Source organism: Eretmochelys imbricata, chromosome 13 (assembly GCF_965152235.1).
Source record: "Eretmochelys imbricata isolate rEreImb1 chromosome 13, rEreImb1.hap1, whole genome shotgun sequence".
In the NCBI taxonomy this organism is placed as follows: Eukaryota; Metazoa; Chordata; order Testudines; family Cheloniidae; genus Eretmochelys; species Eretmochelys imbricata.
The window spans coordinates 15,462,889-15,607,067 of NC_135584.1; the positions used below are offsets into that span (position 1 = coordinate 15,462,889).

Consider the following 144,179-nt stretch of genomic DNA (forward strand, 5'->3'; position numbering starts at 1 on the left):
ACTAGACTATGATTCTTCTCTGTCTGTTTAAATTGTATCTTGCAGTGTGTACTCGTGGAGAAAATACCACTAGACTTCATGGCATTCCTAACCATCTGCTTTTGGAAATATCAGAGTTGCGTGTGCAACTACAGTAACAGCACAGGCAAACTAGGTACACAATAGCACCTGCCTTTTTGAAAATCTAGCTTTAAATATTTCATGACACTTTCTGTGATAGTGGGAGTGTTAGCATGTTATTCAGGTCATATTCCAGTCAGGGTAATTCTCTTTGCCTACCTGAGACTACAAGAGGAATAACAAATTTATTTGAGCATAAACTTTCGTGAGTTACAGCTCAATTCAGTGGATCCACTGAATGCATCCGATGAAGTGAGCTGTAGCTCACGAAAGCTCATGCTCAAATAAATTGGTTAGTCTCTAAGGTGCCACAAGTCCTCTTTTTCTTTTTGCGAATACAGACTAACATGGCTGCTACTCTGAAACCTACAAGAGGAATGTTATTGCATTTATTATCTTCTTCATTTCATGTCAGGAAGTATCGACCGATATACCCCTCCAGTGTTCCATCCCATTAGTAGCTTCACTTCAATAGTGGATGAAGACACTATATAAATGTAATATATTCAATATCAGCTTTTAAACGGTTATTATTTGTACTTGGTGGAAGTCGCAATGTGTGAAATGCTTTCCAAATAAAGACAAAGGCACATTATCTGCCCCAAAGAGCTTACATTCTTAAAATTGACAAAACAAAGAGAAGTTGGCCCAAAGATATTATGTCACCCATCTTGTCTTTCAAAACTAAGAGACATGAAATGTAGAGGAAGGGGGACCAAAAGTGCCAGCAAGTGTTGGCTACATTATGATAATAGTGAGCAGAAGGATAGTCCAGTGGTTAAGGCACTAACCTAGGACTTGGGAAACGGATTCACCACTGATTTCTTGTGTAACCTTCTATAAATCACTTAGACCCAGATCTTTACAGATAGTGGGATGTAGGCTCCCAAGTGCCTAAATCCCTTTTGAAAAATGAGGGTTAGGTGCCTAAATCAGTGAGACATTGCAACTCTGAGCGCAGCAACACCTACATATCTTTAAAAACCTGCGCCTAAGTGAAATGCTGAAGGGTAAAAAGGCCTCTTTGTGCCTCCTTCCTCATCTGTACAGTGGGAATAATAGCACTTTTCCCTACCTCACTGGACAAATTAAAGGACTGAGAGCTCCTCAGATGCTATAGTAATGAGAGTCCTGTAGATACCTAGATAATACAACACATGCTTAAGAAATAAAACATATAGTACCAGTATACTGAACCCCACATGGCAGCCATGTCCCAGGCCTCACAGCAGAGGTGAGTTTCTAGGAGAGATTTGAGGCAGGAGGGGGTAGCAGCTTTGTGGACTAGCTCAGGAAGGATGTCCTGTGAATTGAGGCAAATCTGGAGCTGGTTGGTGGAGAAGCTGATTAAGGGGGTCTGGAGGCTGGTTGCATTGGTAGTGTGGTCAGTGGGAAGTGCATAAAGGGACTTGGATGGATGGCTTTGTAAGATTATTTTTCCCCATGAGCAAGATTGAGCAGAATAGAGGCCTCTGAAGATGGACACAAAATTTCTCTTTCCTAAAGGTACCCTAGTCCAGAGAGGCCAGTCCTTGTTTGCTGGATAGGTCCAATCCAAAACCTGCATACTGTCCTACACCGGACTTAGTGAAAATCCACAGATGATTGAAATTGAAGGAGTGAGAACCGTATGAAGCAGTGGCTGGGGGCAGAGCAGGGGCTGGCTGGGATGCAACAGACCCTCCAGAGCACATAAAACAAGTGCAACAACCTGAACAATCCCAGGAGTGGGGAGGGAGGATCCAGGAGGAAGAATTTTATTCAGCATAGAAAAAAATGATAGCCTGGGGAAGGAAGCTGGCTGAACAAGGCTGCCCTAGGCAGTTTGCTGCTTTCAGCAAATTTCTGGCCATACCTCTATGGTCCATACTATCCACCCCTTTAAAAACAACAGCCTCCTGTTTGCCATTTAAGCTCTCTATTAAATTAAGGCCCTTTTGTATCCTATGTGTTTGTTCTTTTCACTTTCACTTTTCATTTCCTCCTCTCTATTTTCCCCCTTCTACTACATCTCTCCTTATCTCTTCCACCAGATTTGTAAAGTCTAGTTTGCTGTATTGTGAAAATACTCGGTCCCTTTCCTTCCTTCTCTTCTTTTCCGGTGTGTCCCCCCCCCCGCCTTCTCCCTTCCCCTCCTCTGTTCCTCCTTTCTTCGCTCTGTGGATTCCCCCTCCCCAGTCTCTCTGAATGGATTTATCTCCTTCCAGCCTCTCTCACATACTCTCCTACTGCCCTTCCCCAAACCACTTTTGCCCCTGCACACGCCCGCTTGCTTCACCCCCCTCCACGCCCCAAATCATCTCTCCCTCCTACACGCTCCCCACCCAGGCACATGCAGAATTCCTTATCAAAGGCTCCCACTCTGAACTAAAAACCCACCAACGCAGCTAAAGGCTCTCCCCACAACACATGCACCCTCCCTTGCATGCACATACGTGTAGGCTCCTCTCTGCACTCCCCAAAATATGTAGCCCCCACCCCGCTTTCAGATGCGGCCTCCCCTCTCTCCAGCTCCCCAGTGCCCAGGGTTCTCTCATCTCTTGCTCCTGACCGAGCTCCCTCTCTGACCCCCCTCATCCTGCTTGCATTACAGGAGCCCTTCCCTGCTGCAAACTCCCCGCGTTCCCCGGGTTGATAGTGCTGCCAATTACAGGGCAGTGTCCCCCCCCGTCCCACACCCACCCACCCTTTTGCTGGTTGCAGGAGGGGGCTCCTCCTCCCTCAGGCAGGACCCGCCTCCAAGCAGCAGGTGGTTGCTGAGAACAGGAAGTTGACATTGTTCATCTAGTTAATTTCACACTCTTGTCACTGAGCTGCTGTGTGACAGGGGGTAGGAGCGGGGGATCACTCACCCATCACACAGACAGCCGGGGACTCCTCACCTCACCGTCCCATTCCGGATTATTTAGACAGACCAGAGTGGACCTTGCTTGAAAAGTGCCGCTGACTGAGCTGAGAGGTGATAACAGGAGCTCGGGAGATTTTTTTTTTCTTTTTTTTTTCTTTTTCAACTCCCGTTTCCCCTCATACTTGGAAGGATCTTGGGTTTTGGTGGGCGTGAAATTTACAGCTTTTCAGCCAGGGAGGTGAACTTTTTTGCCCCCATCTCCTCTCTCTGTTAATAAAGCAGGACTTGGCCAGGCGACACAGATGAGTTCCACCCATAAGGATCCGGAGTTTGACTCACAGCAGGGGGACCATGACCCAAATCAAAATGTCAGCCCTCAAGAGGAATTCGACTTCTCGATATTATTCGATTATGATTACTTGAAGTGTATAGAAGGTTTGTGGCGACTACGCATTAAAAAAAAAAAAACAGCTTAAAACCCCGTGCCCCTGGATATGTGAAATAATGGCTTCAAAGTACGGAGAGTGTATGTACTATGTAGGGCTTTGTGCCCGGGATGAGCCTGGTCCTTCTAGAACTTGGGCAGAAGTAACTGTATTTCAGGGGAGGGCTTGATTGCGCTCTCGGGAGAGATCAAGTTGTTTTCTCCAGTTAACCCTAAGGGGGCGGTAGGGAAATAATACAGTCTCTGGTGAGGTTACAATATCCGTTGTGGACCGTTCTTTGAGCTGCTTTGTATTAGCAAAAGGAAAGGAAGATAAAGAAAACTTCACATGCTACTCATCGTGCAGTAGCAACAGTGTATCCGTTAGACTATTTGCTTTGGTTGTAATGGGATGAATGACTAGAGAGCTGGCAGATGAATTTAATCACAATGGCAAAACACAGCCAGTGAACCCATGTAATATATACTGCCTTGTGTTTTTAAAAAATTGGGTAATGCAGAAGAGAGCGAAACATGATTTAAACTGTGTCAGATCATTTCAATTTGTTGTTTTTAAACACTTCCTTACTGTGGCTCCCATCCTGCAAAGACTTACCCACCTGCTGAATTTTACTTGTATGAGTTGTTCACCATTGTAACGTTACATGTGCATAAATCTTTGCAGGAGTGAGGCCTAAATTATACTTTACTGGAGTGACTAATAGTGAGGGAAATGATTATTTTACAAGTTAGTTTTAGGTGAAGTGTGTGGTTGCTTTAAAATTATTCTAGTGTTCAGATCCTTTATCAGACGATAGCAACCAATCGCTAAGGCAAGGTAGATTGGCTACATCTAGTGACTTGAATGACTGGAGGCACTCTCCTGCCCTTTCTAAAATACTTTGCACATCAGTGTCAATCATGCACATTTATGCAATGGAATTGACTATAGCTGAGGATGCCATACTGTACTCCCTATGACTAGCATCATCTTGAAGAGGGTATCTTGAAAGTTGAATTTAAAACCGGAGTCCTGTGTGCTACCTGACATCATAAATGACTGGGTTAAAGGACTAGATGGATTTAAAATTTTGAGGAGAAAAAAACTGGATGGGCCTGAACCAAAACCCAAAATCATTCCTGAATTTTGAGGAATTTTCTAGTTCCAAACTACAATTTGAGTCCATCCAGAAAAAAAGGGGGTGGGTGGGCATTTTTTATCCTGCTAAGCCCACATAAGCCTGAGTTACTGTGAAGGTTGATATGTGAATATATGCCTCCCCACTCCCCACCCCCAAAGTTACATGTTAAGGCGCTGGTTCTCAACCAGGGGTACACATACCCTGGGGGTACACAGAGGTCTTCCAGGGAGTTTCATCAATTCATCTAGATATTTGCCTAGTTTTACAACAGGCTACATAAAAAGCACTAGCAAAGTCTGTGCAAACTAAAATTTCATACAGACAATGACTTGTTTATACTGCTCTATGTACTTACATTTCAGCGTATACTATAATATTTATATTCCCATTGATTTATTTTATAATGATATGGTAGCAATGAGAAAGTAAGCAAATTTTTAGTAATAGTGTGCTGTGACACTTTTGTATTTTTATGTCTGATTTTGTAAGCAAGTAGTTTTTAAGTGAGGTGAAACTTGGAGGTGCGCAGGACAAATCAGACTCCTGAAAGGGGTACAGTAGTTTGGAAAGGTTGAGAGCCACTGTGTTGAGCTTTCCAGGCCTAATGAAACTAAGCATGCTTGATTTCTTACTATTTGTTAGCTAAGTGAGCTGTAGCTCACGAAAGCTTATGCTCAAATAAATTGGTTAGTCTCTAAGGTGCCACAAGTACTCCTTTTCTTTTTGCGAATACAGACTAACACGGCTGTTACTCTGAAACCTAAAATACACAGCGTTCCTGTCCCCTAAAATTTCCAGTCTAAACTATATAGCAACAATTTACAGGACACAGAGAAGGGAATAACTAGGATTTAGTTTTTGAGATGGAATCATTTTTTGTGGGCACTGCAAAAGAAGTTAATTTTCTAGGAAGGATTTGAATGAAGAGAATGTAATGGCTTGCCACATTGGAATTAGAAGAGTGTTTAGTGCATAGGCGGCTGTGTGGCAGAAGGAGATAAATTATGGCACGATTAGCACATAGATTCTTTTTATTGCTGCATTCCTAGGCACAAGCAATGTAATAGAAGCAGGATGGTTAAGATAATCTAAAGTTTATTATCTGTTAGGTTTAATACAATTTCAAAGTTGCTAAAGTAAACCAGTGACTGTTAATGGCAATTATTTTAACGAAAAACATATTTCAGTGAAGTCTTCAGATTCTATTTTCATTCATCTCTTAAGTGTAGAGGCTAGTGCTGAGTAGTCTTTAGTGGGAAACTCCACAGGATATCGTAGTACGTAGGAGGGTGCAGAAAGCTTCAGCTTTTCAACCACACTAATGGTGAGCAGTGTACACTTGTAGAGAGATGTAACTTCCTTCTAGAGCCTGCTTTCCCTGTATTTGAATGGCTAGAAACCATAATTACTATTAATTTTGTTTGTTCCCAAGATGGAAATAATTAGCATAAGAAATAGCACAACAAAATACTAGCATTGTAATCTGGACAACATTCCCTGTCTTTGAAAAGACACCATTCAGAATCTGTAAGCAATTCGTGGACATCAGTGACCTTCAATGTACTAATGTTTACAATGGAACAGAAAATTTAAAATATAAAGAAAAAGCTTTCATCCATGTCAAGCTAGTTGTAGTTGAAGGTGATTGGTTTTGGGAGATTTTGGCCACATCTCAGCAGGAACAAGGTAAACAGGTCCTTTTCAGTTTTAGATTCAAAACACAGCCAAAGCCATAGGAGTGTCTTTGGATCCTAGGTTTTGAATCCAGTTCATACATTCAGAGACATTGAGACTCTGGTTTTGCCTTATGGACTAGGATGCTCAGCCCACCTCTCCTGGCCAACCCTATAATAGCAAGTCACTGTAAACATGGCAAAGAGGATCCATTTTTTTGGCAAGGAAACAAATGTCAATTTCAGGCTTCAGGATTGGAGCCCTGGGGGAAATTTGTTTTAGACAAATGAAAAAAAAATACTGTAACTTGACAGTGTCCTTTTAAGCTTGTGTCTTAAAACTAGTATCTATACTACAATCTGTTGCCATGGAAAAGACAGCAATATCCTTACTGAAAGCAGTTGGCCGTCTCCAGTGCTTATATGTGCCTGAGACAACAGGAACATGGGCTGCTATAAAAACAACAGAGAGAAAAAAAAGGGTAAATAAAAATCCAACCGTCAATATTATTAATATTGGATTTTCATCTCTAAGCCAAGCATTTACATAGGCAGGAGTGTAGCAAAAAGGTGCCACTTTCCACTTTGCCTTTCTTTTTTAACTTTGATCTTAAGGTTTTCATTAGCTATCTTCTTCTGATGGTAGTAAAACTAGAAATGCCAACTAGTAACAGGCTGAACTGAGAGGTTTGTTTAGATAAACAGACTTCTGGAATTCTGAAAAGAGGGTGTGTTGTACTGTAGGGATGAGCGGTACGTTTTCCCATGGTAACCGAAGGTGTGTGTAATATTTTTTTATTCCCTTGAAGATGCACCTGACCAGTGCTTTGAGGACTTCTTAGTGCTGCTCTCTTGATTTTATCTAATTTTAAAACCTGACCTTGAGACACATCTTTTTCTGTTGCTCAGAGACAATGTCTTCTTGAAAACCCATCTGCTGAATTTCTTCCAGTCGAAGATCACCATTCTCCATTTTTGGCTGAGAGGCTACAAATTCTCATAAGCCTCTGATGGTTGGGAGTCAGAAAGGAACTTTGTGTACGAGCAGGTTACACCAACCATTCTGTACGGTTTTGTACATCTTAATAGATGTTTCAGAGTACTGGCTACCGTGGGATATAAAATGCTGGGCTAGATAGATCTGATCCACTGATCTGATCCAGGAAGGCAATTCCTATGTTCTGGAATGAGATGTGTTCTCTGATTGCTATCAGACAATCTATTGGTGACTAGTTATGTTCCATTAATACTGAGGATTCAGAATGGGACACCATTTTTTGTAGAGACATTTGAGACCCATAAAAATGTCTCTGTGAAATGATTGAGGACAAATTTTGCCCTAAGATACAAGCAAGTGCCACTAACAACAATGAAAGTTGGTGTGCATATCTTGAAGGCAGCAGTTGTCTCTGGGCACAACCTTTTGCTAACATCTTCAACCCAATGTAGTTATAATCTTTTACACAGATTTAAAGGGACACTGCCAAAGTTGATAAGTCAAATTTGGGACCTGGCTTCTTTTGTTTTCAATCTCAATGTAATTTCCTCATTCCCTCCTCCCTCCCCCCGGCCTTCCCCCTGCCACAAAATAAAGTCTTTTTTACTGCTTTTATTAAAAGAAAAAATATCAGCATTCCAGTCCTGGTAAATAGCTGTACAATAAACAAACCAATATGCACAGCCCAGAGTTCATGAGCAGCCCTGCAATAAAGAATCCAACATGCACATTAGAGAGAATTACTCTCACTTATGAAACCAACTTTCACTCTACACTTCCAAGTAGTTAGTGTAAATAACAGAAGAAAGGGCTTTTTCAAATATATGAAAAATATCTTTACTGTGTCATTTCAATTACGTAGTTTATGTAATTTAACATTCTATGGGCTGGATTCTCCTTTCACCCTGGTGCAAATAAGAAATAAATCCATTAAAATCAAGGGAGTTGCACTGTTGCAAAACTGGTATGAGATCCAAATCAGCCCATTACTTTGAATTCTCTTGATTCCTGCATCCTGGATGGTGCTATCTTTAGCTTTTCTGAGATGATTTTTCACAAATCCATCATGGTTGTGCTCTGTCTCTAAATTCATGCTAATTGGCCAGATCACATTTGGCAATCTAAGCAGCTTTGAAGTTGCAAGTAATACAAAATACGAGAAACTTTCATGCTGTGGAAATCTTGAATATACAGGAGCCTGAGGCAGCTTTCCTTCCTTATGCACTTTAACTGCCCATCAAAGTCAGGAGAGTTTTGGAATACAGAGTTTTTGACCCTTAAACCCACTTATTTTTCTTCTGTGTGGCTTAATTTTATGTGTTCTTAAAAATAAACTCGAGTGACAATTCTTCTTCATGTAAGCTAGGGTGTGTGTGTGTAGGGGGCGAGGAGTCTCCAATCACCAGGTGGTTGTATGAGCTTTCTCATGCATTTGGACATAAGTTTAATATATCTATATCTTATTATTTATATTATGGTAGCACCTAGGAACCACAATTGTGACAGGCACTGTAGAGCCAAGCACCAGAGAAGACAGCCCTTACAACAGAGAGCTTGCAGTCGAGGTTTTAGGATGCCATAGATGGGTGAAACAGACATAGCCTTAAAGCTGTGGGGTTTGGTTAGACAGACGGAAGTGTGGATGCCTGTCTGAACCTAGGGAGGGCCTCACAAGAAGACTCAAAATCCCACCGCCCAAAAAATTCCCCCAAACCTTTCTCAACAGGCTCATTGTACCTGTCATTATCTGCTTGCAAGGGAGGAGACTCTGACCCCCTTTGCTGCTTTCAGGGGAAGAGCACTAGGGCCATTCCCCCTAACATCTTCCATGGGGGAGCAGTAGTATGCGGCTTCTCCCTGCCTCTTTCTCTCACCCCAAGGTGCTCCTGTTTCTCTCCGACCTGAGGTCCTGCCATTTGTCCCCCCTGCTCCATTTCAGTTTATTTTTCGTGTTCACCCAACACCACTGATGCATCTTTGTCCCCACAGCACAACTAATTACCCCCCTCGCTCCACTGCACAAGCCCCTACAGTGAAGCTGTAAAAAAGTGGATGGTCAGCCCCAGGGAGAATTTCTGCCCTCCGCCCCCTAGACTTGCTGGCCAAGCTATGCATTTGCTATGGTTCTATCATCACCTGGAAGGGAGGGGGCCAGGGTAGTGCAGCCAGTCTTTGGGGCCATCTGGCTGAATCCTCCCCCAGGCACTCCCAGTGTTTGGGCTGCTCTGCACTTTTGCTGGTGCCTGTGAATGCAGACGGAAAGCAGCCGGGCAGAGCCCTCAATTGGCTTGCCCCGCATGAGGAGAAACCACCTTACTTCCCCTCTCAAAGGCAGGAGACTGGTATTGTTTACAAAAACAAACTCCTGTGGTGCTCAAGCGGGGGAGCTGGGATGTTGGCTGAGCTTATTCCTTCCTGGAACAGAGTCCAAAACCCAGCAACTGCGCTAGCCAGACAGGGACTATTGAGAACTATGTGTCTGCTAATTAGGGGCCCTATCCTGCTTCCACTGAAGTTAAAAGGCAAAACTCCCCGATTTCAGTGGGAACCAAATTGGGCCCTAAATGAAAGAGTGGAATTGCTGCTTCGCACCAACCTTCTCTTCTTTCTTTCTGCAGCAAAGTCACAATGCTCTATTTGTAACATCACAATCATTTCTATGGCGACAGACTGTGATGTCACAAACACATGGGTTATAGCCATACCACTTCAGACAGTGATTTCATTGCATCTCCTAAGCTCAGCAGAGTTGGGATTTGGATGGGAGAACTCCAAGAAAAACCTAGGTACTGCAGGAAGTTATGTTGATTCAGTGTGTGGCAGCCTTCCCTCTGAAGCAGACCTGAGCCAATATACCCGAGTGGTTCTAGGGAATTCACTGGTTGCTGGAGGTGCTCTCTTTTGCATGAGAAGTAATACTGAGGCCTTGGCCATTTTTTTTGGTCAGTGAAGATCCTCAGGCATGTTTTTTTCAAGGCGATGTTCAGAGATGTTCTGCTTAGTGCCTTGATCAGATTCCAGTGATGCTGCCTGCTCTATTGATAACTTATGCAGATGGTTTTAATTTTCACTGTGTGTAGTGTTGCTGGCATGTTATCATGGTGGGTGAGCGATCTCGGATGATATAGTCTGTAAAGGTCTTTGGAATGTCTGAGGATGAAAAGTGCTATATGAATCTAGGTTCATGTTGTTGCTTGTTGCTGTGAATCATAGCAGGAATGCGAATTCCCCTGCTTGACCCTGGAGTGAAAGTGACTGTTGAAGTATTTTGTTATGTTAATAATAAGCAAAGTGATCTTAGAATGATGCTCATCACAATAATTTTATTGTATTAATAGTTCTTCAACATTTATTCTTGTGTGAATTAAAATTGTCTTTATTAGATCTCTGCAGCTCATTTTAAAAACATGTGAAGGAGTGAGGTCTGTTAGCAGCAGCATCTTTGAAAATTCCATATACAGGACAATTTCTTTTCTTTCCTCTTGCCCTCCATGCACACACACACACACACACTCCTGAAAAACTGCACCACTTAACAAATGTAGCTAAGGATCTGGAGCCAGGAATTGTAATGCTTCCACATTGTGCTATCTCATCATCTGTCTGTCTATGTGCCCATATCACATTGCTATGTATGGTAGGGACCATAGTTGATCTGGGAACTGAAACATGCAATCATTTTACTGTTCCTTGGTGTGAAATTGATCAGCCTAGAGAACCGTCCCATGATTACTGAGACAATGTAGAAGTTTAAGTTCCTATAGTGTTGCTGCTCTAGTTGGGGGGCTGATTTTGCTCTCACTTACACCAATGTAAATCAGGAGCAATTCCACTGAAATCAAAGGAAGGGACAGTTTGCATGAATGAGAAGGGGCATGTTGCCTTGTACAGTAGTGGTGTGGGATGAGTTCCTCTTGTATGAAATGATGTGTAGGATCAGCCTCTGGGGTTAGGTGCCACAGAACTTGGGTGATCTGGATGACAGTCAGTTTCCATGGATACCAAGATTTGATAATTGAGATCAACAATGCCAAAATGTATCTGGCTCAAGATTTAGTTACTTCTAATTTGTTATCCTTATAAGCAGTCTTTTACTGTGATGAAATAAGGCAACTGCTAACAGGAGCCTGAAGAAATCTACAAGTGGGACTCTGAGAGCCTTCTGTGGCTCTGTCAAATAAACATTTGGGAGGCATTTTTGAGGCATAAAAAATAAGGGGGAAAAAAACCACACAGAATTTCTGTTTAAATGCAGCATCCCAGAGGCTGTGCAAAATGTGCAGAACAAAAAAACAGAACTAGTCAACATTAGTGGGTTTTGGTATTTTGGGTTTTTTGTGAGTGGGGGTCATGTTTTGTAGCAAATTAGAAAGAGTCATTTTACCAGGAACTCAGAGCATTTTATAATTTTTTTTCACTTGGAAAGTGATCTGGGAAAGTGGGGGAATAATGAGTTTACATTTATAAATAAAGATGGATTTGAAACAGGGAAGCCAACTTTTGAATTCCTGCATGCTTTCAATGCAAAACTGCCATTGTATCAGGAAAAAAGAAATACTAAAGGATGTGAAAAGTCCCCTGAAATAAAATGTAATTGTGTATGTGAGAGCGTGAGCAAACATTTCATGGAAAAACATACAGTGCACAATTGGCACCTCCCGCGTTACACATGTAATACTGGTCTCTTGCATGGAGTGCTGTTTGGGAATGACTAGGCGAATAAGGTGGAACAGTTATTTAGATATTTTAATGATGGGCTGTTCGTCTGCAATAGGTACAGCTGGCCCCAGGGTGAATTCATTATTATATTGTCTATAATTTTATTCAGTAAAAAATATCTGTCAGTTGTCATTTTGGTGAAACTGTATCAGCAGTGCAGCTAACATATGTGTGTTCATTAAGTCTGGGGGTCGAGTGCTGCTCTCACTGGGCATGATTCTGCTCTCACTGACAGATGCTATTCAGGAGTAATTCCACTGAAGCTGATAGCAGTGGACTGGTGAACCCCTGTGTGAAATCAGAATCAGGCCCATTGACATCAGTGGGAGTTTTTCTATTGACTTCCAAGGCAGTTGAGCGGGGACTGTGCTTGCAGTTGCAGCCCTTGGGCATCCCACTCTATTTGAAAAAAATCTAGATTCTTAGATAATTATAGGCTTTGGCCTGCAACCCTACTTGCATAAGCAGAGATTCTAGGATTGAGCCTTGACGTCTTCTGCCGAACCATGTACTCCTTATTCAGACAAAATGCTCTTTGACTTGAAATCAAGAAATAATTTGCCTGAATAAGAAATAGGTTGGCTTCCTTGTACATATTTAATTTGTAAATACTAACTGTACAGTAAGTTTTCTGATTACTCGTGCTCACTTGTTTGGGACTTATTGCATGCTTTGTTGAGGAAATATGAAGCCAAATAAGCTGTCACACAGAATTATTGGGCGACACAAGCTATGTGAGACAATATCTTTTATTGGACCTTCTGCTGGTAGAAGGGACAAGCTTTTGAGCTCCACAGAGTTCTTCTGGCCTGGAAAAGGTAACCAGAGATAAAAACAAGGTGGGCCAGATTGTTAAGCATATGGTTGCAATAAACCACTGAAAATGAAGTGGGCAATTAATGCTTCTGCAGTCAAGGACAAAAGAGGCTTAGTAGGTTACAAATTGTTGTAATGAGCCATAAAGCCAATGTCTCTGCTGAGACCATGATTTTTAGTGTCAGGTTAGATGTGGACTGATAGATCAGTCCTTGTTCTCAAAGGTACAGGTGTTGACACTGTGACACTCTGGTTACATTTTCCATGCCTGAAGAAGAGCTCTGTGAAGCTCAAAAACTTGTCTCTTCCATAAAATAAGATATTAGCTCACCCACCTTATCTCTCTCATGTCCTGGGACCAACAAGGCTACAACCACATTGCAAACACAGAATTAATTGGTAATTTATATATTTATATTGAACTTTGTTTTCATGAAGCATATTTGACCTAGACTTTGCCATATTAGAAAATAGAAAAACACTTTTTTGTCTTTTAGTTTTATTCAGCCCCTTTGGGATCTGGTTTTGTGACATGTTAGGTCTCAGTCCTGCTCCTGGCAGATAAAAATATACAAAAATCACATCACCACAATTGGCAGTAATTTGTACCCTGTTGGCAGTGTCAGCAGAGAGGCCAAAGATTAAAGAGGCATGGAAACTGACCTACCGTCTCACCCCCACAGGTGACCCCATGTCAGGGTTCAGGTAGCAGTAGATTGGCAGGACAGTGTGGAGAAGTTTGCAGTGTCACTGTCCATCCTGTGCCTGTTCTGAGGATTTAAGCTTCCCGAGCTTAGCAAAAAACCAACAACCTACTATTCACCTAATACCAGATCACATCCATTTTATCAATATGCATTTTTTAATCCATGATTGCTCAGCTTCTGTAGTAATATCTATAGTCTTAAAGAGACCCTTCTTTTTCCAGAAGAATCGACTCCTTCACATAAAACCAACAGCCCACCCACTGGAGTTACATACCCTCATGATGATGTCTTGGACTATGGCCTCAAGCCATACAGCCCCCTGGCTTTTCCTAGTCTTTCTGCAGATCACATGGGCAGATATGGACAGCCAGATAGCATAGGGTCAAAATGCAACTTGGACCCTGTAAAGTCTGGGGCCTCTGCTTTGAGCCCTAGGATTGAGATCACTCCATCCCATGAACTGATTCATTCAGGGGTTCCCTTCCGCAGCAGAGACACAGATCTTTTGGTAGAACATCAGTCCAACTCAGCCACCGCTAGCCCAAGGTTTACACTGCCTGTCCCTGGCTTTGAGGGCTACAGAGAACCGCTGTGTTTGAGCCCAGCTAGCAGCGGCTCATCTGCAAGTTTCATTTCAGAGACAAATTTCTCTCCTTACACATCACCATGTGTTTCACCAAATAATGGTCCTAGTGATGACCTTTGTCCACAGTTTCAAAACATCCATACTCATTATTCCCCTAGAACCTCGCCAATAATGTCACCACGAACAAGCATCACGGAGGATACCTGCTTGGGACCACATTCACCATCACCCCGTCCCAACTCAAGGTCTTCATCGCCAGGTGCAAAACGGAGGTACTCTTGCACTGAGCTCTGCAACTCTCAGCCGCCTTCCACTTCTCCACGACAGTCAAGAACCCCTTCTCCACAAGCCTCTCCTCACATCCCTTTGAGAGAAGACAGCACTTTGCTCACTTACACCCAGTTGCCCAGCTCTTCTAGTCTCATGGATGCTATGAACAACCTTAGCACGGATCCTCCCTGTGGTGTTCCTATGAAAATTTGGAAAACCAGCCCTGATCCCCCATCAGTGCCATCACACAAAAACAGCATTCCATGTCACGTCTTTCAGACGGTTGATTACCTTGGGCCTTGTGATCAGGAAGACAGGAGAAACTCAGCACCTGAATCCATTTTGTTAGTACCTCCATCTTGGCCAAAGCAGCTGGTGCCTGCAATACCCATCTGCAGGTATGTTGAACTTTTCACATTCTTGTATTTTTCACTTGCTAGGTTTATTCCTTGACTTTCATCAAATTCTTCACAGCTATGCTGCATTACTGTAAAGAGTCGTATAAACAGATCGACTTTACCAGTGGAGGCACTGTATGTAATTTATTCAGCGCCACTGGCATGCTTCAAAGACGAATACTGTTTCCCTCCCAAGACGCTTACAGTATAAGGCCCCCAGTCCTGCAGTATGATTCACCAGTGTTGGTCCTTGTGTGAGGTTCCTTTGCCTCAGATCATGCTGTAGGACTGGTGTCTCAGTATGCGGCGATGTATTTGGAAATTATGGATTCAATCCTTTGTGGTATCGAATGCTCTCAAGTCTCACTGATGTGATTCCAGTGGGAACTGAAGCTACTCAGCATCCCACAGATTTGGACCCTGTGTGATTTAACACATTATCCTCTAGTAACCACCAGTCTACTGCGAAAATATAGAGGACATTAAATTCTATGGGTTGCCTGATCAGAGGAGTCTTTGCTGAAGTTTATCTCAATGAGGTAATCGTTGGTTAAGATCCATTGCCAGCACTGAACATATTTTCTCTTACCGTAATTTTATAATATTAGATTCTCCTGTACTTTAATAACCGGGAAATGCAGTATCTGGTAAGAAATGTTAGCATTTTATTGATGTTTTTTGTGCATTATTATCCTTGTTTTCATGTGTATTATACATCACTTTTTATATAAACAAAAACAAAAAAAACCACAGTTTACACAACTGTTAAGTAAGTGAAGATTTATTATTTCACAAAAAGAACAGGAGAACTTGTGGCACCTTAGAGACTAACAAATTTATTTGAGCATAAGCTTTCGTGGGCTACAGCCCACTTCACCGGATGCATAGAATGGAATATATAGTAAGAATATATATATATATATATATATATATACAGGTTTCAGAGTAACAGCCGTGTTAGTCTGTATTCGCAAAAAGAAAAGGGGTACTTATGGCACCTTAGAGACTAACCAATTTATTTGAGCATGAGCTTTCGTGAGCTACAGCTCACTTCTTCGGATGCATATTGTGGAAACTGCAGAAGACATTGTATATACACAGAGACCATGAAACAATACCTCCTCCCACCCCACTCTGCTATTACCAGCAGGAGAGTGGGGTGGGAGGAGGTATTGTTTCATGGTCTCTGTGTATATACAATGTCTTCTGCAGTTTCCACAGTATGCATCTGAAGAAGTGAGCTGTAGCTCACGAAAGCTCATGCTCAAATAAATTGGTTAGTCTCTAAGGTGCCACAAGTACTCCTTTTCTTTTTGCATATATATATACATGCAGCAAAGGTGGAAGTTGCCATACAAACTGTGAGAGGCTAATTAGTTAAGATGAGCTATTATCAGCAGGAGAAAAAAAACTTTTGTAGTGATAATCAAGATGGCCCATTTAGACAGTTGACAAGAGGTGTGAGGATACTTAACTTAGGGAAATAGATTCAATATGTGTAATGACCCAGCCACTCCCAGTCTCTATTCAAACCCAAGTTAATGGTATCTAGTTTGCATATTAATTCAAGCTCAGCAGTTTCTCGTTGGAGTCTGTTTTTGAAGCTTTTCTGTTGCAAAATTTGCCACCTTTAAATCTTTTACTGAGTGGCCAGAGAGGTTGAAGTGTTCTCCTACTGAAGCTTATGCTCTGATAAATTTGTTAGTCTCTAAGGTGCCACAAGTACTCTTGTTCTTTTTGTGGATACAGACTAACACGGCTGCTATTCTGAAACCTGTCATTATTTCACAGTGAATGAGCAAAATCTAAGGTGCATGGCAAAGATCAGATATAAGTGCACACTTGCCATTAAACTATTTTATTAGTAAGCTACCGTGTCTCTGCTTAGAGTGTGATTTACAGAAAGATTTGCTAATCCTGGATTTTGGTGGCATTTATAATTAAGAATACAAGGTAAAGTCCTGACCCCATTGAAGTTAATGGAAAAATTCCCAATGACTTCAGTGGGGCCAGGAGTTCACCCACAGCACCTTAGCCCTAGGGAGGGGAAGTGTTTACAAGTATTTTTATGAGTGCCTACTGTGACCGGTGCCTAAAATGGATCACAACTGAAAGGGCCACACTCAGGGCAGACGGCAAGAAACAGGGGAGACACCCCCCCAAAACTGGTGGTTTATTCTATGATTAGATTTACCAAACCAGTAACAAAATGAGCTTCCGTAGTATCACCCTGGGTAACAAGAAGCCAAAACATAGTCCCCATTAGGCATTCGAGCCCCCAGTTCACCATCCAGACAACTGCCTTTATGATGAGAGGTTACTGAAAATCCAATTCACCATACATGAGGTTCTACCATTCCCAAAGGGTCAGACACTTACCCCCAGGTCAGTAGATATTTTAGATCTAACCCAAATATCATGTTGTCAGCCAATCCTCAGTAAACTAAAGATTTATTAATAATAAAAAAGAAAAGAAGAGCGTTATTAAATGGTGAAAAGGATCATATACATTACAAATGATTGCACAGTCCTTAGATCAGAGTTGTAGCCATGATGGTGAATCTGCTGGCATGTACACAAGTCTCTCAGGAATCATCCCAAAAGGTTAGATCCCAAAAGGCAGCTTAGATGTAGAGTCTGTGAGAGCCTTTCCATGCATTTTCTAGGGTATTCCAAGTAACAACTTGGAGATCTCAGTCCCCCGGCTTAAACTTTCCCTGTTAAAAGTTCAGCAGACTAGATATGGCAGGATCAGGCCTGAGCTTTCTCTTTTATAACTGAAACAGGCTGTCAAGTGTGATGAGTGCAGCATGTGACTGCGGATTCTTCTTTGTTGAGTACACACTGACCCATCACTTGGAAATTAACATTCTATTTCTTAAGCATACACAGGTAACCCAGTTACACTGATTTACATAAGGCAACTGCCTGTCATTCATTATTACAGGGGTAGATAAGATGAAGACAGTACATGTAATATTATTAGTTTTATGCAAAAAGAAAAGGAGTACTTGTGGCACCTTAGAGACTAACCAATTTATTTGAGCATGAGCTTTCGTGAGCTATAGCTCACTTCATCGGATGCATACCGTGGAAACTGCAGCAGACTTTATATATACACAGAGAATATGAAACAATACCTCCTCCCACCCCACTGTCCTGCTGGTAATAGCTTATCTAAAGTGATCATCAGGTTAGGCCATTTCCAGCACAAATCCAGGTTTTCTCACCCTCCACCCCCCCACACAAATTCACTCTCCTGCTGGTGATAGCCCATCCAAAGTGACAACTCTTTCTCAAATAAATTGGTTAGTCTCTAAGGTGCCACAAGTACTCCTTTTCTTTTTGTGAATACAGACTAACACGGCTGTTACTCTGAAACCTAGTTTTATGCAGTGTCTCACATCTTTGATCTTAATGTTGACTGAACACATTTGCATACACAGTGTAAAGGCAATTAAGACATGAAAGGGACTTAGCATCTACAAGCTGATTTGGTTACATTGGAAACTTCTACAGGATGTAGGTATACAGTCAAATACATTTAAGTATCTCCCTTGATTCCTTTTACTAAAGATGAATGGGTTAGTGATTGCTGATCTACTTACCTCTCTTTGATATTCACACACAAGTGAATTGTCCTGATTGCAACTGCAATGCCTCTTGTTAAGTTTCAGAGTTAAGATGTTATGGGTTAGTTGATTAAGTTGCCAGCATCACACCTACATCTCATAGAGTTTTTCAAACTGCCTGATCTTTTCCTGTCCAGCGTACCTGTTGCATCCCTCCCACCTCTTGAGTGGCCACTCTCCAATCAGTCTGGCTCTTATGAATTGCGCATTGAAGTGCAGCCAAAACCTCACCATCGGGCACACTATGAGACAGAGGGGAGTCGAGGGGCAGTCAAAGCACCAACGGGGGGCCATCCTGTGGTCCAGGTAAGAGATTTTAGAATTAATGAAATGTGCAGATGGTTGGGGAGTGGGAAGTAGGGAAGCATGTCAATTCATTTTTTATGGAGATAGCCCTATGGGGGGACAGTTGCAAACATAAATGCAAAGCAGCAACATGTTTGCACTCACCACCATGTGTGAAGTCTCTGAAGTTGAGCAATGGTGAACTTCAAAAAGTTTGGAGATTTGTTTGTGAAAACCTCATAGGCCAAAAAGAAAAGGAGTACTTGTGGCACCTTAGAGACTAACCAGTTTATCTGAGCATAAGCTTTCGTGAGCTACAGCTCACTTCATCGGATGCATACTGTGGAAAATACATCCGATGAAGTGAGCTGTAGCTCATGAAAGCTTATGCTCAAATAAATTGGTTAGTCTCTAAGGTGCCACAAGTACTCCTTTTCTTTTTGTGAATACAGACTAACACAGCTGTTACTCTGAAACCTGTCAGAGGCCAAAGTTTATGCCAACTTTTCTGGATTAGAAATCACATTAGAACTCTCCTCTCTCTCTGTCATGAGATGTCCAACAATTCCTACTTCCAACTAAGCCAGTTTAACTCTCAAAACAGGCTCTTTTTGTTTCATCTCAGGCCTTTTGTGATAGTTATTATTTTGTGAAATAAATACCGACCCCATTTTTCAATCTCAAAAATCAGTTCAAGGTTGGGTTCACGCTGGGGTTTCCAGTGAATGTTCACAGCAGATCTCAATGTCTCTGAGCCACTTTGCCTTTCTCTCTCACTGGATTACATGGGCTATGCAGATTACATTCCTGCCAACTAGAGGGTGCCAAGCATACTTCTGAATGCATCTAACCCAGAGAGTCTTTTTATGCCAGATAATAAATGCTAAGGGCTCATCCAGCTTCCAGTACAGTGAAAGAACAGACAGCAACCACTCCCTATCACTTTAATGAGAGTTGGATTGGGGCAGTGTGTACATTCAGCTACAGTTTCCAAAGAGTTAATAATACACTCCCCGTAACTCATGTGAGTTAATTTAAGACAGAACTGGATGATCCTCTGGGGGTGAGGGTTGAGGTTTTGCAAACCACTTAAAACTATTTTTTTAAATTAATTTTCCAAACTAGTTTGAGTTCCCAAATCTTTTTTGCCCTGTAATGTAAACTCTTCCCTGCCCTGATCTGTGATTAAAAGACTTTTAAAACCTCTTGCTTACATCATTATAACTCCTTGGGTCTCATCCATGCAAAGGAGAGGAGAAGCTGGCCTCATGTTTTTCTACCTAAAGAGAAGCCTGTGCTATATAGAGGGGTTGCAAGACCCCCCACCCTCCCAAAAAAGCTTGACTAACACAGGCTGGTGTCTTGTATACGGCACTATAAACACTAGGCTTCCTTTTTCTGTTACTTTTTAGAATTTCTCTCTTGCTTGTTCATTTTTTTCATAATCTCTCTGTTTGCTTTTCCCTTTGCTCCTCTCTTTTTTCAACTATTTCACCCTATTTTCTTCTATTTAATTTTCTTCTGTCTCTGCCTTCCTTTTACAAAGTCTCTCCTAGGTGGATAGCAAACCCTACTATCAGTTGAGCAGTGGGTTTGAAATTAGCTGGGACAAATTAATTTCTCCCTAGTTTAATCCCTCAGCATATGCATTTTAATGTTTTGCCTGGGATATATTTAATTCACTGAGCAGATGCTGAATCATGTCTTTATTTAATACTTTGCAAGCAGCTCCAGTTGTCATCTGTTGTAACAATTCCTTTTTTCCTTTTCCTGGATTATATGACCCCAATAGGAAATACATACACCAGCAACAGTTGGGGTGTGATACAGGGACAGGGGGACAATTTAAGTACACAGTCCTGGGACTGGTTTCAAGGAGAAGTTTGATCGCCTGCTATAAAGTTATAAATAGAGAGAAGACATGTTTATTGGGTGCATTAGTCTGTAGAGAAAGGGTAAGTGAGTTTAGGGCAGGACCTCACGTGTGAATTGGGATGGTGTAATCACAGAAACAGTGGGATTTTTTTATACAATTTATGGTTCATGTGCATTGGAGTCTGACCCAAACATCAATGATCAGACACAAATTCTGCTCTGAGTTACACTGGTGTAAATGCACTGAAATCAATGGAAGAACTTCACATTTATACTGGTCTAAATGAGGACTTAGCATCTACAAGCTAATTTGGCTCTATGATATATGACCAGTCAGCACTTACTCATTCCTTATGTTGCTTACAGGTTGGTATCATTTACCTTCCCAAGATAATGCCCACCAGTAAGATGTTTATCACAGTGAAGGAGATTCTTATGACATGAAGGGATAGAGGTGGGGGAAAATAACAGTGCTTCACTTCTTTCCTCTAATCGATAGCAGTCAAGGAGGGATTTACATTTCCTGGTGGAGACAGGAACAGATATTCCTAGTTTTATCATAATTTTACAGTCAGACTTAAGGTTACTGAACTGTAAATTCAAAAAATGAATGTTATACTCTCCTAAACAGATGTGCTTCTGAACAGATGTGCATGTATATGGAGAAAATATGGTCAGTTTCTTTATGAGGATTTATTATAAACTTGGAAATATTCACTGGATTTCAGTTCAGTCTAACATAATAAGGTTCATATGGGTACAGAGCAATATGACAGAATTACACCTGTATGGTTTATGACATCTGAAACCAGAGCAGGCTAGTAAAATCCAAAGCTTTTAGGTAATAAAATTTGCTTGGTGCTGATTTTTATTTCTATCCCTCAGTACCTTTCAACTTTTGTATTCACTCCTTTTTAGTTTAAATTGTACAGAAGTGAAAGAAATAAAGCAGGCGAGTGGTGGTGGTGGTTGTTATGATTATAAGCAGTAAAGACTGTATTGCTGAAAATATACAGGAGCCTTTTAGCAAGTGGCTGGGAATGGTCTATTAACTAATGAAAATTAATGTTCAGCAAGTTCTTTTCCTTTTAAGACTCAAAATAGGAAGCTGATGCTGCCTGCACAGTGTTGATGGGGCTGCAGTTGTCCAGCAGTCAGATAACTTGAAACTACAGACTCACAACCACCTATGTTTGTCAGATCATAAAGCATGTCGTTGGGTTTCCTTGGAAGGTTTTCGCTAGCACCTCCCTGTACTAGCTTTTCTAAGTCTGATTCTGTATAGTTCTCGTTATTGCTGTCCAAATGGTGTTTATCTACAATGTGCCAAACTCACCCCTCCTGTAGGAACTCCATTGTTTTCAGCAGAGTTACATGAGGGATGAATTTGTCCCATTCATCCTATTTGATTCCACCGTTAATGTCTATGGAAGCTGATTCCACCATTTCAACTACCCCCTCTCTGAAATAATCCCTCTTTTAAAAATCCTTCTGACATAGGTTAAGAGAGATCATGTGTGTGCCTGCATTATCCCACAAATTCTTTGTAAGGAGAAAAATTTCCCTCTATTATATTGATTAATTTTTATGGCATGGTGTTGGCCTACATTTTTTTCCCCTTAAATCTGTGTTTTGCATGCAAGCTGCTGTTTTTGGGGTTTTTTTATGAGCCGGCAGATCTCATATCCTTTCAGCTTTATCTTGCGGTTGATCATTCTGAGGCTGCTTCCTCTTCTTCATGTGTTCAGTGCGGAACGTTTGGAGTGCTGCACCGGGGAGCCTGCACCGCGGCCGTGCTCCCAAGAGTGGCAGAACAATGAACCGCTTGTTAAGGCTAGAGCCACTGACAGGACAAGCCATATTGAACTAGGGCAGTGGTTTTCAACCTTTTTTCATTTGCAGACCCCTACAAAATTTCAAAAGGAGGTGCGGACTCCTTTGGAAATCTTAGACATAGACTGCAGACCCCCAGGGGTCTGCGGACCACAGGTTGAAAACCACTGATCTGGGACATTTGCTTTTGTGTTTTACATTGCGTTAGATCTCTGACAACAGCAACAGGAGCCTGTGTGTCAGGAAAAAACAAATGGTGCTAACATGACGCTATATTCTTATTGGTTTGGCATGGTCACTGATTATGCAAAGAGGAAGTTGCAGACACCTTCAGTTTCCTCCTTGCAAGCTCCCATCAGGCTTACTGGCATTGGAAGGCCAAGAAATGGGGTGGGGGAGGATAATATTTTACATTACATAGCCCCAGTCTAGAGACCCCACCCAAGATCAGGCCTCTGGTTATGCTAGATGCCGTCCAGACACAAAGTAAGAGATAGTCCCTGCCATGAAGAGCTTACAGTATAAATAGACAAGACAGAGAAAAGGTGGCAGAGAGTGGAAATATTATTACCCCCATTTTACAGATTGGGAAATGAGGTTAAAACAGATATAAATGACTTGCCCAAGCATGACACAGGGATCAAGACCTGAACCTTGATCTGCTCAAGCTCCTCTGAAAACTCCCACCCCAACCTGAGTGGCTAACAATGCTGAAGTACTGACATTGCTTAATTCAGAGTTGCCTGAGGGAACTGGGTGTGCAGTAGGATTGGAGTGTGAGTACTGCTAGCTGGGCCTCTCTTTTTTTCCTAGCGCCCACAGGAAACTGTTGAAATCCTATATTTGTATGTGTGAAATCTGAGTCAGGAAAAAAAAGGGAGGTGAACCCAGGCAAAGAGATTTTCTTTGTATTCAGTAAAGAGGTTGTATCTGTTTGATTAAGAATGTTTTGCGCAGGAAATACCTCTTCAGTTCAAAAATTAGAAGCTAAATGAAGGTGAAATTCACCTTGGACCAGCCCAAGAGCCTATGGACAACCTCAGTCCCATTAAGTCCTAATTTGAGGACCTAGATAGAGTTTGAGCAGCCCCTTGGCTTTGTGCCAAATTGTCTTTGCAGAAGGCTGAATTTATTTGAAAAGTTAAAACAGTTTTACTTTTTGACTCAATATGATATCCTAAACAGTTGTGTAATGTTTCTGTGAGCGGTTAAACAGGCACCCTGCTCTTCCCCAGAGGTGACTGCCTTTTAGTAATGGGCAAAAGGACAGATTTTTAACCAAGTTAGGCATGTTATGTTGCAGTTAATTTCTGCAAAGATTGCACATATAATTTGGATAATTGTGCTTGCATGTGGTTAATTAGTGAGGCACAGTTACTCTGTTTACATGTGTGTAAATTAGACAAGCAAATTTTGCATCTGACTTATATGACATTCTGGCCCACGCTCTAAAGCATGCTGGAAATAATAGCTTTGAAGAGTGGGGAGTAATACATAAACCATAACTCTTTCATTGGGGATTATGCATGTGAATAGCACAGCAGGAACAGTACAAGGCATGTACAATTTAAGCTCAAACTTGGGGAAATTTTTAAAGAAAAGTAATAGTAAGGAATCTATATTTGGTTTTTAACACAAAAACTTGAGTTACTTTTCAGAATTGTATTTTTACCAAAATAATGTTCCTCACCCATTGGCATTATTTCCTTGCAGAAGAACTGTAAGCTGAATTCATGCGATTAGCTATTGTTATTACCTAGATATGGTGGATTCCAGGTGTAAATCTCACATTTATATAGAGCCTCTCAACTCAAAGGATTTGTAAGCAATAACTATTTAAAAGGAACTTTCACAACCCTGGCATCTTGTAGCTCTTTGGTCCTATTTCAACACACTCCTCCTCCAACCTGTTGCTTACGTACCTTTGCAAAGGATTGGGATGTTTTTGGATGAAAAGCGCTGTGTTATTTTGCATCTCTCTCTCACTGTTAAAGAGAAAGTGATTATTCTCTGTTATTCTGTCATGACTTTTCATCAAAGACTAGTTTTGCGCCCCCCCTCCCCCCCCAGTCTAAGTTGATCTGGTCAACTGAGTGTGGTCTTAGAGTGGGATTTTCAAAAGCACCTAAGTGATTTAAGAGCACTAGTAATTTAGGGACCTTTGAAAATGCCAGGGCTTACAGCAAATTACTGGGAGATAGGCAGGAGGCCTGTGTTCTCTTCCTGGATCTGCCACGGACTCACTGTGGCCATGTCTACACTACCTGCCAGATCGGCGGATAGTGATCGATCTATCGGGGATCGATTTATCGTGCCTAGTGTAGACGCAATAAATTGATCCCCGATCGTTCTGCCGTCGACTCCGGAACTCCACCACGGCGAGAGGCGGAAGCGGAGTCGATGGGGGAGCGGCGGCCGTTGATCCTGTGCCGCGAAGACGTGAAGTAAGTGATTCTAAGTCAATCTCAGATACGTCGACTTCAGCTACGCTATTCTCGTAGCTGAAGTTGCGTATCTTAGATCGATTCCCCCCGCAGTGTAGACCAGGCCTGTGTGTCCTCAGGCAAATGACTTCACCACTCTGGGCCTCAGTTTACACCCATCCATACAATGACTATAATAATACGACCTACTTTGCTTGAATGCCATGAGGATGAGGCCTTTTCGGTCGTAAAAATTTGTACTAGTGTATCTAAAACAGTAGCCCACCCCCACCCACCCCAGTACGGATGCAGTTATATCATAAAGGTGCTTCTTTAAGGTGTAACTATTGCCATACAGGAAAGGTATAAGCTATAAGGCACCTTTATACTAGTATAACTGCTTCCACACTAGGCTTGTACCGGTATAGTGATAGTGGTAAAAAATCACACCCCTAACCAACATACTGGTACAACTTTCAAGTGTAGACCAGGCCTTAATGTCTGCAAAGTATCAGATCCTGAGATGAACGGCATGAGAGACATGCAATATTTGACATTACCTCGGCTAGTCTGTAGTGTGCTGCATGCTGATGTGGAGATCTTCTCCTGTATTCAAAGAGAGAGAAGTGACGTTTAAAAGGGACTCATTCAATCAACCAAGCTCACCAAATTTTCTTCTCTCCTATCCCCTGTTCTTAACTCTTTAGTGATCATTGTGACTCTTGCTTTTTTAATTAAGTCAAAGAAGCTACAACTTTCCAGCTATTAATGAAACACAGAGGAGTTTGTTTTATAATAACAGACTTACTTTTTGCTTTCCTCTTTGAATCAAGCATTCTTCTGTGGGTGTTCTCTTGTGGTTTCAAGTCAAAGGGGACATTGTTTTCTAGCTCAGACTTCCCTGTAGGGCTCTGACTTTTACATATATGTAACGTTTAATGTTCAGCTAGTACTTTTAGGGTTATTAGTAAAACCAGACCATCAAATGCAAACGTAACACGAGATTATGGGCTTGATACTGCAACCCAAACACACACTGAGTGGGACTAAGGCTATGTCTACACTGCATTTTCGTGGTTAAAATTTTTGCTGCTCGGGGTGTGAAAAAACGACAAAAGTTTTAACGACAAAAAGCTTTTTTGTTTTAATGACAGCGTTTTGTCGGTGGGAGATGCTCTCCTGGTGACGAAACTACCGCCCCTCATTAGGGGTGGTTTTATTTTGTTGTCAGGAGAGCTCTCTTACTTCTTTTATATTGATTTAAATGAGACTAGTTGGCTAAGTACCACTAAGGCCTCATCTACACTAAGAACTTTCATCAGGATGGTTACATTTCTCAGGGGTGTGAAAAACCCACATTCCTGAGCAATGCGGTTATATCAACCTTAACCCCCAGTATAGACAGTGCTAGGTCAGCGGAAGAATTCTTCCATTGACCTACCTACTGCCTCTTCTTGGGAGAAGCCCTCCTCTCAGCATAGGTGGTGTCTACACTGAAGCATTCCAACAGCGAAGCTGCAGTGCTGTAGCTCCAGCGTGGTACTGGTTGAAATGTCGCACGGGTTCCAGAATCAAGTTTTGTGTGTTTGCTCCTTGCTTAGCATTTTGTCTGTACAGACTGTGCTGAACTCAGTGAAGCAGACTCCTGCTGTGTCCAACCCACCTACTTCCCCTTCCTAGCAAGCAATAACCTTGTTCACACTCCGATCCTCTTCTCAGACTTTCTTGTAAAGATTATGACCCAGATATTCAGAACAGCACATGTCAAACTGAACATACATTTCATGCCTAATCTAAGTGCAAAATTACTAGGGTAGTTTGTGCAACTGTGATAATTGTGCATGTAAATGACCAAGTAGACACTAAACGGACAGTTTTGTGGGTAGGTCTACCTCAATTATGTGTGCAAATTGCAGTGATAGCTATGCAGTTCTGAAAACAGGGGCCTATATTTTTGGCTAATTTGAAAAATTCTCTTTAAAAGAACCTTGCCAAATATTAGGGCAGATCAGTCAATTGTCCTTACAGTTACACAGTGCTGTATCATTAGAAGTTTGCCAAACACTTAACATTTCCCTACTTTGAGGAAGTAACAGACTAAAGGTTCACTGGAGCTAAAGAGAAAATGAAATTACTAGATAAATGAAATGTAGTTCCTGTAAACCTAGAGGAACCTGCAGCTGGTTTATATGGACATCTGAAACCAGACTGGTTAATAGGGAATGTCAGGTATAACCCCTGATAATAAGGCAAAATTGAAGGAAGAGGAGACGTGCAGGCTTATCCAGCAATCTGTGCTTCTTTTAATAACTGTGAGGGTAATTAACCACTGGAACAATTCCCCTAGAGACATGGATGCTCCATCACTTGAAGGCTTTACATTGAGACTGGATAACATTTTAATTGATAAGCTTTAGCTCAAACAAAAATGATGGTTTTGAATAGAAATGACTGAATTAGGTTCTTTGCTCCAGTTTATGCAGAAGGTCAAGCCAGATGATCATAGTGGTCCCTTCTAGTTTTAAAACCCATCTGTGTTGGGTAATTATGTGTATTTATTAATGTAGTATCTGGGCACCTCACTTCATTGGGAAATACTATTATTCCATTTAACAGATGGGAAACAGACAGATTAAGTGTCTTTGGTGCCTAAATCTTATTGAAATGAATAGGCACTAGGTGTCTGGGCCCTTTTGAAAGTCAGACAGTGCTCACCCAAACGACTATGGAATAGATGGCTTGAGGGCTCAGCAATGCTACTGTGTTTTGCTAGCAGGTACTGTGTGAAACCACAGGGAGGTAGGGAATGGAGGGCTGCACAGTGGAGTTTTTGCTGAGTTTCTCGCGTTATTAGTCAACTTAGCGGCATAAGCGTTTCATCACACTTTTCCAAGAAATCTCGGTCCCCATTTCATGAAGCCCCCTGCTGCTTCTGTCACCTGCAATGCATGTGTTAATTTTTTTTTTTGGGGGGGGTGGGGGATCAAATGTAACTGAATTACTGTGATGTGCATGTAGCAAAGCTGAGTAACTCTGAGATTTTATCACTGCAACTTACATCCTTCCTCACCCCATTTCCACTCTGTTTGTTACTCTCGCTCACTGTGCTATGTCTAAATTACACAGCAGAGTCTCTGGGGGCTGTATAAACGGTTATAAACGAAGTAACTATTTTGGAGAATGTATATTGGATTTGGAATCTGAAGCATCATTAAAAACAACGAGGAATCCTTGTGGCACTTTAGAGACTAACAAATTTATCTGGGCATAAGCTTTCGTGGGCTATAACCCACTTCGTCAGATGCATGGAGTGAAAAACACAGTAAGCAGGTATAAATATACAGCACATGAAAAGATGGGAGTTGCCGTACCAAGTGGGGGGGTCAGTGCTAACGAGGCCAATTCAGTTAAGGTGGATGTGGCCCATTCCCAACAGTAGACAAGAAGGGGTGAATACCAACAGATATTCTGTTGGGAGTGGGCCACATCCACACTAATTGAATTGGCCTCATTAGCACTGACCCCCCACTTGGTAAGGCAACTCCCATCTTTTCATGTGCTGTATATTTATACCTGCTTACTGTGTTTTTCTCTCCAGTGGTGAATTAGACCCTTTGTGTTTTACTTGAGACATAGAGGATGCGTATGTTGTTGTTTAAACTTTTTATTTTTGTCATTAACATACATGAACAGAAAATAGAATCCCGTAAATCAGTGGTTCCCAAACTTGTTCCGCTGCTTGTTCAGGGAAAGCCCCTGGCGGGCCGGGCCGGTTTGTTTATCTGCCGCGTCCATAGGTTCGGCCGATCGCGGCTCCCAGTGGCCACAGTTCTCTGCTCCAGGCCAATGGGGAGCTGCTGGAAGCGGCACGGGCCAAAGGATGTACTGGCTGCTGCTTCCAGCAGCCCCCCTTGGCCTGAAGCAGCGAACCGTGGCCACTGAGAGCCGCTATTGGCCGAACCTACAGACGCAGCAGGTAAACAAACCAGCCTGGCCCACCAGGGGCTTTACCTGCACAAGCAGCGGAACAAGTTTGGGAACCACTGCCTTAAACTATTCAGTTTATCCTTCTTAACATTAAGTAAATTCACATTTCCACACAAGTATAATAAATCTTATCCATCACTGTAAAACAATACCCATATATATCACCTATTAATACACCTGCAAACCCATAACCAGCTGCTACACATGGCTCTTTATATAGGAATCATCTACCCTGTTCCATTTTAGTCTGTTCCTCAGTAACTTTCCCTTTAAAAAGTCCATTTGTGTTGATCAACTCCTACAGTTATCTGTCTTGTTTGTTTTGTTCAATGGTAACCAAACACTATATGATCTGCTTGAGAAGATTATGTTTTAACTTAACCAGTGCTTGGAAAAGGAGAGAATCACATGCTAGCAACAGCAAAAAGCATTTTTTCCCTCTGAAACAGTACCAATGGCCCCATGTAGGTGTGAAATATAACTACACAGAAGTGCATTGGTGCCACATTTCAGTATGTAGTTAATAATAATGTACACTGTGCTTCTATAGCACCATTCTTTAGAGGTGTTCAACATACCTTGAAACCACTGTCTCAAGATAGTTTATGTACACAATGGAGAGGAAATGGAGGCACAGAAAGACATAGGGCCTTGCCCAAGGTCTCAGAGTAAGTCAGCACCAAAAGAGTCAAGACGAGAACCTATGGGTCTCATGCTCTATCACTTGCTCTAACCGCGACTCGCTCTTGCCTCCCCTTCTAAAAGCTCTCACCTAACCCAGTTCTGTCTCTTTAGGGAACAGAAATCCCAAACACTTGGGGCCTGAATCTCATTAGGGGGACATTAGAGTAAATGAGATTCAGGTCCCTGGAATGTTAATAAAATATCATCAAAATAAAAAACATAAAATACGAGCATAATAAAAATTCACCATTTAGCAGAATCAGATGTTCAAATGATAATTGTCTGAGGCCTTTTTAGGCTGCTTCTGTAAGTAGCAAAAAGAACTAGGGAAGAGAGTTCCTCTGGCTCGTGTTCTCTTGGAACGTCCTGACTACATTACATTGAACGAAAACATGTGACAAGTTTCCCCTTTATTGCTTTAACTAAAACAAGCATGCCGACTGTTATATGGTACAGTGGCTGGCTGAGGCCTTTGTGCTTAGTGACAGCTACTGATACCCTGGTCTCCATGGGACAAGAAAATGAGGCTTTCAGTTCAGGTTGGAACATTTGTGAATAAAGGTCTCCAGGCATCCTTGGAAACACTGCAGTCTAAGAGAATTAATGATTAGTAGGTGATTAGACACCAAATGTAAAATTCTTCCTCACAGGAGATGAATTCAACAGCCAAGATGGAAAATGTGAAGCAAGCAGGAGGTAGCTAAACAAGTATATCTTCACCCTGTCTCCTCAGTAGTGTCCTAATGTTACTTTTCATGTAGCTGAGTATTTTAATAGACACAGGGAAGATGAAGAATTTTGGATTGGGAAATAGTTCATAATGTTAAAAACGTTGAGAGCCATTAGTTTCATGTGGAAACCCCTCTCCATGTCTAAAGGGGAGCAGGGAATTTAGCAGGCATGCAGCTCCAATTTGAGCTAGAGGGAGCTGGAAGCTGAAATCCTATGCCACTCCTTGTAAACTTAGGAGAAAGCTTCTAAGTGTTTTCTTATCTTTTCGTGTACAGCAGGAAAAGGGAAGCAGTAGGCGGAAGCGATTTCTCACGCTGCTTTGTATTTACTTCTAATTGAATGTAACCAGCACAGGTCTGTTTTCTCATTTTTTACCAGAGGCTGATGAACGTCTCTCTGAATCACCAGTGCTTTATTTCAAAAGTTGACTGCACACACACGCACACATCTCATTCAGAGGGAAGCTGAAATGACTTCCACAGGGAGATGGCAAGTAATATGCAACAATTAACAGACCAGCCCTCAGGTTGTGGTGAACTGAAATAAGCAAGAGTGCTGATTCGTTTCAAGCAAACAAAATGAGTAGGGCCTGTGAATTCATTTGCTTATTTTATACTTTCTTTCTGGCAGTTGCTTGCATTGTCTAGGCAGGAAGATGTATGTAATCAACTTTAAAGATGCAGCTTTATCCCCCCAGAGGGGAGAAAGACCTGCAAATCCAGACTAGGAGAAGCTCTGCTGGGATGAAGGGGAAACAAAAATTGCCCATGACATTCACTGTATCATGCAACTTGCACTTCTACTACACAGGGCCAGATTTTCTGTGGGCCTCCCAAAAGGTGCCTACAAGATTTGCAGGTGTCTCCATTTTTCTTAGTGCAAAACTCATCACAATTTGCCTTCACTCAATAGGCAGCCAGGTGTGTAATTTTCTAATGTGCAGGTGCCCAAAACAGAAGCCCACGACAAATTTGGCCCTAAAAGTCTACAAATTAAAAAAGACAAAAACATCAACAAATACTGCATATAAATAGTGCAAGCCAAGGAGAGTGGAATGGTGTCAGAAATTGTTACAACTTCATTCTTGGAATACCAGATTCGTTTCGAATTCTTTTAGTGTGATCTACTGCACTGTGCATAGCCATGGGAGCTAGGAGCTCTTGATATTCTTACCCCACCTCCGTTACTAATTCACTGTGTGACTGTAAGCAAATCACTTAAATCATCAGGTTTCCCATTTGTACAAAGGGGCTACAATTCACATCTCACAACAAATATAATATGAGTGGTGTCTTTGAAGGGGTAAATCTCTGCTGTTTATAAGCTGTATGGTGGTCAATATAAACTTAAGTCAGTAAATATATTTTAAAGAGGGTCCAACTAAATTCCCTGTAGACAGAAATACATGTGTGTGTAATATGGATATGTGAGCACACTTGGAAGACTCTGGGGAATTTACACCTCTATCACTGATGTACACGATAAGTTTATTTTGCAGTTTTCAGTTGCAGTAACTGAGCAATGTTAAAGGATTCACCCCTTCAGTCTCGAGTGATGGGCTTTATTCTGAGTGCACTGTATAACACTTTAGAGATGAGTTTGGATTTTCAAAACCTCCAAAGTTGAAGGGTATTCAGACTGGGATTTTGGTTCAGCCAAATACTGGGACAAGGGCCAATGCAGATCTGGGTCTAGATTTGAATTTCAAATTCCCTTTGAAAGGTCTGAAGACTTTTGGATCTGTGTTTACATCCATTTGTAGGATGTACTGGCCCATTTGTTTAGAGCTGCACAAGTAAAATTTCATGTTCATTTGCTTGCCTAATTTGTGGTCACAGTTACTGCAATTTTGTGTGGTAATTGTGTTGCCAAATGGCTCATTGGACTTCTACTACACATACATACAACAGTGGTAATGTACGTGCAAATGCATAGAGAGTTTTTGCATTTAAAATGATAGGTGTGCATTTCTAAAAATCATAATGCACTCAAACTTAGACATCATTTTTAACTGATATTGATACAGAAATGCAATGTAGAATACATGAATGAACCTTGTTTAGGAAGCGGTGAGTCAAATCATGCCACACATTTCCATTTTGTTTATAAAGCCCAATTGCTGTAGCAAACCAAACAAGAAAAGTCTCCTTATTTTCTGAATGATGTTATTTGTTTATCTGCCAAAGTGCCTTGCATTTCCTCAGGTCACAGACCAGCCCATGTCTGACTATGTTAATATTATAAGAGTTATGCAACAGCAAAGTTGTTTTTATTTAAAAAAAAAACTTTTAAACTAAAAGAAATAGGATCTTAAAATCCCAAAATAGCGTATGGAAAGGTACACATAATGTCTGGCTTCTCTTTTCCCTTGTGGCAAATGTGACTCAAAGGAGTTGGTTTTTCTCCAGCCCAATCTGTATATAGTTTGGGGAGTTTTACTGTGAATAGCTCACCTTATAATACCCCCAAAATATCCCCTGTCAGGGTTTTCTAGTCATAAATCATTCTCAGCTTTCAGTCTCTATCCTGAAATCCAGATTTGTATTTTCTGCTTTGTTGAAAGAATAGTAAAAATGAAGCTGGGGTAAGGCCTTGGCCTTGGGAGATGATCCTATATTCGTTACTCAAACGAAACTCCCCTTTCACCTGAGTAGAATGCAGCACCATGCCCTCCTCTGAGACTGTGGCAGCGTAGCATGTAGTTAATCATAATGAAAACTCTGATGTCTTCCTGAGTTAGATAAGAGCTGGTTTTGAAGGGCTGAAAAAATGTCATGATTCTCCCAATGATCCCCTCCTGTTTACTGTATCTATATAGTATAGGGGTTAGTACTATCCTGGAAGAAAACCAGACTCTTGTTCCTTAATTGTATTGAAGTACCTAGTAGCTGGCTGGGTTGGGTAGCTTAGGTGAATACTGATTAAGACTAAAATTTCCTTATAGTTCAATCTTTGAGGAAAGATACCTTTAAAATAAATCCTCAATTTACTGGTTTATTCTTGTTCACTAGTTTCTCTCTAAAAGTGCTGCACAGAGTGCTAATTTGTTAATCCTCAAAAAACCAAAGTGGTAGGTTTAGTATTATTTTGCCCATTTTACAGAAGAGAAAATGAAGCACAGAGAGGTTATGTGATATACCCAGGGCCAGGCAGCAAGTCAGTGGCAGAGTTGAAATTAGATCTCTGGACTTCATGACTCCCATCCTATGCTGAGAGTACTTAAAAAGTAATCTCCACTTCCCCATCTTTGCATGCGTATAACCCCTCAGTGGAATACAATCAGGACCATCGTTCGAAGAAGAATCTCCCCTTCCTCATATCCTCCTCCCTTTACTGTATGGTTCTTTGGCCAAGAAGTCTCAGGCTAGAGCTACACTACCGAACTTACAGTTGTGCTGCTGTAGCCTAGCTAGTGCAGATGCTCTAAGTCGACAGGAGAGAGCTCTCCTGTCTCCTTACTTGCTCCAGCCCCACGAGCGGCAGGAGCTATGTCGGTGGGAGAAGTTCTCTCACCAACATAGCACTGCCCACAGTGGTCCTTAAGTCAGTGTAATTTACGTCATTCAGGGGGTGGCTTATTCACCCTCTTCAGTGACACAACTTATACCAGCGTAAGATGTAGTGTGTACATAGCCTAAGAAACCTTGGGTTTTGAATTCAGTACATTTAAGTGCAATTCCAGTACAACCCTAAACCTCCTTGCTCAGATAGCTGGGGAGTGATCCATAAATGCAAGTCTGGTCCAGGTTGCGCTATGGAATTGCCAATTCCATCTGTGTCCTCATTTAATCTTCATACCCCTTTTCTGTCCATACATTGCTAAATCTCCTAATTGCAGCCTTCATCTTTCGCACATTCTTGATGAGGCACAATCCTTCATTCCACCCCCAAGCTTGGAATATTATCTCTCTGCTCCTTCACATCACTCCTACAAATCCACCTCTTCCACAAACCACCCTAGGCTGATCTCTCCATTAGCAGTGTCACCAGGCCTTCTTACATCTGAACTGTTGTCAGTGTATTGCATCAAACTGTGTCTGGGCCTGATCCAGTAACTCTTTTACTCACACAAGTGATCCTTACTATCTGAGACTTAAGTTTCATTGACTTCAGTGGGACCATTCGTGTGAGTAAAGGTTGCAAGATTGGGACCTTAGGTTGTAAGATCTCTGGGATAAGGATCCTGTCTTCATGTGGATGGCAAATATGTGCTATGTGAATCATAATGTAGCAGAGGACTGTGAGTGTTACTTTACATTTACCATACCAGGGGAAGGTTGCCAGCAATGCATTGATGCCGCATGTGGTCTCTTTCCAGGGGGGTGAATTAATCACTCTATGCAAAGATACCTCCTGCTGCCTGGTGAAAAGAAGAAAAAAGATTTTGGCCATGAATGCTATTAGCTTAATGGTTTTGTTCTCTGATCTTCCAGTGCTGTTTGCTTTGTATGGCTTCATCAAGGTTTTGTATGCGGACAGAGTAATTGAAAACAAATCTAGCATGCCTCAGGCCATAAAGTTCCCTTTCAGCTAGATCCCTGGCTATGTGGTAGATATGTCTGTTTTTAATTTTCAGTGATGTGAGAAATTTCAAATGGTTTGATTAATAATTTTTAAAGTTAATAAACAAAGATATATATTCCCTGGTCTCTGGCCTAGAGAGAAATTCTAGCCCTGTTTTGCTCATCTCTTAGCAAATGTACTTCAAAAACCTGTGTTCATTTATTATTGTTGTTATTATTTCATTATCTGTCTGGATGTAGCACCTAGGAGCCCAAGTCATGGCCCAGGATCCCATTGTGCTAGTGCTGTACAAACACAGAACAAAAAGATGGTCTTTGCTCCAAAACCCAGTCTGAGCAAAATAGCAGCACCCCTCCTCCTGTCTGTCTGCTTCAAAAATGGCTGATTGAGTCAAGCAGCCAAGAGCTTCCGCTGTTACTTCCCAGATTTTTTTAAAGACTGCAATCAAAAACAACATTGAGGCAATATGGTTTCTAATCTCCACTGAACATCAAAGTATAATTAATCATTCATCTTTTCTTAGATGTATTCCATGTATACCAAGGTCTCCAGAAGGTACTGCTGTGGGAAAAGAATCCCATTTACATGAGTTGAGATGAACTGGTTTTAGTGTTGTGCATATGTCTCAATTTCTACATGATTGAGGGCACTGGGAGTACAATATGTGCTAATACATTTGATTTCTTGACAGCTTCATGGTTACATGGAGAACAAACCTCTGGGTCTTCAGATCTTCATTGGGACAGCAGATGAACGGATACTTAAACCTCATGCTTTCTATCAAGTCCATCGCATTACGGGCAAAACTGTTACCACCACCAGCTATGAGAAAATCATAGGCAACACCAAAGTTCTAGAGATCCCCCTCGAGCCCAAAAACAACATGAGAGCAACGTAAGGATGCTATTGCAGCAAATCTCTTATTACTATGTGAGATAAGGCAGAATTAATTTGCATATGTTGTTTAGAGAGGAATCACTTAAATAAATCAACTTCCTGTGTTGGAGATAGATTCTAGATTTTTAGGTGTGAATATAATTTATACAACCTAAGGCCCCTTTTACGATGCCAGAGTGGTACAAATGTTCTTAGTGTGAATGACTTGGGCTTGGAGAATTTGTGATGGTGTTTCAGGGATGGAAGAAACCCTGCAGCAACTAATAGTGTATGAACTGGAGGAAATATGTAAATATTGTACTGCGTGGTGAGTGACATATGATATGTGGGGTAGATTAGGGGTCACAGGGTCAGCTGTACATCATCTGGTGAGAACCATGTTAATCCCATCATGCACTGATACCATGTTAATCACTTACTGCACAGTTTAGATGTGTAACTAGCTATATGCACACACGTAGCAGTCACAAATTAGATGCACAACTGCCTAGTCATGTTGCTGAAAACCCTTGGACATTTTAACTGTAATACCTAAATTAAAAATGGAAAGAGAATTCAGGGCTTCTCTTATCTTTGCTTCTTCAAAATCACTGAGGCAAAATGGTTTAGCCCTCTTTTGTCTTTCAGATGTCTTTGAAATGTTTGAGAGCAGAAACACTGACATACGCATACACAACATGTCTTCTGTTTGTTTGTCAGCATTGACTGTGCAGGGATTTTGAAGCTGAGGAACGCGGACATCGAACTGCGGAAGGGGGAGACGGACATTGGTAGGAAGAACACCAGGGTGCGGCTTGTCTTCCGTGTGCACATCCCTGAATCCAGTGGCAGAATAGTCTCTTTGCAAGCGGCATCTAATCCCATCGAATGCTGTAAGTTGCCCACTACCCATTACATTTGTCAATTTACATCATTGTCCTTATACGCCAGAATGCAGTAAAGGGAAATTAGCACATCCCATGTACTGTGCACATCGTTTGGCGAAGTGCAGATGCTCTGCCTTTCTCACTGATTGACTCCTGGTCTCGCAGCTCTCATTCATGCAAGCTATCCTTACCAATATATGTAGTTCCATTGAAATTCGAGGATTTCTCAGTGAGCAAGGATTGTCCAGGCATGCAGAGTTGCAGGTTCAGGAGCTAGAGATGTACACAGGCTCCAAATGTCAGCATATGGCAGAATTTGGTTATAGGGTTTGTGTCCCTGGCAGAAGCATTTAACTTTGGGAGTAGAAAAGGCTTTATAGTAGGATTTTCAAAAGTGCTTTGGTGCCTAATTCCCATCAGGCATTTTTGAAAATCCAACCTAACGTTAGCTCCTTGTTTCTGGATCCTTCTGACTGATAGGTCATCCTCTTTTCTGCATCTGTGCTCATATGGAGGCTGTATGTATGTGTGTGTGTTTAACATACCTACCTAATCTACCCCAGAGACATTTTTTGTATTTAGTAGAAAGATGCCGGAAGGAAAACTCTGGATCCAAATGTTCACAGACATTGGGATGTTTGGAATCAGAATCTAGATCAGATCCCAACTTTGTGGTTAATCTCTATTTCTGTTATGGATTAACCCCAATCTGCAGAACTGAAAATCCCTGAACAGTTGTTTTATTTTTTTTGGGGGGGGGAGGGAGCTTTGAAGGGGAGGATGTGCAATGGCAATTTGGATTTTGAAGCTTGGGTTCATCTTTGATAGCTATTTAATTTATCTAAAAGCTTGGGGGCATAGCAGAAGCGCACTAGAACAAACCATGAAAAGCCCCTGGTTTTCTGGTATTCCTGTGATGGGGAACATAATAGAGATAGAGGAAAGAGTGTGAGTTTGATTCTTTAAGGACCAGATCCTATAAGATGCTGAAAAGCCCACATCTCCCACTAGTTTTAATGGGAGTTGAGGACACTCAGCACCTGACAGGCTTGGACTTTAAGAAACCATAGGCCATGAAAAGGTCTCTAATAAAGTGCACCTAATCATGAGAGTCATTTCTGGAAGGTCTCCACCTACTTATCTGGCCTGTGTGCATCCTGTGATACTTTTTGTTGGTAATGGGAGCTTTCTGGATTGTTTGGGGATTTCACAAATACATCATGAACAGTTTTCACTCCTTGCACTGCATGACTCATGTCCATGAACAAAGAGTGTTTTGTAGTAAGCCATGTGAAGGAGGTTACTGAAGAGGCCACCATGTGTTTTATAGTTCAGAGGCAGGCTCTGTTTAGAGCAATTAGTGTAAGTGTTGTGTGGGAGGAGAAGCAGTTTTGTGATAAGAAATCAAGTGTTACAAATATAAATTTACTCGTGGTGTTAGCTTGTTTGGAGAAGAGCAGCAAAAGTGACTAGAGTGGGCTAGAGGAAGGAAGATTGGTTTATGAGGGAAGGTTAGTGGAACTTTACATCTCCCTAGTTACTTTCATCTGAAGAGATCAGATATCAATGTAATCGATGGTATCAAAGGTTTCAGAGTAGCAGCCATGTTAGTCTGTATTCGCAAAAAGAACAGGAGGACTTGTGGCACCTTAGAGACTAACAGATTTATTTGAGCATGAGCTTTCGTGAGCTACAGCTCACTTCAAATGCATCCGATGAAGTGAGCTGTAGCTCACGAAAGCTTATGCTCAAATAAATTTGTTAGTCTCCATGGTGCCACAAGTCCTCCTTTTCTTGATGGTATCAAAGCAGTTTTCAGAATTATTTAAGCTTCAATGGACCATTGTGAGCTAGGTAGGGTAAGTCTTATATTCACTTTACTGAGAGGTAAAATGAGCACAGAGTGGTTAAGTGACTTGCCCCAAGGTCACACAGTGAGTCAGTGTCTAAGCATAGAAGAGAACTCAGGCTCCTGGGCTCCCACCCAAAGAACAATGCTTTCTTTTGAAAAGAGTGCAGCCTGAAGTTTTTTAAAACCATCTGCAATTGTGCATTGACTTTGTGCACACAGTCAACAGAACTGTAGGAGTCAATCAGGTAGCTGGTTATTTGCATACGCCATTTTGCACATGCATGTTTAATTTGCCTGGGGAATTGCTGCAATAGCACCTGTGCTATTTTGAAAATGTTGGCCTGCTCAACGTGGCTACACATTTACTCCGGTGGCATGATAACTTTTTACAAATATTTGAAGGATGTAAACTCCAAGAAGATAGAGATTGGCCCAGGTGGTTTATTGCTAGGATTACTGGAATTAAATTGAGTCAATTAAAATTTAGGTTCCTATTATAAGTAACTAAAGTTCCCGTTGGAAAAAAGTGGATTTGTTTCCCCAAGGAAAAAAGAGAAAGCCCCATCACTTGGGAAACATAACCCTGGCTGGGACAAAGCACTGTAATGTATTTTAGGGAGCCATCTTGGTTGGCCTGATGGGATGGACTAGATAATTAGGAGTAATAAGTCTTTTCCATTTCTAATGTCTGGTATTTAATTATCAGTGTTTACAAATGGCAGACCAGTTACTAACCTCAGCCTAGTTCACACAATAAAGGAGAAAGCTGTGTTCAGACAGGCTAGTTCAGGGGCAGGCAAACTTTTTTGGCCTGAGGGCCGCATCGGGTTTCTGAAATTGTATGGAGGGCCAGTTAGGGGAGGCTGTGCCTCCCCAAACAGCCAGGCATGGCCCGGCTCCCGCCCCCTATCCGATCCCACCGCTTCTCACCCTCTGACAGCCCCCCAGGCCTCCTGCCCTATCCACCCTGCCATCCCCCCGCTCTCGGTCCCCTGACCGCCACCGGACCCTCCCCCCCAACTGCCCCCCGTGACCCCATCCAACCCCCCTCCTTCCTGACTGCCCCCCGGGACCCCTGTCCCATCCAACCACCCCTTCTCCCTGACCACCCCTGGACACCTTGCCCCTAACTGCCCCCTGCCCCCAACAGTCCCCCACCATCCCATTCAACCCCCCTCTCCTTCCTGACTGCTCCCCCACCCCGGGACCCCTGCCCCATCCACCTCCCCTGCTTCCTGACCGACCCCGGCCGCCCCATTCAACCCCTCCTCTCCTTCCTGACTGCTGCCCTGGGACCCCTGCCTCCATTCAACCCCCATTCCCCACCCTCTGACTGCCCCGCCCCCTATCCACGCCCCTGACCACCCCCCAAACTCCCCTGCCCTCTATCCCAACCCCCTCTTGCTCCCTGCCCCCTTACCATGTTGCCTGGAGCACCAGTGGCTGGCAGCGTGGCTGCACCAGGACAGGCAGCCACGCCGCACCACGCAGCACAGAGCACCGGGTCAGGCTGGGCTCTGCAGCCCCGCTGCCCAGAGCATTGTGCCACATGGTGGCATGGTTGCAGAGGAGGGGGGGCAGCCTCCTGGGCCAGGAGCTCAGGGGCTGGGCAGGATGGTCCCGTGGGCTGGATGTGGCCTGCGGGCCATAGTTTGCCCACCTCTGGACTAGTTTATAGAAACATAACGCCTTCTAGCCTTGACTCAGATTAGTTCAAATCACATGGTTAGCATCACAAAGTGTAGAGTCACCATGGATGCCACAATCCAGGATACTTACTGGGTCGGATCCTCATTCCTCCCCCACCCCCCTCACCCCCCTCTAGTATTAATGTGGTTTCACTATTCTGCTATTTTTTCCCTTTTGTCACTTGGGAGTCCTGGTCCACGATAAACCCTCCCGTAAGACCCACCGTATCCAGCAGCGGTTTAAAATGTCCCCAAGGGGAACATCATTACGTAGCAGCTTCAAGTGAACTGGTCATTAGCTCTGCCGGTTGTGGCTCCCCAGAGATTACTGTTGCTTCCAACAGAATGCTGGACTGTCCACCTCAACAGAGGCTGAGCTTGCTTAAGAACTCCCTTTGGTGTCAGCAGAACAGTTCCTGCAACGAAGCAGAAATTGTGAATCACAGAATTGTAGAAGTATCTTCCTTTCATGGGGAGGTCTTATTCCACCTCACTCATGTCAGATTCAGCCTCAGATTCAGGAGTGATTTTAAAAATATCATTAAGAGTAAATTGTAACTAGACATCTAGATTATTCAGCAGCTAGTGACTTTTGTGGCTGTGGCTTTTACTCTGAAGCAATCGATGAGGCAAAGGAATTTTAAACTGCACTGTTAATTGTAGCAACCGTTAACATTTGATTGTGGATGAATCCACTCCCTCCTGGGCTTGGCACTGGTGGGGGTTCTACATGGGCTGGTAGGAATCCTCCCCTCCAGGCTGTGGAGCCCTGATGCTGTACTAGCCTCCACAATTGTACCAGATGTCTGCAGAGATCTATAGCCAGTGGATCCAAATAGCAGTGTGTTCACCTGGCCTGTTCCCCCAGCCCCCAAACTGCTCTGCACATGAGCGCATTTGCACAGGCGATATGCCTGTGCAGTTACTGTGATTGTGTGTGCACAATCCCAGTGCCTGCACACACTGGTCAGTCACCTGTGCATTGCGTAGGTACTTGTGGTAATGCACAAATTAGGGCCATTATTTAACAAGTTACTTAAGCACATAAATCAATGTCCTTAAAGTTAGGCACATGCTTAAGTACCTTGCTGAGTTAGGGCCTAGGTGAGCAATACATGCGGTGCAGAGCCAACAAACCCAGTGGGCTGTAGGACACACAGTGGGAGTGTGTCACCTACCACAACATTTCAGGAGGTGCAGCATATTCTGCCTGGTGCACAGGGGTGTCTTGTACCCCAGGTAGGGTTCCCAACTTTGTAACCGCACAAAACCGAATGCCCCTTTCCCACCCCTACCCTGCCCCTTCTCCAAGGCCCCTCCCCCCACTTGCTCCATCCCCCCTCCCTCCATCGTTCGCTCTTCCCCACCCTCATTCATTGTCACCGGGCTGGGGCAGGGGTTTGGCTGTGTGTGGTAGGGGGTCGAGGGTGAAAGCTCTGGCTCGGGGTGTGGGCTCTGGGATGGGTCCAGGGATGAGGAGTCTGGGGTGCAGGAAGGGATTCAAGGCTGGGGCAGGGGGTTGGGGTGTGGGGGTGCGGTAGGAAGGTTCTGGGAGGGAGTTTGGATGCGGGAGGGGACTCCGTACGGGGGCAGGGGGTTGGGGTGCAGGCAGTGGTGCGGGGTCCTGGCGGCGCTTACCACGGCTCCCAGGAAGCAGCAGCCAGGTCCCTGCGGCCCCTAGTCACATGGGTGGCTAGGGAAGCTCCGTGCGCTGCCCTCATGCCCACAGGCACCATTCCTGCAGCTCCCATTGGTCACGGTTCCTGGCCAACAGGAGCTGCAGAGCCGGCACTCAGGTGGAGGCAGCGCACGGAGCCTCCCTGGCCACCCATGCACCTAGGGGCCACAGGGACCTGGTGACAGCTTCCAGGAGCTGCGCGGAGCTGAGCCTGCCTTAGGCCCAGGGCCCCGCTGCGCTGCTGACCAGACTTTTAACAGCCTGGTTGGCGGTGCCGACTGGAGCCACCAGGGTCCCTTTTCGACCCAGTGTTCCGGTCAAAAACTGGACGCCTGGCAACCCTAACCCCAGGGGCTCTCAGAAAAAGCAGTCCTTGCGTTGCCCTGGATGTGACTGTCCCGTTGCTGTGCAGGGGTACAAAGGTGGAAGACTGCTCGCCCGTAAGAAACAATCTGGTCTTTGGTTCTGAAAATCTGAGCCCTAATTTCTTTAGTGCCAAAATATGAGTCTATGTTAGGTTCAGCATGACATTTCTGGATACATAGCTGCTATTATAGCCTGGCAAACTCTCCATCATGAATAGCTTATTCAGCGAATATATCTATCCTCCCTCCTTTTTTCCTCCTTGTGACTCATCCGTGAACAGTTTTGAATCTTTAGAAGCTTGTCCAATATTACAGAATTATTCAAACCCTTTCTGTGAAATTACTTCAGCTTGTTTGCTTGCACTGCATCTTTTACTATCGGCTGAGGTTTACTCTTGGTATGTGATTGGCTACCTGAGTCAGATGGTTTTGTTTCTGCTCCTTGACTCAAACTTCTATAAAGAGAAGGAGGGATTTCCAGGTAGCCCCATGAGCACTTCTGGCATTGAGACACATTGGCATTTTGCTTTCTCAAAGGTTCTTTCAAACAAAAAAAATCCCTCATGGGAAATGAATGCAAGAATCATGAATACCATTCAAGCTGTGTCACAGCTTCTGGTCTAGTAGATGCTTGTTAGTCTCTTTTGAAGTATCTTGCAGCCCTTTTATTATGCAGTCTATAGAAAGAAAAGGAGTACTTGTGGCACCTTAGAGACTAACCAATTTATTTGAGCATAAGCTTTCGTGAGCTACAGCTCACTTATGCTCAAATAAATTGGTTAGTCTATAAGGTGCCACAAGTACTCCTTTTCTTTTTGCGAATACAGACTAACACGGCTGTTACTCTGAAACCTATGCAGTCTATGTTAGCTGATGTTATGCCGGCCTCATAAATTCTTTACAATGGTTGCAGTTGACATAACAGAGAGTTCTGAAAACCTATTCTTATATTATAAGGTGGTTGGTTGATTGCTTTGTTTTAAAAAAACCTCTTCCTTTAATACAGTGTCCATCTGAGAAATTTAGATGGTTCCGATTTTCTAATTTTGTTCCACTAAATTGGATCAAAGATTTTGTTTACTTTTAATCAATTTCCCTGCAAGTTTCCTTTATTTTTCTTTTCTTCTAGTAGATTTTCCCATAATTTAGATGTTCTCAGTTTATAACATATGGCACACTAATAACTATGATGGAAAGAGCTAGTCATTTTAAAGAATGTTGTCATCTTCTTGTCAAATCATTTATTGCTTTTCCTCAGCTGTGAATCCCAGCTGATCAGACTACAGTGACAGGCTAGAGGGGCTTTAGTTTATAGCGATTAAAAGCAGTAATAAATGATCTAGTGGCAATTGGTAGATTGTTTAATTTGCTCCTTTAATAGAGCATGAGTGCTAAGATGATTGCAAATTTTCTCAATTAAATTTGAAAAACTTAACTTTTTTTTATTTCATGAAAATTATCCAATTTAGCATCAGAAAAACATACCTTGAAATTTTGTGGGTTTAAAAAAAAAATTTGTTTAAAAAAGATTCCCTTTTCATAGAATCATAGAATATCAGGGTTGGAAGGGACCTCAGGAGGTCATCTAGTCCAACCCCCTGCTCAAAGCAGGACCAATCCCCAACTAAATCGTCCCAGCCAGGGCTTTGTCAAGCCTGACCTTAAAAACTTCTAAGGAAGGAGATTCCACCACCTCCCTAGGTAAATTTCAAAATTTAGAATTGGAAATTTCATTGCAACAGAGATAATGTTTGCCTCTTTCAACATCATTTTGTGTAAATCTAGGCAATAGCAATTTCATATTCACTCCAGTGCCTGCTGGCAGAATTCGGCCCGGTAGCTGTGAGCTGCAGACAGTGGGACAATGCATACCCGCAGTTTCAGGCTGAAAGTCCTGGTGTGAGAGTAAACTCCTGTTTACTGCCTGCCATCAGGGTGCTGCTGCAAGTGTAAGCAAACAACCCAATGCATTATGCAGACCATAAACTTTTGAGCAAAGGTTAATCTCGGTAGATCTCCTCCATGAGGGATTAAAAGGAAATGCTGTGCATACCCAGAGAGTTGCTTTGCAGTGAAGTGAAGCAAGGCCATGGTTTTCCTGTCATTAATCACGTGCTCGGTTGATGAGCTGGTTGCAGTATAGAAAGTACCATTCTTAACGCACTTTGTTACCATCCATGCTGTTTACTCCTTCTCCCCAAGGGTTTCGTTTAAACAGTAATGTGCAAGGGGAGGGCATGAACAAGCCCTCTATTTATTGTGCATTGTTTCTGTTTGAAAGGCCTTGTGCAAACTGCTGCTTCAATTGTGCTGGCAACAAATGCTTTCTAAACTGTTCTCATCCCATATTGCTCTCCCAGAACTGCATTTCCCTACCATTTTCCAAGATAGTTCTAGCATGGGACCGTTTAGCCTTGTGCAGGCTAATAGTGTGGGACACAGGGTAGTATTGACAACCCCAAGCACTGAGCACAGCCAGGTCCCAAAGTTTGATTTGTTTTTAAACCAATGTTAGGTTCTCTTTCTTTGACTTCTTTTTAGCCTTTTTGGTGTACTTAGGTCATATTTTCAAGTTTTTCTCTGCAATCCTGAGGTCCAGAAACATAGCTATTTTATTGATTGATTGATTTGATTTAATGAAAGATGCAATTTTCACATAGGCCATTCACCATCCTTCACTCCTATCTGGAAACAGAATATCCCACCCTTTCTATTGAAACTACCTCCCATCCCTGGTCTCCTTGTGGAAATCCCAGAATCCAGATCTCCCTCCAGCCAGGGCTTAATTTGTAATGAAAGAGGTTCCGGGGCTCAAGCAATTAGTTTACTTTCAGAACTGACATGGCACAGGTGCTGGGGCTAGAGGTGCCAGGGCTGAGCCCTGGCAAGCCCTGGCACAAATTAAGCACGGCCTCCAGCCTTTGTCTCCTTTCTCCTGCAGCTTTCCCATGCATGTATCCCAGAAGACTTGGAGTGCTTCTGTGACTGTGATTGTTGGATTGAAGTCTCCTCTGGAACATTTGTGCTTCGATTAGGCATGGGGCTCAGGAGCTCTGTTAACGTCTACCCTGCCTCAGGCGAGCAGCTTGTGGTTAATAAACACAGTCTGACAGGAGGAAAGAGATATTTACTTTGGCTCATTAAGTTTCACTCTAAAAAGAAGAGAAGGAAGAATTGTTCCTATTGCTCTCAGGTTTTAGTTTGAATTTTATAGGATCAGATATTTTTAGCACCAGAAAGCATCCCCTCAGTCATCTATTCCTGTGTTCCTCTTCCCCCATATGGCATTGAACTGAGTCAAGAGCCTTGGGAATCAGGGGACTCTGTTTGGATCAGTGAATTGAAAGCCTGCCTGCGAAGGTGATCTCAGGCTGGCTGAGGCGAACTCTGGCTGGCTGAGACACCGGGTGGGAAGGCGGGGGTGGGGGAGGGGGAGATGTCCAGGGGATGCCTGAAGTTTGCACGGGGGGACAATTGCAATGTGAATCCAGGCTGTAATTCCTCAAGCGTCCATTTTTTCTTGTGAGCTCTACTTGTGATGGTGCTTTGGTGGAGCTCCTTCAAGATCCAGCGCCAGCCCTTGACTGAAGCTGTGGTAGCAATGTTTCCCCGTAACCATCTCGCTTTCAGTTTTCAGTGTCTTCGTTACTTCCATTCATCGCTGCCTCCTTGTCCCTTTTGACCAATCCAAATAATCTCTCTTCTTACTTTTGGTTCCCTGCAAAGCCCTACGGATTGGGCAAACCAGGTCAGGTAAAATAAGAGTGAACATCTGAACCTTCATCCAAAACTCAGCCAAACTTCTTTTGAGCTTCTGAACTGTTTATCTAAAGCTTTTGCACTTTTAGCTTCCAGGTGCTTTTGGATGCTTTTACATACTAAGCCTCTATTCTAAATCCTGTAAGGTTCAGCCATTCCTTTCCAGTACTATCCTACTGGCTTTGATTTGAGCCATGCATAGATCATCATTTCAGACTTTCCTCATTAGACATCCTGCCTCTGATCTTTTCAACTTTCAGGTAGGGATGACCACAAGCTAACAACCTTGATTTGAAAAACCGTTAACCTTTGAGTTGGAGAGGGATCAAAATGCAAACCAAGCACCAGATCAGAATTTTGCAGCTGACCTTATGATAATAGGTCAAACCAAAACTCTGGGACCAAACAACCTGAACTTTGCAGGAGTTTGAAATTTGGGTACATAACTGAGTCCATCCCTGTTTTTTGGACTCTCTCTTCATAAGTGTTCTTGGAGGTCAGGGTAAAGCTCTTAGAGGAATTATTGCAACTAGACTGGAACAGGCCCCAGAGATTAAGATGCCGAGATAACACAGTGATGAGGGCAACATAAGAGTCAATATAGAATAGAAGTAAGCCACTGATCCAGAGCCAAACAAAGTCAATGGGAGCCCTTTCTTGATTTCAATAGACTTAGGATCAAATCCTACCTTTTAACATTCCTATCAATGTGAGTAATTCCTGATGATGTAAAAGCATCATAGTGAAGGTAGCATATATATATGTTAATCCTGGTTATTTAGTTTTTGAAAATGCTCTCGTCCCCTGAGAAAAGGGGACAGGATCCAGCCATGTCTGTGTACATAGCAGAGCATCTGTTCATAATGTGGTGGCTGGATTGGTGCTCCCCACGGTGAGCCCACGAGTCTACTTCTCCCAAGAGGCAGATCAATTTAGTGGTTTTCTTCACATCTCCCATTCCACCCCACTGCTCCTTTCACACGCACCATGCACACGCAGAAACACACAAAGAATGCCTAAGAAGTTCCTCTCTGGGGACTCAGGCAAGCATTGGACTCAATGAAGTTTAGTCATAGAATGAGTCAGTACGAGAGCTGGTCAGAAGATCTTTGGCTAAATGAAATTTCAACTAAATATGTTGTTTCACCAAAGTGGAAATGTCTCCCTGAGACGTATTGGTTTCAATGAAGTTTTCCTTGGGAAAGTTAGAGAGAAAGAGAGAGATTCTCACACTCTCTGGGTCTCCCATATCCCAGGCCAGGGCCCTAGCTCCCAAACCACCCTCCCCCACACACCTGGCTTTCCCCAAATCAAAAACATCTGAGTGTTTCTGTTGTGCATTGGACTAAAACAAACTTTGGAACCTCAAAAATCGCTGTGTCATTGTCATCCCCCTGTCGGCATGAGGGGAAAACAGAGCAATGCTTGGCAGCCCTCCCAGCCAATGGAAGGAAGCATGACCCCAAAGTAGGACTAGATCTGCTTATCCAAAGTGACGCATTGCAGGGTGAAAGTGGAAGAGAAGAGTGGCACCTCTTGGGGTGATGGGCGAGGCGGGTCTCAGGTGAAGCTGGAAGGGTCAGTGATTTTTTAAAATAATGCTTGTAAGGCCGTTACTAGAGTTTGTCACTTGGATCCCACCGCTGCCTGCTACACAGCCATTAACAACACTCCCTTTGGGCAGGATTGGGCCAACAGTGGTGCTTATCTCAAGGGCTGATTGTCTCCAATCAGGTCTCTGAGCCACCTGCTGTCTTCCAACTTCTTCATACAAGGAACCATCAGCTCTTCTGCAGGGAACTTGTGAGGAGCAGATGGTAGCTGGCTCTGTGCAGCTGGACAGAGGAGGAAGGGAAAAGCGAACAGGTGCTAGGAGCTTCCCCGAACCCATGCACACCTGCACAGGGATCAGACACAATCCCAATCCTCAAGCACCCTAAGTCCAGCATAAATCCTTCTGGCATTGCTAGCCACCCCAAAGTGCTAAGGGAGGCATGGACTCACCCTCTTCCTCATTATCTGGCATCAAGGTTGGATGCTTTTTAAAAAGATCTGCTCTAGCAATTGTTTGGGGGCAGTTCTCTGGCCTGTGTTATGTAGGAGGTCAGACTAGATGATCCCAATGGCCCCTTCTGGCCTTGGATCTATGAATGTGAATGAGGAAAGCATGCTGCACTACCAGAAAGATGTAGGAGCTACCTCCCTTCCTGCCAGAACACATTCTGCCTGTCGTGTGCTCTGCACGTCTGAAGCGTGGCATGTGGAGCGATTTGCTTCCCCCTTTCCCTCCCTCCTCCCCTTTTGTGAGGCTGGGGCCTGCAGAGGCACACCACAGCCCCCCCAGACAGCAGTTCCCTTTTTCTCTCATGTCGCTGGGCGTATTGTATTTCTTGGCATTGAGGATCCATGACATCTTGATTTGCAGACAGTCAAATAAAATAGAAAAATAGTGCAGACTTTAATAGGTTGACATGCTGCTTTAGGCCAAGTGCGAGTATTTCTTTAACATTTGCTTTGCTGCCTTATGTCAGTAACAGTTGCTATTGAAAGTAAACACCCCAACTGGCTAAATCAACAGTGTTTTATTTATTCAAGCTCATAAAATACAGTAGCTGGAGGTCACTTTATGAAGTGCCGACCCCTGGGGGAGAAGAAGAAATAATGTGAAATTATTGCATACAGGCCATCCCTCCTGAGCTTTAGAGGAAGAGGATTTACTGGTGATTAATATTCCTTGCAAAGGAAAACAAAATAATCCTGCGGAAGCAACACACCAGTGAATCTTCTGTCCTCTTACAAGTGAAAACATGGCATATGTTAAGATCCTAATTTCTTTGTCAGTTCTGTTACAATTGTGGCTCAGGGAGAAAATAATACATTAAAAATAATAGTAAATAATAATAATTAATAATAGAATATTGAATTTGCAAACAACTTAAAGGCAGCTGGATGCATATAGGTAAATGTCATCTGAATAAACCATGTTATGCACCATGACCTCACCTCTTCCCCATGTGCTTCCATTAACCTTATGCCAGCCTCAAGGAGAAAAACCAAACCCTGTGATTGAAATTCTTAGGACTGATATTTTTAATCCTCCGATCCTGACATATTAATTAGATATGGAATGTTTCACTGTCCTAAAGTGTCATCTAGTATTTCAGGGGGAGGGAGGGGAGTTGTCACCATTCTTACCCCCAGAAATGGCTGCCTTTCAATGATGGGCAAAATGATCCCAATATACAAGCACAATTTTCAGGGGAACAAAAGGTGCAGTTGCATGCGCAAAATTCACTTGCAACCGTGGGCCTAATTTATACATGTAGTTATGATCGCTGCATGCTCACATTGGTAATTATGCAGGCAAATGACTGTAATTGCCGATATGTGTATGCAGTTGCAAGATTTTGGCCACACGGTTGCTGAACCTACAGGGGCAAATCAAGTGTGGATTTTGAATACATCGTCGCATTGGCCAGTGTGAAAAGTACTTTTAGAATTAAAGGTGCCCATAAAGGAACACTAGGGCTTGGAATGCATGCACACCTCCCAGTGCATCTGTTCCCCTCTGTGGGCCCCTTTAAAAGGAAAAGCAGGGTCCAGAAGCAGGAGGAAGCATGTGCCCTTAAGGAAACTGGATTTAAGGCTTCCTGCCTCACTCACTGAAATCAATGGACGCTGCGGTGCGTGCTGTGCTCCATTGAAAATTAGGCCCATAGTGACCCTATAAAGAAACATCACACCTTCATTCTGACATGACACTGGATTGAATGAGAGGACATTCAAACCCAGGTGAAGTTTAAGTGTGTCCTCCTTAAAATGCAGTAGATGGGTTTTTGATGAATATTATTTACTCGTAAGCTTTCAGGGCTATAAATCTGTCTTTGTGATAAATCCAATTATGAACTCATCAAAACTTGAGTATTTAAAAAGAGGGATTAATCATACAGTCATGTGGAAGAAATTAACAGCTTCTGTGAAAGTTATCTGCAAAGATACTCTTAACTGGCATCTTCTTAGTCCAGCTGTCATAATACATTTGATGGGCACAATAAGGCAAACGATTGTCCTAAATTCAAAGCAAAACAAAACAAAAAAATCTACAATGACACAGTTACAGTGATAAATACCAGACTAAATTTTTAAAATAAGCATAAAGTGTATTCTGGGATTGGAGGTGGAGTTTGTCAGCTGAGCCTGTACCCAGCCTCCATAGCATCAATTGCAATATTGCGCACAGAAATACATTTGGGCTAAACACCGGGCCTGGTCCCAGGATGGTGTTTGATCCTTTCCAGATGTCTATTCTGGGGAAGGACTCCTGGATCATGGCTTTTTTTTCAGATCCTGCTGCTTGTGAACAAGCAGGCTTGCTTGAGGAAACAGGTTAATGTGGATGGAGATGTGATTCCTAGAAGCTTTTTTCCTGCCCGTATGAATTGTTCTAACTCATGTTAATCAGTGATTATGATCTGGAAGATGCTATATTACATTTCTGTAGAAGAGCCTCATGTGCTTCATAACTCTCTCTCAGGGCTTTGTGTACACAGCAGTTGTGCATTTTTGAACGGATTGTTCTGAAGCCTTTTCATGTTGTCTGTCCTGCTGGACAGGCGTGGAGTTTTGCATTGGTTCTCTTAAAAAGGAATTCAGTGTTGTTCAGTGGAATCCTTCTTGCAGGTGGAATGTTAAGGCTCCAGGATTGTAGTGTGTGAGCATTTAAAATTTGGCCATTTATTTGGAAACAGACATGGGCACGCTCCAGCTCATTCATCCAAGTTGTCCTTTGTCAAGGACAAGGAGTAAGGCCAGCACAGCTACAGCTTTGGAGCCAGCTCCTGAATGATTCCAAATAAAAGGTCTTGAGTAAGCTTATTTTTCCTTTTTAACCTAAATTTAGCATCTTAGAGAAGCTCCTTTGGCAGCAAGAGGATGGTAACGATGACAAGATCAATCCGTGGATAGTTCTGTGAAGATCTGGAAAGTCCTGGTAAACCATATTTGATTTCATTCATGTCTGCATTTTGTCCACAGCCCAAAGATCTGCTCATGAGCTTCCAATGGTTGAAAGACAAGATATTGAGAGCTGCCTAGTTTACGGCGGACAGCAGATGATCCTGTCTGGTCAGAATTTCACAGCAGAGTCTAAAGTTGTATTCACTGAGAAGACGTCAGGTAAGGCAGATTTTGCAGTGTTTCCCTGATGAAATGTATAGTCTTAGTCTTAAAAATATGTCACACATTATGAGTATCTGTACTCATATGAGTAATCCCACTAAAGTTCACATGAGTAAAGCCATTCCATGGAGCTAATCATATAAAGTAAAGTTACTTGTAGGTGTAAATATCTGCGATAGGCCCTTAATTTTCAGGCTCCAATAAATAAATGGTAAATCAAGGCCCCCTTGTTATGCAGGGCCCAGAGGAGTACAAAGATGATATTTAGGTATATTGTTGCAATTTTCTAATGCTAATTGTATTTCATTTTTTAAAAGCTAAATACTATCATAGATATATTTGAAACTGAATTTTTTCTATTGCAAATCTAGTACAAAATGAGTCCATCTTCCTTGAAAAAAACATGAATCGTGTATTTTTTTGTAAAAATAGGATGATTTTTGTATTCATATTGAAATGCAAAAGAAAGTTACTTTTAATCTCCTATATTGTTGCATATATATTGCATACCTATAATTTCAACCTTTTCCTTAGAGAGAACAATTTTAAGTGCAAAACAACAACAAAATCATAATTTTCCACATTTTCAATGTGAAAATAGCTCCTCCATAGAAAAGTGAAATTTCAGGCATGTGAAAAGTCCTGAAATGAATTGGAAAATAGTTTCATGAGAAATTTCACAAAAAATTATTTCCACTTTTGCACAATGATTTTTATAATCCAACTAACTTGATATTGTTCTTGATCCAAAACTTGTATCATATTGATATACATTTTCTTGACTAAGAGACTGATTCTGTAAGGCACTGAGGGTATGTCTGTATAGATAAAAGACCCCCGGCATGGCTGCAGCTGGCCTGAGTCAGCTGACTCGAGCTTGCAAGGTTCATGCTGAGTTGCTATAAAATTGCAATGTAGATGTTTGGGCTCAGATTGGAGCCCAGGCTCTGAGACCCCGCAAAGATGGAGGGTCTCTGAGCCTGTGCTCCGGCCCCAGCCTGAATGTCTGTACTGCAATTGTTAGCCCCACAGCCTGAGCCCTGTGAGCCCAAGTCAGCTGAATTGCACATTGATTGGTCCGTATAGACCCCGCTGGAGTGCACTAGAGGTTCCCTAGTGCACTTTAACGTAGTACTGTTTGAAACTGTTTAGTGTGCTCCAGCGGGGTCTACATGGACCAATTAATGTGCTGCACATTAGTGCGCTTTAGGAATCACACCCCTGTAATGTGCATTACCCCACTGCATAGACAAGCCCTTAGGGAGTCCCTGCCTCTACAAGCATACAGCCTGTTATACGTTTTTACAGTGCCTACCACCGAAACCTCGCAGTGTTGCTAGAATGAAAATAATGATAGTTGCGCAGGGATTTTTAGTTTTCCTCAAGTCAACTTTACCATCTTTGCTGACCTCTCCTGACTGTGTGTTCATAATGGCATGTCAAAATCAGAATCAGCAAGCCTTTGGTTTCTGAGTCAAAGTATACCTGACCTCAGAAAATATGTTCAGCATGGTCTAATGCAGCGGTTCTCAAACTGTGGGTCGGGCTTTGGCCCCCTCCCCCAGAGTGGAAGGGCTCAGGCTTCGGTCCCCCCTCCTGGGGTTGTGTAGTAATTTTTGTAGTCAGAAGGAGTGAAGTTTGAGAAGCCCTGGTAATGGTTTTAAGCAAGGTAGCACAAATCCAGACTACCATATTTACCGGGGCGGAATGCAAACAAATGCATTCTGCTGTTGTTCGTTACCTCTTTTCCCAGAGAGGAGCCTTGTTGCTGTTCTGATTACATATGCATGAACGCAGCTTAGCCCACTCTCTAAGCAGTACATGCACTATACTACATTTTCTCTTGTTCTCAGAAAAAGGACCCATATTATTTTTACAAGTTGTCTAGTTTTGTATAACTTATCCTACAAGAGACTTGACTTTTATATTTTAAACAATGCACTACATAGGAATAATAATAATAATGAAGTCTAACAGAATACAGCCCCTTTCATCCAAGGATCACAAAGCACTTTACAAATGTGGAGGGCCGGATTCTGCCACTTGTGCTCGTGTTGATTTCAGTAGGACTAGTTGAGGAGTAAGGGACTCCTGAACAAAAGAGGCAGAATCTGTCCCTTTTAACTGAACTTTGAAATGCCCTCGGAAGATAAGGCAAATAGTGTTGTTTCCATTTTATGGGTAGGTAAACTGAGGCATGGAACGATTAAGTGATGTTCTCAAGGTCTCATAGGAGTAATTGGGCTTGGGTCTCTTGAGCAGTGTATAATTTTAATACAACATGTCTGATTAATGATAATTGTCTTTTTTGGGGGGGAAATGAAGGCTAGGGCCAGTAATTGCCCAATATAGACGTAATTAAAAATAAAAAGTGCGGTCAGCCTCAGTTGCTCCACACACCATCAGAAAGTGTGTTGCTATTTAGTGGAGAGACCAGCGGTCTGTGGGCCACCAATCCTTCCTTGGAACTTTTAATGTCAGTCAGAGCAATTTCTTGGTTCACTTTTTTTCTGATTAGGCCTGTGTGTTGATTCTTTCCCTGCTGTGCTGCCATTGTTCCGTCAATGTCAGTGAATTGTTGGGGTGCATGAGAGTATGTTTGGTAGCATAGCACTGCTAGCTGTTTTGCAGAGACTAAAGAGGGTCAATGGCTCCTCTCAATGCCATTTTGAAGCAGCATCTGAAATCCCCTCCTGCTATTTCCATAGGACTTCCAGAGAAATTTGTGACCAAAATGGATGTTAGAAAGTGAAATAAACAAGAGTTCTGACCACGTGAAATCTAAGGGCATCTACTCTAAGAAGAATAAAGACCTAAAATCAGTCTGAGATTGATGTTTTCAACCTGGAATGATCCCCATCCATCAGATTGTGGAACGCCATGTAATGCTATCTGGGTGGCATTGCATGGACGTACTACCAGAGAGAAAATATGAGACACAGTTAATGGAGACTGTGTGGGGGTAGTGGAACATTAGGTGTCTTCCAAACAACAGAATGTGATGGGATTGAAAATCTTTCCAATACAGCCAGAGTACCATTTTTACAAACTGACGGCGCAAAGGAAGTCTTTTTGATAACAGAGCAAAAATATAGCTCATATCTTCATAGCTAACCCCAAGCAAATGATGTTGAGATTAATTTTGATCTGTTTCAGCAAATGCCTTAATTTTTGCCAGGGGGGTACCTTCCAAATAGCAGGATGTAGGGAATATCAGTCCAAGAAGAGAGGAAGGATAGGACTCTTGTGGTTAAGGCACTGAAGGTGAAAGATGGTTATGTTCCCAGCTATTTGAAACCAGTGGGAGCTGCAGGTGCTCAGCACCTCTGATAATCGGGGCCTCTGTACTTCAGTTTCCTTATCTATAAAATGGGGATTATTAGTAGTATTAATAATTACATTCATTACTGGAGAACCTACAAGCCCCAGTCATGGACCGGGACCCTATTGTGCTAGGTGCTGTACAAACATAAAACAAAAGGATAGTCCCTGCCCCCAAGATAGTCTAAGTTTAAGGCCTGTACTACACTGTGGGAGGGGGGATCAATCTAAGATACGCAACTTCAGCTACGAGAATAGCATAGCTGAAGTCGATGTATCTTAGATCAACTTAAAAACACTTACTTTGCATCCTCTAGGCGCGGGATCGACGGCCACCACTCCCCCGTAGACTCCGCTTCCGCCTCTTGCCGTGGTGGAGTTCCGGAGTCGACAGCAGAGCGATCGTGGATCGATTTATCGTGTTTACACTAGATGTGATAAATCAATCCCTGATTACTGATAGATCGATCACTACCTGCCAATCCGGTAGGTAGTGTAGACGTGGCCTAAGACAAGAGCCAACAGGTGGAGACAAAACAGACAGACAGGAGAGCACCAGGAAACAACGAGAGGGATAATGCAATCCCCGGCCTCAGAGTGAGGGTGTGAGACCTAATTTATTAATGTTTATAACAGTATTTGAGATCCTTGGGTGCAAGCTGCTGGAGAAACACTAGGAAGTTTTTTTTAAAGGAGTAGCTTGCATGCTGCAACTCTGATCTTCATGCTATCTTATAAGAAACACTGATAAGCTGTTCAGAAGCAAACAAAGCCAAAATAAACCCATGGTAGGTGGGTTGTACATCTTTCTGGTACCCCCGTCATTGTTGCTTCCGCTTTCAGATAGCGAAGCTGCCCTAGTGAGCCTATGCAAGGATTATATCTTTGTGAAGGAAGGAAGCTGCACCAGCACACAGGGAAAGTATGATTATCTCTGAGTTTCACTTTGTGAACTCATAGGGCTTGTCCACATGGGGAAATTGTCTCAAAAATTTCCAACATTGGCTGTCCCCGTTTCAGGTCCATCAGTGCTAGCAAGGGTGGGAGCGCTAGTGTAAACAGGGCACTAGCAAGTATGGGCGTTTAAATACTGTACAGTGTGTACACCTGCTCAGAGCATGCTTCGATGACGTGATCCTTAAAAGGTGAAGTTTCAGGCCACCCTAGCAACTCAGCTGACAGAACCAGCGGGGGTGAGGATTAGAATCGACTAGCACACACATCTCCATGCAGCAAGAAATTTTAATGAACCTTTTTCGCGGTGAATCTGAGATTTGCTCAATCTGACAATTTTGATCTTAATTGCAAACGCTCCAGAATCTGGGTGTGTTTGGATGTGGGGTCAAAAGGCCAGTCTCTCCACTGAACTGGGAACTGAGGATGTATGACATGGTGTGCAATAAGAAATAGAGCTAAAGTGCTATTAAAGTGTTTCATGATAAATTAAACTTGACTCTCTAAACTGAAACCCTAAATTTGCCATTCCTGAGATGACCTTTCAATTTCTTCTTTGGCTTTTATAGACAACTCAACATTCATCATTAGAGAAATGAAACTCTACCCATATTTGATACTAACATACGATATTCCATGCATCCATAAGGAACAATGGTAAATGTTACTGGATTTTGTGTACAAACTATTTCATTACAGCAAGGAGGGCATTATAGATTTTTCCCTGGGCAACTCATTAGGTGATAGGCTGAAATATATTTGGCTGGCAATGTTAAAATAACTGGTGCTTGTTCTGTTGTACTGACCACAACACAAACAAGCACCGTATAAAAGACTGTCATTTTAAGACTGGTACAGGAAATGGTAGCAGGAAGTGAACTTCAGTGGCTGGGCGCTACTGTTAAGCACTGTAGTCTTGAGCTCCAACCATGTACTGCATTGCATGCTTTTATTAAGAAGGCATCTCAGAACTAAGGGCCAGATCCTCAGTTGGTGTAAGTCATTATAGCTGAGTGAAGTTAATGGAGCTACACTGATTTACATCAGTTAAGAATCTGGCTGAAAGTGGGTTAAGATTTGCACTTACTTGGTGCTAATTCAAGTAAATATAATACTTGAGTCTATAAAATTTAATAAGGGAGCAAGTGATTCTGCAGACAAGAATTCATTTTCTGAGGCCAAATTATTCTTTTTATCTTGACCTTGGTAGAGGAGGGCTCCAATGTCGGAGAAGGGTTTCAAAGGTCCAGAAATTCAAGGCTGTCCATGTTTTGGTTGAGTCTCGATCTTACTAGTAAAATCCATGTAAAAAAAAGTTCTGGAATTTCCCTTTTAGATTTGTTTTAATTACCATGTAGTAATTTGCAAATTACATGCCTTCAGTTGCATTGTATTTACTCCCATTTTGTGTGCTGGTTACTGCTGCTTTTTGCAAGTGTTAGAAAAGCTTTGTATTCCTCTGGGAGAATCGTACATATGCACGGTGTTTTCCTTTGCCAAACTCTTATGGTGGCCACATAGACATCATGAATCATCTGTAGGACAATGCGGGAGGTGGAAGAACAACCCAGATGGAAAGTGTATGTCTTTGGAGCAGATCCACCATAAATCTTTCATTAACTCAGCTATACAGTGTAGGGAGAGGAGGTGGCTGCCTCTTGTGCCCTTTGAACTTGGTGCAGCTGTTGAGGTCTCTGATGCATTGATGCTTAAAGTCCATTTAAGAAAAATAACTTCAACCCTCCAGATTCAGACAGCAGAGTCCTGATTTTTTTCTCCCTCTGGAGTCTGTCTATCTCACATTTCTGAGGTTCCCATCTCTATGGTATCTAAGGCTCCAATCTGGTAGCAGTGTATATACATGAACCCCTGGCTCTATATGGAGGCCGACTGACTTCAAAGGAGCTCCATGTGGTTGCCCAGTCGCGGCTGCCAGGGACAGGGGCCTAGCATGCTGTGGGTGGGGCGGGGGAGGAGGAACTCCGGCTTGCTCGGCCCCTGTCCCTGGCAGCTGGGTCCAGGCGGGGAGCGGCCCACTGCTGCCCTAGCTGCCGGGGACAGTGGCCAAGCGAGTAGGGGCACCCTGTCCCCCCGGCATGTTTCTAGCTCACTTGGCCTCTGTCCCCGCCATGGCTACCAGGGAGAGTGGCTGAACATGTGTGTTGGGGGGAGGTGCAGGGCGAGATGGTCAGAGCCTCCCCCTGCAGGTAATATGGGGCGGGGCGAGCATGGTGACTCAGGGCTGGGCGCAGGGCTGAGCACAGGGTGTGTGTGGGGGGTGTCACTGGGCAGGGTAGACGTGTGGGGCAGTCACGTGTCCTCCCCTTTAGTGTAACACCCCCACACCCCGTATAGGGAGGCACGAGTCATCTACGACTGCACCGTCGATATTATCTCTTTGTACACATGGAGGAACTTGAGGCACTTGCCAAACTCAACACAGAAAATAAGTGGCAGAGCCAAGACAAAAGCTCACGACTCCCTGACTGCCAACCCTCTTCTTGTTCCACTTGCAGGAAGTTGTACAGAGTCCGCTGCTTCATTTTTGAAGGTGTCTCAGTAGCATTCACTATGTCATGCAAGAGACTGCATGACATAACATACGTTACAGGTATAATTTATCATCACAGTGTCATGCTGTGTTATGTCAACTACCGACTAAGTCTAAAAAAATAACTGTTTGCTTTGATGTTGTAAGCACTGTCTGTTGGGCTGGAAATTCAGCAAGTACAGGCTTTGGCCCTTTAGTGTCCATCCAGGCTGATCATTTTGGGAAAATGGCTCAGGGGAGAAAATGATACAAAGTATCTCCTGCAATTCCCTGCCATTGTCCGTGCTTAAGTACAAAATATACTGCAGGCGATATACCTGCCCTACAAGTGGGAATAATAAAATGGTCTTCACCAGGATTGCTTGCACCAGTGTAAGGAATCCCGAATTTGGCCCAGCGTATTAATTGGTCCACTAGAAATTTTCTCCACTGCTCTCTGCTCCCTTTCCCACAGTCTGCCCTACGCAGAATGGGAACCTGATATTGTTAAAGTTTTGAGATGAACTTTTCAACCCATGATATCTGAGCAGGCTTCAAATTAGGCAAAAACATTTTGTGTTTCCCTGGTAGCTACAAAAGGTGAATAGATTTCTCATCCTGATTTACATCCAGTCTCAGTGACCCCATCACCATCCCCACTGAGACCCCAGTCTCAATGACCCCACCACCATCCTCACTGAGACCCCAGTCTCAGTGACCGCACCACCATCCTCACTGAGACCCCAGTCTCAGTGATCCCAACACCATCCTCGCAGTGAATCCAAAAGCAAAGTCCCTGCTCTGTTAAGGAGCATATCTGTTCATTGCTCTGTTCTTATTTATTATAGTGCCATAGCGCCCCAGTCATGGACTGTGATCCAACTTTAGTAGACACTGTGCAAACACAGAACAAAAAGATGATCCCTTCCCCAAGGGGCTTACAAGCTAAGTATAAGACAAGGGACAAAAGATGGATACAGGCAGATAGGGGAGCACAGGGAAACAGTGAGACAATATTGGTCAGCATGACAGGCTGTGCTCTCTGCACACCAGCAGTCTAATGGTTGTCCAGTTTTTTGTAGGGATCAAAGCAAAAGAGAGTGTTGAGGAAGGATTTGAAGGTAGATAATGAGATAGCTGTGCAGATGTTCACAGGAAGATTCTCCCAAGTGTAGGGGGCAGCACAAAGGGGCTTGTTTGAAAATGTAACAAGTGGGCAATGGAGGCTGGCATCAACAGCTCAGTCATGAGTGACAGATGACAGGTAGGATGGGTTTTGGCTATGAAGAGCCTTGAAAGTGAATACAGGCAACTTGTGTTGACCAAAGTGATAGGCTAGGAAAATGCTCTTTGCAGCAGCATTCTGAGTGGATAAGAGCAGGGCAGGTTTGCACTTGTCAATGGCCAGAGAGAAGGCTATTTCTGTAATTGAGATGCATGATGATAAAGAGCCCGGATGAGAGTTTTAGCTGTGTGGATGGATAAGAATGGCCGTGTCTTAGAGATGTTATGCAGAAAGAATTGGCAAGATTTAGACATAGCCCAGATACGAGGATCTAGAGAGAGGTCTGAGTTAAAGATGATGCTCAGGTTACAGGCCTATTTGACAGGCAGGATGATGGTGTTGTCCCTAGTGATTGAGAAAGGAGGCAGTAGGGAATGTTTCGGGGGGAAGTTCGGAGCTGCGTTTTAGCCATGCTTAACTTGAGCTGGTGGCTGGAAATCCACAATATGTCAGAGAGATTTTTTGGGTACAGCTGTCAAAGCAGCTCCTGTAACTGCTCTTGTGCACATATACATGTGCTTCTACTTTGTGTGAGCAAGTCCCTGATTGCATACACAAAATGGGTGATTGCATGTTCAAATGTGCCTAATAAACCATCTGTGCTCCATTTGCCTGCTTTGCACAAAGTAATTATGCCGGCACACATAGGTAGACATGCAAATACGCAAGCCAAGTTTTTTGAATACCCATCCTGCACTGCCCTCTAATAATAAACAACTGAGTTCATTTGCACTATTTCTGTTGCTGATTTCTAACACCAGCACAGCCTTCACCACACACATCAGTACGCTGACAGTGGGCAAGTACGGCCAGTTCTCAGAAACATATCACTGCAATTGTAAAAAAACCAGAGTTTACATCAATTTTTCTGCCAAAGGTTGAACTCTTTAAATATTCCTGGAGCGTATCATTCAAAGCAGGTGAGTGCAGGGGCACTTTCTATTGTTTGGCATTTCTCCTCTAAAGAGGAAGATAAATTGGATGCTTGTTGTCAATCCTACTGAAATACATTATATACTGCTGTCTACCATAGTTTAAAGGAAACTGTGGCTTTTATAATCTCCTCCTCTAGTTGAGGAAATGTGTGGATTGCCACTATATCTTTAAAATGTAGTTAAAATGAACACTTGCTGATCAAATAAGAAAAGCTCAATCTTAACTCTCTCTTCACTTAGGGCCTGACGTCTACTGGTCCTGAGAACCCTCAGTTCCAGTTGAAGTCAGTGGGAGCAGCAAGTGCTTGGTTCTTTTGAAAATCAGGCCGAAAAGGCACTGAATGCATACAGAGGAGTGGGGAAAGCCTCATTTTTAATAAAAAGAAAAGGAGGACTTGTGGCACCTTAGAGACTAACACATTTATTTGAGCATAAGCTTTCGTGAGCTACAGCTCACTTCATCGGATGCTTCATCAGGCTTTTCCACTGAATACATCCGATGAAGTGAGCTGTAGCTCACGAAAGCTTATGCTCAAATAAATTTGTTAGTCTCTAAGGTGCCACAAGTACTCCTGTTCTTTTTGTGAATACACACTAACACGGCTGCTACTCTGAAACCTGTCATTTTTTAATGGGAGTTCAGGATCCTCAGCATCCCAGAGCATCAGGTCTTTTAGCTCTATAATGCCAGGTTGCAAAGGGGGAGCTGGGGGAGAGTACAGAAACCATGCAAGGACAGAAACTAAACACAGTTGCATCTCGGGGACAAATTTTTTGGTGGGGCTTTAGCTGCACATGGGCACATCAAGGGCTAAATCCTGTTAAGCACCTCCAGATCCCACTGAATCTAAATGAATGCTGCAGATGTTGCTCTTAAAATCTGGCCCTAATTAGGGGCACTTCTGGAAGTGCCCTTCTGTGCTTTGCTGTGACTGGCATGCTGTTTAGTGACATACAGTTTTGCTGGTGTGCAGAGCCCTGCCAGAATGTGCACATAGGCATTCTGCAGTCCATACCTGCCAACATACCTTTAATTTAAACACATGCACTCACACTTGCGTTGATTGTCATATACATGCATAAATTCAGGCACAAACCACTAGAAGCACATGCCCTCCCAGTGCTAAAGTTTTACTTTCACAGTTCCAATTTAATGGGATAATTGCATGCATTTCCAGGCCATAATTCAAATATGCAGTTATTTATTTATATTACAGTAGTGCCTAGGAGCCCCAGTCAAGGTCAGGGCCCCATTGTGCCCAAGTATAAAGAAGACACTCTCTGCCCTAGAGCAATATTCTTCTTCTCTTTTTCATAGTACTAAGTCTAAAGTAGGTGAGAAATAGGGGAACAGCTACCTTCTAATAATCCTCCCAGTTTATTAATGATCATGCCGTTCACCTCAAAAACATCCAAGGGAAATACAAAAATTTCAGGCTATTTTCAACAACTGTACTGTTGGATTTAATGACACCCTGGAAAATTAAGGATCCACAATAAAGCACTCCCATTTCTCCCCGCAGAAAGGTTTACTTTCTGACCCTAGAAAACAACTTGCAGGATTCCAAGGCATGCCCAGTAAATTCTGACAGCAAATTTCAAATGCAAAGGAATTGAAATGGGAAAATTTAAATTTTGAGAGCGGCCAGAGCAATAGAACATGACTTAAAGAGATTATAGTTTAACATACCACTCTCTGATTTTATAAAAATCTCACCATGCACACACACCACCTTCTGTTTTCATAACTCACTGAACCCAGAACTCAGCATCAGGAACAACAGGAATTTGATTCAGTTTTTCAGTAGAAGAGGCCAGAAAAGGAGTTGTAGACTCTGGGAAAAGCAACAGACTCAATAAATCTGAGCTTGTCACCTTTGAACATGGGATTACTCAATTGATTATGGATCAACAAGATTTTTCTCAGGGACTATATGAAATAAATGTGCTACAATGCTAGTATTGCTCCTTTCTTGGTGCACCGGATTGCTAGGATTTTCTCTGGTCCTCTCATTTTGTGACTGCAATCCATCTTTTAATGCCGGATGCTTCTGGATGCACATCCTCTCCCAGTATACCCCTGCAGAGCAGCAGGATGGTTCAGGGGAATAAATTATACTTCTCTGTGTGGGGAGTCCCCCCTGCTTTTTATATTAGTTAAAGGTGACCGACTGCCTTACAAGTTAATCTCCTCTCCTTATGGCTTGCACGCCACCAGAGAAAAATGTCTGCAGAATTGAGAGTGGAGCCCAGAGCCCAGCTGGGAGGTTTTGCTGCCAAAAGAGGTCAGGTTTCAGCACGAACTGTAGAGGGCAGTGCTTTGGGTGAAGAAAGACAAAGATGCCTTGATAAATTCCAGTGCTTGAGCATTTGGCTGAAGAGGAGCATCAGCCATCAACATGCCACATGCTTATTATGTCGGGCTTCATGGCAACTTAAAGTTTGTCTTTTTTCTGTTGAGCAGACTGGAAGTTTCGTTGGTAAATGGGACGTTCTGCTTTTCTCAGTTTAACAGTTGCTGAAAAAGCACTGCCAACCGTTCCAGCTGCATGCTTTCGCTTAGGTGTGGCATTCTCACACTCCAAGGGGAAGTTGTTAGATGTTAAACTGGGGACCCCCAAAAACCTCACTGCAAAACAGGGGGAAAAATCTAAGGATACATTCACCAAGTATATACTTATATTTTAAAAATGCGGCTGCCGAAGCTGAGTTGCCATAGCTGTGAGAGACTCACTAAGACAGGGTGGAATCCAGTGTTTTGGAAGGTTTCCCCGTATGACACAAGGTTTTGGAATTTTACAGCTGGTAAATCCTTATTAACACAGGCAGCCACTACTGGCTTGGATTCCCTGGCTCACTGTTTACTATGGGGGCTCTGGGTGGAAGCAGGCCTGTTCCTGATTATTCAGCTTTGAAACTTAATTGTTTAAAGAGCATTTAAAAAAAAAACAATGAAATTTCTTGGAATAAACAAAAGGCAGCGAGAGAAGCTCCCATCACCTGTTGAAAGCAAATTGATCATATAAAAAGCTGGCGTGGGTAGTGGAATTCCCCATTCTCCCACTTAGTCATTGCATCCTGGTGTGACTCATTTTATTATATGGAGGTTCCCAGTAGTTTTATTTTGAGTGGAGCTTTTGTTTAATAAAATATAGAAATATGTGTCCGATATATATTTCTTATTAAAAAAAACCCTAAGTATATTTCCATGAATTGGCCTAAGGAATTATTTGGAACAGCTCTGGAACTACAATCTGCCCCTGCTGTTTCACTACTCAACTACTGTATTTGTTTCATTGCAACTCAAGTCGAATTCCTTAAACAATAGACAGCTCCTCTAAGACTTGTTCTCACTGTACCAAATGTCAGACTTGGGGTGGGGTTGAGTGGTGGATGACTAATTCGCTGGCCTTTTACCTCCCAGACCCTGACATGTATCTTTGGCCCTGGTGACTCAAATTCAAGTCCGCAGTGAAATGAAAGCACTGGCTTCAGCTTACCACAAACAACTGCAATGGGAGTTTTGATCCAAAAACAAAAACAAAACAAAAGGGTCCACAGCATTTGACCCTTAGGAAGAACTAAGTGGCCCTTTTTGGGTGAGCTCTAAATGTGTTCAAGGTGCAGTAACTCTAACTTTGAGAGTTATCTCTAACTGGACGCTCCTGGGGAGCTCTGCCTAGTGTCACATTCCAACCTCACGTTCAGTGGTGTGACTCAGAGTAATGCCATTGGCTGAGATCAGATGCCATCCCCTAACAGTGTCTCCCAGGATGTATCTGAACATTCCATAGGTGGAGTCTCTTCCTTTGGAACAGTGGAGTTGGCAAAGTTGTGATAGTTTTTGTTCTCAGGGCATCTTGAAAAATTTTCTAGGCTCTTCTCGGGGTGGGGTGGAGGGCAGCCTATCGCCTGCTCATAAAAAGTCAGAGACATATTAATCTTCATGCATTTTGGAAGCACTGTGAATAGCCAAGTCCAGAGGCAATTCTATATAGGCGTTTAGTGATGAAGCAACTGTCCTACCAGCCATGCTAAATTCCTTTAGGAGTTGCCATGGGCTTACTGTGTGATGAAAAGTTAACGTAGTGTCCCTTAAATAATTGGTGTAAGCCTTAAAAGGCAATGTACATTTTCAGTTGAAAATCACCTACCAGATGCTATAGAATCCACAGAATAATACGGTTAGTCTTTAGTTTGTGAGAACTGTGAAGAGAATTTCCTGAACGTCTCAGTCCATCAGTCATGCCAGCTCAGTCAGCTAAGGCAGAAAGCTCATTTTCTTGCTAGTTAACAATCCCAAAGTAATGAATAAGGAATCGTGAATAATGTGCAAAGGCTGTGACTGGTTCAAGAAAACTTAGTTGACTAATTAAGAAAAACAACTACAAGGGACCTGCAGAGGATCATGCTAAGTTTTCCTAATGCAGATTGACACTTTGATTTCCCCCCAAAGTTTGAAGCAAGACTTTTGGTATGATCATGGTTTGGGCTAGAAAGGTAGAATTACATTCTTCTAACAACTCATTCATTCCTACAGAGAGTGCTGACACAATCAGATCTCTCATCAGGGCTTAGTGCTAAAGCTCACTGCCCTGAAGCAGTACAAAAATCAGCTATTTCCTGAACATTTCACTGCACTGTAGGGTTATAGACTTGCCAACTAGGACAACTATTAAATGAACAAATACAGGGAACCACATGGGTAAAAACTGAGAAGTCGGCTATCAAGGCTACTATGGCTTAGAGGTCTAAATCCAGCTACATTTACCGTCTTTAGTTGATCTGCTGGCCTTTCAGCTATGCAGTCTGAATTAGGTATATAAAATCCTCACACAGAATTCAAGAGACTCTTTGCTCACATGGACCCCTGGCAATGAACCGGCTTGGAGCTGGTCTCATCTACCATGTCTTGGGTAGTAATGGCAATGCGTTTTCAAGTGGGTGTCCTTTCAGGGATAGATCAGCCTCTGATTTTAGGTAACAGGGCACACAGGGGCTTCATTGCCACTCTCATGTGCTTATGAAGACTTAGTAAACATGATGATAAAGGGGTGAAAAAATCATGAAAGTGGGTTTAGCTACAGTGCATTATGTCCCCTTTCTTAGAAACTGGTGTACAGGGTCAGAAATAAACGCCTACCAAACCTTTAACAGAGTGTAGAACTGAATAGATTCCAACGGTTTTGAAATGCATATTCCACCACCAGCCTCCACTTTAAATTTCCTTCTGTGGCTCTGGGTCCAATTTTAGGTCAAGCTCGGTAACCCATTCCGGTTACCTCTGTGCACAATAATAAGAGGCGACTTTGGAAAATATGCCAGTCCTCTTCTAGGGCAGTTAGGCTGTTCAGTGAAGTTCAAGAACCCATTCTGAAGGCTTGTTGCTGTGCTTTTGTGGCCTCCTTACTTCAGTATACAGTTGGGGAAGTTTTGAGTCTGTCCAGCAGAGGGCAGTGTTCTACACACATGGTTGGGGGTAAATTATCAGCCAGGCTGATGCCCAGTTTTCTCTGTTAGCAAGCGGAGAGGCGACTGAAAATTTGTTTCTATCTAACTCATGGAGAGAGCCTGATTATGATAGCTAAACACTATGCAGTTCCTCCAATTCTGACACTGGGCATGTTGCTCAGTGGGGAAGAAACCTACTTGCATCCAGCTATAAAAACAGGCTTGAGAGAATTAGATTTTTATTTTTTTCTAATTTCAATAGATAATATTGATGTTATTTTTAAGCCTTTTTTCAATTATTAATTTAAATTTTCACAGTTGCAGGAAATTATGTGGGGTGGGTTAGACGGAGGGGGTCAGAAAATAATTATTTAATGACAATAGACATTGAGACTCAACAAGTTAAAACTTTTCAGAGTAGCAGCTGTGTTAGTCTGTATCCGCAAAAAGAAAAGGAGTACTTGTGGCACCTTAGAGACTAACAAATTTATTTGAGCATAAGCTTATGAGCTTATGAGCTGTAGCTTATGCTCAAATAAATGTGTTAGTCTCTAAGGTGCCCCAAGTACTCCTTTTCTTTTTAAGTTAAAACTTTGTGTAACTTCTGCCTGCTCGGTGCGGCACTCTGTCTCCCTCTAGTGGTGGCTAGGCCAGCTAGTGATTGATGAGCCTGCTATAGGTTGACTAAGAGACACAAGTCTTTTAGCTCAGGCAGTAGAGCCTCATGCATTTAGCTCAAAAGGTCCCAGGTTGATCCTTGCTGACGACAATCAAGGGGGTCAATGTTACATTTACAACCATTAAAAAACAAATTGTCAACATGTCCTGTCAAAATACACAGCCTTTGATCCATGTCTGATACCTTCTCAAGCAGCATTTTTCTGACTTTGCCTATCTGTAAAAATATTGAGCTTTCTCAGTGGAAATATTTTATTTGTCGGTTGGTGTGTGCGTGTGCGCATGGTGAAATCAACATTTATTGATATTTACCGATAAAAAGCGAATCCTTCCAAGCCTACAGAAAGGCTATAACATCTCAATGTCAGATGGGGCCTATAGATTTTACTATAATATAGATATTAGTAACCCATGCATCTCTCAGTGCATCGACCTTCCTGGTAAAAATTCCACCTTTTCAACAGAGGGACAAGGTGGGTGAGGTAATATCTTTTATTGGACCAACTTCTGTTGGTGAGAGAGAGAGAGAGAGAGAGAGAGAGAGATTCGGCTACAGCTACACAAGATACATCTTTTTAATAGTTCATTTTAAAACTTTCTTTCAATCTCTCTCTCTCCTTCCCTCCCCCCCACATTTATGCATATTTCATGGTGGTGAAATGTATTGTGTTGGCAGCTGTGTGAAAAGTATTCTGTGTTCAGGGCTGCCCCAGATTGCCCCATCAGTGAATCCAAGAGAAGCCGTCTCTGTTTCACATTTTATTCCAATTTTTAGTTACCTTTCTGGGTGTGCACAATTCAGAGGTTTCTTTTTATTATTATTGTTATGAAAAAAAATAGAGTAAAGTGGGGCTCTTTTTAATGAGTGCATGGCCTCATCTCCTCTGCCAGAAGCTCGCTCCACTGATCATAGCAATGGGGGTTAAGGGAAAAGCAAATATTGACCATCTAAAATTAGGGTTTGTGTGTTCATGACTATAAAAGAAAAGCAGCAAGACAGATGGAGCACGCTACATGATATTTAAGCATAAAGGTCAGTGCATGAGCTGCAAAATGTTTATATTCAACAGCGTTTCAGTGCTTAAAGAACAGGAATTGTCACTGGTGACAGATTTGATAGGAAAATGTTAACGGCTGTGGGCATAAATAGATCCATGTAGAAGCATCCGTCATCATTAGAATGATAACCCCAAAATAAATACATTCCTTGTTTACTTGGCGTTAGTCTCGTTCCCACTCTTAATCCCCATGGACTTTGAACTCAGTCTAATCAACATCTGATTTTTATGCGTGGATTCACTAGGTTTTAATGCTGTTTCAGTGGCTCAGTCACTAAATCAAATTGAATGTTGTTGTGGTTTGCATATGCTTCACAGGCCTCTTGAGTATTGAATATGACTCTGAGGCCTGTGTTGCCTTTGTTTCATGCATTACTGACAGATAAAACTCTGCCTGTAGTACTTCTATGCCAAGGTAACTCTGTTATATAAACACTGGGCTACAGCACACAATCTATGATGATCATATTCTATATTGAGGAAGAATAGTGTCAAAAGTCCCATTTAGTTGCTTTAGTTGTTATTAGGGATCGGTCATACTGCATTGTTTAGTTGACTCAAAGTTATATGCATGTGCCTGCTGGCTTTTAGGGTTAGTTAAGGAACTGTTTAACCCATGCAGTTCTGAGAGGAAGACTAGCACCCAGACTTGTAGCTAGAAATATACCAGTCAGCTTTTGGTTTTACACATAGGATTTTCTTGGCTAATTTGACATTCAGCTCTATCCGAATTCTTAACTCCTCTCCAAGTTCAAGAACTTACAGTACCTAACCTACACCAGCAAAATCTCATAACAGTTCATAAACTCCATTATGTGTCAAACAAGCCTCTAACCTTCACCTTTTCCAAAGGTATCAATTTAAGTACTGGTTGGAACAATGAGTGCCCAGCTTGTCATCCATGAAGTCCTGGGTTTAAATGTGAAGGCAAGAAAAGGTCAAAAATGAAAATTAATTAAACGGAATCTGTAGTGAATTTCCATGTCTCACAGTACCACTTATTGCAGGAAATGGCCCAACTTGATTATCATGCACATTGTGTAAAGAGTTGTCACTTTGGATGGGCTATCACCAGCAGGAGAGTGAATTTGTGTGGGGGGGTGGAGGGTGAGAAAACCTGGATTTGTGCTGGAAATGGCCTAACCTGATGATCACTTTAGATAAGCTATTACCAGCAGGACAGTGGGGTGGGAGGAAGTATTGTTTCATATTCTCTGTGTATATATAAAGTCTGCTGCAGTTTCCACAGTATGCATCCGATGAAGTGAGCTGTAGCTCACGAAAGCTCATGCTCAAATAAATTGGTTAGTCTCTAAGGTGCCACAAGTACTCCTTTTCTTTTTGCGAATACAGACTAACACGGCTGTTACTCTGAAAAAAGTACCACTTACGTGGTAGTTTGAAGATGCCAAGGGCGGAAACAGCAAGTATCTGCCTTCGAGGCACTGGCAGTAATATGGAGAAGCAGGAATGTAATAAAAGGAAGTTTTGCATGTTGAGAGTTGAGGTGCTTTGGCAGAGCTGGGTGGAGACCCAGGACTAGGACAGCAGGAGGTGCTTTAGCAGAGTGGTGTATGGGACAACGTGCTGCAGCAGGTGAAAAGTGAAGTACATCACCAGATCAGTGTAAGCACCATTGCAAGGTGTCTGCCTCCAGCTGTGCTTTTCAACTGCTTTAACCCTATCCTTCAATTCCTTGAGCAGAACAAAAATCCCCAGTCAACTCCTAATTGATTTATTTCTAAACTATTTTACTGTAAGATACTTTTTGCTGTTGATCTCCTTCTCCTCTTACATTCAAGGGAATTGCAATAACTGTCTCTTTGGTATTTTTGATTTATGAGGAATCCTTAATAGTTAATATGATGGCCTTTCACCATGATGACCAGCTACAAAGGGAATCCTTCAGTAAGTGCTGCTTTTCAGCCAGGAGATGCCCTTGTTTTTGCTGGAGTAAACCCAGAGCTGCCACACACACAAAAAAGGTGTTTTCATTTCAACTGGCTCTATAGGTTTCAGCAGTAAATGTGTTAACAGAAGCATAGCTGTAACCTGTGACAGTCCACAGCAGTGGCCAAAATAAATGCTTATTATTAAAATTCTGGAATCCTCTCCATTAATTTACACAGTGGTCCTCTGGGATGTTAGGGCTAAGCAGCAAATCGGGTGAGAGGCTTGCAGACTCTAATTACAGCCTGCTTATGCTGTCTGCACTCTGGAAATCCATTACATGCTATAAATATATATAGAAGAGACAACGGGCTCACTTTGGAGGAACTGAACTGTTCAGTACTAAAAGGAAATTATCGAGCATTTTCTTCCTGTATAGTAACAAAGAAAAAGTATCTGAGAGGGTGTTAAAGATGACAATAAATGAGAAAATGTTGACACCTAGCCCCAGATTTTCATAACCTCTACGCATATCTGCAGTCCCAGTTTGCACTGCAATGGTTGTGTAGGCATTTGTGTTTGATTGCACATGCAAGTAATAGAGTATCTAACTGGGCATTTTTGCATGCCAGTGCTATGATTGTCCAGAGTCTCTTGGTGACAGAGAGTGCAGTTCTGAAAAATCTGTGCCTCCAGATTTTAGACAAAGGGGTAGATTGTGCCTTTAGGCACAGCTCAGGGCCGTGCATAAACTATACAACTTCAGAAGTAGTCCCAAAGGAGGGACTGTGACTCAGAGACATGTTGAGTCATAATTCCTCCCCTGACGCTGCCTTGTTGGGGGAAAGAAGAGGGGGGAGAGTGATTTACTGCTCACTTGTCACAGTAGTAAACTGCTACAGACTCCTTGCATTGGCTCATCTACTCTGTTCAGTGAGCGCGGTGGGTGGAACCAAGTCTCCAGCCATTTGAAAGCTCTCTCCGCTGCAGGGAGGGAGTAAGTGGGTGAGTGGCCCCCACTTATGCCTGTGCACCCAGCTCCAGCTAGCCCTTAGAATGGATGTAAGGGGGATTCCTTCTCCCCCTTGAGAGGCTGTTTGAATCAGAGCCTCGCCTGGGTAGTAATTCAGTAGTAGTAGTAGCAGTTAGATTACACCAACTCCAGTAATTCCATCTGGGCTACAAATCCCCTTGGACCTTCAACTGGATTGAATATTCTTCACTTTCTGCTCTCCAGTGTGTAGTGATGCTGCACACTGTTAAACAGCAGCCATATTCCAGCCCAGAGGTGGCTGCATTTCAGCAGTGGGTGCCGCTTATCTACCTCATAGGGGTGCTGACTTAATTATTTATTGTTGGATAAGTGCTTTGAGATCATTGGATGAAAGGCATTATAGAAGAGCCACATACTGGGCCAAATTCATCCCTGATGGCAGCCGATGGAGTTACACTGGCATGAATATGGCATGTTGTTGTTATTATTACTTAGGGTATGTCTACACTTCAAGCTGGAAGGTGTAAAGTCCAGCAGGAGGAGATATACCTACTTTAGATCTGATCCATCTCATGCACCAAAATTACAAGGGTACCAACAGCAACACAAATCGTGGGAGCGGCTAGTTGTCCTGAGTACCCACCTAGCATCTTGGATGGGTACATACTCAGGACAGCTAGCCCCTCACCACCCTGGCTAAGCTTAAGCACAGGTATGTCTCCTAGAGTTGGAATTAGCCTCTGCTTATGGGCTGCAGGGAGGAAATGGACTAGACATCCAAGTGGAACTGTCATGTCAGTTCTCATTAGCCACAGGGAGTGGAATATATAGAGAAAACAAGGAGCATAAAAGGTGCAAAGTGCATTAAATAAAACACAAAAATCCTCACAATTAATTTTCCTGCGTTCTTTGCTTCCATTTGGACAAGAAGCAGAAGTCCCAATATAAGACAAGAGAGAGGCTGCTCTTGCAGAATTTCCAGGCATCAGGAAAAATAAGAAGTCTTGTGAGAAGCAGTTTTCATTAGATTTCCACCCCAGTTCTGTAGACCCAAAGCATATGTATAAGCTTCAGGGAAACCTTCCAACAGAACCTCACCTTTGAAGATTCCCCCACCTCTAGCACAAACACTCAGCTAGTGGCTGAACTGTTGAAAGAGTTTTGGGTGCTGGCTCAGTGATTTGGATGCACAATTCCCATAATTCATATTAACCAAATTTTCAGAGAGCTATTAGGAGTTTTTACACTCCATCAAAATTTTTAAAGTAAATCACCTAACTGAAAACTCAATGCAATGTACTGACAATGTTAGCGGCAGGGCTCAAAGTCTTTAAAAAAAAAAAAGCAGCTTCCAAATTATTTTTTGGGTCAATGAAGAAATATTCCTGGCTAGATTGAGCCTCTAATTTGTGCACTAGTATTAAAAATGCATGTGCAAAACCCCTGCATTGACCATTTGTACATGCAATAGCTTGCCTGGCATGTGTACACATGGTAATTGGGTGCACAACTGGATACCTATAGTTTTTGAACCTTACCAATTTAATTCTACTAATATAATACTTTTTGTTATTGTCACATGCTCTAAACATGCTTTAGTGCATTCAAGTAAATGCCCTACAGCATATGTAGAGTATATACTACAGTAAACTGGTCTCTGAGTAAGATAACTAAATTGCTCTTAGTAGGTAGGTTTTATGTGCATAAGAGGTGGCTCAGAAGCATGCAAGCAGTACAACTAATAAAGATAATAAGGCGGGTAGATTTATGTAGGCATCGTACACAACATATGGTCCAATCATGAAGGTTCCAAGGAGACATTTATTTCTGCTTCTGCAAAATTTAATTTCAGTCCAACAGTTTACATTTCACACACAAAACCTGGGATGCCATTTTATCAATGTGCAGAGTACACAGAGTTTTACAGTAGCAGCCAGTGAGCTAAATTGGTGTTAACGGACACCCACGTACTGTTGTGAGAAATGTCCCAGGCTGATGCAGGTACAGTCCATAGAATGCAGTGGCAGAGCATTGTATGTATAATCTGTTTTAGACGGATATGTAAAAAATATGTGTAACACAATCAAAGTGACATTGCACCTCATAGAGACTAAATATGCAATGACCCCAAAGCCCTCGGGCAGTCTCAGAAGTAACTGCTAGGCACTTCACAGGACATATTTTGTATATTTCTTTGAACAGCCCTTAAATGAAAAATTATTCAGGGTATATGAATTACCTAATATTGTTAGCCTTGGGTTGCTAAGAGACTTTGGACTATGCAACTGATAATACTAGTAAGCAACAGAAAGAAAACAGATTGAATTACTGTGGGCCAAATTCTGCTCTCAGTTATATCCGTGTAATTCCATGAAACTCACTGGAAGTGCATGAGTGTAACAGGCAGCAGAAAGAGATTCTGTGCTTCAGTGGCCATCATCATGGATGTGATCGATTTATTGCTAATTAGAGCATATACAGTAAATCCTCAATCCACTATAATTGGATAAGCCAGACAGTGAATGTCTATGGGAGTTGTTAGAAGTTTGGAGTAAAGACATACTGAAGGTGCCTATCTAGCTCTAGCATTTTTATTACTTGCTAGGGTAGATGGGTTGATAGATAGCTATCATGTAAATTTAGGCTTCATGTTGTACATATCAGAAACCCCTACGAAACAGGAAGAGGACACAAATAGCACAAAGAAATCAGACACTTTGTAACTGTCTTCCCAATTATGGTTCTTAAAAAGCTTGGGTAGAATAAAATCAAACAAATGGATGAGTCGTCTTCTAATAATAATAACAATGTTCCCTCTTTCCCTTCACTTTGGGTAATATCTTTTTTCCTGTTTAAAAAAAACTGCAGTGACAATTTGACCCTATAAATTACTACTAAAGAAAGCTGGGGCTTTGATTTTCAGAGGTGTGGAGCACTCGCACTACCAGGTGATTTCAGTGAGAGCTCTGGGTGCTCAGCATCTCTGAAAATCAAAGCCCCAGGTGTCTCAATTTGGGCACTTAAAACCAGTGACACTCAAAATAAGGTGAAAAATTAGGACTTATATTTCAAAAAATAATAGTTTTTTACCAGAAACCAATCCTCCAGTCAGTAACATGAATGTTATTAAAGAAAATGAAGACTTGCATGGTCTTGTGGTTAAAACAAACAATGAAGATTCAACCGGGTTCTGCTGAGCCACTGACTCACACTATGACTCTGGTCAAATCATTTGACCTCCTTGTACCCTCAGTCAGTCCTGCTGACTGAAGTCAGAGTCTTGCTGAAAAGCAGATGTTTCATGTGTATTGAACATTCCTAATATTTACATATAAAGCATCAGCTGGGCCTCAATTCAGCAAAGCTCTTAAGTGTGTGCTTAACTTTAAGCATGTGCATAAATCTTTTTCTGTTCGGGAAAGTACTCAAGTACATGCTTATATTTAAATCCCATTGACTTCAGCTGGAACTAAGCATGTGCTTAAGTGCTCTACTAAATCTGAGCCTTAATGACTGATTTGACTTTATTTAAGTCAGGTTTCTGATAATATTTTTCAATAAGTTAATAGTGTAATATTACTTTTAGATGGTCAGCAGATCTGGGAAATGGAGGCAACGGTGGATAAAGATAAGAGCCAACCTGTAAGTATACAAAATAATGTATGTCCTTTACTCCCTGCTTTTCAGCTATATGCTGAGAATATCTTCTGCAAGGTGCTGAGCACCTCCAACTTCCATTGACTTCAGTGGGAATCCAGGCTGGTCAGAGCTTTGCAGGCTGGGACCCTTTGTTTGCGTTGCTTTATTTACATTTAGGGCCTGATTCTGCAAGGTGCTGAGCAGCCTTGACGCCTATTGAGGTGGAACCTTACAGTGCAACATCAGCGCCTTCTATGTTCCAGCCCTTATAGTGGAATGGGCCTTATCTGCTCCTAAGGAAGTGAATGGCACTGTTGCAATGGAAGTTGGATCAGTGGGATCAGATTGTAAAAAAGTAATAAATACACATTTTGAATAATTTCATTTCATGTTTATCAAGTGTATTGGAGTAGTCAAAGCACTAGAGCATTAATCAGTATTCTGTGTGTTCTGTATTTAGCTGAGACTTCTCTCTTCAACATCAGGACATCAGCAACAGAAGCCACAGAGGATGTGACATTTAAAAACCAGTTTCCCGATATCAGAAATCTTCCAGTCCTAACCCACCTGTCCCTTCCTTCCCCACATCCTCCTTTTCAGAGGGGAACAAGAAAATTCCTTTTCCTTCCTCCAAGGATATGTACTCCATGGGGTAGTTACCTGAGAGCCTGTTGATCATTGGACTTCAGTTTCTCATAGGATATTGTCTCCTTTCATTGTTTCAGAGCATGCTTTTTGTAGAGATACCAGAGTATAGGAACAAACACATCCGTACACCGGTGAAGGTGAATTTCTATGTCATCAATGGAAAAAGAAAAAGAAGTCAGCCACAGCATTTTACCTATCACCCAGGTAATTCTTTATGCAGAGGGCAGATTGGGCTACAATGTCTCATAGGGCAGGCTTTGTAGTCTGACACCTCATTCTCTTGTCATTAAGCATCTGAATTTTTCTAATTTAATGCAGAGTTACTGCCAGATCACCAGTTGTTATTTGGTTTAAAGGTTGCGTGTAATTTTGGAGGAGGATTTTTTTATATATACATATATGTATGTAAGGGGGCTTTACATCAGATATCCAGGCAATGGGCTGATCGTGCCCCATTTATGACAATAGGAGTTCGCAAATTATTTCAGTGAGAGCAGGATCAGACACTTATGTGCTCTGACCCTGTAAAAACAATGAATATTGCCTTCCCTAGTTGACATATACCACAGTAAGTTAACATCAGACCCGGGGAAAGGAGTACTAGAGTAGGGAAGGAGAAGAGTGGGACATATTCTTTAATGGAGGGCCAGTTTAGATATGAAAGAAAAGTTTGGATGTTTCTCAAACTCTTTCCCTGGAGAATTGGTGAGCAAGAAGTGAAACAGGATTACTCATGAAATTCCCAGCACTTCCTAGTTTTGGCTGATTTTCTCAGTGGAAACCAGAAAGCACGAAATAACCTGACTGGATTTTTCAAGCTTTGAACTAATATCTCAGTGCCACTAATTTCTAAGGATGGGGAAACATCCTGATCAGTTCTTACTTAGTACAAAGCATTTCACCAGTCCCTAGTGGAAAATGCTTCACTGCTCTATCTGATTCACAGTTAGAGAGAGTTAAGGCTTTTGATGGCCACTAAATTGTTGCACTGTGAAATTACATTTGTAAATATGCTGTTATTTCAAAAAGAGCCTCAAAATGTAAACTTTAAAAAAAAGCTATAAGATTCCATTAGAAATTTATCTGTCTACAGGTTTCAGAGGGGTATCCGTGTTCGTCTGTATCAGTAAAAACAACGAGGAGTCCTTGTGGCACCTTAGAGACTAGCACATTTTTTTGGGCATAAGCTTTCGTGGGCTATAACCCACTTCATCAGATGCATGGAGTGAGAAATACAGTAAGCAGGTATAAATATAATTTATATAATAGAATATAAAATAATTTTCCCTCCGTTGATACTTCTTGTCAACTGTTGGGAATGGGCTACATCCACCCTAATTGAATTGGCCTCGTTAGTATTGACCCCCCACTTGGTAAGGCAACTCCCATCTTTTCATGTGCTGTATTTTTATACCTGCCTACTGTATTTTCCACTCCGTGCATCTGATGAAATGGGTTATAGCCCACAAAAGCTTATGCCCAAATAAATTTCTTAGTCTCTAAGGTGCCACAAGGACTCCTTGTTGTTTTTACTGTCTATATAACTGTTGTCCAGTCTGCCAGGTATGCCCGGAATCTTATCTGCACAAGATTCAGGGCATTAAGATGTAGGGATGGTTACAAGAAGTAAAAATTGCATTATTTGCCTGCAAAAAACCCTTCTTTTCCCACAACATTAAGATTCAGCCGACTTTTACAAATGGGAGTTTATTCTCCTTTTATTGATGATGTCGGCCGTTGTTACTGGGGTAGACTTATGCAAAAAGGTTGGGTCTCGAAGACAGCATTAAAAAATGGTCAAGCCTAGTCTGTTCCTTTGGATCTCTAATTAATCTCTTGGACTGGAAAACAGGGCTGCAAATCTTGCGATATCAGCACGTCTCAGAAACTGTCTATTAATTCCGTTTTCCATTGGGGCCAGAAGTGCTATGAGGAATGCCTCTCTCCTGGTTTCTTTGTAGTTTTGCTTTGGGTTTCGCCTAGAACTAGAAATTGCAGAACTGAGACAAAAATGAATTAAAATGACAGCAATAAAAATAATAAGCTAATCTGAATGTTTGAACCTTGAGAAATATGAGGTTTAAGTTTTGGGTAAAGTTTTTGTCCATCCTAACGCTAAGTGCTTTCACGAGAGATTCTCCCATGATTGCACTCAAGCAATTTACTACCTGTAGTGCCCTTGTGGAGAGTGCAGTCACCCACACACACTCTCACAATGATTTAGGTCTCTTCTTAGTGCCAGGGGAAAAAAATCGTTGTGTCTCAGTTGCTCGTTAAGAATAATGTCCTTTGCATGCTTTATTCTAGTACCATCAATCAAAACAGAGCCCATTGATGACTATGATCCAGCTTTAATCTGCAATACAGTACACAGTGGTCTGGGAACAGTAACACAGCCTTACTATTCACAGCACACAATGGTCACCGAATCCCCTTCCTGTCTTGTGGCCACTATGGCTTCCTGCCAGCAGTTGCGTTCAGGCCTATCTTCTACTGATTCTCGATATCATCAACAGAACCCAGCAGCTGTAATATACCAAAGAAGCAAAAGTCTCAGTCCTAGCCAACTAGGCTACCAGCAATCCAGTTTGATGGCCACACAGGTTTCCATTTCAGATGCACACAGGTCAGTGCTGGTACATGCTGGTTCCCCAGGCCAAACCTCAGCTGTGCTCCACCACTCTCCAAGCAGTCAACAATCTTCTCCCGTGATACACTATTCTCCAACCAATCAGCAGCTGAGGTGTGGAAGTCATCAAGAATTCCAGCATATCATGTGCTGTGAAAATTTTACCTCTAATGTAGCAAGACCCAGCCAGCCTCAGGTCAGTCAAGCACAAAGGATAAGTCCAAGTTCATATCCTACCGTGATTCAGCAGCAGACAGCCACAAGCCCGAGAGCAGCAAAAAATGGACCACCCGTTAGTGATCAGAAAGAAGTGTTACCAGCCGGAGTCACTATTAAACAGGAACAGAACCTGGACCAGGCATATCTGGATGATGGTAAGCAGCACTGTCTTTTTATTACATATAATTCCATCTGGTCCTCTGTACAAAAATAATGTGGCCTCCTTCTTGACAGGGTGAGAACCCATCCCTTGTAAAGTTTTATATTTTCTTAATGTAAGAGCCTTTCATCAGCTGCATTTTTGGTAGATAGCAACACAAAAAAATGAAGCATTTCCACAGTCCATAGAAAACCTCTGTCTTTAAGTCACGGGGTGAGCTGTCAGGTTTTAAACTGTTTCTAATTTTTTTTCCACTTGCCAAACGTTAGTTGAAAATGGAGAAACCGACAAAAAGTGCGTTTTTTTAAAAATTATTTATATCAGTGCAAATTCCACAATGTAAAACCCTTTTATACATTTAATAAATACATTTTTAAAAAGCCTAATTGAACAGTCCATGAAGATACATAATGAATGGGGTAGTGCTGCAGGCAAAACTATTGCAGATGTTCTAGATGAACAGTAGTACATTGATTAGTAAAACAATGTCATTTCTTTGTTGTGAGCCCAGTAGATTTAGCTGTTAGCAGTGAATAAAAGCAAAAGTAAAGCCTTGTTTGAATATATCCTGCTTATCCTTAGGTAGATAAGAGTTATTGGAAAACGGGTTGATTGGTTGTTTTGTTAAACATTAGTACTATTTCATAGCAGGCAAAAAATATAAAGCTAAGGCTTGGGGGCTAGATCCTGTTCCTATTAAAGTTAGTAGCAAAACCCATGTTTACTTCCATGGGAGCACAAGCCCTTGATTAGAATGCTGCATATAAGTGGAGTGGGCTGGATTGTGTAATTGTGTATGTAAAATGCACACCTAATTTTCATGTGCTGTTACTGTGACTGCACTCACAATCCAAGTATTACCTGTGCAAATTGCTAATTTTGGTGCCATGCGTGTGCACGTGCAATTCTGACAATCGACGTATAAATTAGGCAAACAATACTTAGTGATCTTTCATGCACAGTTATACAGGTATAGATTTTGAAATTCTAGCCCTGTCAGTTTTCCTCTGTGAACCTAGAGGTACTGAGTATTTGAGGACACATTTATCTGATATGATCATCATGGCTGCTTGCTGCGGGCAGAACAGGTTTCTATTCCCCACCCCTCACAGACACACTTTTTTCCTTCTTAATGTAGTCTGTATTTGAAATGTTTGAGCTTCTTCATTCAGCCATAGCAGTTGATGTCATCTTGGCCCCATTACAGCAATCATTCTGGGGCAGTTCTTACAAATATAAAATGATCTTTGTCTGCAGAGAGAATTTTGCTAGTATTTTTTGGACCTGAAATAAATAAAGTAAGCAAAAGCCAGGGACTGCTCAGCGAAAGCAGCATTATAACAGCGCGAGGTAATTTTTCTCTGTAATAGAAGTGCCCACTGTGTCTTAACATTCTTTTAATATTAGGGCATCAGAGATTCTTCCTCCTTTCTATAAATATTGGACACACAAAAAAAAATCTCATGGTTGCAATACAAATGAAAAAATAAAGAAATTCAAAGTTAAGTCTGATGAACTTTGGGCCTGTTCCAGAACCCACTGAAGTTAAAAGAAAGACTTCAGTGGGCTTTGGATCACGTCTGTAATGCCCAACTATACCATGAGTGCATCAGAATGGTGCACAGTGTACCTCAAAGCATGTGTTATAAAACAGGGGGTGCAAGTGAAAGACTGGCAGTGAGTTGGGAATGAAATTCCAGGCTTCTGTTTGAACATCTTTGTCATCAGGTTGGCTGCTGGTCTGTATACTAACGTTCCACTGAACTCTATGGGATATTATTGCCTACATTCACAATAGGTGCCTTTGTCTCGGAAAAGCATGAAAAAATTGCATGCCCCCTGAGCATACAATATTGCTGAAAGTTAGTTGTTTGTGGGAGTTGTGTCTGAGTCAGGACTACAGAACAGAACCCTTTTCTATGGAGAAATTTTGCAAGTGACACAACAGAGTAAAAGAGCTGCTTTGGTCTGACATTTGGACACATTTTATTTACCTGTTTAAATCATAATAGCTCATTGGAGCCCTTAAAATCCTTAGCATAAACTGTATTCTTATTCAGAGGGTTCTTTCAGCTATTTTTTAGGCTAGAGGCCACATCCATCCATGGAATGGAAATATTAAGTATGCACAAATTATCATGATATTGCACATTGTAGGTCAAAACTAGAGGTCAGCTCTCAATCATCTGAATTTTCAGAATTCTCAGATTAATTATAAGGTATTATGCCCAAGATGGACTATGGGGAACTATTCACACTAGTATTTCCCTTCCCTACATGTTTACTTTATTAAGAAGGAGCCCTTGGGGTAGTTATGCTTTACTTTGCAAAACACATGATTCCAAAATGTTCAGGTCTTGAAAACCACTTTGCTTTTCCATGGGGAAAAGTGATTCAGAATATAACAAAAACCACATTTTGCTAACTAGAAAATTTATTTTTGCACTTTATAGTATTAAAAGAAACCCAGATCAATACAATTATGGAAGTTTGACAAGTCCCTTTGGCTGAATCGATCTCCTGAGATTATAAGAGGTGATTAATCTTGCTGTGATACTTATCAGGTAGATGCTTAAATGATCATTCCCATGGCTAGTTCCACCTTGTATTTAGTTGTGATACTCTGAGTACCTTTCCCAGACCTGAAGAAGAGCTCTGTGTAGCTCCAAAGCTTATCTCTTTTACCAAGAGAAGTTGGTCCAATAAAAGATATGACCTCACCCACCTTGTCTCTCCCTTCCCATGGTTAGGTTTAACCAGCTGGATGGTTGTATTGTGCTATAGCTGACTACTTCTGCATAGTTACTACTAAGACCATGGTTGTTTTGGTGTTTCTTGCTTCCCTTCTCTTTTCTTCCCCTTCCCCATCTTTCTCCTTCTAGTCCTTCATCCTGTTCTTCTCTCTCTAGATTTCTGCTGACACGCCAGGATTGGTGGGGTTTTTGGTTTGGTTTGGGGTTTTTTTGTATTACAGTTGCATCCTTCCCTCTCCTCTCTGTCTCCAAGTCCCTTGCTCTTGTGGTTAATGCAAAGTCTTGCAATTCAGGGAACTAAGAATCTATTCTCAGCTCTGACATGAAGTTCCTGTGTGACCTTGGGCAAATCCTGCCCCATCGGTTCCTCATCTGTTCAATGGGAGATAACAACTACTGCCACACAGGGCTATAGTGTTCATTAATGTTTGAACAATCTTGGAAGCAACCAGAGAAATACAGGGTACAATTATTATTATTATTAATATTATTTCTCTTTTTTTCTTCTGGCCCTCTTATTGTGTTTCTGCTGCCAGGTCCGTTATGTTGTCTTCCTGTAGTAATTCTCCTCCCATCTCTGCAGCTAAAAAGCAGCTTTTCTTCTTTTTGAGATCATGACTCTTTCTTTGCCCAGTGCACTCTCGGCTCCAAGGACCCCTGCCGCTGACACATACTATTAGAGTAATCCACGTAGCCCTTCCTTTTCATCTTACTTTTAAAATATGATTCTTGTTCCACCTCCAAACAATATTGCCACTTCCTGTGCCCAAATGCTACACATACTCATCAGTGATGCCTTCCTATGATAGTTCCATTTGTGTGTGCCACCTTACAACAAGAGGTCAGCTGGCTTGTGTAACCCATACACCTTCTGGGTGTGGTGTTCTGTCTCATCTAGTGGCACTGAGACCACTTAAGGAGAGAGTTAAATGAGTCTGCCCTACAGCCTTAGCTAACAGCCAGTTGGTTTTTAGCTCATGCACTAGAGGCTCAGGCACTAAGCTTCAGAGGTCCCAGGTTCGATCCCACCCACTGGCAACCGGGTTTTGTCGGTGTTACACTTCCACTAACTACCTTTCCAATCCACTGCCATTCACTTCCATCTTCTTCTCAGCTTCCTTAGTCTCACAGGCAAGGGCTGACAGAACCACCAAACTTCTTGTCCTTCCATAACGTTATTTAAAGGGAGCATAGAACAAAGCTATCCAGCAGTTTAGGTTCTGTTTGGAAATGGAAAACAGATGGAGATAACTTGAGTTGGATGTTGTCTGAATTAAGTCTGTCCAGCTCTTCAGGGAGATTTTATCCAGGGTTCAGATTTGGACCTGTTTCAACCATTTCCCCCATGCTACTCTGTGTTAGAAGCACAAGATACATCTTAGATTGGATTCCACCTGGAAGAAAGAGAAGGTGGGGAGGACAAAGAATGACCTAGCGCAGGATAATTGAAAAGGATGCTGCCATCACAGAGACAACTTCCAGTGGAATCAAACATCTTGCTCTGGATAGACAGCAGTGGGCAAAGTGGATTGCCCCATGTGCCACTAGGCACAGAAGTCTCTAAATCTAGGGTACAAAAAGGAAGGCACAGTTGCTAGGGAACTAGCCTACAAAGATTCAAGTACCTGCAATTGTACAGAGCTCCTGTGTGACCTTGGGCAAGTCAATTTAGCCACTGTGTGCTTCAATTCTCCATCTGTAAAATGGAAAAATCACAATACCCTGGTGAGGGGGTACTGACATCAATATGTTGATGATTGTGAGGCACTCAGATACCACAGAAATAGTGGCCACAAAACTACCTTAGACAGACTCAGTGGGAGTAAATAAAGGTGGTAGAATCTGGCCTTAAATAAGTAAATAAATATGTAGCTGCTCTCCAAAGTGGTATTGATTTTCCAGCCTGAGAATACGTACGTTACATGTTTTTTTACTTCACAAAGAAATATGTTTGTCATTCAGATGGCAACTATCTAACCACATCTCAAAACCACAAAATAGCCTCTCTGCTGCAATATATCTGAATTATTTTCAGTGTGTCAGTAATTAGAAGAGCAGTGGGAAGGAAGGCGGTAGGCACAACTCCCGCAGTTCATCAGACTTGCAGTTCCGTGGAGCCCTTTTATAGCAAAGTTACTTCACAGAAAAACTGCACTTGAAACGGATGTTTCAGTAGAACTGAAATTGCAACCTGCACCTTGTGATACATATAAATGACCTAGGACTTTCACTCACCTTCACTAAGACCAGGATATTACTCTCTGTGGGTTCTGCCACACACCACAGTAATTGTCGCCCAAATGAGATTTTTATTCTGATTATTGACACTTCAGGATGATTCTACTTATCTTGTTCAGCATGACACAAAAGTGTCACCAGATGCTTAGGAAATTATTCTATTGCATGCTTCCGCCCACTCTGAGAAAGTTACCAGGCCTTACAGGGTCCCCAGGACTCGTCCAGGAGTTGAAGTGTGCATCTCTTGTTTTCTCTCTTACTAATAATGAACCAGGTTGTATCGTTAGCCACAGGCTTCCACTGGGCGCCCAATGCAAAGCAGCCCTCCTTCGGGAGATGCTGTGGGAGGGAGCGTATCTCAAGAAAACACAGTGCTTCCTGGAGCACCCGCATAGTGCAGCCACTGTACCACCCACTGGACGGGACTGCAAACGTGGTGCCAGCCCATACTGTGGCTGCATCTGACCCCAGACATTTTGTACGTTCAGAGCATCAGGACTCACCGATGGCGGGGCAAATGGGGAGGCTTCTTGCACTTCTCCAATGCAGGCTTGGGCCTGCTGTGCTCCTGTGCAAGGCCCTGGCTGTGTTTCAGGGCAAGAAGCAGTATTTAGGGAAGGTGAGGATTATATCTATATGGGAGGAAAGAAGAGGAAGGACTTGCAGTTAGTTGCAGGGCACAGGGCTGCTCTAATTTATTCCAGCTGGAGCAGTCTTCATTGGACCTTTCTTGTGGGCCAGAATTATCACAGCTCACTGAGCTCCAGCTCTGCCCTCTCCAGCCCCCTCTGCTGCGGGTAAAGGAGCACGTGGCCTAAAGCCAGCGACGTCAGCTTTATGTCAGCTGGGGATTCCCCCGCACAAAGGGAACCTTAGCTGCATGATTAAGGCAGCTTAAAGTCCCCTTCACGCTACTGCAGTAGCACAGAAAATTTACCTGGGGCCAAGGATCTAGCCCTTTGACTGGATTCAGTGAAGCTATCTCTGTGAGTCACACTGTTTCTTTCAACTTCAGGCTGCACAGAACATGGTCTCCTATGCTTACGTTACAGTTTGGTTTTAGCTCTCTCTTTTTCCACCTATGAGTGTTGGACAAAATCACAAAGGAGCCTATAGTTGAGGGAGAAAAATGCCTTTTTCTCTTTCTATTTTCTCGCATTATAGAAGGTAGTGAATTTGTATTTTGTAGGGCTGTGGTTTGAGTAGAGAAAACATTTGCATCAAAAAAGCCACTTTCTGTTTATGATTAGAACTACTTTTCATAGAAGGTGTGGTCATAGATTCAGTGGACTCCGAGTAGAGCCTGTACATTCTCCAAACAATTTCACCTGGATTAAAGCAAATCTATGCATTAGCCAATCTGATGCTGGTCCTATAGCTCTTACTACTGAGCATTATCCACTTGGTCTCAGTTGAGGTCACTATTCTATGTTTTGGTTCCATTGCACCCCATATATTTTATTAATTATTATTATTATTACTTATTTCTATTGCTAAAGTGCCTAAGAGCCTCAGCCACAGACCTGGGCTTCATGGTGCTAGTCGCTGTACAGATTCAGAGCAGAAAGATGGTCCCTGCCTTCAAGAGCTTAATATCTATTAAAAAGAGGTGGAAAGAACATAACAATGGGAGGCAGGACTCCTGCATTCTATTCTCAACTCTGCCAGGGACATGAAAAAGTCAAGTCACCTAACCACTCTGGGCTTTGGTGTACCCTTATGTAAAAATGTATCCTAGTAGTTATCCTACCTCACATGAGGTGTTGGGAGGCCAAGTTGACGCATGTTAGTAAAATGCACAAGAATCCTTGGGGAAAAGGTGGCATTTACTTGGCTAAGTGCCAGGTATTATTATTGTCATGGTTGGCTCACACCTGATTTTTCATAGGCCTCTTGAAACAAAACAAGACCACAAAAGCCCAAGCATTTTTTCACATGTGTACGAACCCCAGGAACTCCAATTCTAAACATTTTTGGCACTCAAGGCAATATTACAATTAAAAATAGTAAATATTTTTATTGTATTCAAGTAACCTTTGCATAAGTAGCCTGACATCCTCTCTGCATATGTAAAAATGAAGATGTTTCCCTAGAAGCATTCCTGAGTAGCTATCCAAAAAAACCAAACCAAAATAAAACAACAAACAAAAAACACGCCATACATCCAAAATCAGCTGTGGAGGAAGGAAAAAAATGAACCAAGTGATTAAAAGCATAGTTCCACTAGCATCCCTTTGTTCTTGAGTTCAGGAATCTTTAATTGGTGCAGCACAATGCCCACAGGCAAGTTTCTGACAAAGCATTTCCTGTGCAGAAGAACATGCAAAGTCCATTAAGAGAGCACGCAGACTGTGGAGAACGGATAGTCACGTAGGGGTATATATACGCTCACTGTGTTTGTGGGTAGGGCCTCTCAGACAACTGGTGCACCAAGACAAGAAAAAATCCCATCTACTTGCTGGTGGAAGACAAGCTTGTTTGGAGAATAAACCAGATGACGATTATCAGCACCAAGGAGTCAGCTTCCAGATGGCATGAAACAACTTTCGATTGTAATTTTGAAATCCTGGAAAACAATAACTTGAAAAAGGAATGTGTTCATGCATTTGGGAACTGAAAGCTTCTAAACCACAATAAAGTCCATTCCCAGACTTGTTGTCCACTTACTTTACACTCATTGCATTCCATAGACAGTCTGAATCACGGGCAGCAGACAGCTCCTATAAAGAAGACCATAGGAACATCATTAGATGTCCATCTGCTGGAAGACACTTGCCAAAATAGGCCATATATTTACTTTTACTTGCTCAATTCGCACAGAACTTTCAAATTAAAGGGATAACCACAGTACTTGTCACGTCTGGGACACCTTTCACTCTAGGGAGAGACACACTAATGAATTATGCCTTACACTACTAGCTAGGGAGGCAGGTGAGTGTTATTGTCTGCATGACACAGATTGGTAAACTGAGACACACAGTGGTTACGTGACTTGCCCAAGCTCATACAGGAAGTCACTGGCAAAAGTGAAAATAGAACAAGGAGTGCTAATTCCCAGTTCTCTGTGCGATCCACTAGACTGTACCACATGTCAGCGTGTAAAGCGTGTAAACATAATGTTAAAATATATCAAAAGTTTTCCTCCTCCCTAATAGCTCATTATATGCAGAGGGGCTGCTAGGTTGCTTGGGCAAAGATTATTCTAATTAAATCAAAATCTTTACTATTTTTAACTGAAATATTTCCCCAAAGGCCAAATTTATAAAAGGCATGATAAAAATCTGTGTGCATGATCATGCCTGCAGTTACTGTAAGTGCACATGCAAAGCAGGTAAATGTATGAACAAATTGCTGCTTGGGTGAACTACATCACTGTGCACTGCACCCAGACAGTGCTCTCTGCACCGGGTCCATATAGTGCCCCCTTCACCATGTAAGCCCTGAGAAAGGGGCTGTGAAGCTTGGTCTACACTTTTAGAAGTTTTACCACCTGGTTATGTTGATTAGGGGTGTGTGATTTCTTTTGCTGACATTGCTATTAAGCCCTAGATGCAGTTATATTGGTATAAAAGTGCTTGTATCTGCATAGCTTATGTCTGTTCAGGGAAGCCAGATAAGCTATGTTGGTAGAAGTACTTTTATACCAATATAATTGTGTCTACACTAGGATGTCTCTGCTGGTTTAACTATACCAGCATAGCTAAACTGCCAACACCTTTAAGTGTAAACGACGCCTAAGTGATGCACAGGGGTAATTTCTCCCTAGGTGCCTCACTAGCTATTTATGCACACACCGCCTCTGATGGTCACATTGGCAATAATCACATGAGCTTTGCACATGTTTCTTAGCTAAGGACCCAAATCTCTGCCTTTTGAAAAAATTGATCCTAATGGCCATGTACTTCTGACAAGGCTAATGCAATCCACTGGCTGTAATTGTGTGGCGGATTTGTCCTTTTCCTTATGACCCCAGCACATGAGTCTTTCATGTATGTCATTGTTCTGCGAGTACATCCAGCTCTCACTCCCTTGTAATCAGTACCTTCATTTTCGTGTTAACGTAACCAAATAATCAGTATCCAAGGCCTTATGCATAGCGCAACTGTATTGCCAGCTCTTGCAATTTTATTGTGAGTTCTGCAACATTTCATGTTTTTCCAGGACCCAGTGCCTGGAGTCAGAATATCAGCTTTTATTTGTTTGTTTGTTTGTTTTAAGTAAGTTTCAAGCCTTTGTAGTTGTGGAACAAAACTTGGAAACATGAACCGCAAAGGTTCAGAAACCGAGAGGCAAATAAAAACAACCCCAACTGTATTACTTTTAAAATTGCATGATTTGTAGCCAATCTCATGATCATTTGGGGCATGATTGTTCATTCTTAAAACATTGGAAAGATGGGCCTTTTCTAATACAAATGAAGCCTTATGGATGAGGCATTTAAAATATAGTTTTCTTCCACCTGGTCATCATAATTTGTCTCACATAAAAACTCATTTTTACTGACCACTGTGCTTTTAAAAAAAGAAAACTGGTGATGAATCATCTGAATTTTCCATCCATTTGCAAGTCAGTTTTCTTAAGAAAGCTCTCAAGGGTGAGAGCCCTTTTTCTGTCCATAGCAGAAGCTGCTATGAGCTTACTCTCACAGATTGTTTTATAGGACCGCTTACTCACCAGTTCCGACACACTTTTATGCTCTAATTTCAATGCTGTATGTTTCTAGAGAAACTTTAAAATCAGACTGGACAAGTATTCTAGAAGAAGCACTGTAGGGACAATTTTGCATTGATGACCTGAAAGGTCTTTTACATCTTTGGCTTCAGTGATTTGAAAAAGCAAGCAGCACATCTTGGTCCAACCCAGCAGCAGTCAGAGATGGAGAAAATGACTGAACATCCTTACCCTGCTGATTTACATCTCAGTAATTTGTATCAGGCTGCTGACTTTCATACTCCTTGTTTCTCATTTTATAATATATTATTTTTAAGGTTAACAAAGAAGAAATAAGGGGAAGGTAACAGGTAACCTAAAATAGATAAATCACAGTGATGAGTCAGAATCAACAGTCCAAACTCCAATTTTGCAAGTGTTTGAAATCTGGGTAAATCCAGATGCAAATTTCAGAGGTGGGGTCACAACCAACCCCCTCCCCCAATACATCTTTGGGGCATTCAAAATCAAAAACAAATTCTGGTGTGTGTGCCCGCCTCTAATACACATACTATAGTCTCTCTGGTACATAAGAATGGCCATACTGGGTCAGACCAAAGGTCCATCTAGCCCAGTATCCTGTCTTCTGACAGTGGCCAATGCCAGGTGCCCCAGAGGGAATGAACAGAACAGGCAATCGTCAAGTGATCCATCCCCTATCACCCATTCCCACCTTCTGGCAAACAGAGGCTAGGGACACCATCCCTGCCCATTCTGGCTAATGGTTCATTTCTGATCCCTGTTATAGTCTTAGCCACATTAAGTCTGTGGTCTCTGTGCTGTGTCTTCCAGAGGTCAGATAGAAATAACTTTTGTTATCCCTGGCCTTGGGATAAAGTAAAGTGGTGGTCTACTTTAGTCGTACAAGGGACATATCCTTAGCTGGTATAAATCAGCATAGCTCCACTGAAGTCTCTCCTAGGAATTTCACTAGCAATGTAGTGCTATGCTAATGTACACTGAGCATCTGACCGAATAGTCTCCATATCACAGGAGGAAAGCTCTAAGCCAACCAGTCCGCTAAGCTATGGCCCAGTACGGACTTTTAATTTTGAAACTCCACGCCAGTTTGAAAGCATGGGCCAAATTCTATCTTCAGCTACATACACATAATTCCTATGGGGCAAAATCCTGGCTGAATTGAAGTTGATGAACGCATTGTCATTGACTTCAACACATCCAGGATTTCACCCATGCGTGTTAAAAGGTGCTGTATGTTTGCAGTTGAGGGCAGAATTTGCCCTTATATGTGTTCACCGTTATACTAGCAGACTGCCTCAAAGTAAAATGCAAAGATTTGTAGTTTGCTGTCTCCACCAACCCATGTGCACATTTGCCTTTGTGCACACTTGTATATGCACTTTGAAGCAGAGACAATAGTATACACACGTGATTTTCACATGCCAATTCTACTAGAGCAAATTAGCAGCTATTAGTGGATCAAAGTGCACACGATTTGCATGAATGAAAAATTGTGCATGCACCAGGGAAGACTGGGTTGAGGCCCTACTGAAAAATCCAAATTACTTGAAAGTTAATTGTACATCTGTGACAACCTAAACCCATGTATAATGCTTATCTTTGAATTCGTCCTGAGTTAGCATGAAGACTCATGAACTTTGCATTTAATATGCACAAATTAATTTGGGCCAGAAAAAGAAAAGCAATGAAATAGGGGGAGTATAAACTTGTAATCACGCCCTCTGATCATCGGTACCAGAGTAATCTAGTCAAAGATCCCCAAAGTGTGGTTAGGTTTGGTTTGGTTTGGGTTTTTGGTTTTTTTAATGATAAAATGACTTCATCATCCATGAATGAATTGAATCGAATTAGGACAAATAGTGAGACATATGAATAACTCTTATGACATTTGCAATGTCTCGATCTGTGCTGGTTTATTTAGGTGGTTTCTAAGCTTCTTTTGAAAGAGCGAGCATGAGTAACTGAAGGGGAGACACTCCAGAAGGATGAGCCAGGAGCCAGTGGTGGAAGAGTTATGGCATTCAAAACCTTCTTGGGTTAAATATCTGGTCATTATGAGCAATAATAGCACTGGTTATTTCACAAGAACTCCACTTGCCTGGGCAGCCTTTACCAGACTCACTAGCCACAGTGGTACAGGCCCACTGGAAAGGAAGCTGTCTGGTGTCCCAAATGTCTCATTTTAAATAGCACCAAATAATGCCTAGGGCTAGTTCTGTGCATTTGTAGCCATTTGACCTAAGTAACATCCTCAACATTTGCCTTTGTACCCAATCTGCCCGTAGATGTTGTATTAACACCTTCATTTCCAGGTAGCCATCAAAATGGTTAGTTGTGTGAGCAATTAACTTTTCAGAGGCACGCAGCTGTCATTTATAATAGCAAGGGTTGCCGCACAAAAAAGCAAGTGTTACTAAAAGGCACCCATATTTGAAAATTTAGTCCAGTATTTGTGTAAGTAAATAATTATCAGACTAGAACATGTTCCCATGTGACATTGGAGACTCTCCAGGCAGTTCTTTTGAAATGAAATAGTTATAGAAATAATGTTATGCATTAGCCCTATCCATTCCAGACACAGGTGAGACTGCAAAGTAGGGGGTAAGAAAATTGGCTTGGCTAAAATAAGAAGTGATCTGATTCCTCACTCAGATACAGGCTAAATCAGAAAATAAATATAGGATAATATAGGAGGTTTCCTTTGTTTTTTAAGTTTTGTTAATTCCTTCCTCCCCCCGCCTCCCAGTGCATCTATACTTTCTGGGGGTGGATGTGCCATGTTATCACCAGAGTACCTGTCTCCTGATATTACCATCCTGACCACCAGGCATATCTGACCAGCTGTCACACAAGACTGCTTGGTCTTATGAAATGCCCAGCTCAGTGCTGGATATGCTAGAGGTCTCCCCCCAAGGGAAAACTCAAAAGCTTAATTACTTATTTTGTTAAAGGAAACTTCCTATAGTGTTTGCGGTATTGTTTTGTTTGTTTTGTCTGTTTTTTTTAAAAAAGTAATCCTATCAGACTTAATATTTATATTCCTGCAAAACAGTTAGAGAGGATGGTGTTAAAATAAGAACCTATCCAAAGGCTCCCATTCTCCATTATAGTCTGTCATTTTTAGAGTAAGCTATACTCTAGTTCTTTTATCCCTGTTAAATTCTACAACACTTTTCAATAAGATCTGGATAGTTCAAATATGTATTCAGATTTCTCTGAATTGAATTTTTGAACTAGAATTAGGTGCTAGCCATATAGTTGAGATCAAGACCTAGAGTTTCCCAAAACTCTGGGGCCGAAACCCTCAAAGTTATTTAGCCTCCTAACTTACATTGATTTCAGCAGAAGTTAGGAGTCTAAATACCTTTGAGGGTCTGGGCCTGGTGGTTCAAATCGTTTGGTTTGAATCAGTTCTTTCGGCTTCCCCATTTTGTCTGACACTTAGGAAAACATCTTGGCTATTTAAAACCTTTGAGGAACGTGACTCTCTCAGCTAAAATGCTCAAGGAGGGTTTCCCCTGTGTGTTACCTTCCACTACACTTCTTATCCTCGCGTGCATTCAGAGAAAGTACCTCAGCTCAGCAGTGCAAATAATCAAGTCTTTAATCGCAACTAGGCCTTAATAATTTCTAGCATTTCAACAATATTGTGGTGAGTAAAGTGAGACATTCATTTCCTTTATGTACGCAATGAGAGATACATGCAGTAGAAGGCTGGTTTATTACAGGAAATGTATGTTGCCGCACACAGACACATTGCACACAGGCTGGCTTGGTTTAATTGGGATGATCTGAGGCCAAGGAATTGGAGTGCTCAACCAAGGAAAGCATCTCCTCTCAGCCCTTGCAGCAGAGTTAACTCGTCTTTCCTCTGTATTTAGACTAAAAGATTGCAAGAGGCTTTTAAAAAGCTGAATGTTACAGTTTGCTGAAAGGCAGATGCACCAGTTATCTGGGGAGTCCCTGTCTGTGGCACCTAGACAAAAATGACTTGGCAGGCCAAAAAGCCAGGAAATTAATTTTCTTGTCTTCAGAACACAGTGCGCGCCATAGTGCCTGGATAGATTGAATTTGTTATGATAGCAAAACAAGTTCTATGGAAACCATTGTGAAACCTTGGAGGGAAGCTGCCCAGGAGGCTTGGGGAAAGCCGTTTTTGTTTGTTGTGCTTGGCATCACTTTGCTCTGGACGAATATGCTTTAATTTTGTGGGGGGACCCAAGAGAGCATTCCTCTTTTTCCATACCAAAAAGCCTGCCAAGCTGGCATTAACGTCCTCCTCTTTCCAGCTGCTCCTTTCCAAACACACTGTGCCTCCTAAAGATAGTCTTCACAGTGGCTGGGACTGGTGGAAAACATGAAGCCTGCATGGATTAGCAAAGGAATTCATTTGGGCTGACAAACTGGGTTTCCCTTTATAAACAGCAGTAGTGTTTTCATCTACTGGACTGCACAGCAAACTTCACATCCCCTTTCTCCTCCTCCCCCTATATGCCTGCCCAGAGTTCAGCTGTGGTAAAAGGCACACTACAAGGTTCTACTTCTGGGGGATGTAAAACAACATGAAATCAATGAGGCATTTTTAACCATCCCTGTCCTCAAAGGGTTGGGGGGTTTTCACTTTGGTAAATAGAGGATGGGGCTTTTTAGTTATTTTTGATTCCGGGTAAAAGGGAAATAAAATACCTCCTTTTATCACTAGTTTAGGGACCTTATAAGCATCCTGCACCATATACTTCTATAATTACTTTTTTCCCCTCACAGATGTCCTGCAAAAGCATCATAAACTAAACTCAGGGCTAACAGGATTTATGTTCAGCCAGGATGTTCTGCTTCTCTGCTTTGTATAATACCTCAGGAGGGTTTTTGTGTAACCACTTTACCTTGTATTTTTCTATATGTGGGTCGCTAGATCTCTATTGTCTCTTTTACTCACTACCAGCACGTGATTATACATTGCAGCAACCCAAGAGCATAGGGTGAAAATGAGTCCCTGAAAATGAAATATCCCTGGTTCCAGGTACTTGGTATTGGTTTTACAAAATAGGTGCTGGTTTTTGTAAACCAGCAATCTAACCCAGTGCAAGTGACAGCAGACTGGCTAAACAGCTATGCACCTTAAAGCTCTCCAACCAGACCTGTCATATGTTCTCATCCTCTCTTCCCCACAAAGCTAGTGAGCCCACCATCGCATGAGTTCCCCACTTCCAATTGCCAAAGCCCTTCTGTGAATACTTCCTTGACACCGCACCTAAAATCATCCCCTGCCCTGCCGCACCCTGCTGCAGCTGGGACTCTGATCCATTAATTTAACTTTCTCAATATACGTGTATCTCCAAGTGCTGATCCACTGCTGCTCAGCATTGGTTGTATGTAGAAACATGTAAGTGCCAGTGAGGCAATCAAATCCCTTACAAAAAGGAAAGGAGTACTTGTGGCACCTTAGAGACTTAGAGAAAGGTGCCACAAGTACTCCTTTTCTTTTTGCGAAGACAGACTAACACGGCTGTTACTCTAAATCCCTTACAGTCATTCTCTGTATTAACACTGCAATTCAATATAAAGGATCGATAGTGTGTACAATCATGGCACTTAAGCATACAAAGTAGGAGTGCAAATGCACTTACCATTGTGTGTGTAAAAATCAGGGTATATGAGTTCAGCTGCTAGATGGGCGAAATCACAGAAGGAATGAAGTCCTTGTCTAGTTTTAGGTTCCTATACCTACTTACTGGACAATGTGGAAAATCCCACCATATTTTCTATGGCCTGTGATGTCATTACTCCGTTGCCAGGGTACTTTGCCATTTCAGTAATACTTCATAGTTGTATTATGATAGTACCCACATTATGCTGCCCTTTATAACTGTCCCTGCCCTTTAACAAAAGTTTGGGCTGGGGTTGACGATGATTGTGGTTGGGAGTGTGTCCCCCACAAGATTTTACAAACTGGGCAGTGAGCACATCCTACCTAGAACTGCCTCACCTATCAATGTTTTTATTTTACCCTGAAAATGATGCTTATAAACAAGGTGGCATCCCCTGTGCTGGTCAGGGTCCCCTTTCTCATAGAATTTGGAGACAGAAAAGACCTTCTACATCATCCAGTCCATCCTCTAGACTCTAATGTACAATTTTTAACTTCAGTACATTGTCTAGTGTTTTGTTCAGTCTTGTTTTTCAAGTCAGTTTTTGAAGGGAAAGAAGCAATGCAGGCTAAGAGAGTCTTAACAGAAGAATGTAGCAAGGCAGAACACAGGATTTCACAGGCTGTTGCTTTAAGTACAGCCATTGGCTGCCTAGGATTTTGCAGCTGGAGGTAGCCATGCTGAACCACAGAGGAAAACAAAGCCCAGCAGATTTCCAAAATATCAACAGCTGGATGCAAATGACATTTCAGAATTAAAAAAAAGAAAAAGAAAAAAAAAAGAACTCTCTCACCCGCTTCTGATGCTGCCCCCACACAGTGACACCCCAGATCGCTTTGGGCACTTGATAAACAACCTGGAGATTGTTATAGCTAACATTTATGGGTGTGGAAATATATCCACCAAAAATGTTTGCACTGTAACTTTTGCATGAAAATAGACATTTGGGGGCGGGAAGGGATGGGAGTTGATGTCTCCAAGAACTGGTGCTGACAGCATGTGCAGCCTTCCATAGGCAGGTCAGCAATTCAGAGGCAGACCAGGTGCAGCAGTGACCAGCAGTCATGACCAACTGATGACCTTACATCCTTTAAAAAGTGGTGATTTACATCAAAAATAAAGACTGAGCTATTATTATTGTTGATTACAGTAGTGCCTATGGACCAACCGAGAATGGGCCCCCATTGTGCTGTACAAACAGAATAGGAGACAGCCCTTGTCCCAGAGAATCTAACTAAAGCTGACTGGCAGCCTTGCTGAGAGGCTGATCATTGAATTAGCCATGGAGATGGACCTACTCGCTCACTCCTGAAGCCAGGAGACTCGCAGTGCAATAAGGGGAAAGCCTTCATTGCTGTTGCCCACTCTAGCTCCAGTTCAGCACAGCATTTATGCACATACTGCAACCTGTTCTTCATCAAAACGCATATGCGTATCATGAAGACAGCAGGACTTAAGCACACACTTAAGGACTTTACTGAATAGGGATGAAGCGCTGAATCAGGGCCTTACTGGAGTCAGTCTCTAGAGGCTTCAGTCTGGCACCTTTCCCCAGCAAAGAATCCCCTTCATTTTTATTCCTTTTACATTTAGCATTTTTGTCCCTCCTGAATCTTTTCTCTCCATGGCTGGGCACCTTCTTGTTTTCTTGCTGCTGGCCCACATGACCAGGAAGGTAATTCCATCCCAGAGGCTTGTTACTACTGGCTGCAAATAGATGCCAGGAAAGCATGCTATACTGTAGAATACCATTTGAGCCTGCATCCAGCTGCTGACAAATGCCTAAGTGTGTGGTGCGTTATACAGCCAAGTCACCTGCAATCACACAAATTATGGGAGTGTGGTAATTAGAATTTACAGCTGTTCTTTTGATTGATTTTGGAGTTCTTCCCCAGACAGCTGGCTCGGGGTCCTTCCCCTCTGCACTTAGCCATGGGCTATGGAAACCAGCAGTAGTCACCTATCAGACCAATTTCCATAGTACAGGCCCAAGTCCTCAAGAAAAAACTGACATGTTCTGGTCATGCCTTGCCACATCACAAAGCAGCACTTCCCCATTGTGAGAACTGCATTATCACGACACAACGCTGCAACATTACATCAATAGCCTTCATCAAAATGATGTTGCATTGAAACCATGAGGAGGCAACATCACCTCACGACTAATTAGCCGGGTCTGTGTACCTGCTCTTATTATTGCCAACCCTTCACCCTTCAACCCTCTGTTTAATCCACGGTTTGTAATGACTCTTACAAATTGTTAGAGTAGCACTTCCATTGTTGTGTATTGAATAATGTGTTTGTCTGATAGATTATACAGAGCAAGAGATCTAGTATGAGCCAGACTTTGAAAAACTTTGAGGGCCTGATCCAGATAAGTGCCTATCTCCCAGTGGGAGCTGAAATGATTTAGGCACCTAAACTCCATTTGATTGCTGGGCATGTCACTGATTTCAATGGTAGTTAAGTGCCTAAATACTTTTGAGGATCTGGGCCTTAGTACCTGGCAGACGGCACTCAGAAACTTGCAGTATCATACCCCATGGGTGCTAATTTGTGCTTCTCATATGTGTTCATAATTACTACAACAGCATGTGCAAACTAGGTGATTGGAAATAACTACATTTGCAGTTATATGCAGTTGCCGGATTTTCTCATATAGCTGTGGACTGGGTGCACATATTAAGCATGAAATTGCATAGCTATAATTTTGCAAAATCTGTCCCAATGTGCACAATGGATATTTGTTTACAAAAGAACTCAGAAGTTGGGCAATCCTAATTGGTGACTAATATCTGTTATGGGGGGGGAAGCCACATGCTTCTGAGCCTTGGAGTATCAATTTATATGAACAGAAACAACATTCCTTTACAAACCCAAAACATTTATTAAATTGGTTCATTTATTTATTTAGTCATTGAGAAAAAGATGAAGATCCAAAATGTTACTAATGTGTTGTTGAAGTGGGTGTATTTGTCTCTTGAGTATTTACACCAGGAAGAAATTTAGACTTGTTGGTTTGGAAAGGAATCTTGCTGTCCCCATAAGGGCACTTTGAAAGGGCAATGGTGACTTGGTATGGTCTCAGGATTCACTATGAATGTTTTTTATAGTTCTGTCTTCATTTAGTTCCCCACTCTACAAAACAAACATTATTCCCATCTAAGCAGCCTTCCCTGCAGAAATACAGTCGACTGGAACAAATTATTAAACAATCAATTTGTAAGCACCGAGGGGATAATAGGGTGATAAGTAATACCCAGCATGGATTTGTCAAGAACAAATCATGCCAAACCAACCTAATTTCCTTTTTTGACAGGGTTACTGGCCTAGTGGATAGAGCGGAAGCAGTAGACGTGACTTATCTTGATTTTAGTAAAAAGAAAAGGAGTACTTGTGGCACCTTAGAGACTAACAAATTTATTTGAGCATAAGCTTTCGTGAGCTACAGCTCACTTCACTGGATGCATGCAGTGGAAAATACAGTGGGGAGATTTTATATACACAGAGAACATGAAACAATGGGTGTTACCCAGACATTCTGGTTAAACTTGGATTTAAACTTGGAGGGTGGTCAGTTTGGATGAGCTATTGCCAGCAGGAGAGTGAGTTTGTGTGTGTGTGTGTGTGTGTGTCCCCGGAAAAAGGGGGGGGATGAGAAAGCCTGGATTTGTGCTGGAAATGGCCCACCTTGATTACCATGCACATTGTAGGGAGAGTGGTCACTTTGGATGAGCTATTACCAGCAGGAGAGTGAGTTTGTGTGTGTGGTTTTTGGAGCGGGGTGAGGGGGTGAGAGAACCTGGATTTGTGCAGGAAATGGCCCACCTTGATTATCATACACATTGTGAAGAGAGTTGTCACTTTGGATGGGCTATTACCAGCAGGAGAGTGAGTTTGTGTGGGGGGGGGCGGAGGGTGAGAAAACCTGGATTTGAGCTGGAAATGGCCCAACTTGATGATCACTTTAGATAAGCTATTACCAGCAGGACAGTGGGGTGGGAGGAGGTATTGTTTCATGATCTCTGTGTGTATATAATGTCTCCTGCAGTTTCCACGGTATGCATCCGATGAAGTGAGCTGTAGCTCACGAAAGCTCATGCTCAAATAAATTGGTTAGTCTCTAAGGTGCCACAAGTACTCCTTTTCTTTTTGCGAATACAGACTAACACGGCTGTTACTCTGAAACCATACACACTGTAACAAGAGTGATCAGGTAAGGTGAGCTATTACCAGCAGGAGAGGAGAAAAAAACCCCAACCTTTTGTAGTGATAATCAAGGTGGGCCATTTCCAGCAGTTGACAAGAACGTCTGAGGAACAGTAGTGGGGAGAAATAAACATTGGGAAAATAGTTTTACTTTGTGTAATGACACATCCACTCCCAGTCTTTATTCAAGCCTAATGTAATGGTGTCCAGTTTGCTAATTAATTCCAATTCAGCAGTCTCTCGTTGGAGTCTGTTTTTGAAGTTTTTTTGTTGAAGAATTGCAACATTTAGGTCTGTAATCGAGTGACCAGAGAGACTGAAGTGTTCTCCGACTGATTTTTGAATGTTATAATTCTTGACGTCTGATTTGTGTCCATTTATTTTTTTACGTAGAGACTGTCCTGTTTGGCCAATGTACATGGCAGAGGGGCATTGCTGACAAATGATGGCATATATTACATTGGTAGATGTGCAGGTGAACGAGCCTCTGATAGTGTGGCTGATGCGATTAGGCCCCATGATGGTGTCCCCTGAATAGATATATGGACACAGTTGGCAATAGGCTTTGTTGCAAGGATAGGTTCCTGGGTTAGTGTTTTTGTTGTGTGGTGTGTGGTTGCTGGTGAGTATTTGCTTCAGGTTGGGGGGCTGTCTGTAAGCAAGGTCTGGCCTGTCTCCCAAGATCTGTGAGAGTGATGGGTCGTCCTTCAGGATAGGTTGTAGATCCTTGATGATGCGCTGGAGAGGTTTTAGTTGGGGTCTGCAGGTGATGGCTAGTGGTGTTCTGTTATTTTCTGTGATTTTAGTAAAGCTTTTGTCACTGGCCCACGTGACATTCTCATAAGCAAACTAGGGAAATGTGGAATTACTATAAAATGGGTGCACAATTGTTTGAAAAACCATACTCAAAGAATAGTTATCAGTGGTTCCCTGTCAAACTGGGAGATCACATCTAGTGTAGTACCATAGGAGTTTGTCCTGGGTTTGGTACAATTCAGTACTTTCCTCAGTGCCTTGAATAAAGGAGTGGAGAGAATGCTTATAAACAGGGACATCATTTGTGAGCATTTAGAACATTACATGTGATTATATTTTATCTTGCAAATTCTGGGGGTGGGGGAAGAGGACAAAAAATGGAGCCTATAGACCTATGAAAAGTGGGGAGGGGACAAACTAATGTTGGGAGGAACTGCCCCCCACCACCACCACCTTGCCCACAGTAAATGATGATCCTGCTTATAAAATCTGAGGATGACAGCAAGATGGGAGAGGTTGCAAGCACTTTGAAGGATAGGATTAGAATTCAAAATGATCTTGACAAATTAGAGAATTGGTCTGAAATCAACAAGATGAAATTCAATAAAGACAAGTGCACAGTGCTTCACTTAGGAAGGAAAAATTTACTGCATCAATACAAAAAATGCGAATAACTGCTAGGTAGGAAAGGAGTGCTTGTGGCACCTTAAAGACTAATCAATTTATTTGAGCATAAGCTTTCGTGAGCTACAGCTCACTTCATCGGATGCAATACTGCATAAAAGGGTCTGGGGTTATAGTGGACCACAAACTGAATATGAGCCAACAATGTGGAGTTGCAAAAACGGATAATATCTTTCTAGAGTGTATTAACAGTAGTGTCGTATGTATAGCATGGCAGGTAATTGTTCCATTCTAATCAGCACTGCTGAAGCCTGAGCTGGAGTACTGTATCCCGTTTGGGGCACCACACTTTAAGAAAGATGTGGACAAATTGTTGAGAGGAACAAAAATGATAAAAGGTTTAGAAAATCCAGCCTATGAGGAAAGGTTAAAAAACTGGATATGTTTAGTGTTGAGAAAAGAAGTATGAGGGGAGAACCTGATAACAGATCAGGAATTCCCCATCATTGGAGGTTTTTAAGGACATGTTGGACAAACATCAGTAAAGGCATACTTGATCCTGCATCAGCATGGGAGGATGGACTAGATGACCTTTTGGGTCCCTTCCAGCCCTAAACCTCTCTGATTCTATGACTATACTTATAATAGACAATTGTCTTTGGATGTCCTCCATTCTCCAGTGAGATCACGCCAGACATTAGCAAGTGCTTTGATTTTAGAGAGGAGGGTGTTTTATTACTATAAAGTTCGAAAACCTGTACTAGTTGGGTTGAAACTCACCCAGAATCATAGCCAGAGATGGGTAATGTGCTTCTTGTAAAAACAAACAAAAACACAAATATATTCAATACAAGTTACAAATGCAGGGTCATAGGCTGGCCATGTATGCAAGTGTATAGACCTGTAGATTGTCATACAGTTGACAATTACTGGACGCTTCTTAAACCATGCCCCTGAGATTCTATGATGAATACAGCTTTATTGGTCTTGCCTGTACTACATGGGTATACACATAGCACAAAGTCTTGTACAGTTGTATAATTTGGAATGGCTCATTAAAACCTGAGACAGATTCTCTGGGGCAGTCTCTTCTTTAATTGTTCCAAAGTCTTGACCTAGAATCTGGAGGGGATGTCCCCAAAGCATTGGGCCCAGATTTTTAAAATAGTCTCAGGGCCCCATTGGTTTAAATTATTGCTACTATTATGAGGTTGGGAATTACCCAACCTTATAACCCTTAATCCCGCCTTCAAAAATAAAATGATCTATCTGCTACTGTACAATGAAGAGTTCAATGTAGTTTCTGGTAATTGGCACCTTTTTTTCTTACTTAAAACAAAAGTTTTCTCACTAGCACAATTTACTCATACTGAAAGTTTTGACTCTTTGGATGATGGATATAAATTTTTCTTATCATCTCAGACTATTTGCTGGTAAAAGGTTTCAGACCTTATTTAGATGAAATGCAAATACAGATGTAGTGCTGATTTCCTGTAGTCTTTAGTTTTTTTCTTGAAATTACAGTGTCGTTTGGTGGGTTTTAGCAAGCTTCTGCAATAAATAGATCCTCTGGGCATGTCATATATTCTAATACCTGCACATGCACTGGACATGGTATCTTCACAACAAGGTTCTATTATGGATCATAACTCTCGTCCTAATATTAGTAGCCTAAAGCTCAAAATGTTCATCTTTTGGAGGGCGTGTAATGGGAGTGGGATATATACACAAGAACAGATTTTATTCAGTTTAAGACTGAGATTTTCAATGGACCCTAAGGAAGTTAAGTGCCTTAACAGTAGGGCTTCTTACAGAATAAAGGATGACTCAGCATGGGTAAGGGTGGCAGAATGTGGCCCAGTAATTAGTTATGTGACTAAATTGAAATCACCAGAAACGCTTTGGTGCTTTCGGGCTGGGAGGGGACAGGACAGATTAGGTTATTGCCTGTACATCTATTTTAAAAAAAAGATCTAAAAATAATGGTTTTGTTTCCCAGCCAATGAAATATATGTTCTAATAATTTGTCTGTGGCAGAAAAGTTAATAAGTAACAGCACTTAGAAGACATAAGCAGTGGATGAACATGAACATGCAGTAGCTAGCTTTTTTGATTCCTATGCCATAATTATTTTCATCCAAAAGTGCCCTTTTCCCAGTCCGTTTTTCCTTCTCGTTTTTAAAATGCTTCATTAAATGGCTACTATCACCTCCTCCCAGAGAGATTAAGTCTAGAACTGTATGAAACTGCAGAATGACAAGTGAACAACAGTAGGTTAGTATGTGTGCTTTTCCTCCCAGTTCTTGCTATTTTAGAGGTATTGTGGTAACTGCTGGGACTTGCCTTAGTACTTAAGACAAGAGGTGTACATTACAGTAGCAAAAATCATAGAATCATAGAATATCAGGGTTGGAAGAGACGTCAGGAGGTCATCTAGTCCAACTCCCTGCTCAAAGCAGGACCAATCCCCAAAATTGCCCCAAATGGCCCCTTCAAGGATTGAACTCACAACCCTGGGTTTAGCAGGCCAATGCTCAAACCACTGAGCTATCCCTCCCCCTCTGAGCTATCCCTCCCCCCTAAATCCATTTTGGTTTTGCTGTTTTGAATTTAAAAGTAAGATTTGTTAATAGCGAACAGCACAGCTTATCTCAGATTTATTTAACAGGCTGATAGGGCTCAACATATCCACTCATAGACAAGTGTAAGCATGATTCACCACTGCATTACTCCAGTTTACACCAGTGCAATAGGGTTACATCAGCCTAAAATAGGAGCGACCAAGCCCTGGTCTACACCGGGCGGGGGATCGATCCAAGTTACGCAACTTCAGCTACGTGACTAACGTAGCTGAAGTCGACATGCTTAGATCGACTCACCGTGGTGTCTCCACCGCGGTGAGTCGATTGTTGCCACTCCCCCGTCGACTCTGCCTGCGCCTCTTGCGGCGATGGAGTACAGGAGTTGACGGGAGAGCGCTTGGGGGTCGATGACACAATAAATCGATCCCCGCTGGATTGATCGCTGCCCGCTGATCTGGTGGGTAGTGTAGACATACCAGTGGAGACTCCTGTCCTGTGTTTATGTCCCTTCTTTGGCTTCAGTCCGTTTGCTGGAAGTAAACACTTGTGTATTGCTTTAACCATCCATTCTGGTTTAAGGAAATCAACTACCTCCCCCACTTCTATATAAGTTTGTACATATTTATTCAATGAGCAAGTGTAGGTACTTGGACTATTTCACTTGATCTCATCACAAGTTAACTAAAACTAAACTCCATTTTAATCTCTTCTCAGTAACTTACTACTATCAATCACAGAGAGCCAGTTGCATGACTCAAACACATGTCCGTCTCTTACAATTTCAGCTAAAACACCCTGGCATCAAACAATTGCACAATGAAAGTTATATCTAAATATATGCAAACAGAAATAAAGTTTTTAAAAAAACTTTGGTATTAGCTAATACAAATCAAATCCGCAAGGAGGTGCTGGACTTCCACATCACACCAAATCCAATTCAGGTGTCCACTGGCAGTATATATATTTTTGAAGTCACAGTTTACACTTCGAGAACTCCCACATGATGATTTCGAATCACTTTCCAGTCCATCATGTAGGTCTTCCTAACTTATATAAAGATTGAACAGACAAACAATCAAGCACTATAAATGGAATATTTAGGCTCCTCATTCTTTGCATGATTGTCTAGAGCAGTGGTTCTCAAAGCCGGTCCGCTGCTTGTTCAGGGAAAGCCCCTGGCGCGCCAGACCGGTTTGTTTACTTACCGCGTCCACAGGTTCGGCTGATCGCAGCTCCCACTGGCCACAGTTTGCCGTTCCAGGAAAATGGGGGCTCCGGGAAGTGGCGTGGGCCAACGACGTGCTGGCCACCCTTCCCGCAGGCCCCATTGGCCTGAAACGGCGAACCGTGGCCAGTGGAAGCCGCGATCGGCCAAACCTGCAGACGCGGCAGGTAAACAAACCAGTCTGGCGCACCAGGGACTTTCCCTGAACAAGCGGCGGACCGGCTTTGAGAACCACTGGTCTAGAGGTTTGATGTGATTAAAGAGTCTTGCTCCTTAATTATACAGGGCCTGATTGTGGTATAGAGCCTTACTCACACTGATTAGTACCTCACTCCACTGAGTCATGGATTGGAACACCAATGACTGTATTTGGTACCATACTGAACGTCTGTGGTCTACCCAAGCTTGAGTACATGCAGTGCTGTAGACCACTCAGAAGAAGGGTGCTAGGAAAGAGTGCTTGACAAAGCCCTGGCTGGGATGATTTGGTTGGGGATTGGTCCGGCTTTGAGCAGGGGGGTTGGACTAGATGACCTCCTGAGGTCCCTTCCAACCCTGATATTCTATGATTCTATGAAAGACCTGTAGAGTTGCATATTCCCTGTGACTGGCATGGCATGCTGATCCACCCCATCCCCTGATGATTGAGAGTCATAAATTCAGCCCCCATATGATAGTTTTCTGGGCATTAGAGGGATAGAGTCTCCAAATCAGTTCAAGATACCTCCAGCAACAATATGTTAATACCTAATGGCTTGTAGAAAAGGAGGGAAAGTACATGAAAGTTTTGCATGAAAGTGCACTTTCTTGATTTCCAGCTGACGCAAATTCTTCCTCCAGCTCAATGTGTAGGCAGAGTTTGTGCCTATCTTAGAATCTTCTTATGAGAAACCAATGATAAAATACTGTAATCCATCAAGCAAACAGGAAATCACACTTCTGAAACAAAAATTGCTTTGCAATTGCAAATCAACAAACCTTCCCTTGCTGAGAAAAGTTAAGTGACAAGTTAATGTGTGCGTCCTAGAAACACTGCAGTACCAGTTATTCCCAGTTCATGGAGAAGCAGTCTAGAATCCTTAATTCATTGGCATCCAGTGGGCTTAAAAAGGGAAAACATTTAAATAACTGAAACCACCACAGATAACCCTTTATTATCATTTAAAACTCTTAACATCTCACTCTTCATAATGTGATATTTGCTATCTTTTCCCAGCGGAGACTTCGGACTTTATAAATAACACCTCTCCCCCGTTTGCTGTTTGTACTTGAGATTTCAGTCCTCTTATTGTGGGATCTTAATAAACTGGTTTCCACAGAATTAAACAACCAGGTTAACTGTGTGAAAGCCCTCTGGCCACAAAAGTGTAATGACTTAACCAGTGACTTACAAACTCAGGTGTGACTTATTACTAATTTACAAGGTTGTAACTATTTGCCTGATGTGAAGCATGGCAAAACAGTAAAGGAATCCAACAACTATGCAAGCAGTTATAGGAATGGAGTCTGGGGCCAGTGCAAGTTTCAAATTAGCTATGCTCTGGCAAACAGCTCCATTTTTTTCTCTCTTTATACATTCATTTTTTCCTTACTTCATTGAGAAGAAAATGCCTTTAAGGACCACTTTCCTGGCCCAGACTGTTTGCTGTTTATGATAGTATTCTGCACTTCTGGGTAGTAACTTTTGTCTGAGGATCTCAAAGATGAGTAAATGCAGAGATAGAGCTGTTAAGGTCCAAGTTTTCAAACATATTACCTAATCTGAGTTGCCTCAATTTTTGGATGTCCAAACTGAAACATCTAAGGCCTGATTCTCAGAGGTACTGAGCACTAATAACTTGATTGAAGTTTATGCAAACTGCCCTGAATACTTCAAGGTGGACATCTGAAGACTTAGGCACTTAGGGCCAGCTTCGCAAATGTATTTAGATGCTTAAAGATGGAGACAGGTGGCTCCAGGAGTTAGGCATCTAACCTGCATAGGCAATTCTGACAACCCCATTAGGTGCTAATCTGCATCTTTAGGCACCTCAGTACCTTTGAAAATCAGACCCTTAGTGGACACTTCAGAGAATGTTGGCCTCTGTGACTGGGCCAAAGCTACATGACAAGTTAGTGGCAAAGCTGAGAACCAAGCGTAGGCGTGCTAGCAGCTAGTCTTGTGCTCTAACCACAAGGTAACACTTCTTAGTGACACATTTAAGGGTGAATTTTTATAAACGAGTGATGCCCAGCTTCCCTGTCAGGAGGGACATTGACAATAATAGAACTATGCAAAATCCACTCTGGATTTCTAGGGTCCTAATAATCAGCGATGTGAACAACTTACTGATCTGTCTAGAATTTTCCCTCAATACTTGTGATGCATTCTGCACGCAGGAGATTTTGGGTTTGAAAGGAACAGACATTTTTTCACTCTTCTCTCACAGACCTGCCCAGCTTCCCTGTTAATAATTCTGGGTACAGTAGCACAATATCCATTTTCTCTTCTTTGTTCCTTACTTTGCAAGTAGCCCTATTGAAGTATGATAACTAGAGGGTATTCAAAACATTCTGGACCAAATCCAGGTCCCCTGAACTCAATGAGAGTTTTGATATTAATCTAGGTGGAGCCAAGCTTTAGCCACAAGTGCAAATATTACTTCATTGCAGTGCAATGTATTTAGATTCTGTTTTCCATCAGCTTTCTAGATGATATGTGAGATTCTTGGAAAGATCTTGTTGGTTGGATGGGTTTTGTGTCCATTTAAACTGGCATAAAGTTTGGGCATGGAGGCAGAATTACCATTTACTTTTAAATATCTATCTTGTTTCAAGAGTTTGCTTAATTAAATGACATTAACAACCTAGCTTGTTATGTGAGGGATGGTGGGAGAGTGAGGAAACACACAGCTAATGGGGAGGAGAAGGAGGAATGGGTCCAGGTGGGGTTCAAACTTATTCTTTAAACTAGGGAGTTGAATTTTGTAACAGATGAATACATTAGGAGTAATTCAATGAGTCTGAGCTGAGTACCTCTTTCTAGATCCCAGAATGTATCTTTCATTCTGTTATTTACAAAACTAGTAAGTTCCCCTGTTTTTTTACCAGTGTAGCTTGCTGGGGCTTGGCTCCTTCCTTCTGATATATCTGAGTCTGTACCTTAGGAAGTTGATGTGCTCACATGTTCAAAGGATAGTTTTCCAAGACAGAGGGTATAACGTATTTCATATACTGAATGGTAGGATCAAGCACATAATATGTGGCTGCACCATCTTAGGGAGCCAAATAAAATATTTCTCTTCTATATATAGCCAACTGAAATCCAACTGCAAAGACATTTCTGAATCTCAAAATTAGATTATTCTTGAAAGAGCATTTTTATTCCTTTAATACTATGATGATTTTTTTTAATCTCTGCACTGTGTTTAAATAGGAGCCAAAGGCTTTCACAATGAATTTAAAAGAAATCTAAAGAGATCTGACAGATAAAAAGAAACTGACTATAAAGTATGGCCATTTTATGAGAAAAAAGTTTCACCTCCTTTGTGGTTGAAACAAAGATGTAACTTTCAGAATTTCTTTGCACATAACTTTCCTGTTCTTCATAGATAATGCAAAAATCTAATGCATTTACATGGCCATCATGTAATCTAAAAGAGGCTGAGATTAGATTTGGCATATTTGTATCATGTTTCATTTGGGCCACTAAGATGATAATTATATGGAATTACTGTAAAAGGCAGTGACTAGTCTTTGACCTGGCTTATAAGACACATGGAGCTCCTGTGCCTCAGAAATATCAGATCAAATTATTGGCACTTCTCATACAGTTTGAATCAAGGTCATTTAGCAGAATAATTTTTAATATTCATTTTTAGATAATATTATCAGTTAGGAAATGCAAAAAACCCCAGTAAAATAGAGTGCTGGATCTGAGGCAACAAAAGGTCAGCGGTTAAGTTCTGCCTTGTGTATTGTGTATGCCGAAATGTCCGTTTAATAAACCAAGACACACTATGAAAGAGTAGCCGATAACTGTAACATTTGGCCTTATGAAATAGGCTGAAGGTTACAATTTTTTTCTCAAAAATGGTTTTGCAAATCTTTTTCAGAGCTGATAGATACACACCTTAGCTGGATACAAAACATTATATGAAACAGAATGACTGTGATCTTTGATCCAAGCAATCAAAGTAAAAGGTAATTGATATTTTTCTGCCTTTTCTCCAGCTGTGTGTTTTCTTAACCTTATACTTATTTTAAAAAAAAAATTAAAAATCCTGCCACTTTTAATTTGGCTTAAAAGCTTTTAAATCTTTTTTTAAAATTCCTCTTGCTTCCATTTTATATACCTTGTAGATTTCCTGAAATATCTGGGGCTTGGTGGGCAGGGAAGAGGCATTGGATTGTGCATGCTCTGTGTATAAGAATATTGACATTTACATTTGGTGGCTACTCTGTGTCATTAGAACCCCCAGTTCGCCTGGGTGTATCAAACTGTGTTCCTAGCAAACATGTCACTCTACAACTGTGAGGAAAGATCGTCCTCCCCACTCCTCACTGTGGGTCTCTTTTATGCAGTCAGTTCCTTAAGGCATAGTCTGCACTTGTTTCACATGCAGAACCACTGGCAATGTCTACGAATAAGCAGGATTTCTTAACTGCAGCACAGAGAAGAGAGGGGAATTTATTCTGCAATGCAGATTAGTTTCATCTCCTTTAGTGAGAATTTTGGGCCAGATCCTGCAGACCTCACTGTCACAGGACTCCACCTGGGCAAGAGAGTCCTCTCACTTGCCCTGGTTTTATGGTGGCCTGGCTGCAGTGATGTGACTAAGAATTACTTCTGATTTATGCAGCCACAAGGACCTGACTCAATGCTCACCATGGCCAGTGAGAGTATTTTCTTTGATTTCAATGATCATTGGGTAGGGTCGTAAGTGAGAAGAGAATCAAGCTCACTTTAAGTGGCTACACATCCACTTAAATCAAGTCTGACTTTGGCCCACTGCTTAGAATGGAGCATTGCTTGATTGAGAACTCCATGACCCCTTTTTAAAAAAAATCTTTGCCTGGATATTTCATTTGCTGGCTCAAGCTTTTAAATTTATTTATCAAGAGGGGGTTTGATTTTTTAAAATGTATTTATTTATTAAAACTGTGACTTTATCATGTGCATGTAAACTTGGGATCTTGCATCGTCAGCCCATGACATTAGTAATAACAGTCCTTTTACTGTGAGGATGTTAACCAGCAAAAATACAATAGCAGTCCTTGTACTATTGCTGGTTAACATCCTCACAGTAAAAGTGCTAGCAAGAATCATTTAAGGCTTCTACTGTTTTTAACTGGCAAGTCTCGAATGTATACATGGGTACTACAGTTCCCACTAACTTCCCTGCTGCAATGAGTTAGGCAGGGTGTTTTCTATCATTAACACCCCCCCCTTTTTTTTTAAGGGATTTATTACTCATCTGTTAAAAGTTGCTCTGAGCAAAAGCCTGGCACAGTAGAGTTTTGCAAGTCAGAGTTTTGACCCTGTTGTGTTTGTCTTGTAAAGAGCTACTTTACTACAAATTTACATGCAGCCTTTTTGCAATAATACAGATTTAAACTGAAAAGTCAAGGGGACATTCAATTCTGGACCCTTTTTCTAGTGGTGTAGCCATCTGTAATTTAAACCCCTCCACAATGACTCCAGTGGAGCTATGCCAGGTTACACCAGCTGAGGATCTACCTTGTGTAATGTGGACTTGACCTTTTGTAAAGCAACAAAAATAGACACCTGAACTGAGGGTTGAAAAGAATTCAGATCTCTCATATGGATTTTGACTCTTAGGGTTTTATCTGTCTAGGCTCATAAAGGCCACAGTAAAATAGCTCGTCACAAACATTAATGAATTTATCCTCACACACACCCCCCATTAGGCAGGTGAGCTGAGGCACAGAGAGTTTAAGTGACTTGCCCAAGGTCATGCAGGATGTCTGTGGTGAGCTGCCAGCAGCACCCAGGTCTTGTCTAGATTCCCCCAACTACAAGCCCTTCCTATGCATTATGGATCCATAATGTCAAAGTCAGAGTGGATGGAATCCACCCCCTGGCACAGAGACCAAATAAACAAGCTTGTGCAGGGAGACGATGCAGCACATGAAGAGGCAGAATCCGTTCCTCAAGAAGGGCACCAGCCACCACTGTGACCGCAGCACAATCCCTTAACGTAGGTGTTTGTGACCACTGAATCGGTACTGTTGCTAGTATAGTCCCCAACACCTCTCCATGCTGACCTATGTGGGCTGGGCAGATGATTTGACATCCCTGTGTCTGCCAGTCCGCTCATTCCCCATACAGCAGAACTACCTGTTTCACTGGGCTGGTGAATGCAGCAGTGTTGAGAGGGGATAGGGGGAGTGGCTTGGTTGCTATTACACTGGGGGAATTTCACCCACTGTACACTAATACCTCCCATTGTTCAGGCAGATTATACACAACATACCACACTTTGCTGCATCTTTACAGAGTCCAAGGATTGTATATCAGGGCTGCAACACATTCAGAGTTACAGTCTTTTCAATGGTTTATTGTGTTTTTTTATGTATATTACCTTAAAAATTAAAAATATGATTTAAAAAAAGTCAAAGGCCAAATTCTCAAAGGGCTTTTTTTTTTTTTGCGTGTACAGTTTGTATTTATAGTGAATCATGCACTTGCAAATCAGACTTCTTGTGCCTGTAACAATCCAAGTTACATGCTCAAGCAGGTCACTGAAGACGCCAGCACTTCAATTCATGCCCATAATCCAAGTGAAGAGCAAAATTACCAGTGCAAATTGCACTCACAAAATGACAACCACCCTATTGAAAATGTGGCTCAGTATTTGTGCATGACATTTGCATGTGCCAAATGGGAATCTCATAGAAAAGCGACTGTCTCACTTTGCTCAGGTGCTTATTTGCATGTGCAAATATGGGGGAGAAGGCATTGTTGCAGTCATGGTTTTGAAGGCCCTTGGAAAACTGGACAGTAAAGTACTAACTCTAACCCAAAGTAATGCAGACTGCAGTAATGCATGATGTTTGAGCCATACTGTTGCTTGTAGCTATTGCAGGGAACTCCAAGTATTATTTTCATGTATTCCACATTAAATGGAGTCACACACAAGGATAAGCTGCAGTAGGAATTCTAGCCTGAGAATTTCCCTGTTCTGTTCAGCTGACATCAGATATTATTTAAATGTTCATTCTTTATTATTTAATTTTCATAATGTTTGCTTATGTCCTCATAATGTGGCTTGTCCTGTTTTAGCAGCTCTTCTGGCTTCTCATTAAAACATAGGTGACAGTACACGACAAAGCAGGCACACAACAGGCACCTTAAGATGATAACATTTTATTTATTAGTCAGATCATTTCTGTTTACTCTCAGCCAAAGAGTAGTGTGATTGGGCTCAGAGGACTCCGACACTGGACTAGGCCAGCCATTTGTCTAGTCTACTTTGGACAGTCCTCTTTTGCTAAGGTTTGGCCCCTGTCTGGTATTGAGACAAAACCAGATGTGGTTGTGCAGACAGAGAAAACCATTTTGAATGGCATGCCACCTTCACCCCACCAGCATGCACCATGCGTATGAGATCACGCCAGCAAGGGAGGGGGGAAGGTGGTCTTCAAAATGCAGTGTGATTTCACTTGCACAGTGCATGTGAAGTCATGTCAGCAGGGATAGGGTCACGCCATTCCTGGAAATACTGGAATGTTTTCTGGGTATGTGGAAGTGTCCACCCTATACTGGATATTTTAACTATGGGCATTTCTACACTACAGCTGTAAGTCAACCTAATATAGGTCAACTTACAGCCAGCACGATAACTACCCTTCTTCTGTCGGTGGTGCGCATCCTCACCCGGAGCACTTCCACTGACTGAAGAGTGGCAGGGTGGGAGGGACTGAGAGCCAGGGCTCTCAGCTCTGCGCAGCTCTCCACAGGAAGTCCAGCTATGCCCTCAGCTCTTGCCTCCCAGCTCCCAGGCGGAAGCGGAGGGCAGCTGCCTGAGCTTCTCAGCTCCCTGAGCAGGGAGTCTCCAGGCAGCAGCCCAGATGGGAGTGGGCAGCTGGAGGCTTCTGGGCTCTAACTGCCCAGCTTTCTTGACAAGACAGCCAACAGCTGATATAAGTAACACAGTGTCTACACTGACTATACCGACATAAGCGCTACACCTCTCCTGGGGGTGGAATTATGATGTCCATGTAGTAGGGCACTTACATCGGTGGGATAAGGCTGTGGTGTGTACACTGACAGAATGAGGTCGATGTCAGCTGCCTTACGTCAACCTAATGGTGTAGTGTAGACCAGGCCTATGCTACCACAAAAAGAGAGACATTTAGAGATGAAAGTCAGATCAGAATGCAAACTTCCTCCAAAGTTTGGGTGTGTCTGGATTTGTAGCTCCCATTCAGCCCACAGTAGAAACTCAGGTCACTACAATCAGATCTGGATATGGATTCAGATTCTCCCAAAATACTAGGGAAGACAGGTTCAACATGAATGGTTTCATTCAGCCCAGTGTCGAGATAACCCTGAGCTGGGAAGATTGGCTCCAGTTACTGTTATTTTATTTATTTGTCACGCAGTAGTGCTTAGGAGCCCCAGATTTAGACCAGTTGTGCAAGGTGCTATACAAACAGGATTGCTTGTCCTTCTCTTAAAGCTGCAGTGTTGTGGCTCAGGCCCATTTATAGTAAGAAGACAGCAGCCTCTGGCTAGCTTAATTTACAGCCTTATTGATTCATGCTGACTTTCATTAGTAGTAAATATATACAAGGATGAGAGTTTGCTTTGCAGCCCTCAGGAACCAACAGCCTGACTTGCCATAGCACAGACAAACCTCTGCTCTTCCTTACACCCATGAAGCCCCACCGCAGTCCAAGAAACGGTAACCAGTCAGGTTACAAAACTGTCTGGTTCACTGTGTTGCTCTGCTGGTTTTATTGTTGTACAGTCACTGTTGTCCACCCTGTCACCTCAGCCAATAAAACCCTGCAATGCAAATGAATGCAGCATGCAGGGGAGAAAGTGAAGCTGACTGTCAAATAAACCCCATAACCACTAGATTTCAACTGCTTCACTACATTGTCCACACTGTTTTGCACCTACCAGCTATAGTCTCATCCATATTTGCGCTGGAGACCAGATAGTAGCTGTTCTCCTGTCACTGTGCTGTTAGCTTGGCAGCCCTGTCCTGCAGATTTTGCTTTCCTTGAGTTTTATTTTTAGCTGTAGAAACAAATGAAAAAAAATTCAGCATCCCAGATGAATTTCCCCCAGTAAGTTTAAGAAGATTAGTTTAGGTCTATTTTCCAAATAGGGTAAGTCTTTTTCACCTTTTTGTTTTCAGCTAAAATATTAGCCATCCCTAGACTGAAATGACCTCTTGTCATCAGGAAGAATGTAATGTTTCCATCTGAGGTGGCTGTATTAAATTGACAGGAAATGTACATACAATATGTTTTTGAGACACTGACTGAACAAACGTGTTGATAAATAATTCAGCCTGCCGTTTCAGCCCACTCCTTTTTATAAAGGAAATGACCCCATAGAGTCGGTGCCCACTTCTTTCACCTCACTGCTATTTTTAGCAGTCAGAGGCTATGAAAAATTTCCATTGAAGATCTGCTCCTCTCATTTCCTGGGTAGAGAAAACAGGAAGTCCTTTAAGCTGAGCCTAAGTCGGTTTTGCATGAAACTAGAGCAATCTCACCTCCCACTGGCAGTCTGATTACACTGCAAAGCCTCAGAACCACATCAGATCTAATAACCTTCAGCTATACAGTCGTTTCAGTGAACTTGCACAAGCGGTTATGGGCAGAAGCTGAGATAAGATATGGCAGATGGAAGTTTAGGCACAAGGAGATGGTAAAAATCCCCTTCACTGTATAATAGTTTTTTCTAGCATACCTCTGCTTTTCAGTTGGCACCTCCACCAATCAAAGCGAGGTCAAGCACATGAAAGCATATCCTGACTGGAAGTAGGAAGACGTGCTAAATTCTGAGGCGTACTACCAGTGGGCTTTCTGTGCATGGAGAAGCCCTGAATGCATTGAACTTAATATTGTTCTGCTGTATCGGTGTGGGGGGAGAATTTAGGGAGTCCAAATCCCATCAGCAGAATGAAGCAGAGATCACTGCACCCACAGTTTTTTTTCAAAAGGGTAAAACACCAACTGGATTGTTACCCTGGCACTGCCTCTTTGAAGCAGCCCTCGCCCTTACCAGGTTCATTTTCTATGGAATCTTAACATCTGGCACTGGATTTTTATTCTATTGTTAGGTTCATTCTCTGATTAATTAAAAAGGGATCAGTGTAGTTCTATCTTTTTCTAACCCCGCTTCAGAAAAGCATCTCCTTATTCAGATAGGGTGCTGAAGCATGAGCATAAGTTCTTTCCTAAATTGGTGTCTCTCTCTCTCTCTCGCTCTTTCACTCTCTGTACAGTGGCTTGGGGCAGAGGATACATACTGTTTTAAGAGAATTAGTTCTAACAAAAAATCAAATGGCAGTTCTAAGTCCCCATGCAAGAAAGTGTGCCTGTGATTGCAAGAGCAATTAGAGATGGGATCTGGACATGGATCCAAATCAGAATTTTTGCCAAAGATTTGGGCCAAGAAGAGAGTTTGGATCTGGTGTTCTGGACTAATCCATCTGTAATGCATCCCCAGTAATTGCATGCAAAAATTCGTAACGTACTTACTATTGTGAGCATATAATCAATTTGCACAAGCAGTTGAAGTAATTTTGATCATAGAGCTGGGCTTCTAAAATTGATTATGATTTTAACAAGAATTTACCAAGATAGATTGAGAGACCCATATCTTCATAATTATGCACCTTATTTGCAAATGCAATTGCCATGATTCTGACAGGTTAAATTGAACCCACAAATAGCAAATTCTGGCAAAAATATGCACACATAATTGCTGTGCCAGATACAAATGAGATAGCTTCCCATTATCTCCATTTTAGCAGTGGAGATATGTCTGTAGGTTTTGCATCAGTTGTTCTGGCAGGGTCTGATGCCGCTTTCAGTTGGTATGTCCTGGTGTGTGGGGAGTTTTCTTCTTCTGATGGGCTTGGAGGGGTTGAGGGGTTGTCTGAAGGCCAGAAGAGGGGATTCAGGAAAACCTTCCCCCTCTCAACACACCTTTCAAATCCGTGGATCCTACACATGCCTATCATTACATGTGGTGTACCTCATCCAGTGCATTAAATGTCCCAATAACAACTATGTGGGAGTACGCTTCCCAGACCTGAAGAAAAGCTCTGTGTAAGTGCAAAAGTGTATCTCTTTCACCAGCAGAAGTTGGTCCGATAAAAGATATTACCTAATATCCTGGGACCGATACAGCTACAATATCGCATACTACAGTAGAACCTCAGGGTTATGAACACCAGAGTTATGAACTGACTGGTCAACCACGCACCTCATTTGGAACCGGAAAAAAAGCGGCAGAGACCAAAAAAAAAAAAGAAAAGTCAAATACAGTTCTGTGTTAAACATAAACTACTAAAAAAAGGTGTGGGGGGGGATTTTTCTTCTGCATAGTAAAGTTTCAAAGCTGTATTAAGTCAATGTTCAGTTGTAAACTTTTGACAGAACAACCATAACATTTTGTTCAGAGTTGCAAACATTTCAGAGTTATGAACCTCCATTCCCGAGATGTTCATAACTCTGAGGTTCTACTGTATATGGTAACACATAATGATGTTGGTTTGGGTTTTTGCATAGAAAAGCAAGGATGGGAGTACACTAATGCATTCTGTTGGTCTTTATTATTAATCACCAGCACACAATGTCAGGAGGCTAGAATAATAATTGTATAAAGAGACATGGAAGTTTTATTTCTGTGCTGTAAAGAAAAATACACTATGCGACAAATATGTTTAAGGCCAGATTTTCAGAAAAATACTTTTGCACATGACTTACATGCACAGAATTTTCAATCCAAGCACACAAGTTTGGCATGTGTAAAACTGCACTTCCCAAAATCTGGTGCTTCACTTTTCTAATTTTTCTTACTTCATCTTGGTAAGAATGTCAATATCCATTGACTCTTTGGGACTTTTTGTCTATGAAGCAGGAAAATAATTATTTTATGCAAGGGACATCAGATGCATGATCACAGGACACAAAAGGTCATTCTGATTGTATAGTGCTTGAAATGTGCTGAACACGATATAGAAAAACAGCAATACATGGGTGTTGTCCCAAAATGTTTACCATCTAAAGGCCCAATCCTGTGACCACTTCAACGAGGCATAGTCTGGAATAGTAAATAGTATGCTAATATCTAGAACTACACCCATAAGTAAGTGTTTACAGGATCAAGCCCTACTTTAGACATGACACAACAAATGGGGTTAAACAGTATGGACAGGATTGAGTGACAAAGTGTAAATCAAATAAGAGCATGTGGTTACTCAGTTTAGGCATGTGCATATTTTGGTGATCCAGTTGGGAACTGAGTTATGTGAGTGTTTGGGTTTTTTGTTAATAATAGATGTGTTATCATTATAAAATGTCAAGAGGATGTTTGAGACTTAATAGCAAAACCTGCTCGTATTGCTTTGGATTCCCATCACTTTCAGAACATGCTAAATCTCTTTCCGCTTTTTCATTTCACAGTTAATGAAATTATCAGGAAGGAGTTTTCTGGACTCCCTGCCAGAAATCAGACATAGAAGAAGAGATTTGTGAGACAACTTTTACTGAATCCTTCCATAACTGACCTGTTTAGATCCTTCCACTGCCCCTTCAACCTCCTGCTTCCTTAATCGTTCATCTCAAGGCACCAATTCAATGCAAGGAACAATGTATTGGCATCAAGCTGACAGCCTTGACTAAGCAGCTCGCCACCTCTCTCTGTAAACATCAAAAGGACACCCTTCCTTTAGTCCAAAGATTGTATTGTTCTCATATAACACGGTATGTGTCTTGCCTGCTGCAAAAACATATAGATATCATAATAAGGGAGAAGAAAGGCGTCATTCCAGAGCTCTGTTCTACAACAAATGTGGTTATATATTAGCACTTAATTCAGTGGGGATGAGAAATAAGGGTAGAGGGAGTGCCTGCGTTTTATATAAGATCAACAACACTTTGCATTTAAATAGCAACACCTTTCCATCCAGATCTCAAAGCCCTTTACAAACACAGGTTACACATTATTATTCCCAATATTACCAATGAGGGTAACTGAGGCACCCAGCAGTTAAGTGACTTGCACAAGTCAGGCCACATCTACACTATGGGTTCTACATTGATGGAAGGTGTTTTTCCATCGCTGTAGGTAATCCACCTCTCCCAGGGGCAGCAACTAGGTCAATGGACAAATTCTTCCATCAACTTAGCTGCATCTATCCCGGGGTTTAGGTCAGCAAAGCTATGGTACTCAAGAGTGTGGCCATGTCAACCTAATATTTTAGAGTAGACCAAGTCTCAGTCTTATCTGAGAACAGAACCCAGCTTTCCTGACTCTTACTCCTGTGCTCGGCACACCAAACTGTAGTTGCCACATGAATCCAAGACTTTCTTTGTTGTTTTTAATAAGAGCTGATGTGCCTTTGAAGGCGAGGGATGCTTAAAGAAAATTAAATTAAAAGAGCAATTACAAATTTCTAACGAACAGCCCAAGTTAAAATAACCCCTGATAAAATGAAGCGGATGCATCTATTCGAGTTACAAAATTCAAGCAGAATTATGCGTGTCAAAAGACTTTGTGATTGACCCAAATTAGTGGTTAGCCAATACATTGACAGCTTTTAATTTTTTTATTCTAGTAAAGTGCTGCTGTTTATTTTCATGTAAAACCTGCCTTCAATTCGTAACTGCTCTCATTTAGAAGCCACAACATTTAACCATGCAAGCTGCAGGGGAAAGTAATTACATCTAAAAGAAGCCACACATTTATTTGTCCTTTTTTCTTTTGCTTTGAAAAGCCAGCAGCAATTTACAGAAAGGCTGAACCTCCTTGTTAGTCTAATAAGTTAACTATGTATGACTTCTTGCGCTAACACATAGTTTGAATATACTGTGCTCAAGACAGTTAATCACAGTAAGAAACAGAATATGGATAATATTTGCCATTTGCAGTTGCACAGCTAGTAAGCTTGTCAAGTTTCACGCTTTCCATTTTTAGTGTGTTATTGCTTCCGTGACAAGATAAAAAGATATCATACCTGGATAATATAAATACATTAAGGGCTAACCATAATATTGCTGCAAATATGTAATAATCTTTTGTTAAATTAATGAAATCAATATCCTTAAGAGTGCTTGTAGGAAATCTGCAGTGCTAATGATTGCTTTAGAAGGCACACTAGCTAAAGTCTCAAGGGTTTCAAAGCACAGATTGCCAGTACCCATGTGTCTACATGGTGACAGCATGAATTAGGTTGTATGAAAATATTAGATCAGCAGAACTTTTGTAGAATGTTTGCCCAATGCTGCAAGAAAGATAAGTGCATAGACCCCCATAGAATCAATACTGGGTTTGGCACAGCTATTCTTCGTGAGTTTTGTGAAAATATATATTTTCTGCCACTAAATTCTACCACTTAAGCTATGCAACATCTTATATCCTGGAGAGAGTTAGTGGATAGCATTTCACTAACTCTCTCCAGGATATAAGCCTTTGCATAGCTTCAGAATGCCTGATTAAGAAATTGACCTGAACCAAAATCTTGGATCTTAAACAACCTGGGATCTTTGGAGTATCTGAAATCAGAATTTTGCAAACGGGAAAAACCAAAAGCCTGGATTCAAACCTTCTTAGGTCATTTAAAAGTCTGGGTTTATAGCCTGAACAGAATTTTGTGGCTTGCTTGAGCCCCTTTCTATTCTTAATCGAAAAGTTGATTAGATATGTGGCCTGCTCATGAAGTTTGCGTCTTTTTTTTTCAGGTGGGTCAAACATATACTGCTCATGTATACAGTGCTAGTGTAACACACAGACCAAGCAGGAGCATTTCTTCCAGTTGGAAGGTATTCTGCTTTGTACGATTAGAATCTTTTTGAGAAGGTCATTTTCCCATATGCCATTTCAGCAATACAAAAGGTGACTGTCACTCAATACTGCCAGCAGTGGATATTTCAGTCTGCCATTCATATAGCTAGCTACACATGCTCCATCCGTAAATAATACAACAAAAGTATCAAGTCCTGGTCCTGTACCCACTGAAGTCAATAGACATTTTGCCATTGGCTTCCATGGGAGCAAGCCTGGGGCTTTGAATATGATGAATTAAAAATGACCTAGATGTAGTGGAATTATTGGATATTATTCAACAACTCTAGGTGCTCTGTTTTAATATGTTTAATTTCCTCAAAACTTGCTTTAATAATGCAGTGTACCATGAGCTATTCAAGATCTTTGGTTCTTTCTAAGGCAGATACAGTTCCAGGCAAAACATCCCATTGTTTCGAATTGTCTTGGTTCTCAAGGAGCAAAGTCATCTTGCACAAGTTGTTTATTTCAGCTGACTTTACTTGAGCAAGAGTGTAGTCCAAAGGAGTTTTCCAGTTTTACACAATTTGTGCACAGAAGTAATTTAAAGCTACCACAAAAATTACTTGGCAGATTTTTTTCCCATATGGACTCTCTTCTTGTTGGATTTTAACAAGCAGCACAAAGAAATATGTGAACTAATTATTTTGTTAACATAATAAATTGGCTAGATGGCATGTTCTAAAAAACACTGCCACTCATTAGGTGATAGTTTAAAAATAAATCCCCAAGAAGGGACAGGTTTTCAACAGCATTATGCACACAAATAAATGCATGCCTGACTTGGACAAGTATATAGGGTAATTGCACACACAAATCCACTAGAAACCTTGGTCATCTCAACACGCAATTACTCAGATGAAATGTGAAATCATGGTACAGGTGTTCCCATTAAGAGTGCCTAGCTGTTCTGGCACGCCCCTAAATTATCAGTTGAGCATCCTGCATCATTTCCCCATTTTACATAATTAGGCTTTTCTTACCATGATACATTAATGTATAAACCACACAGGAACTAAGGCTTTGATCCTTACAATGTGACACCCCCGTGGAATTCCACAGAAGTCACATTGCAGGATCTGCCTGTTAAACATGCTCTCTCTCCTATTTTGGTGGAAGACTTGTTTTGTTTTTCTTTTTAAATCCATTGATCTTACATTTTCCTTCAAGAGCTAGGCTGGGTAGGGTGGGATAGTAATTTTTATGTGCTTCAAGGGTTCTATTGCTGCTTGCATTAAGCTGGATGCTTTTCTTCCTAAAGTTTAACACACAGCTAATTAGATGTATTTGTGTATGTGCATATACACACATATGTTATATACTTGGGTTGCAATCCTGCAACTGGCACCAAAGGGACAGATCACTGCACCCGCATGATGTCAGCTAAAGGATCAAGGCTCTTCATACATGTATATAATATAGACTACATTTTAGTGGTTTTATTTACAGCTACATGTAGTCTGCTTATACTACTGTATCTGCTTTTCATCATTTTACATGCAAAACATTCGATAAATAATATAGTCTTAACTAACATCATATTTATTTCTGGAGAGAGGAAGGAGGATCCTAAGACACAGAGTTATGCAGTTTTATCTCTCAAAAATGTTATAGCTATGCTGAATAGCTTCAAAATATATAGTACTAAATTATTTCTTTTTTTTTTTTTTTGCTGAGCAGTGTTTTTCCAGTATTAATATTGTTACATAAATAAAAATTGCTCTCTTGCTCTCTCTGTAGAAACATTAGGTTCACCTTGGAAGAGTTAATAGCATTTGTGAGTAATTTGTTCTCACTTTATCTGGAAAATAGCCATATTTGCACATGAGGAAATTCTGTCTTTCCTCAGTTATCTGAATGTTTCACCACAGTGCCTTCCTGCTATTGTACCAAAGGCCCTCCAAATATACTGTCCTCAGGGTGAACAACTCTAATGCGTTTTCCATCAATGTTATACCATGCTAAGTACATGGGGCTCATTGTAACCCAAAGTTCGTCTAGCTGTCTTTTCCCCCACACATACTTTTCCATCCTAGCTTTGGCTGCGAATTACAGGATGCACTTCTATAAACTGTTGCATCAATTATATAAATACATAAAATAAAATAATCATTCTTGATACATAAACAATCTGAGAGCGTAATGGGAGTTGACAGCTATAAGGAAGATTTTATGTCAGCTACAAATGTTGTAAGTAAAGTTTGCCAGGGGAGTATTTGCTTGTGAAGAGATTTGCAATGAAATATGCAGCCCAGTTTTGTTTTTCTCCATGAGAATGAGCAAAATGTAAGATCTGAACAGCAGCAGTGGATTGAAAGTGTCTATTGTATGTGTTTTTATTGGTAGAAAGAATGTAGAAGAGCCATGTTTTTTGCACTTGCTTTATTTGTATCCATGTAAATATGTATTACTTCATTCTTCTTGTAGGAATACACCATTTTCTGAATGTAGTATATTTCCAAAGACAGCACTATGTTATTCTCTATTGTATAAAAATGCTGCTGCTTGATAATATATCTAAAACAGTTCTCAAAATTAGCTAGCATGTTTTTTAATATATTTTGTAATCCATATCTTAAAAAATAAAAGTGTCTATGCTTTTTATCTGCCCCAAATATGCAGCATCTTTTGCATTAGAAATGGTATTTATAAAAGATTGTTTTGCATTTTTTCCAAGTGGATTAATTTCTCTATGCATTTGTTACTGAACTTTTCCCCTATAAGATAAATGATTTCAAGTTGGTATTTGATAAGTGTTCCAAAGACTCCAAATGTGTTTTTGAACACAGTATTTTTCTAAATACTTCAGTGTGACTTGTTTTCCCATGAATCAGTTTCCAAATTGCTACTTGTCACAGAACAATTGTTTCTTACATGGATTCAAGAAAATGTCTGCCTAAATTTAAGATATAAAACTAGGTCACACACCACTAGGTTTGACCCATTTTAAATTATGTGATGGCTCAATTTAGTATCTACATTGAATGTTTGTTATTTATACTGTTTGTGCTTATGGAATTGGGAGAGGTGCCCACATTGGATTTAGAAAAAGTGAACCACAGATTCCCCAAAACTCAGTTACTTATTGTTTCCTATGGAATTTGTGGTGTGTTTTTTGTACTGTCCATGATTTCACACATGCAATTCTAAAGCATTTAGTTTGATATGAAAAGGGATAGATACCAATGTACCAATTAGCTCTTAATACAATATGAACTATCCACTCCTTTGAACATTTCACATCAAGTTAGCAAACCTTTCTCTTACACCTGTGCTACTGTGTAATCCCAGTGAATGACAGTTGCTAACAATTTGCTTAACCAGCATCAATCACCTGACTATAGTCTATGTAAGATTTGTAAAAGCGGCAGAGTCCTGTGGCACCTTATAGACTAACAGACGTATTGGAGCATAAGTTTTCGTGGGTGAATACCCACTTTGTCAGTTGCATGTAGTGGAAAGTTCTAGAGGCAGGTATAAATATGCAAGCAAGAATCAGGCTAGGGATAACGAGGTTAGTTCAATCAGGGAGGATGAAGCCCTCTTCTAGCAGTTGACGTGTGAACACCAAGGGAGGAGAAACTTCTTTTGTCGTTGGCGAGCCAGTCACAGTCTTTGTTTAATCCTGAGCTGATGTTGTCAAATTTGCAAATGAACTGAAGCTCAGCAGTTTCTTCGAAGTTTCTTCATATTTCTACCTGCCTCTGAAAATTTCCACTACATGCATCTGGCGAAGTGGGTATTCAACCATGAAAGCTTAGGCTCCAATCCGTCTGTTAGTCTATAAGGTGCCGCAGGACTCTTTGCCGCTTTTACAGATCCAGACTAACACGGCTACCCCTCTGATATGTAAGATTTGTTTATCTATTTTTAAATTGTTCCTGGTGTATAATCCAAAGAAATAAACTGGTACCTGACTAATGTTGCAATAAAGTTTCAAATGCAGGTGCTGGTAGCTGTATATGATTATATAGGCTGCCAACGAAAGGCAATCAGGGGAAAAGTTTATATTATGAGTTTCCTTCACTAACTCCCCTGAAACTGCTACAGAAAAGCTGGAAGATTCCAGCAATAATGACCTATGCAGATGCTACATGGATATATTGAGTTTCCAAACAATCCATATATCTGTTGTAGAGTAGATGGGTTATTTTCAAATAGTACTAAGGACTAGACTGCAATGCTCATACTCATGCTGAGCAGTACCTTATTACATGAGCAGTCCAATGGATGTCGGAAGGTCGGAGACTATGGGTGTAGTCAGGTGCTATTCAGTGTCAGTAAGGGTGGCATAATTGGGCAATAAGTAAGTAAATCAATTTTAAAAGTAACTATGTTCAGCTAACACTCTGCATTAAATGCGGATACTCACCTGAAGTGAAAAATGACTTACAAACAGACATTTACTACTAAATTGCTTGCGCAAAAGTCTATGTTTAAAAAGTGAAGAGGGATTTATATCACACACATTCCTATGCAAAACATTGTTAACCTCCAATTCAATGATTTTTCCTATCTGTAAAATATTTTTATATAGCTTGTACTATGATAGTTAAGCAATAAATCAAAGGACAACATTGCAGCATGTGTGTTTCTGTGTTCTTAAATACCTGTATCACCTTATTTACAGTAATTAGGCTTGATCTTGTAACCTTCACTTTCCCGAATAATGCCAATGAGACTGCTTTGGTGGAACTCTTCAGGCACGCTAGTATGAGTAAAGATTTCTGAACTGGCACCATTGTTTGCAAACTAGAGACTCAGTGTCCCTCTGAATCAAGGTCTTCTCCGGCTTCTGTAGATCAGATTGAATTACATAGTGAAAAGAAATAATAAAGTCCATCCTTAGCTCTGAACAGTCATTTTCTGTTTTCCTAGTAAGAGAACCAAACAGGCCAAATTAACAGATGCTCTGTAGAGTGTTACAAAATGGTACAAATTTAAGTTCCATTTAAGCAAAGTATGCATATACACAGTTTACAGTTATTGGGGATGTGATCCGTTTAATTTGTGTTCATCTAAATCCCAACTGTGCAATTTTTTTCTGGACACACTAAAAGGTACATTTTCAGACTGCTGTGCTGGAAAGGTACCCAGAAAACCCATTATTTCTCGGTAACAGTTAAGTTTATGTAGCATACGATTAAAGACATTTACCTTAACAAAATCAATATTATCCTTTGCATTTAAAAACACAAAATTCAAACCGTATTTGATGCATTTGTTGGACATGGAAGCAAATGCTTCGCTTATTCGGGGTAAGAACCATGTGGAAGTTCTTAACTCCCATTACACTGCACAAAGGCTGGGAAGCCCATAAACCAGACAAGCTTAGCCAACAAAGAAGCTGTTACTGGCTAGGGGGAACATTTTATGACGAGCAAATACATGGCACACAGAATTTTAGCTGTATTCAGCAACAGGAAAATGCAAGTAACTTAACCTCGAAATTCCACAAGTAAGGCTGAAAACTTTAGCACCTGAGCTGATGCTCTGGCTTTAATTAATTTCTTGGGCCCAAAACAGAATCCTACAATGGTACCCCAAATTTTCATTCTGAACTGTGAATGTCCTGGATTTTATCTAGTATGGTAACTTGCCAGTTCTCATGCTTCACTGTGTAAATAAGTGATCTACAAGATTTTGACAACAAATTTAATTTACTGCATTTAAGAAGCCCCTTTTCAGCCTGATACCACGCTCTTTTTATAAATACATCATGATGAATGTCTTGTTCTGTAATAAATGCCCTTTCAGCACCATTGCATTCACTGTACTAAGTTTAAACTGTTTGCCATTAAGGCCCCAAACTAGTAAATGTGCCCCAAACTACATCTTAAATCCTATTAGTTATCATGGTCCCCACTCATCATGATGACAGCTTAGATAGCAGGAAGATGGGAGCAAGAGAGGCTATCTTCTAGGTCCCAATGCATGGATGAGAAGAGAATGGCATTATATTTATTAGCAACCAAGGAACTTTTTAAGGAATGGAAAGCCTATGGGTTCCACCATAACCAAAGGTTAAGACTGCTGGCACAGAAAATTGCTGGTCGGGGGGCAGCTTGGAAGCCCAGGGAAAAGGTAGCAGGTGCTGAGCTACACTCAACTTGCACAGACACATCTGTTAGGGTGACAGCACTACAAAAAGCAACTCCTTATCCAGCAAAGGGTAGGACAGAAATTACAGCTGAAAAGGAACTGGAGATCATAAAAATAAAATTGTCAGGCAAAGGAGTGAAGGCACATGGCATAAAATAAAAACTATTAGGGCCAGAGCCTCAGCTGGCATATCTCCATTAACATCACTGGAGACACAGTGATTTACACCAACTGAGGGTCTGGTCCCATAAGAAGTCAAAAGAGTAAAATAAGTGACCTGGAATCATAGAATATCAGGGTTAGAAGGGACCCCAGGAGGTCATCTAGTCCAACCCTCTGCTCAAAGCCAGACCAATCCCCAACTAAATCATCCCAGCCAGGGCTCTGTCAAAAAACCTAAAAAACCTCCAAGGATGGAGATTCCACCACCTGCCTAGGTAACCCATTCCAGTGCTTCACCACCCTCCTAGTGAAAAAGCTTTTCCTAATATCCAACCTAAACCTCCCCCAATGCAACTTGAGACCATTACTCCTTGTTCTGTCATCTGCTGCCACTGAGAACAGTCTAAATCCATCCCCTTTGGAACCACTTTTCAGGTAGTTGAAAGCAGCTATCAACCCCCCTCCACATTCTTCTCTTCTGCAGACTAAATAATCCCAGTTCCCTCAGCCTCTCCTCATAAGTCATGTGCTCCAGCACCCTAATAATTTTTGTTGCCCTCTGCTGGACTCTTTCCAATTTTTCCACATCCTTGTAGTGTGGGGCCCAAAACTGGACATAGTACTCCAGATGAGGCCTCACCAATGCTGAATAGAAGGGAATGATCACATCCCCCAATCTGCTGGCAATGCTCCTACTTATACAGCCCAAAATGCCGTTAGCCTTCTTGGCAACAAGGGCACACTGTTGACTCATATCCAGCTTCTCGTCCACTGTAACCCCTAGGTCCTTTTCTGCAGAACTGCTGCCTAGCCACTCGGTCCCTAGTCTGTAGCAGTGCATGGGATTCTTCCGTCCTAAGTGCAGGACTCTGTACTTGTCCTTGTTGAACCTCATCACATTTCTTTTGGCCCAATCTTCTAATTTGTCTAAGTCCCTCTGTATCCTATCCCTACCCTCCAGCATATCTACCACTCCTCCCAGTTTAGTGTCACCTGCAAACTTGCTGAGGGTAATATCTGGTAGTGGCAGAGGATCTTTAATAATAGGCTTTACTGAAACATGGTGGAATGACAAATGTTGATGTTTACCAAGATACAAAGGAACAACTAGTTGGGGAAGTAATCCTGAACCTACAAGGATCCATAGAGCCTAAAGAGATACAGTTGGTGAGTACAGAGGACCAGGCAGTAGAATCTATATGGATACAAAGCTCAAGTCATAAAAATACAAATCTACTACTTGCCTCCTGATAAGGGGAAGGGTACTGAGAGCATAATGTTGACAGTGACCAAAGAGGCAATTAAATCTAATAAGGAAATATTAGTTAGTGACTTCAGCTGTCCACCAGTTTCTGGTCAAAGAACGATTTAAAGAGGCAATTTTTTTATGCCTTATATGATGCCTTCTGGAAACAGCTGGTTCTAGAGAATACAAGAGTATAAAGGCTGCTCTGGATTTTGGGCCAAAATACGCATGCACAGGGCCCTACCAAATTCACAGTCCATTTTGGTCAATTTCACAGTCCTAGGATCTTAAAAATTGTAAGTTTCATTATTTCAGCTATTTAAATCTGAAATTTCATGCTATTGTAACTGCAGGGGTCCTGTCCCAAAAAGGAGTGGGGGGAGGTTGCAAGGTTATTGGGGGGGAGGTTGCAGTACTGCTACCCTTACTTCTGCCATGCTGCTGGCAAAGGCGCTGCCTTCAGAGCTGAGCAGCTGGAGAGCGGCGGCTACGGGCCCGGAGCCCGGCTCTGAAGGCAGAGCCGCCATTAGCAGCAGCGCAGAAGTAAGGATGGCACGGTACGGTATCGCCACCCTTACTTCTGCACTGCTGCTTCTAGAGCTGGGCCCTCAGTCAGCAGCCGCCACTCTCCGGTTGCCCAGCTCTGAAGCAGCAGCACAGAAGTAAGAGTGCCATGGTATGGTATCGCCACCCTTACTTCTGCACTGCTTCTGGCAGGGCGCTGCCTTCAGAGCCAGATGCCTGGCCAACAGCCTCTGCTCTCCGGCCATCCAGCTCTGAAGGCAGCTCAGAAGTAGGGGTGGCAATACCACGACCCCCCTAAAATAACCTTGTGAGCCCCCTGCAACTCCCTTTTGGGTCAGGACCCCCAATTTGAGAAATGCTGGTCTCCCCCCCACCAATGAAATCTGTATAGTATAGGGTAAAAGCTCACAAAAGACCAGAGTTCACAGGGGGAGACCAGATATCATGGTCTGTGATGCATTTTTCATGGCCGTGAATTTGATAGGACCCTACGCATGAGAGAGTTGGTTCAAGAAGCAATAGTGACCAAAAGTATAGTTAAAGTCATTGTAATAGAATCATCATAATCAGGAGAGATACCATACCAAAAACCTAGTATTCACACACTAAGCATTAGGAAGGGGATGTTTACCAAATAAAAAGGAAAGGAAGCTAGTCAAAGAGACCACAATGTGTAAGTAAGGAAATTAAAATACATACAATTAGCGTTGAGGCTATACCACAACAGTGTCACAGAAGACATGCATATTCTTAAATAAAAAAGGAAGCAAGAAGACCAGAGGAAGTGCTCAAAGTGTCCAAGGTGTATGAACAGACTGACATATTAAAGCACACTACCTTATCAGTTCCGGGTAGCGTACATGCAAGGATTCTAAAGGAATGTAAGAATCAGCTGACTGACACCATGTCTACATGAGAAAGTTGAACTGGTTTAACTAAAGGTGTGAGTTTAAACTGATTTAGTTAAACCACTCTTATTTCAATATAAACCAGGCTTGTTTCAGTTTAGCTTAAGTCAATTAGGAATCAGCTTAAGGTTAGCTGAAATAAACTGCTCATAAACTGAAATAAGAATGTCCGCACAGGGGAGGTTGCACTGGTTTAACTAAATGGATTTTAAAATCAATTTAACGGCTGTAAACTTTCTTGTGTAGACAAGGCCTGAGTTACTATCAAAAATATGCAGTCTCCCCAATACTCCAGAGGATGGGAGCAAATGTGTTACCTATCTTTGGGAAAGACAATAGTAGTGAAGCTGGGAATTACAGCCCCATGAACCTCACTTTGGTACCAGGCAAATTTACTGAAATGCTCATTAAAAGCAGGTTTATAAAACAACTAAAACAGAAGGAATGACAGCTTCTTCAAGTATCCTTCCTGGCAAGGCTGTTATTAGGTTCATCTGAGCGTAGGGGCAAAGTTACCCAGCAACCCCCAGCTGCTGTGTAGTGAATTAATATAATACTGCCAAAGAGATTGTATTTTGACTGATTGCAGCAATGGGTCTTGGTTCCATCTGTTCTCTTCCCCAACCACACACCTACAGCTCTGTCTGCTGCTGCTAACTAAGCCCCATTCTAGTTTTGTGGTCAATTGATGAAAACAAATTAGTTTACCCCATCCGGTACAGCAGAAAGCATGCCTAAAACACACATGCACTATGTCAAAAATGGGAAGTCGTTCTGAAATCTGTAACACACACACACACAAATGTTTAAAAAAATTAGAACTGGACAGTTGTGACTCTCATTTCTGTCATTGCACTGTCTAACAATGTCCGTGCTAGCCATGCATGCAAAGGTTAGCATCATTTAGTGCAGCTGCTTCAGAAAGCCTGATTGAGACGGCTCAGTCTTTAAGGCAGCTTGCTCAGGACAGCTATTGATTAGGGTACTAGCAACCCCAAACAGTCTAGTCCTTGTTGACCTGCAGAGGAACAATTATCTGGATTATCTGCTAGCCCTGTGCCTGGCAAACTGGGGGAGAGAGAGACTAGGCTGGCTCTTTCTCAGACTAGAACTCCAAGTCAACCTATGGGCACTGATTATTCACCACTGATACTTTTGTATCTTAACACCACAAAAGTCTCTTGGATACAAAAGAAAGGAGAGAAATCAATTCTCTGATCTTTAACAAGGCTCCTATCTCTTCTCCTACTAAAGTTTTTAATTTTTTCTTATGTTAAGGGCATTTCTCTACCACGGCCATGCTAATTTACTGCCTGTTGGCCTCTTGATGGCCTTTCCTGGTCTGTGTGTCTGATTAACAGTTTCAATCACGCCCCATAATTTTTTTAAAGGCCCTCAATATATAGCTGGAGCACAACTGAGATAACTGCATCAAGGACAAAAAAACTAATCATATCCTGTGGTAGCAGTACATTCTACTGCATCTCAGACAACATACATATGTAAAGGAGTAAGGGGAAATAAAAAAATCCTCAAATCTATGTACAGATTACCTAGACCTAGGGCCCAGGTGCATAGGAGACAACAAGTGCTCTGTTCTTGCTTATTTGCTTACTACAGGTGGGCAGAGTCTTGGCTCCACAACCCCGTCCACTCAGATGAGCCCTTGCGAGGGCATTATAATTTGATTCTGCCACAGAGCAGCAACAAGTTACTATCAGGTCCCTTCCCTCGCCAAGTAAAACGGAAGCAGTGGAGGAAGTATGATTCAGATATGCCACCAGAAACAGGTTATGCATCACCCCTCGCTCAGAGGGGTGCCTACAGAAACGCTCTATCCCCAAATATTGTTGAAGATATGGAATGGATTACGAACCTTTTAAAAGTCTCGCAGAAATTCTCCAACAAACTCTTTGCGACTGCCCACAGTGTCTGCCCTCAGACAGTGTAAAAGTAGATTACTTAAACTTCACTGAATACTTGTGTGGACACTCTCATTCAGAATTATAAAGTCACCTTAAATCAAAAATTAAATTAAACTGAATTAAGGCAATTTTAATTCTGAATGAGATTTTCCATGTAGGAGTTTAATGCAGTTTAACTATCCACTTTGAATTCACACCTTTAGTTCATTCAGGTTAACTTTCCTGAGTGTACCCAATAAGGCAAGCCCCTAATGATGTCTTATGAGTAACTCTGGAAGGAGTCAACTTTGATTTTGTATAAATTTTTGACAGATGAGTATTTATTACAGTTATATATTTTTTTCATTTTTATTTACTTACATTTTTGCACTAGTAGGAAATTTCATAAGCTGCACCTCACATGACTTATTTGTTCAAAATGCGATGACTGCAGAAGTCAAAATTCCTAACACATTCAGAAACAAAGTTATAATATTTCAGGACAATCATACTGTGTGATATCATATTGGTTGCTGAATAGAAAAGAGTGCAATATATGGAGACATAAGCCTGAATTTAAAACTCTAGCTAGAAATCCCTTCACGCTAGGAACTCATTTGGATCTGCATCCAATGGTGTGGCTGAAAATTCCATCACGGTAGAGAAGGGACAAGACTCAGTACTAATAAATATAAATGGGCTATACATTAATATTGAGGTAGCTGGATGCAGACAAATGCTATGGTTCTCGCGGATTCTCCAGCACCCACACTGACTCAACTCAGTTTGTGTTTATTTGTGTCAGCAGAAACCTAGCCTGGAATAAGCAATCATTGAAGAGACTGCTGACTACATTGCAACAGCCTCAGCCCATCTCTAATCATAGGGTTTTAATTTCACTCTCCATAAATTTGGATATTTTTTTTTTGGTGCCTCTTTTGGAGGGAGAATTGATTATTACCAGTGTTTAGCCTTCCCAGCTAACTTATGAAGAGGGCTCATTATGTCACATGAAATCCTAACTTTTCCAGCAGGCAGTGAAATAGTCCACACAGTATCGGCATTGACACATCAGTAACAGAGACTGCTGAGCGAACCTGGGAGGAGCCGAAAAGGACATTGTCCAGAACACTTGCCTATTTATTAAATGGATAACATTATATGAGCACTACTTTCATGGTAATTTTTTTCCAGAGGCTTGGACATGCACATCTAGAAAAATTTGGAGTCAAAACAAGTCGTAAGTGATAGGAAAGGTACTTTCATTAGATTCACAATAAGGTCTTGGGTTTGACCCATGTCCTCTCTCAATATACCCAACAATACAGATGAATGCTTCCACTAAAGGTAAAGCTATTTCATTAGTGAACCGACTGCTTTTAATATTGAGAGTTGGCTGAAGTACGTTTTTATGGCCATGTTATATAACCTATGGAAAATAGGGCACTGGACTATTCACAAATTCTTGACTGTATTAGCACTAGCAAGCACCTCAGACTAGACTAAATATTGGATTCCAGCTTGCTTCTCCATCCAGGTTTAACAGATAATGAATTTACAAACTTTCCCAAGTCAGCCTTGCTGGAGGGAGCTGTGGGGAAAAGGAGAAGTGCTTGCTCCCTCCTTGAGTTCAGGTGCCTGGTGAACCGCTCACTCTATCATTAGTACTGAAGTGTCTCTCTCTTTTTTTTTTTTATTCATTCATTCATTCAAACAGTTCTATAAATCAGGATTCCTGCTGACCAGGCAAAAGATTTTGCAAGATGCTGTTCTGGCCTCATTTTCCTGAAAAGAGCCATACAACACCAGAACTAAATGAAAGAATATATGTAATTGAACCAGGCCCACATTTCTTACATTTTCAACACATTTATGTGTGTTTGGGATATAAAATACTTTCCCTCCAAATGGCACTGCTCCCTCTAGCCTCTACAGTGGTGCCAAGACAAAGTTTAGACACAAATTGTTCTTTAGGCTCAACCCTTTTTTTTTTTTTTTTTGAGTAAAAAGAACCGTTTCCCCCTTTTAAAAACAAAAGCCACTGTAGAATTGAGGCTAAGGATTCAGTTCTATGCAGACTATCACTGCCATCTGGAGGAAAGCAGCGATCACAGCTGCCTTGGTGATCTTATGAATCCAGTTACATCAGATGACTCACATTAACATGCCACCAAGTGAACATGCAGATACTCAATACTTGTCACTGTATTCTCAACACATGCGGTCATTTGTGCTGAGCCGAGGAGAACAAAGAAGCCCAAGGACATGATGAAAACCCAACTAGAGAGCAGCAAGCTGTTAACTCATCACCCTACCCCCACCCCCCTAAATCTGAATTAACGCTGTGATCCCATGAGGTCTATTGCAGTAGTTCTCAAACTTTTGTACTGATGATCCCTTTCACATAGCAAGCCTCTGAGTGTAACTCTCCTTACAAATTAAAAACACTTTTTTATATATTTAACACCATTATAAATGCTGGATGCAAAGCGGGGTTTGGGATGGAGGCTGACAGCTTGCAACCCCCCATATAATAACCTCACGACCCCCTGAGGGGTCCCAACCCCCACTTTGAGAACCTCTGGTCTATTGGATAGGAGTGTAAATAAACAGAAATGGGCCTGAACAAATGCCCCTCAGTTCAAGCACCAGGTAGTTGGGAACTTTGAGCTGGGTTTTCCGAGGGATCTGGAGCTGGGGAACATCCTCTCTACTCTGGAGCAATCTAGAGGATTCCTAGCCAAAGCGATTGTTAAATAGATGCTATACATGCAGGAGAAGACTCCTGAGACAGCCAGGCTGCCATGAGAGAGGAAAGAAGATGGCTGCACTTGACAAGGTGCTGGTCTGCTCCCTCACTCTGCAGAATTTGCCTGTGTGGATCCCCAGGCACCACAAACTTTCTCTGCATAATCCCATGCCTGCTAAAAGGAGAATGCAGCAGAAACACTGCAAGTCAAAGATCAGGTGAAATCACTTCCCTCCTAGAGGCATTTGCATGCAAAGGAGATGATGATTTGTGCCTTAATAGTGACACCCATCCAAAGGAAGTAATAATAATTCAGGATGCCTTCTTCACCCATAGATCTCACAACACTTTGCCAAGGCTGGTAGGTGTTTCATGCTTATGCAAAGTGTTTTGTCTGGAAATCCTGCCTTCCCAGTGGTCTGAGTCTCTCCATGCTGCCTGTTTGCAGGTGCTGCACTGTTTCTCTTTTAATCACACTCTCTTCCTTGCTGTGGGTCTTCACTAGGCTAACTGCCTCCACCATATTTCATGTACCACATGTTGAATCATGATACAAGAGGACTCCTTACTTATTAAATTAAACTGTCTCTATACTAGATCAACAATTAAAGAACTGTTATAACTGCAGAATAGCATTCTAGCCATGTGAACACAGACGGATTTCCTGTGTCCTGCTCCAAACTTTTCCCACCTGCAATGTACCCTCCATCCTTCAAGCAAGCAGAAATACCTCCATTGTACAAATGTGGAAACCAAAATACATGAATCTGCCCAAGTTCACATAGCAAGTTAGTGACAGATGTGGGAGCAGAACTCAGGTTTGCTGTGTTCCAGGACTGGGTACTATTCACTAGGCCACTGCAGCTTAATGCAGAACAGCAAACCTTGAGTAAGAACTTAGTTCCCTTGTACAAAACAAGCAGGAAACAATATACTATTATTTCATACTGTGTGTTTTCTCTGAAAGATGGATGTGATGCTGTATTACATTGTGGATGGATTTGGTAGCAATTAATAAACAATTGAATGAATGATTCTTACATTCCTTAGTAATAAATTACGATAAACTTTTGAATTCTTCTACAAGAGGCCATGTGTAAATGAGATCCATTTTTTTCTTCATTATTGTCCAACATTAATCATCTTCACTAAAGTTGTATCAGATAAGGCCAGATCTTGTAGTCCATCTTGGAACCCTTTGAAATAAGAAGATTAATGATGATTTTATTTTTAGCCATATAACAGATACTGTCAGGAGAAGGCAGTGACTCTCCCACTAAGGAGAGAGGAGGTGTGCAGCAATAGGGGTCTTGTGCTTGAGAAGAAAATCAGAGGCTGAGGCTGGTAGTGGTTTAGAGGAACTCCATGCCCAACAGATAATGACAGAATCCCAAGCAAAAATTACTTAGTTACAGTATACTAGAGATGGATCAAGAGTTATTAAGATGACCTCTCTCCTGATAATGTCTCAAACTAAAAGACGAGATCTAAACACCTACAAACTTTGGGCTGTTTGAAATCTGAATTTTGTAGCTTGGGCTTTCATTGTAATGTAGGACCAGATGCAGCCTGTGGGCCCAGCAGGTGTGGAAGTTTTTGATGAGAATTCTGCCATGTCTGTTTTATTAGGGAGACAAGGTGGGTGAGGTAATAGCATTTTAAAAATGAGAAACAGAATTTCACAGAGACCTTGATATAGGACATAACGTTTTGGAATCCCTTAGCTCGATGTAGGACACCATGTTTAGGACTGAAGCCCAGGGTACTTAGGCAGCTAGCTCCCATTGATTTCAGTGGGAGTTAGGCATGAAAATACCTCTGAAGATTTGGCTCCAAGAGCTAATTATCTGGAAATAGTAACATTCAACAGGTATTCATTTAGGACCCTTCAGTGAGAGGCATTTGAGGGACTGTGTCTGAGTAATCAGACTTTGAGGTTGAAGTGCACACAGAGCTGGGAATTAAATTCAGCTCCTTCAACCTGGCCACTGCTCCAGTCTGTGCATTTTTCAGTGACAAGAGATTCCCAGGCCAAAAGAAGGAAAAATATCATCAGCTGTGCACTGACCTGAAGACGAACTCTGTTTAGCTCCCAAGCTTGTCTCTTTCACCAAGAGAAGTTAGTCCAATAAAAGATGCTACCCCACCCATTCTGTCTCTTTAATATCCTGGGACCAACATGGCTACAACACGGCAAACATTAGCTGGGGTGTGATTTACAGATATACCATGGAGTCCATACACTAATCACTTGGTTAAACTGCCTTCCTTTATGAGACCTGGTTCTTCAGGTCCAGATTTCCAGGATTCCATGTGCACATTTGTGCCTTTAGCAGAACACCAATTAGGCTCATTTTTGCATATGCAAATTTCAGCTGAAAGGTATTCTGAGTCAGTGGTCTATCCCAAAAAAATAAAGGTCCACACATTAAAAAGTGTTACTTAATTTTTAAAAGTTAAACAATGTGTAGCTCTTACTCAGCATTTTTCATCCACAGCTCAAAGTACTTACAAAGCAAGAATCATTAACCACCTTTTACAGAAGGTGAAACTGAGACACAGAAAAGTGAAGTTATTTGCTCAGGGTTATACAGCAGGACAGTGTCATAGAACCCAGATCTCTTGAGTCCCAGTCTAGTGCACTATCCATTGGCTCACATTACCTCTTTTTAAAAATCAATCAAATTAGGCTGCAGATCTATCTTCCCGAGGTGTGACGATCTGTAAGAGATTGTATCCTATCATTTGAAGACCTGATGTTATTCTTATGACTGAAAGGTGAGGCAAGCACTGTAACAAAGGTACATTTAATAGCTTGGCATACGAGCTGCAGTTCAAGTTGTCATTGTTGGTCTTGGCACTGGATATATGTCAAGTATGTTAGTGCCAGAAACACCCTTGTTATTCCGCTGTCCCCCACTTCTGAGTTATGGATCCCTCAAGAGCACAAGTGAAAAGTATCCACTTTGCTTACTGTATGTGTGGTGGGAAGTAGGATTTCAGGAATGGCTGAAATGCATTCTTAATGCAGAGACAGCAAATTCCACACTGATTTTCTGCTCAAAGGACTCAAGATTTGTACAGAAAAAAGGCAAAGGGGTTTTGTTAAGAATAGAAACTCAAGGTTTGTTTTCTACCCAGCAATAACACTTATTGCTAATTAATATCTATTGTGATAAAGAATCTCTCTTCAAAGGGTGGGATAAAAATCCACCATATAAGAAAATAATAGCTATGAAAATAGAACTACTCCTACTGCCTTCCAGTGGTTTTATGACCACAGTAGTTTTTCCCACCAAATTTACCTATTTCCTGGGGCTGGAGACAATTATCTCTGACGGAATCATGAATGCAGTGTTGGGAGTTTCTCAAATCTCCTTCTTGGATTCTCTGTCATTTTAATTCTATCGGGGTCATAGATTTCCAAGGGAAGTGACTGAAACCTCATCACTGGAGACACTAAAAAACAGAAGGACAAGGCAGTAGGAAATATACCATAAGGAACAATCCTGCACTGGCAAGCTGGGATGGGCAAGATATATACCATAATAGGGCTTATCTGTTTCCAGAATTTATGGTTCACTGCACTATTTGTAGCTGAGATTATTAAATATTGGGGTTTATTCATTATAACATTGTTAGGTGGCCTGGGAGATTCTCATATATACTTTTCCTTCTGCAGTGCTCTATCTACACCAAGAATACATGCTATTCAGAGTCTTTCAGATGATTCCATCTGCATGCTTGATATAAATGCATTTTTTGTTTGTTTGATTGTTTTATATGAAACTTGGATGAAATCAAAATGCTACTTTTGGGGTTCTAACTGCTTGCTCAGTTTTATGACTTCTGTCACTTAACAGTTATGCAATATTATAGCAGACTGATCAATTAAGAGCTTGGATGCTGCTTCAGACTTCAGCTCTCTCTCCAGAATGCTGCCCTTACACTTTATCTTTGCATCAGTTGCACAGTTTGCCCTTGTCTAAATTTGTCCCTTTTCAGTAGTGGCCACAAGTTGTTACTCTCTGGTGGCTCCTCCTATGTAAAAGGAATCTGTGGTATTAATCCAGCCTTTAGGGAAAGCACATCCATGTCACAAACGCTAACCACCATCAGAAATGGCATCGACTATTACCACTGATGGAAGCCTTAACGGGGGGCCCAGGAACGAGAAGGACTAGAGACCTGACATGGAGCCATGGACATGCCAGGAAGCCATGGAGTCAGTACTAAACTTCCTGCAACCACAGGTATGGGAGAAACATTGGCTGGGAAGAGTGGGGGAGGCTGGTGCTGTCAGTGTCCACATTGTACCTGCTTTGTAGAACTGAACAGAGCTTCTGTCTGCAAGTGGTCCACCTTTCACCAGCACTAACTTGGAATGCTGTTTAAAGCTCAGTTCCTTAACATTTCCTATTCCTTCCTGCTTTGCTTTGTGCAATTCTAATGCCACACTTCAGACCATCTTCTTCGGCTCTCAGTGAGGCCTGCAAACCACTACTGAATATCCAACAAGCCAGCTCCTTGTGGTGTGCATTTCTGCTCATATCAGGAGAATGAATCCACTGGGTGTGTTTTTTAAAACTGCTCTTTCAAATGTTTCCCCTGAGCTTTAAAAAAAGATGAATAAAGCTCTAACCCCTAACACATATTTCCTGTTTCAGAGTAGCAGCAGTGCTAGTCTGTACCCGCAAAAAGAAAGGGAGTACTTGTGGCACCTTAGCGACTAACAAATTTATTTGAGCATAAGCTTTCGAGAGCTACAGCTCACATCATCGGATGCATTCAGTGGAAAATACTGTGGGGAGATTTATATACATAGAGAACATGAAACAATGGGTGTTACCATACACACTGTAACAAGAGTGATCACTTAAGGTGAGCTATTACCAGCAGGAGAGCGGGGCGGGGTGGGGGGGAACCTTTTGTAGTGATAATCAAGGTGGGCCATTTCCAGCAGTTGACAAGAACCTCTGAGGAACAGTGGGGGGTGAAGGGGGGGCAATAAACATGGGGAAATAGTTTTACTTTGTTTAATGACCCATCCACTCCCAGTCTCTATTCAAGCCTAATTTAATTGTATCCAGTTTGCAAATTAATTCCAATTCAGCAGTCTCTCGTTGGAGTCTGTTTTTGAAGTTTTTTTGTTGAAGAATTGCAACTTTTAGGTCTGTAATCGAGTGACCAAAGAGATTGAAGTGTTCTCCAACTGGTTTTTGAATGTTATAATTCTTGACGTCTGATTTGTGTCCATTTATTCTTTTATGTAGAGACTGTCCAGTTTGACCAATGTACATGGCAGAGGGGCATTGCTGGCACATGATGGCATATATCACATTGGTAGATGTGCAGGTGAACGAGCCTCTGATAGTGTGGCTGATGTGATTAGGCCCTATGATGGTGTCCCCTGAATAGATATGTGGACACAGCTGGCAACGGGCTTTGTTGCAAGGATAGTTTCCTGGCTTAGTGGTTCTGTTGTGTGGTGTGTGGTTGCTGGTTAGTATTTGCTTCAGGTTGGGGGGCTGTCTGTAAGCAAGGACTGGCCTGTCTCCCAAGATCTGTGAGAGTGATGAGTCGTCCTTCAGGATAGGTTGTAGATCCTTGATGATGCGTTGGAGAGGTTTTAGTTGGGGGCTGAAGGTGATGGCTAGTGGCGTTCTGTTATTTTCTTTGTTGGGCCTGTCCTGTAGAAGGTAACTTCTGGGTACTCTTCTGGCTCTGTCAATCTGTTTCTTCATTTCAGCAGGTGGGTATTGTAGTTGTAAGAATGCTTGATAGAGATCTTGTAGGTGTTTGTCTCTGTCTGAGGGGTTGGAGCAAATGCGGTTGTATTGTAGAGCTTGGCTGTAGACAATGGATTGTGTGGTGTGGTCTGGATGAAAGCTGGAGGCATGTAGGTAGGAATAGCGGTCAGTAGGTTTCTGGTAGGGTGGTGTTTATGTGACCATTGCTTATTAGCACCGTAGTGTCCAGGAAGTGGATCTCTTGTGTGGACTGGTCCAGGCTGGGGTTGATGGTGGGATGGAAATTGTTGAAATCATGGTGGAATTCCTCAAGGGCTTCTTTTCCATGGGTCCAGATGATGAAGATGTCATCAATATAGTGCAAGTAGAGTAGGGGCGTTAGGGGACGAGAGCTGAGGAAGCATTGTTCTAAGTCAGCCATAAAAATGTTGGCATACTGTGGGGCCATGTGGGTACCCATAGCAGTGCTGCTGATTTGAAGGTATACATTGTCCCCAAACGTGAAATAGTTATGGGTGAGGACAAAGTCACAAAGTTCAGCCACCAGGTTTGCCGTGACATTATCGGGGATACTGTTCCTGACAGCTTGTAGTCCATCTTTGTGTGGAATGTTGGTGTAGAGGGCTTCTACATCCATAGTGGCTAGCATGGTGTTTTCAGGAAGATCACCGATGGATTGTAGTTTCCTCAGGAAGACAGTGGTGTGTCGAAGATAGCTGGGAGTGCTGGTAGCGTAGTTGCAATTCTCCAACAAAAAAACTTCAAAAACAGACTCCAACGAGAGACTGCTGAACTGGAATTAATTTGAAAACTGGATACAATTAATTTAGGCTTGAATAAAGACTGGGAGTGGATGGATCATTACACAAAGTAAAAATATTTCCCCATGTTTATTCCTCCCACCCCGACCCCCCACTGTTCCTCAGACATTCTTGTCAACTGCTGGAAATGGCCCACCTTGATTATCATTACAAAAGGTTCCCTCCCACCCCCCACTCTCCTGCTGGTAACAGCTCACCTTAAGTGATCACTCTCGTTACAGTGTGCACGGTAACACCCATTGTTTCATGTTCTCTATGTATATAAATCTCCCCACTGTATTTTCCACTGAATGCATCCGATGAAGTGAGCTGTAGCTCACGAAAGCTTATGCTCAAATACATTTGATAGTCTCTAAGGTGCCACAAGTCCTCCTTTTCTTTTTACATATTTCCTGGTTGCTCAGAGACGTCTGAATTTAAGTCTCCCTAATGAGCAAACACAGCACATTTAATTTTGTTTAGGAAAACAGATTCATTGTGACAGCTAAAAGCATGAGTCAGGCCCTCTCTGAAAGGGTGTGCTGCAGCTGGGGACACTCACCAAACAGAAATGCCTACGAAACCAAAAGAACTCCCACAAGCCAAGAGCTGCAGTTTCTCCTCTAACAAAAAACACTAGTGCACACAGCCTCTGGTAATGCTTCTCGTTGCCTAGCAACTGACTGTTTAGCCACCATCTCCATGGTAAAGCAGAGGTTTTGTGAATGAGCTGTGTAATACATTTGTTTAGCTGATGTCACATCACTGTGCACGAAACCCTGCAGTTCTTACGCAAGCAGAGCTCTTAGTGAACCCAGCCTGAGTGTGACCCATGGGTTTGAGCCCCCTGGGTAGCAACCTCAAAGTCTGGTCATTGTACTGCTTTCTCTGTAAACTGTGTCAAATGGTAGAAGTGAACATATATATTTGGGACTCCTAAAATGGGGAAAATGATAAGCTCCATGGACTTTAGTTTCAATTCAACTTAGCTGCACCTACTGCATTTGTGAGTGCATCTAGTTTGCTTGGGCAAAATAGGTAACTGCTCAGGCAAATACTGTGGCAAGTTCAAAAAAACCTGGAGGGGCAAGAGAGACTTTAAGCTATCACTGTGGCTTCCCAATCCTGGGAGGGTCCAGTTCGCCACCTGGCTAGGCCCTGTTAAGCGGAGGTATAAAATGAGGAAGGATCACAGAGATTCCTTTTTTTTTATTTTAACCCAATTTGCCATCCATCGTAGCCCACAAGTCTCCACGAGCCACGGCCTCATCATCTGAAAGGTAAATCAGAAGGGGCCAATGCACAACTGACGTTTACCACATGCCTTTTGAAGAGACTAAGGGTAAGTCAATAGTGCAATAAAAGACCCATAGCAGTGCCCCAACTGGCCGGGGAGGACAGCTGACTTGGGTTCACAGGGCTCGGGCTATGGGGCTATTGCAGTGTAGACGTACCCTAAAGACTTAGGCACTGCCGGGCTGAGCATTGCCGCACCCAGCTTTCAGGCACTCTGCCCAGTGGTATCAGCAGCCCTCAGTTAGGCCCCAGGATCCCTGTGCAATGCAAGGGAGAGGTAGGTGCATCAGAATGTGATTCACAGGAGCCAGCAAGCAGTTTCTAATCCCCTTACTTCCTGACATAGAGCAGGGATTTGAACCCACATCTTCTATCTCTTGGCAGAGTGCCTTGACCACTGGACTATTGAGTGTTCTGGGATAAAACTCTCTTAATCTCTCCTGTTGAAGCTGTTTCACTCTGTATAAATAATTAAACAATCACTGGAACAGTGACTTAGGTCTCCCACCCCTCAGCGAATGCCCTAACTACTGGGCTATCAAGTCATTCTCACTCGTTCTCTGGCCCACTGATTAGTGGATTGGGCCTTGAAGGCAAGCTAGACAGGGAAAAACCTAATCTAAGCATCCCTCCTGGGACCAAGATGCTAGGTGATGATAGAACTGAAGCAGCTATGCACATGCCCAGCTGCCAAAATTTAAGTACCTTGGGGACTTTAACAGTGGAAACACTTAGGAATTTTAGGCACCCTCAGGGTTAGGGGAAAGCTGGATGGGGGTATTGTGAATGCTAGTAGTGCCTACATTTTTAGGTGCCAACAGTAGCATTTAGGCTAAGTCCCTTTGTGAATCTAGCCCTGAGGTGCTGGACACATTCTCCCATTCTCCTCCCTATAGCAGCATTCTGTGGTCTGACACAGTGCCACCAGCACCACTGAAGAGTGATCCAGGCTTTGAAATGAATCCATGATTTTAACCCAGTCCCTAGCACATTGCTGACACTCCATAAATAATAACCACCCACCCTCAGATCATAAGGTCTTTGTTTTGGTTTCTCAGTTTCACTGATGTAAATCTGCCTTGTACACATGAGATTGTGCCATGGTGATGAATGATTCTAAATAAGGAGTCGCTTAGCTAATGTTTACTGTACAGAGTTCCATTGTATAGAGGAGGATTAACACACAGGGCTCTGTTCAATCAAAAATGAGGCAAACAGAAGTTCAGTATTTTTTCTTTAAAAAACAACAACAAAAACTATTTTTTCGCGGCAGGCTGAGTGTGGCAGAAGTAAGGAGACTTCAAAAAGAAAACCAAAAATCACAGGTTATATGTTTGCACAGAGGTGCACGAGTCATATGGAGGGGAAAATACACTGGATATGCACATGAAACTCAGACTGAAGGAGGCATGTTTTCAACCATTGCAGGGAAGACATCAATACATGCTAATGTGTATTACAGAAGGTGTACCATACTGTGCAAGCTCATCAAAAATGCCAAGCATTGAACTGGGTATGGGGTGCAAGCGCCTTTAAAACCTCCCTTGTGTACTGCCACCTCAATCTGGAAGAAACAAGTCTGCCAATCTGCCCCAACAGTAATAAATTCATTTTAAAATACAAATTCTAAATGAATGTTTCACTCATATGTAGTCACCTAAGCTGATGGCATCATAACCAGGCATGTGTTAGCAATGATTGCTACCGACAACTCCAACGGGCCTTCTTTAATAGCCAGGCAGTTAGTTAACTCCCTATACAATCAGGACTGCCAATTTTCATCATTTGGCCTGCTACACAAAACCATGGTGCAGAATGCTCCTGAAATATACTTAGTCTTCAACCTATTACATTTTTTAAAACATCCAGACTTGCAGGACTGACCCAGGCAATTACTGATGGGAAATAAACTAGCAGCTTTACGTGCAAAGAGTATGACTGAGCTCTCCACCTGCCAAAACGTGACTAATCAAATGTAGAATGAGAGACTTTGTTATCCAGATTGTCAATTATTCAAACTAACGTTCAGCTTTTGGCATATGATTGAAGATATTATGGTCAGTCTATAATCTCACAAACATTTAAGCTACTAGCTTCTTCTAGTGAGCAGTAGCTATTACAACAAGTAGTATTAAAAGATTAGTTGCAACATACTTTCCAACATAAGGGTGGTAGAACTAGACCCTCATTCATAGCCATGTCCTTTTAGGGGAAAAAAGGCTTCAGCAAACTTGTTGAAAGGTATCACAGTACAGTAAAAAGAATAAAACCCTCACCGTGCTTAATGACAAAAGGTAACACTCATCATATTCAAGAGGTACCACTAGAGGGAGCATCAGTAAAATAATAAATGCAGCTGTGTTCCTGCTGAAGGAAGAGTGTCTGCCAGTTCCAACATGTGCTTACATACTAGACCCAAAAGGAGTTGTCCTGGCAACTAAGCAGCTATTCAATATTGCCACATCATTAAATTTTATAATGTTTAGACTATAAGCTTTTCAGAGCATGGACGGTGCATTCCTACATCCATATGTATTCCATACAGAACCTAACATATTTTGTGCCCTACTGCAATACAAATAATTTTCCCTTGGGACACAGCCTAACCTATGTGTGCACACATGCACGCACCCACACACATTTCGCTTGCAGCTATTTAATAGTGCCACATTATTAAATTTATCATCATTTCACAGTTTATGCATGGATGCCAAAGACATGGTAGGAGTCCTGATCCTCCACTAACCGTTCACCTGGTGCTGTCACTTACTCCCCTAAAAAATCAGAGAAAAAGTAGGTATAAAACACAAGCATTCTGACTGAGGCAGTGTTTACACACACTTTGCGGTGCACCAGTAAATGATGACACAAGATGAAAGGGAGTGGAGAATCAGGTCCTATGTTTTCTCTCTAAGGAAAGCCACATGGATAGGAGATGGGAAATATCAAGGTCTCATTTTTTTTTGGCCACAAATTAAAAATCCAGCTCAGGTGGAATTTATTAGGGAGTGAACGGGTGTTCAATGACCTGTCTGACATGAAAGCGAGGCAATCTCAGTTTAATTCCTACCAGATATGTACTCACCTCCCAAAAATCACTACCACAGCTGGTACAGGCAGCAGAAAGATAAATGATTATTTTATCATGAATCTCAACTACCATAGCTCATCTATAGAGGGAGCTCTTCCAGAGAAGCAACAACGAGGCCTTTCAGCAAGTCAGTATGGGGAAAGCATCTTTATAACATTGACTGTTGTATAATGGTGAACAACTCTACAGCATACTACAGTGCTACAAATTATTTTGGTTATTTTATTACTTTTTAACCTGTGTGCTTTTTCCCCCCATTCTGCATAAAGAAAGAGCTTCATTCACCAAGGATGTCAGTCCAGCATCTTTCAACCGCACTAAATGCACTTCCAAACTAAACGCTCTATTTTAAAAAATGAGCCTAATATAAATGGAGATTGTCACTTGGACAAATAAATGACAGGAAAGACAATGTTAGAATATTCCTTGGAAAGTTGTGCTAGGCATTGTTAAGTGTTTTATATTATTGTAATTCATAGTATAATTGCAGCAAAAGATGAACTATGGGAAATAGGAATGTTTTTTCATTTTGGTACCAGCTTGAAAACAAGGCCTCTTATGCCCCAAATGTAATATATTTTGTGGTGAGGACTTGATTGAAAATAGGCCAATTTTGTGCAATGCTGAAATTTATAATTTTACATTTGAATTTTCAGGCATCCTCAAAGAAAAACAGCCACTTCATCGAATTTCACAGAAAAGCTAAACCTGGGGGCGTGTAAGGACTCCATCCCAAACAAAATACCAAAAATGTCAGACAAAATCCTGTGAAAACTTCTTCATCAGTTTTCACCCAGCTCAAATTATACCCACTCTCATGACTAGAGCGCACAGATGACGGGGTCAGTTTAGGTGGGCATCTCACCCGAAGGACTTCAGATTGTAAACTCTTTGGGGCAGGAACCATCTTTTTGTTTTGTGTTTGTACAGCGCTTAGCACAATGAGGTTCGGTCCATGACTGGAGCTCTTAGGCACTGCCACAATATAAGTAAATAAATAATAACAAAAATTTCCCCAATGATCCATCTGAAAATTCTATGTCCAACAGTTCTCAATTAAAAAAAAACAACACTACTTCCATGGTTCTAAACTTGGCTCAAACTAGCCCTTCGAAGAAAAAACTCAGCGCTGTAGATTAGTTGGCCTTTCACCAACCAAGTCTTGATTGAAAATCAAATACAGATGTGAACACACACAAAAATGAAGCAATTTCTGCTCATGCAGCAGCCGCCTATTGTTGGCACACTCTGGAAAAATATCAGCACAAACTGGTACCGTCTGGTACACTCAGCAGCATTCATGGCAATTATGTGACCGGAATGTTCCTGCCCTACCCATTAAGATAAATGTTGCTCTCCACCCATTGATCCCAGCCTGGAGAAAGGAGGGATGAAGGCAAGAGAAAATAAAAAGGACTCAAATGGAGAAGATGTCATACTACAGCAAGCGTGTGCAGGAAGCAAGAGCCGCAGCCAACGGGTTCATCCTCCTGTTTTCTCCACCTAATGGAGCCCCTGTAGAAATGGACATCCTTCACAGTGTGATCCCTGCACTGCACACTAGCGAGTGTAGTCTCCTGGGAGCGGGGTGGGTGGGTGCACCAGACAGTGAATAGGGACAGGCTAGAAAATGGGAAAGGCTAAGGGCACTAAGCATATGTTCTTACTCAGCATCCTAAACTGTTCTAAAGACAGTGATGCTTCTAAGATCCATTGATACAAGGAAGAAAGGGGGCTAGGAAGGAAGGGTGATCATGTCAGAGTTTGCAGAGGTTCTTACTAATATTACATCCTCTGTCATAGGACCTACATTTGCAGAGCAATACTCTTGATGTTCTGACAGGTCTGTTACCTTGCTGGCTATGACTCTAGAAATATGCCAGCCAAAGGCAGAGCAGTGTTTGATGTTTGTGACTCCAAGATCAGGGATACTTTTCTCAGGAAAAGTGCAGCCCACTTTGGTATTATCTGCCATACCTTGAGCTTGACTCCAATTTCAGGGGAAGGAAACCTAGCACAATATTACTGTAGATTCACATTGTTTCATGCCATTGGATACACCCTCCTGCATCTCCCAAGTGTCCACTAACCAGCCCACTAACATGTTACACACTGCCTATTCATAAAAAGGTGCTCAAAAAGTGAGTTCAGTTGGTGAGTCATCCATCAACAGCACAAAATTGTGCTCAAAGCTTCTTATAGGAATGCAAGGCCAGATGGATTTCCCCTCTTAACTGGTACTCCCTGGGAGTGGGAACTTGGAACTTCCCTGTGCTATTGAATAGCAATATATTTTCTCCCAACTAATTTTTTTAGAAAATAATTAAGACTGTAATAATCGGTGGTCCCACCAGCTATAAACTTCATGCTATGTTTGGCTTCAGGCATCTATGGAAAACAATCTGCTTGTCATAATGGTATTAACCTTCTGAGAACAGGAAAGCCTTAGGGGCAGAAGGGAGAAGGAAGAGATCTTTATATTAAAAAGCCTTCCACCACTGTAGCCCAAGGGTAAAATATCAGAGCTGGTTTG

General features: G+C 41.9%; 1 protein-coding gene across 1 annotated transcript; it reads left to right on the forward strand.

Moving 5' to 3' along the window:
• The first annotated feature begins 2,994 nt into the window (after positions 1–2,994).
• On the forward strand, positions 2,995–116,692 carry NFATC2 (nuclear factor of activated T cells 2). Its single transcript, XM_077832278.1, has 10 exons — positions 2,995–3,403; positions 13,668–14,700; positions 18,470–18,638; positions 35,367–35,569; positions 36,272–36,444; positions 50,815–50,955; positions 73,641–73,696; positions 74,419–74,545; positions 76,649–77,344; positions 114,734–116,692. The coding sequence occupies exons 1-10, from the start codon at positions 3,271–3,273 to the stop codon at positions 114,787–114,789; spliced, it is 2,787 nt and encodes a 928-aa protein (XP_077688404.1). The 5' UTR covers positions 2,995–3,270; the 3' UTR covers positions 114,790–116,692.
• Positions 116,693–144,179: the final 27,487 nt, after the last annotated feature.

What these genes read in the sequence shown, in the direction of transcription:
- NFATC2 (XM_077832278.1), top strand. Translation starts at nt 3,271, where the DNA reads ATGAGTTCCACCCATAAGGATCCGGAGTTTGACTCACAGCAGGGGGAC. An exon ending in AAAAACAACATGAGAGCAAC is followed by an intron (nt 35,570 to 36,271) that starts GTAAGGATGCTA and finishes TTTGTTTGTCAG; the next exon opens with CATTGACTGTGCAGGGATTT. An exon ending in ATCTAATCCCATCGAATGCT is followed by an intron (nt 36,445 to 50,814) that starts GTAAGTTGCCCA and finishes TTTTGTCCACAG; the next exon opens with CCCAAAGATCTGCTCATGAG.